Genomic DNA, 144179 nt, shown 5'->3' on the forward strand with positions numbered 1-144179 from the left:
TTAAGAAACCAAATAGACGAGGTAAATCCCCTCAGGGCTCCCATTTCCTTGCCAGTTATTATGGTAATTAGGGTCTCCTGGCCTTTATTTTTTTAGTTAAACACTGCCTCCTAAAATTTCCTCTTCTTCCAACAACCTGGCTTACAGAGGGAATCATAGTGAACCTACTATTGATGTTGGTCTTTCCCTCACTAAAGCATTTATAATGACCTTGGTGAGCGATCTGGGGAAGTCCCTGAGTGGTGCACTTGTTGCCTTGCTGGGGACATAAACCTGAAACATTTTCCAGAACAAGGTAAATGGTAGCTTTTACTCCGGAAAGGTGGACCACTTCTGTCAGGTCAGAGCATCTGAGGGCATCCACTGCGCCGATATCCTCAGAGGAATTCATCCAGACGTCCTCATGCCATGTCTCTGAAGTCCACGTTTTCATAGCCAGGGCCTTGATCCTAACAGAACAGATCTCCCTTGGCTGAGAGCCGAATTTCTCTACAGTGCTACAACCCTATCATGTTTTCAGTTTCTTGATTACCTGCACTACATTTAACCATTTACAACTTGTCAGTGATCCTCCATTTCTCATCTCTCTGCATGTTACCGAACAAGAGGTCCGAGGGAGGGGCAATACAATATTCGGCCCACCTAGGGATGCCCAAAACTGCTATACAACAGGGGCCCCTCCCAAGGACAAAATACTAATATCTACTGGGCTCTTCTGTCCGCCGCCAATTGGAAAGACATCTCTCAATGCCAGAGATTTGTGAAAAGGAAACAAAATATTTATTTAGTGCTATTTAGGCTTAATGCCTCCACTAAAATATCAAAGTCCTTTAGGGTATACATCAGCACTCCCTTCTCCCACTGTCCCAACTCCAGGTACTGTAAATCAGGAAAAGAGCACACGTCTGTTGCAGGCCGCTGGCACCGTCTGCTGTGTCACCGTGCAGGCAGGATCTCTCTCTAGTTAATCCAAAATACTGTGGTACCCTCTCATGGTCCACTGGCAAGAGTTCTTTGTACCCAGTTCCAGTCAAAGTCTCTCTTGCTTTCCAGGCCACTCGGCCAAAGGGGGCACCCCAAAGCCGCACGTGGGCCTCTTCTACCAAAGCTGCAGGGGTTTACACTCCACCAAAAGCATGTGGCTGTCTTCTTCACCTGGCTGCAGGGATCTCCACTCTGGCAAAGCTGCGTGGTTTTTCCCTTTCACCTGGGAAAGAGGGGGTCCGCACCCTGCCAAAACCACGTGGCTCCCTCTTTCACCTCACCAAGAGGGGGGTCCTCACTCTGCTGAAACTGCGTGGCTCTCTCCTCACCTGGGCAGTTATCTCCTCATGTCCCGGAGCCAGTCTTTTCCAAGCTCTCACACACCGGCACTTCACTCAGCGCAGCCCCTAGTTTCCTCCTGAGTCCCAGCTACTCCCTTCTCCCTGGCTCCAAACTTGGCCACTGCTATTTAACATATCTATGAAACCAGTTAAAGGTTATAGATATGCTAAATAATCATTCCAGAGGTTAGCTGCAAAACTGTTGCTATGCAAAACAGCTCTCAAGGGCCTGGCTGTATTCATCCCTTCCCCCTTGGGGGGGGGGGGTGAGGACATCCTATATGTCTCTCCAATATTCCTGTACACCTTGAATTCTGGACACCATTCCAAATCCTTTTTTTGGGCCCCCCCTTTGGCTGCACCCTGTATCATGCAGGCTATCAGTACAAATCAGCAATAACCAGTCAACTCCGCCGTCATCCTACGCGTGGTTTCCCACATATTTTCCTAATGTTTGAATCATTGGACCTACAGCGGCATTCTCTTCCCCCAGGAATTGTTTCCAAGTCACCACCTGTACAAGTTTTAGCTGTCGTCTTGTGCCAGGGACTACCTCTTCTTGATCGATCTTCTTTGCCTACTGTGTGCGGTGAGCCCTCGACTTGAATTCTATTGCGAGTTTTCTCAGCCAACTCTCAGTACCATTAGCGTTAGTTTGGATCCTCTGAGAAGCAGATGTTAAGACAAGATTTTACAACTAGTGATTTATTTGTGTAAAATGCCTACTAAGGAAAATGGGGATGAAGCTGGAGGTGGTGGTGGGTAAAGCCATGAGACCCCTAGGAGGGAGAGAAGAAAAAACTGCATGCAAAAGTCTCAGTCTGCAGTACATTTCTGAGAAAGTTTTGACCAGGTCCACGGGAATGTACTTAAGCCAAAGTCACTTAACAGAGGAGCCCCCCCCCCCCACCATAAATCGACCTGTTTCAGCTTCCCTGCCAGACTCAGTAATTTCCGGGAGCAGCTGTGGGAAGTGCGGCCGCGGAACAATAGCGGTGGTTTCGGGGAGCAGCAGCTGGGGCTGTGCTTCAATGACCTTTCCCACAGCAGGAAATCCCCGTGGCCTTGCTTCAAGACCACCACACGCACTTACAGAAAAAAATACATATCCTGCAAGAAAAAGTCCTTCCCATCTACAGAGATGTTAAATATATAAAACCAAATTTCATGCAATTTCTTTTGAACATTATATGTTTTTGCACATAGATTAGGGATTTGTTATATCAGTGATTCTGGAAGGCCACATTGATTTGCTAAATATGGAAAAAGAGACTTTGGAATGACACTGTGGCCCATTTATCTGACACATTTTGCATTGGTTTTGGAAACTTAAAATGGCATGTAGGTGAGGGGAAGAAATAGGGATTTTATTCGAGTAGGCAAAGGTCAAGCACCATTCAGGGATGAACTTCCTGTGTAAAGAGGTCAGGGTTAGAGGGGACAGAGAAATGGCAAGGCAGGACTTCATTATCTAACTTCCATACAGTCATAAACACACCTCGAAATGTAAAACAAAATCAAGGAGTAAAATCTTAATGATCCCATAAGGGACCATTTCTTTACATAGCCTCTGCTCTCCTGGTATTTCTGGCTCCTGCTCGCCCATCTTCCTGTTTCTCAAAAGCGCGATATTACGTCAGTTTTCTTTTTCTGTTTATCCTCCACTTTTCAGTGTTCCTCCTTTTTCTCCTTGTTTATTTGTTTCTCTCTTTTAAGATGATGATCGTTGAACCATAATGTAACAATGACCTGTAAGTGGGCAAAGAATGGATTGGCCTCGGCGTTCCGGCCTCCAGCTGCGATTCCACCACATGCCACTGGAGGGCCCCAAACACCGTTATGGGTCGCCACAGCTTCCCATCGCCCACAATAGGCAGGTGCCCAGCAAGCCCATTGACCACCACACCACTACCTCCTGGGTATCACCTCAGTTTGATGCAATGGCAGAAAGCTGGTCTCCAGCCAACTCGAAACGGAAACGTCGTCCCCGAGACCAGGAAATATATTCAAGTGGAAAATGTACCTCCTCCAAGTTTCCACATCTAACATTTGAGAATCCAGTTTCTTCTCATCCACACTTGGGAGCCCCTTAATCCAAGGGCGGCCCAATCAATCAGCAAAGGCCAATTCCGGAAGGCCCTTAGTTCCATTGCCCAGTCCCCAAAGCTCAGGGAAACTTTTGCCACATGCACTTGAAAACGTACCTTACGTGTTCATGGCACTTGATACCCAGGTGCGCGTCCCCCCAGATCAGAGGCAAACAGCCTGCCAGGTTGCTGCCTGGGCCTGCTCTGGTGGAAGACACAGCTGAGGCCAACTGGATTTCTCAGACGTCAGTAATCTCAGGCAATTGATTGCTGGTTCCCTGGAGTTTCTAAAGTCATTTTCCTGGCTCACAGAAAAGTACACCGAATAGAGTAAAATGGAAGTAATACTAATAACATCAATAGAAAAAGGATATTTTAACCAGAGCCATGAAGTCATAAGGAAATTTAGTTCCCAGATTTGCTTTATTTTTTCTTTATTTTTAGAGAGGAAAGGAAGGATAAAGAGAGGGAGAGAACATGCATGTGGGAAACACGGATGTGCAACAGAAACGTCGATCAGAGGCCGCTGGCCCACCTGGACCCGGCCTGCAGCCCAGGCGGGAGCTCTGACCCGGAGAGTGGGCGAATCCAAGCGGGACCTCGTGGTTTGCAGGGACGATGCCCCGCCCACTGAGCCACACCAGTCAGAGCGCAGATTTGCTTTTTAAAATATCATAAACAGTTTTTAGTGTGATAAACACTATGTTTTTGTTGTATTAACTGTTTAAAATTTTAAAATACCTCGCAGTGTGTTGCCACCCTTCATGGCCAGGCAGGTTCACGGTATTTGTGCAGATGGAGAAATAGTCACGGAGCAGTTGGCTTGGCAGGCGTGCCTTTATTCACAGGTGGGCGAGCCACACACACTGCAAGCTGTGTGTCTGCATGTCTCATGTCGTGGCTCCTGTCCCTTTACGTGTCTCATCACCATGACCCCCAGCAGGGAGTCCCTACCTGTTTAAGTACTAGAGGGGAACAAAGCTGGAAAACTGCCAGAACATTACATAATATACAGTAACTCTGTGCATGGGAGCCCACTTCGTGTTATGGGAAGCGTTTACTGGACCCAGTCTCAAGGCTATGAGAACACAAGTTATCAGCACCGCCCCAAGGCTGTGGGAACACTGCTTCCCTTAGCCACCCAGACACCTGGGTGCGGAAGCCAGACTGCCTCCACTTATTCTACACAGTGACTGTTCAAAATGTGTGTAAAACATGGCTGCAGAAAGTTTTTAAGGGAAAAAAGAAGGGTTTGGCAAAGCTGACTGAAAATGAGCAATCAGTCAAAAATGTTAGGGAGGGACTCATAATTATGAATGAATTTTAATTCAATAAATTTTATTGTAGAGAAAAATATAAAAAAGAGCACAAGCAAGCCTTAAGGGAGTCTGGATGTGAACATGATTTCAACTACTTTCCCTTCATTTTTGAGGAGATGTTAGTGCTCTTCTGTCAGTAAAGTCTCCCAGAAGAACCTTTCTGTTCAAATGCACTAACAGTGGAGAGCCTCCAGTTAACTGGGGATTTGTATTTTAATTAGGGAGTTGTGCAAGTTGTGTTAACACTAGGTGGAGTAATGCAAAATGTACGCATGCGAGTGAATATTCTCTCATAATCATATTGTGAACCACTGAAAATATACATTGGAAATGAGAAAAAAGACATTTTCAGCAGATTCTGAAGTAATCTGATGATATTTCAGCAGCACACAGTGTGAAGAACTGTGATAGTTTATAGTTTGAACTTTCAAAATTAATTTGTTTTTATAGACTTTATCCATTGGATCATCGAGTTTTATTAAATGCTGAGGCCCATTGGTGATTTTAATAGTTCTTATGAGTTCCTTGCCTCTCCATGCACACCACAATAATTGTCCCAAATCAAATTAGTTTGCACTATTAAATTGATTTCTATTTCGCTTTTTATCCTCTTCAACACTGGCCGCTTTGCCTTGGACTGAACTCACCTCAGGTAAGGCCGTGAAATATGTACCCCCAGACAATTCACTAGCAAAGAAGCATAGAAAACTGAATGTATTTACTGATACCTCATTCAAAGCAGGCAGCTATTTAGCTGACTGAGAGTGGATACAGATATATCTCTCCAATCAACAACTGAGGTCCCCCTCCAACATTTGGCATCTCCAGGGGCAAAGCGAAATGAATAACTGAGATTCTTGTGGGTTTTTCTGAGATGAGTTAAATCTTGAGTATAGCAAAATATGAAGCTAGGACACTCTCGGACTAAGTATTTCTCCTAAGTGAAGGATAGTGTCTGATCTTTGCTCAAGAATAAACTACAGATGCTTATCTCCTCAGTGGGCCAGTGGGAATGTGGTGTTTTCTCTGTCGGTCACTAGTCCTCGTGCTGCTGCTGTTGCTGCTACACATCAGCCCCTTTACCTTCAGAATTCTGCAGTGTCTGCCATGCCATCAGTGTCTGTCCACCCCAAAGGCAAAGTGAATCTTGGGGGTTCTTCTGTTTGAGCTTTTAGTTGTTGCAGATAATATTATAATTTTTAAAAGTCACCCTGTGTTAAATTAAAAATAATCTTAGCACTCGAGTATTTTTCAAAGTGGTACACAGGGGAAATAGGTAACTTGTGAAAGGATCATTTAAGCTCAATTTTGAAAGTACCCTTAGATGTTTAAAAATTATTTAATTCTATTGAAAGTATTTTGGAAACTGTTCAGTTCCTACTAATGTTTTTCACTGATTGACTATTTTGAAATTTAATGTGACATTAATTTCTGCCTAGTTCAAGTTGAATGCTAAAGTTCTTAGTATAATGACTACAAAGATTTATTTTAAGTTAAAAAATGTAATCTGGCAGAGAGAGGTTTTACTGCTTACAGAAAGCTAAACCAAGATGTGAAACATAACAGATAATGTAGTTAGTATCTTTTGTTGGTGAAATAGATAACTAGTTATAATTGTGTGAAGACCAGAATGATAATTATGATAATAATATCTATTGAGGAACTATAAAATATACCTTGCTCAAATGCTGAGAAAAATATAAAATGGTGAACTCTGGACATTTTAGAAGTGTTAGAGTGAGGGGAAAAGAGTGATATTTAGATAACGTCATCCTAAATAACATAGACTAGTAGAATTACTTTTTAAAAAGTGACTTTTATTGAGGTATAATGGACTTATAACATTATATTAGTTTCAGGTACATAACATAATGACTTGATATTAATATATCTTGCTAAAGGTAGGATAAATGGGGATGGAAGGAGACTGACTTGGGGCGGTGAACGCACAATACAATATACAGATGATGTGTTGTAAATTCGTATACCTGAAACCTATATTATTTTATTAACCAATGTCACCCAAATAAATTCAATGAAAAATAAATTTTAAAAAAGAAAATGCATTGCAATATGATCACTACAATAAATCTGGTAACATCTGTCCCCACAATGGTTAAAGTTATTTTCCTCAGGATAACAACTTTTAAGATTCACTCTCTAAACAACTTTCAAATGTGCACCACAGTGTTATTAACCGCAGTCACCACGCTGCACATCATTCCCTGCGACCCTGTATTTTATAGCTGGAACTGTGCACCCTTCGGACTCCTTCACCGGTTTTTTTGCCCCCGCCCCCTTCTTGCCTCTAGCAACTACCAAGTCCAAAAAAGTGACATTTTAATGTTAGACCATCCATTTGGGCTATTTATTTTGGTGTTAAACAGCCCCTTTGTGACTGGTTGTAAAATTCTAAAAGAGGCCCGCAGTACTAACAGGCAAAATAGAGACAGACTAGCAGAGAGCAGGATGACTGCTAAGGGGGAAAGGTCGGGTGGACGGAGGGATTGAGCAACAAGAGAAAAGGACTCGTGGGCATGAACGACAGTGTGGTGATTGGAGGAAGGAGGGGGTGTTAAGGGACTAAATGGTAATAAAAAAACATAATAAAAGAGGTCAGCAGTACCTTAAGCATGTGTAGTGTTACTGACCCAACTATTTCCCATCTGCTCATTGGGCCCCAGAGGCCAGTGCTCTGCCTTTGCTCTTTGCTGCTTCTCGCTCATCTTCTGCCCTTACACTTGCATTTAGCAGGGATTCACCCAGAGTAAGGTTATCTAAGTCCTCATTGTTGAGGTTGTTTTAGGCATTACTTGTTTTAATTACAAAAGTTCAGGGTTATTTTGAAAAGGAAATACGAAAAGATTGTCAGACCTTTTTGGAACTCATACTTTTATAACATTTTTCCTACAGGTTTGATGAGATTTTTAAATAAGATAACTTACATAAAATTATCTGTTTTTGCCCTGGCTGGTGTGGCTCGGTGGATTGAGTGGTGGTCTGTGAACCAAAGGGTCACCAGTTCAATTCCCAGTCAGGGCACATGGCTGGGCTGTGGGCCAGGTCCCCAGCAGGGGGTGGACAGAGGCAGCCCCACACTGATGTCTCTCCCCCTCTCTCCCTCACTTCCCCTCTCTAAACATAAATAAATAAAATCTTTACAAATTTTTAAAAATCATCTTTTTTTTCTCTTGTGGTAATCAATAAATATTACTGTATGCAGTGGTATGCTGTCAAGTGTTTAAAAAAACTAGGTCTCAAAAGAGAAAAATAGACTAATTTGTAGTATTTGCTGATTTACATAGTGTGAAGTCTTCCACTGCAGATGATTCAAACCACCCGTGTGAAGTCAGTGAATGGGAACTTACGGAAAGATGTGCACGGTCAGATCCCAGAGTCAGCGCAAGCTGGCTTCAGCACGCCACGGCCTCTCGGGCACAGGCTCCCTGTGACCTTGCCCATGTTTCTGATAACCATGCCGTTTCATATCACCCTGCCCTAATTTCCAGCTGCTAGTTTCTGTGTATCTCCGACAGTTATCTGTGGACGTGGGACCCCTTTCTGCTTCAACTAGGAGTGCCAAGAGACCATTTCCCCTGGCAGCAGCATTCAACCAGTACCCGACAGGGAGAGGAAGTCGCCATGGCTTCCGAATCCGTGCTGGGGTAGGTCTGTGCTCCAAAAGGGCTCCCGCTGTTCCCCAGCCATGAGGCCGAGGCCATCACAGCCTATTATAGATTGTCCTGTTTGTCACTCTCCTCCTGTTTTACAGGTATTTCCTGAGATAATTTCCTGATAAAACTGGTTGCTTGAATCCTCTCTCAAGATCTATTTCTGTTAGAGCTCAAACTTCTTCAAACTCCTTCTGGTCTCTTCAATTTTCATCCTTTGCACAGGTCTTTGGAATGTGAAAGTCTAGCCAAAACCATATTCGATTTGGTAGTTCCCATAATTACTTTAAACTCAAAATGTTCTTTAATTCTATCAAATACCTTTTTAAAATAATTTCTGTCATAGGTCGGGGGGCTCCAGGTGCTTCTTGCTCTGGCTAAAAATATCAGCATGTCGGTGCATTATGCTGCCAAAAAATGCTTTGTAATGAAGAGAATTTGGCTATTAAATATGACCTACTTGCAGATCTGAACAAAAGGTTTTGATCCTTTTATTGAGATCTTCAGGTTTTATTGGAAGACAAACAGCCAAGTATGAGCCACATATGAAAATTGCACCTGGAAGGAGGGAGGCTGAAGAACAGAACAAACAGATATGGAAAATAGCATACTGATGTCCACTGAAATGACATTTTTTAGGTGTTTTAGACATAATGTATGCTTCTACAATTTATTCCTCTTTTTTCCTCTTCCACACTGGAAATATTTTCTCCACGCTACTTAGAAACATAAATTTGTTTCATTTTGATGCTCAAATTTTTAGGGGGGAGAATGGGCAGAAATCTAGCCACAACATAGCCAAGATCACAAAAGAGTAATCTTGATGTTTGTCTCCAACTTCAAACTGGTGGTAAGTATTTACCATAGAGATTTAGAAAAATCCACCAAACAAAACATCTGAAATGTTTACTTGGTAAAGAAACCCACCTGTCCTTGTCCTCTGAAACACATTCCTAAGGACAAGTTCTTTCTCCCCAGATGATCATGTAAACAACACAGGAGCAGGAGCAAAAATGCAAGGGAATATGTATGAAAAATAGGAAGTTCCCCTTTGTGTCGTGATGTACATTCTGCTTGATTATGATCGAAGAGCTGCCATCTGTGTGATGTCGTTAGACTGTTGGCTCAGAAATGCCTGGATTCCTCTCCTGTGTACAGCAGGAGCCGTAAATTCTGTAGTAATAATGACAAGAAACGACAAGTATAGTCCAGCTTCCCAGGCTGGTTTTCAGTGCTGTTCTTATTATGAAGATAAGTTCTACACTTACCCAGGCACTAGAATGTCACCATATATTTTATGAAAGCAGTTTACTAACACTTGACGTGAGTTCTTTTCTAAGACACAGAAAAATGAGGAAAATGAGTGTTTTGAGGTAGAAATCAAATCTTGAAATTAAGTACTTCTCAATGCATGGTTTGCTCTGGTTGTCATCATGTGTTAGCTGTTGTCACTATAAATAAATTTAGAATACTATTTTTCTTTCAGAGTTTTTGGGTCAGCTTTTACGTGCATTTAGGATGTGTAGACAGAGCACTGGGCCTCTCTGAAAATGTGTGTTTAATTAGTTAACACTGAATTACAGGCGAAATTAGGGAAGAACTTTGAGAAAGAGTCAGGCATATGAATCAATCAAATCGTTTTTGACATTTTGAGTTGCTGAATAAGCAAGTCACTCAATATCGGTATGTTTATTCCTTTGGCAATAATGATCCAAAATGGAATGGCCAGTAGATGATATTGTTGGAACTGGGGCTTTATAATGGAATCTTAGTAACACAAATCAAATAAACTTCTAAGGAAATTTTTATGTCTATTTTTTTCTGCATTGTGAAAGATGCTACATTTTAGGTTTATTTCAGCTGAAATTAAGCATTTTATCATTAATTGTTCACCTCTACGGTTTTTTAGAGTTAGACTTCTGATCTTGATTTATGCTATTCTCTGGTCAGCAGTTCTCATTTATAAATGGTGACTGAAGTGGTGTTTTGTTTTTAAAGAAGTTGTTATTTCCTATAATTGTTTTTGTGGTCAAATGTCAAATTAAAAAGAGCAGCAGAAAGTTTATTAGTGAATAGGATCATGCAAAGTTAAAGATGAGTATAATTTTCTAATTTAGGGTAAATTTTGTTTTGAAAATTATTTTAGTAATCAACTGTATTTTAGAGGATAATTTTTAAATAATGGTGAAATGACAAGTGCTTGTGAAAGGATAAAAATATCTTAAATAAAAACCCCAGTATAATATTCTGTCAAATTTTGGACCTTCCAACTGAATGAAGACTGACACAGAAATTCCAGGGATAGAAGAGCAGAATCATCATTACAAGGTCAGCATATTAGGTCCCAGTATTGGTCTAGGCAGAATTTAAGTGGATATTTTCTTTCCAGTTCCTAGATTTCCAGTTCCTAGTTTCCCTCTCCCTTGTCCCATGCCTAGCTCCTTAGATACTTTTTCTAGATATCTATTAAGCCTTATTTTGAAAATTTACTCAAATCTTCCTAACACAACTTTTATTTTCTTAGAAAAACATTTGTCAGTTGAAATACAGAGGCATGGATAACACATGACCTAAAGCTTTCTGGGCATAAATTCTATCTTTAAGCAAATTACAATGAATTTTTGATTAGTCAAGTTCAGACAGTCGCAGAGAGAGCATTTGAGACTGAGAGCTACATAAGCAATTCCCCAGCCCACTATTTTATTTCTGTCAAACCAACATTTGTGGCTCACTCATCTATGAAGGAAGAACCCCGAGGAGTCATATAAGAAGATTGATGGAACTTAACGGAAATTCTAGTCTTTTACAGAGAAAATGATCAAAAGCTGATTTCTAATGAAAACACCGAAATACATGGGCTTAAAACTGATACCTGATAGTTTTGAGATTTAGATCATACATAGTACATATGCTTGGAAAAGCCACTTACATCAATGTTCCTAAAATATATCCTAAGGAAAACTCATTTCACAAATTCTGCACCTATCCCCTCCTGCTACCCTCTCCACCACCAACTTTATCAAAGCAAAAATAAAACTTCAATGATTTAAGAAACCTATCAAGTTATATCTCTTTTGGAGAATTACAAAGTAAATTAGAAAAAAAGAGTCCTGGAATGCCCTCAGTGGATTGACCTCTTTAATCAACTGTTTAAAGCACATTTTCAAAATCCATTTGACACTTAAATTTATTAAATATATATATATACATATATATATATATATATATATATATTTATCATTCTCAAGTACTCTTTGGAAAACAAAGCAGAACATTAACCCCTTTTGGGTTTCATCTTTGTTACCTATAAAATGAAGGACTTAAGTGAGTGTTCAAATGCACAATTAGTGGTCATCTAACAGAGAAATTTTATGGACACATCGATCCCTGAATGGGAATACACATGACATGACCTCTTTGTGCCTGTAATTTTGCATGATTTTGTAACTAAATGAACTAAGCTTGTTTCCAGAATTTATTAATTCTTAGTAGTTTACATTCATTAAACTTGTTAAGTATTCAAATGGCTCGTGAGAAGAAATTCGAAAGTCCCTGCTTCATTAAATATAACGTAAAACTGCATTGTTTAAAATCCTTTATTGATTCACTCAAAGTAGACAGTTAACAGGAATGTATGCAGGAATGATTATTTTGGGAGCACAGTTGGAAATTATCAGTGTGGTTATTAAAGCTGTACAAATGTATTTTTTGATTGTTAGTGATGTACCTTTAGGCAACAGATGATGATATAGTATTCATATTTCTCCCCAATGCACATTTTCTTTGAAAGTGTATCCAAATTTCTCCATATGTTCCCTGAAACTTATTTTTTCTCTTTCCTTCACTTTTACTTTCTTATTTATTAGTTTTTTTCATCCATTTCTAAGCCTTTTTGCAAGTAATCAAAATTCAGGTAATTGCTAATAAAACTCTTGTTAAATTTTCTTTTTCTTTAAACAGGTTGCATGCCAAACACTTTTCTAAAATTATTTACTTTTCTTTTTTAAGTAAAATTACTGTCTGCTTCACAGCTTCAAAAACAGAAGGGCCACAGTTTACACCCCAATTTCTTCCTCCTATCTCCTTTTTACAAAATTTCATTTATTTAAACACATTCTACAGGACATTTCTCTTGAAAAACGAGACAGACTGTGTTAGGCACTGTTCATTACTACTATATTCTTCTGTTCCCACATTGTAAGATATACTGAGTACCATGTTCAATTGGGATGTGTCAAAACAAAAACAGAGAGCAGTTAAAGGCTTCTGTTCATTTCCTTCCTATTATACTTGGAGTATTTTATAGTTTGAAATAGTTTTAAATTCCTGAAAGAAAATTAAAAATATGTATTCTTTTTTCTTTTTCAGCCAAACAAGACAGTAACTTTTCATTTAACCATCTTTTCCTATAAAAAACTAAAATTAAAAACAAGTTTTTTTGGCTTGTGTGTTAAGAACCAAACATGATACAATGTCTGCCATTATCTTGGGAAATTAGCTGAAAAGCATTCAGAGGCTTTCATTCAAGAGCTCTGAATTCATTTCTTTGATTTCTGAAGAGAAATTTGTCTAGCCAAGCAGGTGTATGAATCAGAGGGTATTTCCATCTCCCCTGGGAAACATCCTCTAACATCCCCAGTCCCACTGTCTATCTCTGTGTGTCTGTTTGTCTGTGTAGCCCAAAGAAACTGTCTCCATGAGACCACGATTTCTGATCACACGGAAGAATGTCTGGTTCTGCTTTTGGAACCCTACCAAGAATCTTTAAAAAACATGTGTTCAGGCAAAATGTAGTACATTTGGGAAGTAGGGAATCTTTGCAGTAAGGAGAGCCTTACCAATTAAATGGCTAGTAGTTTAGACATGATATGGTGACCTACAGTAAATGTAGGGAAATGTCCAAACTTGGACACTGGAAATGTTCTTCAGGGTTATTATGAACAAACTGGGTCAGAGCCACGCTTGTGACTTCTTTCAAAATTACCCTGCCTTTAGACAGAGGCTGATGTAATCAACAAACCCAAAGACTTCTTAGATTTTTAGGATGAGTGACAAGAGTTGATAGAATGAGGAAAGTGAAACTTGAAAAGAATGTCTGGCTCAGCACTGGGAATCCTCTAATGGGATAGAAAAGGGGTGTTGGGAATCCCCTGAAAACATTAGACGGTGCTTGACCATCAGACAGACTAGATTCTGACACTGTCTGGGGTAGAATTTTTGTCCAATTCCTCAACCTTCTTGAGTCTCAGTTTTCTCAACTGTAATATTAACCTGACAGTATTGTTGATAAAATTATCAAAGTAATGTATATAATGTGCTTGACTTGATAGCTGACACTCATGCATTAATATCATGTTGTTATTATGGTTATTAATATCCTTACTGTCATCCCCCTGTTATTTCCTCTGTCTGGGAAGCAGCCTGTATTTCTTGTCCTTGCTGCAGGTGTCAGCATTAATAAGTCAGGGCCGCGAAGAGCAGGTTTGCTGTGGAAATACTGTCCTTATCCGAGATGTGCTGTGAAAGCATTAGGAAGCATATAACCAATTTGTAAAGTCTAAATCTCAGAAAAGTACATTCGTTTTTTTTTAACACTTTTTTTTTGCTTATTTTGTTGAATAAAATAGAGGTAAGCAAAATCTGCAGAGTAGCTTTAGAACTTTACTGAAAATCACAGGGTATGAAGATGCTGTATCCTGGAATTCGTAATACAAATTTAAATCTGTTTCAAGCATGGTCATCTTTTCCTATTTCTGTTCTTAGTCTCCACTTTCCCATCCTTCTTACCTTCACCAGCTCCTTTTTCTGGCCATTTTATTTATTCCCCTTTGTTTTCTTCTCTCCCCCACCCTCAAAATCTCATGACTAGGGTATTCAAATACTAAATAAATTTTCTATTGACGTCATTTTGAATGGTAGGGATGGGCCTAGATATACTCAGCAATACATTAGTTCAAATCAGGTTTTTCAGTTTTTGTGGTATTTGAAATGGTTGTGAGAGACACACCCACATGAGTTTTTGTTTTGGCAACAGATGAGCTATATGAAATTCATTCCTAAAATTAAAAAATATATATTTAAATGTAGAAACTGGTAAAATAGTATGATTTAAAGACTTAAAGAAACTTTGTCTCTGCAAAAAATAGAACCTTGAATTTCGCATTTGGAAAAGGGTTGTCTTTTACAGGGATATGCAGAGAAAAGAGTGTGACAAGGGGCCCTACTTACACTCATAAAGCAAATGGTAACACCCATTATTATTGAAGAAATAATGACATCATAGGAACTTGTGTTTTAGATTGAGAAACTGGTTTTCTCCAATAAGGTAGAATATTATAAATGTCTGAGCCACAGCTCTGTGTCAGATTTCTAATTTTGCACTTAGAGAGCAGAGACAGCTGTGGATCGAGATACACTGCTCTTGTAAACTCTGCTCGCCCTGGTGTGGGTGTGTGTGTGTGTGTGTGTGTGTGTGTGTGTGTATGTGTGTGTGTTTGAGATGAGCCAGTCATCACCTCTAACTGATGCTGTACCTAAAGATAATTTGTTATTCTAGATACAGTGCAACATCAGTATTTATACACTACGTCTGGATAACACAAGTTGTACGGCAGTTGGACTATTCAGTTCTGATGTGATTGTCCTACTTGGATTCACAGGGTGACTACACAACTTGATTTTCAGGGGATTATAGTTTTTCCCAAAGGCAACATGTATTCTCATAGAAAATCAAACTGGGCTGGGGCTTATCCTTGCCCAGGAAGAGATGAACTATTCTTAGCAAACTGAGAGCCCTCCTGATCTCAGGAAGACTAGATCCAGCAGGAAAAGCTGCTCAGGAGATCAGCAGGTTCTGAGAGCTGCAGTGCAGAGTTAATAATCTCCGACATGATATGAAACATAAGCGCTGAGCCTGCTCAATGACAGGAAAGTGTGACAAAAATGAGGGCAGTGATCTTTTACTTTCTTCCAGATAAACCAGCTTAGAGGAGAATCACATTCTTATTGAGGGGAGGCAGAGGTGCCCATGCTGTCAGGTGGTCAGGGGTGGTGGTGAGAGTGGAAGCTGAGGGAGAGTAAACAAGGCTGATGTATTTGAAGCTGATACAACAGTGTCCCCTACTTGACCCCAGATATACCTGGGGCCTTTCTGAAGTGGCTTGATACCCACTATGAAAATGTGACCTCGATAATACATGCTGGTGAAGACTGAATAGCAGCAAAAAGGAGCCCAATTCTGAAGGGGGGACTGGTCTCTGGAAAATAATAAGGACTAGAAGAAAATAGTAATTAAAATTAGCACATTCCCTTTTTATTAAATTTTAATCGAAATACTCTAATGGAATTTTTAGGTATAATTTACATACAATAACATGCAATAATTTTAAGTAGACAACTTGATTTAAAAAATTGTATGCTATGTAACTAAGGCTCACATCAAAATGCAGACGTCTTGTGTCTGGCTTATTTTTTTCCCCTCAAGTAGGTTTGAGGATTTATCTCTGATATTGCTTGTAGCTATACTTCTTTCCTTTTATTTATTTTTATTTTTTCTCTACTTCTTTTTTTTGTCATTGCTGTATTAGAAGTAACTTGAGTCTATCTTCTTTGTGTAGCTGTGAAAGAAAACAAAAAGATTACCCATTTCACTTATTTTGCTGTCGTTAATGAGTTTAAGTAATAAGAAAATTGACATTTTTTTTCTATAAATATGCAGTTACTTGGATTTAAAACATTTTAAATAAAATACATATATTATTAATCAGGCTATGACTTAATGAGAAATATAAGCTTGTAGAAATCAACAATTTTTCCCCAAATTTTATTTGATTAGAACTGTATTAAAATGTGTTTATGAAGTAACTTGAATCATTGAGTTGTTTAATGAGAAATATATAATTGAATATGATTATTTATATTACTCATGGTCTAAATTTGTTTCTTTCACAATGTAGATGTGAATTTCCTTATAGCAATTTAAATACATGAGTTTTATGATATGCTTCCAAGGAGTTTGGAAAATACAAAGGGGCAAAAAAAAAGAGGAAAAAGAAGAAGAAATATATATTCTCTCTGAAAATATGAACTGGACTATGCGAGAATATTTTTCTAAACCTTTGCCTACAATGTGTTTTTGGTCTCTGTTCACTGTTCCTGGATCCTTCCTGTAGAATTAGTCTTACTTTTCTACTATCAGCATTTTCTTCCTTACTGGGTTCTTGTCATCAAGCATTCATGCATGCTCAAACTTTCCTCATCTCAGAACATACACATTCTATAAACCCCCCCCCACAACCTCCTCAATCCCACATTTCTCTTCACCATTCCTCTACTTATTATTTATATTTCATATCTAAATATCTCGTGTTGTCTATAAGTTCTCTCTTCAGTTCTTAAGCACAGAAGTACTATTCAACTCACTCTAATATAGACTTTATATTACTACTTCCCATCATAATTTGTTACAGAGAAAATAAGCAGGTCAATAAAAGGCCTATTCAAGTTTTCTTTCCTTATTTTTTTTGTTAAAAAAGAATGAGGTACTATAGTTTTTAATTTGTGGGTGATATAGACTAGCTATTATTGCTGTGATTTACTATTAAAATGTGGAGGATTTAGATATAGATATTGGGTATGTTTACATGTATAAACAGGATATAGATATTTGGGATGTTTATGTGTATATTTACACATATTCTATGTTGTTTACCAAATGTTCTCTGTTTCTTCTCAATTAATTTTTTTGTTTTCTAGAGTAATGGAATATGGATACTCCAAGACACTGCCAAGACACATAAAACTGAACCCAATGGTAATGAGCTGAGCTTTAGGATTTACTGGTCCTGCCGTGTAGGAAGGGCAGGGCTTGATTGGATCTGGCAGGCCATCTGTTCCGTCTCAGGTGGCCTGAAAGTCTTATTTCCTTTTTAGGTGGGTTAACAGATCCAGCATATACGTTATACTTTTAAGAAACTGCCTTCTTTTTCTAATTGCCTAGAAGAAAATAATTGGTAAATACTATATTGGAGAATAATCATTGGCATTAAAATACAAGGGGGGACCCAAAACACCCCAGAATTTATTTATAAAACATTGTGTATTTATTCTTACATGCTTAAACTTCAGTCACCTTCAAAGTCCTCTCCATCTGATGCACTGCACCTTTTGAGACATTTTTCCACTGCTCAAAAGTGTCTGAAATCATCGATTTTGATGCCTTTTAGTGCTTATGCCATTTTTTGTTTCACCTCTTGCACATCAGCAAAACATTTCCCCTTGAGGACATTTTTTTTTAATCGGGGAAACAAAAGAAGTTGCTAGGTATGTGATCAGGTGGATAGAGGGGTGGGGCATTGGGTCATGCCATTTTTGGTCACAAACTGCTGAACACTCAATGCAGTGTGGGCAGGTGTGCTCATAAATCACCCATCATGAAATGGGTAAACATATTGAAAGAGTGTTAAAAAATCCACTGAAGCCAAATACAGCCTCTTGAAACAATGCCAGTGATACACTGATATAGATGGGTCCCTGGAACATCACTTAGTGGGAGAAGCCTGTGCTACAGGGGGCCCACCCATCAGAAGATGATTCTGGGTTTTTTTTTGGGGGGGTTCCCTCTCATAGTATCTTAATAAAAATTATTATTTTTCCTGCTTCTTCTTTTCTCTCATTGGTTATTTTAGTTTTCCATTTTTGCCTAACAAACCACCCCAACCACATAGGAGCATGAAGCAATAACAACTACTCACAATTCGGAGAGTCAGGAAGTAGGGCAGAGGCCAGGAAAAGTGTCATGTCTCTGATCCATAATGATCCAGGAGTTGAGGGCTTTGTTTTAAACTGCTGGAGATAGATGGGGATCTCTGGAGTCTTGGTTCTGACTGTCAAATGGGTCCCTTGATTCTTCTGAACATCGGAATGCTGGGGTTGGAATGTCTAAAATGGTTTCCTTATTGACAAGCATGGGGCCTGAGGTGGAAAGATTCAGCTGGGGCTGGCCAGGCATCTCTCTCTTCACGCACGCTCTCCATGTGGCTTGACTGGGGCGACATCAGGGAAGTAGGACTATTTATTTATTTACTTATTTATTTATTCATTCATTTATTTTAATTGTTCAAGTACAGTTTTCTGTCTTTTACTCCCATCTCAGGCCAACCACCCATCTCTCCCCACCTCCCTCCCATTTCTACCCCTGCTAGTTTTTGTCCATGTGTCCTTTATACTTGTTCCTGTAAATTCTTCTTCTTTTCCCCTGAAATTCCCTCCCCTCTCCCCTCTGGTCACTGTCGCCTGTTCTCTATTTCAGTGTCTTTGGTTATATTTTGCTTATTTGTTTGTTCTGTTGACTAGGTTCCTGTTAAAGCTGAGATCATAATGGTATTTGTCTTTCACCGCCTGGCTTATTTCACTCAGCATAGTAAATGCCTGGCTTTCCCTTGAGGAATTATTCCAAGAGACCAAAGCAGGCGATTCAAGGTTTCTTATGACTTTGCAAGTCACACCATGTTGTTGTACTTGCACCCTCGTTCTGTGACCATATTCAGTGTGGGAAAGTCTGAACACCAGGAGGTGTGGTTTAAAACCGGGTTGCTTTACAAGTGGAGCTACTACATCAGTGTCCTTGAATCACTAATTCTCTCTCTATGTGCCTTTCTGCAGATATTAATCGTTATCATATTGCTCAAGATACAAAGGAAAAAAACCCACTATCTTGATTTTCATGACTGGAGCCATCAATGAATTTAAGGTATTTGCTTGGGTAAAGTCGCACAAGGATTGCGAAGTACTTGGGAACAAAACCAAGTGCATACAGATTTAGCTGCTCTCCTTACAGCTATATAATTTGTCCCCTTATATTTAAATATTAAATAGTCTGTAAAGTAAAGCATGTATATTTTATATATTACATTGTTATTTTCAAGTTTAGAATTGTTACTAGGCCAAGAAAGCAGCACTAAAAGAATTCTTAAGTGACACTGCACAGTATGTAAGACACTCCATTGCAGAACGCAGCCAGGTGGCATGTATGTCCCCTAATCTGTTTTCTTCTCATGTTCCTAGTAAGCTTTAGAATAAAAATAAACATTTAAAACTAGCTTCTTCTATTTATTATTTATAAGAAATAGTCCTGAGAGAGACCAACAAGGCACCAACAAAAACACATTTATTATAACAAATGCTAAATCTTATTAGTTAGAACATACATAAATACAGATTGTTTTAGAAAAATAGAGGTTTTACCTTCTTTCCCCTGTCAGTTTCCTGTTCATTGTTCTCCTGAAAAATCAAAGCAAATTTATACTCAGGCTATGTTTACACAACATAAAGGCTATGTTCATAATGAGAAAGAAAAATTGCCCTGGTAGTTTCTTTAGTGTAGGAACCAAACCAAAACAGATACATCAGGCCTCGTTGTGTACATCTATTCTTAACACAATTTAACATATCTATTGCCTATTGTGTGTCAAGAAATATATTAAACCCTGGAAATATTAAGATAAATATGACACTTTCTGCCATCAAAAAGCTTGCATTTCACAAAAAGAGACAGACATGTACACAAATACATAGAATGTATTGCATTAGGTTCTTCTCAAATGCTGTAGGTGCTAGATGAAGGGGTCATTTCTTTAGTGACTTGTGGGAAATGAAATGACAGAAAAGAGGTGGCATTGTAGCCTGCATTTTTATGGTCAGGAGGACACACACAAATATATGAGCTAACAGAGAAGTTGTTTCTGATTTAAACAAAGTTAAAGATTTGTTTTTGATATGAAGTTTGAGGTTTCAAAATATTAATAGTAACCTCATTCTAAATAGAAGTTCTTAATATTATCTAAAAGCATAGTACTATCTCAAAAATATAAATGAAACAGGTGAGAAATGTAACAAGAATATGTACATATGACTCATTAAATGTTTTTCTATAGACCAAAAGAAATAAAAATTTAGTAATCAGGTTAAATGTGAGTAAGGTTAAATACATGTGCTCTTTGTAAGCACACGAGTAAATGTTATATAGCCCTGATTTAAGAATGCTCGTCTGGCATTTGATTTAGATTTACTTTATACTTTTATATGGAATTTACTAGATATTTTTAATTACCAAAGAAGTCTTATAGAGTATTGATTTATATAAAGTATAATTACTTTTGTTTTCAAAAATTCAAATTTTTGTTTAACATAGAATCCAGTTTCTTTCTTATTCTTATTCTTTTCTTTTCTTTTTTTTAAATTCCCAATTGCACTGCTTTATACCAAGCAGTGTATAAAGCAGTGTTTAATTCTCTTTCTGGTCTTAAAAGTCTTCCAGAAGCTTTTGACTTGGCTTCTTCTTATTTATTTTTGTGAGTGAAGGGGACTCTTTTTCCAAGTACTCCATGGTAACACCATGAATTGCACTTTGAGTGGCTAGGATCAGGCCTCATGCTGAGCCTTCAGCCAGTCGTGGTGGCCAGAGGAATGGGACACTCGATTGGCCTAGCCTGGGTTGCACATGCCACTGCAGGGTTTAGCATACATTTAACTTCCAAAAGTGAAAATGAAGCTGCTAAAAGGGAAACATGGGTTTGCTGCAAGGAGATAATGAATAATCATCCATAACACAGAAAAAATATCTGGATAAAGAGTAGGTTTACTAATTTAAAAGGCTTACATTTTTTTGGATTCCTGATTCTTATGTAGATAACACAAAGAAAAAAAGAAAGAAATAGCATTCCATTTTATGTGGGATGTTGTCCCAAAGGAACAGTGATGAACCGATGGAAAAAAACAAATATTCACAGCCAACAGATACAAACAATGGAAGAATTAAAAAATACCTCACCAAAGTAGCTGCACAGAACAGAAAACACAATAATGCTTCCTGCAGTTTAGAAATACTGCTTGGCCTTTGTTGGGAATTACTCTGCCTGGTTTCAGGCATTGTAACTACCCCCCATGGCTAAGACTGAGTGAGCAACCTCTGGAATGCAAGCCACAGGAGACAAAGCTCGTCTCTGGTAGCAAACGCTGCCTCTGCTTCTTCCCCTTGCCTTCAAAGCATGGTCGATGTCCATGACGGGTCAGATTCCTCACAGTAGGGGGCAACCTAAGCCAGACACGATCACTTGGGAGGTCATCATGGAAGGACTCGGGGGCCTGCAACAAAGAGGGAGCAATGGACCCTTGCCCCCCCCACCCAGGTATGTGACATAGCCCAAGTCCTCACTCATGTCCTCTGGGAGAAGCGCATCCTGGCTCTAATCCACTTAAGCCTGAAAATCTGTCATGAGGGAGGTGATGCAGCTCCTTGCCTTGCTAGAGTGGTATCCAAGGTAAATCAGGCATAAGAAAGAATTCCTAAAAATCCTGTGAAACCTGCTTTGCTAAGAGTACTTTCATTGATATGTTAAGGGTCTGAGCAGGAAACCCTAAAATTTCTGCAACCCCCTTTCCTGAAGACTCTGACTCAGACTAAGCCCTCAGATTTCTTTGAAATGTTATCTACTGTTTGATCCTTGCCACCCTGTATTCCTGTGTATTACAACCCAGTAAAGGCCCCCAGAGGAAGGGGCTCCTGGCCATTTTCCTCTGAGAAACTGGCCACCTCTCCTGCCCAAGCAGATCATGTCTTGGTAGTGTTTACTTTCATCTGTGGTGGACGGGGGGACTTGAGGGCAAAGTCACCCCCCAGGGCCTTTGGCTTCCAGCAAGGGGCTGCTGCTGCCAATGATACCACCTAACAGGTTTGAAGGCACCATCAGATTGTTCAAAATTTTCCTTTCCCTTTCTCACAGGTGTTTATAGGCTCTGTAGGCCCTTTTAAGTAATCAGAAAATTGGCTCCCTACCTTCCTGCTCACCAGCTACAATACTGTAGAGTGTTTACCGGAAAGGGAAGAATTAAAGGTCAATTTTCACTGAGTTAAAAGTGACTAGCATTCCAGTGGGGATAAAAGACTCATCATTGCCAATGAGAGATGACATGTGGATCATTTTCCCAAGGTACCATTTTTCCAAAAGGCCAGAATTTTAGTCCTCCCTGAAACCTACTCATGCTGCACTGTTATTTAAGGACACACAACATTGTCCATGTTTGGGGAGAGACAGTAAAATAGGAACTATCTAATAATTATTAACTTATTTTTATTCCCTTTTGAGTCTTCATAATAATCATAAGATATGTGAAATGGAAGAATCCTTATGTACATATGCATACATTTCAAATATTGTATTTTAAAAATTAGGGATATTCAACATTTGTAAAAACAATCATTGTAAAAAGTTGAAAGTATAAATACGTACTTAAAAATCCCCTGAAAGCTCTCCACGTCAAGATAATCATTGCTCACGTTTTTAGCATCATAGGATGTATTCAGTGCTGAGTTCTTAGCAAATGCTCAATGGGTTCCACTGCTGAATAAATATAATGGATGTCTACTCATAAAAATATGCTGACATTCATCATTTAACATGGATAGCTTAGTTCTATAAACATTTTCTTTCAAGCTTGGTCAAAATGAAAAACAAAAGAAACAAGATATGGTCTGCAATATTCTGCACGCTGTTATTCTTTGATGGGAACTCTCACCTTCTCCCCCTGTTTGTATGATGCCATTTTAATGACATGTCAGCGCCGGAGCAGCAGGCGAGTGAGGGAGCGTACGCCCGCGGGAAGGCGCAGGTAGGGCGGAGGTAGTTCGCAATGTATTATGACTCGCGCAGGTGCTAAATATGACATTTCTGGGTAAGGATTGTGTTCTTGTCAGCTTGTCATTAATGCTGATCCCTGGTCCATCACAGGAGTTGTCTTGATAAACCATTTAGAAAAATGAAATACTCTTTATTCAGGAAGTCAATGGCTTAATTTAGGGAAAGGTGAAAAATGGAGAGTAGTTCATGCTGCCCACTGAAAAAAGTGACCTGGTTCTTGCAGCTTGTGATGCTCTTTGGGGAATAAAGCTGGGGATACCTAAGAATGATAAGGAGGGAGTAAGAGAAATTCAAGAACATGCTAGATGTAAATGAACACATATCACTAGAGTGTGTCTTAAGGTTACATTCTAGGAGCTGTCAGGGAAAAATTTTTCCTTATGCTATTTGGTAGTTATAATCATTCTGATACATTGAAAAAAGTAAATATGTTTTAACTGGGCAAAATTCATTAATATGATTTTTTTATGTACACAATATTCTTAGGATTAATTTATTTACTCTTCACAGTGAATCCATGGCATTTAAACTACAATGAAGCTAGTAGAGATTAACAAACAACAACTTAGGCTACAAACTACGCCCTTACAGTCATTAGCCTTTTGCAAGTCATGAAGAGGAAGGTCTATACAGGGGCCATTAAGTGCCTGTTAAGACAAATTAAACTATCGTGTTTCTAAAGAAATATGCTTGCAAGTCCCATGAATGGAGAGATAAAAGGGAAAGGAAGGTAAGTGGAGGAAAGTTTTAAAAGGGAAAAGAATAAGTACATGAATTTCAGAGAAAACTATATGAGTCCAAATTGAGCTCCTCTACTTACTAGTTATATGACTAAGGCCACATCTTTGTATTTCATTCCTCTTGTCCATAATATGTGATTAGCAATATTGGCTGACATATAGGGTTATTTGGGAGATATAATGAGTTATTACATTTAAAATACTTAGAACTCTAAAAGAGTAACTAGAACATATCAAAAGAAAATAAATGTTAGCTTTAATCATTGTGTCTTTATTCGAAAGCCAAACAGGATTTGAGAGACAAATAGGTAAGAATAGCATAAGGTGCATGTAATATAAGTAAACTGTCAGTATTCTAGGATGTTCTTGTTAACCTCTTTGTAATAAAGGAAACTTTTTTTTTGCTTTCTGGTAGAAAGAGACACCTGCTAGAGTCAGTGTATACCAATTTTAGATGTCTTCCTCTGATTAATTCAATCAGCAAAGGTTCAATATTTGATTTGGTCCCAGAGAAAAATACATCCTTCCAGATGGTTTAGAATGTTATACTACTGTTTGTTCACTCGAATCTTATGTCTGGCTAGATGTTAGAGGTATAAATCAAATCCACATGCTGTTTGCCCATAGTAAATAAGAAATTTACTGAGGAGTCCTTTGTGATTTCAAGAAATTAATTTTAAAAAATCCTCCTTTTTCTAGTGGCGCTTGGTGAGTATCAAATGCCCAAGTTAAGTGATCAAATACTCCAAGGTATTCGTTTAGGGGAAAATGTCTGTCATGAAGTAATTCTTATTTTATTTACTCAACAGAAAATTTAAGTGTTTCTTTCAGCATGTCAAAATTAAGCGGCACACATGAGACCAGGATTTTATAAATTCTGAAGTACACAGAAATCAGGGCTTAAAACAGGCCCTATATGGGGGATGTAAATTCTTATGCCAAATGGTACAGGGCTTGGAATTAATAATTTGGGACAGAAATTTTTGAAATAATTATGGGGATGGGTAGTTTGGACCATTCCAGGATTGAAAATGTTCATATCTCATGTGAATATTTACCAAAAACAATACATCACCTCTCTAAACAGTTTCAAATCAAGTGAACAGGATGGTTTATTCTACAGAGACCATCCACCTTCTTTCTTCTGTAAACCTGTTTTTGTGCAATAAGTTTAATGAATAATGAAGCTTTGAAGTTACACTTTGTTAAAATAGTGTACATTTCCAGTTTGGCTATCACCATTTCTGAGTGCCAATTTACCAGAAACTGAGAGTCCCAGATATGGCTCATATGGAGTGGAAACTAGTCAGCCTCTTGCTGGTGATTCCATTATGTGGGTGGTGCCCTTTGTCATGAAACAGTCACCATCATGGATTGTTATTCTGGATTAGGACTGGCTTTATCTCCTTCTCACCTTTTTTCTAATTTCAACATCTGTGAATTTGTAAGTTTTCAATTTTAACCACACCTATATGTATACGTTTTAAATTCTTAAATTTATGAACTATATTTTCAACTCAACCAAACATTCTTGGCTGAGGCATTTTTTATACTTATGACTGAATTTATGATTGATAAATAGATAGGTAGATAGAAAACAATATATCAATTTTGCCTGAAGAAGTTTCAAGCCCATTTTGCATATATTTCATTTTGCATGAAAAGGAAGAAATTCAATTAGTAATATATATTTCCATATATCCAGACATTGAGTGTTCTTTCACTAAAAAATTCAAATAATGGAATAATTTGATTTTGATGGTACATTTGTTGTCATACATTCCTAAACTTATATCTCAACACAGCTTGGGTAGTACTTGGTGTACTAATGATAAATTGTACACATTCTAAATAACACTTCGCTGAAGAAATCATTTCTTAAATGCAAGTTTCATAAAGACACCTGCTTACTGGTTCTTTTAACTCTGCAATGGGATTGGAAAATGTAATGTGGTTTGTCATGCTCTGATTTCCCAAACATGTCTGTCCTTGAATGCCCCTTTCTAAGTGATGAAGAAAGAAACAAACACACACTTCTACACTATAAACACACTGAAAAAAGAGTATTTGCCCATGTTATTGCAATGCAAGATTGGCTAGCTGCAGGTCAGTGGATATTACTTAGCAGTGGAGGCACTACTTAACATGATATAGCAAAAACCCATGCAATTCCTCCCAGTCAATGTATGCTCTTCAGTATATAATTCCTTTGGAGTTTATCACTGACATATTGCAGAGGACTTCTGAACTTCAGCCATAGCCTGTCTAGGTGACACAGATTATTTTTAGAAAAAAATAACCCTGTTTGTATAATAACCTCTAGCAATTAAATGTGTGGTGTATACCTTCTAAGGTCACACTGATATGTGAACTTCAGAGTAACTAGCTTATTTTTGATGGTTTTAAATATATAAATGTGTAGAATTAAAAGATCCAAAGAGAACTTATAAATCACAGATTCCTTGTGACCAGGCTGCCACTTGACACTTTTTATCAAGCAATGAGCTGTGCTCTGAATATTCTAGGAAACTCATCTCCTGCCTAGGCAGCCTCTTCCATTTTGGAACCAAGATTTGATTTTTATTTTAACTGCATGGAAATCTGTCTTTCTATAATTTTTATGTATTATTCCCAATTCTTCCCTTAGAAATATCTGATACTATTTCAGATATTTAAAGGTTGTCTCTATGTTCTAATAACTAATCTCTTTCCAAATGTAAGGTCTTGAGGTCTCCAACCCTTATTAATCTTATGTTAAATGAGTGAATATATTATTTTGAGGTATCTTGACATTTTTACTATTCTCTATTGGAAGTTTTCCTGCATTTTGTTTTTGAGACCACAGATAACTCAATTAAAGAAGAATTCATATTACCATGTACAATTTTATATCTAGCTACTTAGGGTTTTGTGGATGAACATTCTATATAGTATACAGGTTTTTTTCACTTTTTGTTATTTTATGAATGTAACATTCTATCATATATTCTTATTATGTGAATACAGCTATTTCCCTCAGTTCTTGTCTCAACATTCTTGCTTCAAGACATGTTCATGGGAGAGGAGGATACTTATTTTTTCTTGTTGAGGAGGCTCCTGAATCTATTCCAAAAGTAAGTTTTAGAAGACTCATATTTTGTAATACAAAATCAATGTGGGAAAAAACCCAAGCCTGCCTCCCTTAGGAAAAACTCATCAATATGTTCCATTTGAAATAAACGGTGAGACCTAAGAGGACTCATCCTGAATGGATGCCTCAAAGAGATTTAGAGCAGAAAGAAGCAGTATTTCTATTGAATGTGGCTACATTTGGATTTTTAAAGAAGTCCCATTTAAAGATAAATGAATTTCATCTTTTTCATCAGTTTAGATTTGTCACTTCTTAACTTGAGGTCCATCACCTTCAAAAATACTTTACTACAAAGAATGACATGGTCTTTTATAATGATTTTACATCCTTCAAAATTTGGATATTAATATTGATGCATTCTTACCATTCAGTCCTCAGGCTTACACAAGTTGCACTAAATAGTCTCCATAAAGTGCTTTACCGCAAATGTCCCAGCTCCAAGTGAAGCAGTACATTCAGTGTTCCTGCCTTCATTTGGAACTATTTCTCTGTCTTTCCCCAACTATCCACAAGGTAGTTCTGAATGTATTGTAGGATATCCCCTAGCTTGGATTTGATGTTTCCTTAGGGCAAACTTCAGGGTATGCCTCTCTGGCTGGAATAACGAGAGAAACGATGCTGCACTCTTCTCATCTGCATCCTTTAACCTGCAGCGCAGTTTTGATTTGTCTCATCATATATGATGTTCAGTTTAATCACTGGATTAGGATGGTGTGTGTCAGACATAGCCAATGTAAATTTACCTTTTTCCACTTTATAATTAATATGTATTTTGGGAATGATTACTTTGACTCTATGTAAAATATTCTATTCATTAAACATTTAATTAATTAATTAGTTAATTAATCAACAAGCTAATTAACATCACTATGGACTTTAAAATTTTCTACTTTATTCAGTGAGATTTGATCTGTTAATATCAGCATTTATTTTGATGTTCAAAACATCCCTTGAAAGGGATCAGTAAGAGCCCTCCCAAGCTGTGATTGGTTTCCTTTCAACACGTCTGCCATTTTATTTTGAGCATTTTTCTGCTTTTTGACAAAGCAGATATTCCTGGCTCACCTTGTATTTTCTGTGCCTCATCCCTAGAATCAATCAGGCATTTATCTGAGGAGCCCTTATTCCTCTGCAGAGAACTGTGTTTAGAAGCCAACACTCAGCACCAGATGTGCTCTTTTTTAGGTTTCCCTTCTCCTCCATCCTCTCAGTGGACAGAGTTGGGGAATAAATGCATGCATATACATAATCATATTCATACATGTGTGAACATGTGCTATATGCATGTTATAGTGAACATAACGTGTACATTTATATTAATTTTTCTATCTCTCTATCCATCAAAAACATTGACTTCACATTGGTAGTTCCAATTTGAATCCAATTATTCAGGGTTTATTTTAGTATTTTTTCTTTTCTTACTTCTAACCTCCAACCCTAATAGGGACAAACCTGGTTTCCACTATACTTAATATATTAATAATTTAATTATTACAGCTGCATGAAACTAATCTCTCTTTTCTACTAACACACTCTCCTCCAAGTTGGTGTCCCTCCCACTCATTAGGGCTCTGGCCCTCCATTCTGTGCCTCCCCCATGAGGGTGGTCTCCTTACCCCACTTGGTCTCCACAGCTCCATGCTGGGCTGTGCTTCTCAGGGGGTCCAGGCCGCGGCCTGTGGGCTGCATGCAGCCCAGATGGCTGTGACTGTGGCCCAACACAAAATCATAAATTTACTTAAACATTACAAGATATTTTTGTGATTACATGTCGCAATGTACTTAATGTGCGGCCCAAGACAACTCTTCTTCCAGTGTGGCCCACAGATGCTGAAAGGTTGGACAACCCTACATGGAAGGTGTTCTCCCCCTGCTCAACACTGATGCTCTCCTGGGCTGTAAATACATCCTCCTCAGAATATGCAGGCTCTGAAAATCTGTATTGTGTCTCCTGTCATGGGGCTGTCCTCTTCCCTCATCTCACTTAGGCTTTGACCCCTCTCTAACCTCTGGGCTAGACACTGTCTAACCTCTGCCACGTGGATGTTCTCCTGCTCAGGCACTGGCACCCATGCCAGGTGGAGTCCCTGTGTGGGCATCCTCTTTGTCCTGCTTGGGCTATGACTCCTGAGGCCAGGTTGCCCCCCATCTCCCACATGGATGCATCCCATACCCTGCTCAGGTGTTAATATTCTATAGCACACTGTTGTATATAGGCATGGCCATCTCTTTCCACCTGCATTACAGTATTTTATGCCAGGGTACCACAAATGCCTTTCTAACCTGTCTCAGGCTCTGATGCTGCATGAATTACACTCTCCCATTCATGACTTCCCAAACTCACACCCTGTGCTGAGCTAACCCTTGTGTCGATGTCCTCTCCTCTCTGCTCAGGCTCTGACATCCTGAGCCCGGCAGCCTGGCTACACCACTCAGGCTGCACGTAGCACACAACTCCAGGTCTCCGTGGCTGCTCCTCCCCATTCCCACCTGCTCTGCCCACCTAATGTCTTTAGAACGAAGTAGAGTAGGAAGGAAAGAAAAGTGATAGAGGAACAGAATAGGCTAAAAAAGATTTTTTATTTAAAAGGATTTAATTAGTTAGCTATACATAAAACTGACTGAATTCCTTGTATACAGAATTTACTTATCACTCGAGTCTGTTCAGTTTTCTTTCATTCCCAATGGACCTGAAAAACATATCAATTTAGGAACTCTGGTAAATTCAATGTGAATATGATCTTGGTAGCAAGAGTTGAAGACTTTCTGAAATTCTATACTTTCTGTCTTTTAATATCAGGACACACATGGGAGATATTTTCTTTTGTATCTGAGAAAGTGTTAAATTAAACATATGCATACTTCTGAGTAAACTGATTCTGAAATTCCACAGAAAGTCCCTGTACTATCAACAGTTCAACTGCTGGTGCCAAATTCATAGCTAAACTAAGATATGTTTTGCCCTTATGCATTTTATGCCAAAAGCAATTAGCGTTGAAAGAGTCTTGGGCTCAGACATTAAGAATCTGTTCATGTTGACATACATTTACGATGCTGATGTTTCTAGTACAGCGTGGACTTTCTGTTTAAGCCCGCTATGTAATCCTTTCTTCCTGATGTGAGAAAAATTAAACATCTAAAGGTAGCCTTAAAAATCGACCGCGATGTATAAAAGCAATCATTAAGCTAGCCAATAAAAATATGCACAACATTCTGATTTAATAGTTAAGATGGTTGTTCAAGATAATTAACTGCCAGGGCCTTACATTTTTTTTCTTTCTCTATTCCTTCTTCTCTTCCCTTTCACACTTCTTTTCTCCCCTCCCTTCTTTTTTTTCTGCCCTCTCTTTTCTTCCTCCCTGCCACACACCCACCCCATCTCTGTTTCTTTCTCTTTTTTTATATTCTGATGCTGTTCTATATTTTATGTCTTGATGTTACTTTCCATCCACCATTAGATCTCTAGGGTGAAATAGGCATTTATAGAGATTTCACAGTACCCCTCACAGGATAAGCATATCTGGGCCAATTTTCTTGCCGTTGTAGAAATGTGAGAGAGAGGGAAGCAATTAATAATGTAGAAATATATCAGCCTATGGTGTATTTTAAAAACACATCTGGCCAGTTCAGTGAATTTATTCAAATTGGTTTTAGTTACCCAGGTGTTTAGTTCATATAATGAGAAATACCCAGGAAAACTCAAACTAACTTGTTCAAGTATTTTGATGCTACATGTAGAGATAATCATTGGAAGATATTCCACTGAATTACCTGATTTGGCCAGAGATTTTGATGATGGGCAAATAATGTTTTTCCTATGTATGATTTTTCATATATTTTATGAAGATGTCTTATGTATGTCTTGACATGTAAATGAGTATCTGACACATTATTTATTGTCAAGTCAAGAGTCAGTCTTCCAAATTTATTGTAGTCACACCTGTCAGTCCATTTAAATTTTATAAGGCTGGATTTTTTCCCTAAAACCAAACAAAAATATAACTGTTGTCACACAATGTCATGAAGTTTAGATTTAAGCCCCAAAGAGTTTACCCACCCCTAAGTAACAGCTGAAGAATGGCTATTTATATTTATATATATTCAAATAAAATAATAAGTATTTGGTCAAACTATGAAAGTAACAATAGGTTAAATGCATTATCCAAGGACATACACCAGGTAAATGGTAGAGATAAAAATCTTACCCAGTTTTATTCAGCTTAAATTGTGGCATCTTTACAACTAAAGTATATGAGTTTTGACTAAATATTTTCATTCTTCCATTTAGCTACAGATTTGAGGGGGTGTTTGTATAAGTGAATATAAGCATGTGAATGGTTTCAAAATTAAAACAGATTTTTTCATGGCTATAAATATTATGTACAGTTTTTGTGTAAAGTTCAAACAATGTACAAAGATGTTTAAAAAAGGTAAAATTTACTACCCAGACAAAAATACTACTGACATTTTGATGAACAACTCTATAGATCTTTAAATGCATTTCGCACATATAAACATTGATGTACCGTCTTATGCATGCAGGTTTTTACTATACATTCTTTTCTTTAACTACAGAAAATATATTATGACTATCTTTCTAAATATGTAGAGTTTGCACACATTTTTTTATAATGGTTGCACAAAGTTACATTTTATGAATATGTATAATTTTTAAAATTAATTACTGATATTATCTAAGTTTTTATTTTATTTTAAAAATTCTATTTAAAGATTTTTTTATATATCTTTAGAGAGGAAGGAAAGGAGAGAAGGAGATAAATATCAATGTATGGTTGCCTCTCCTGTGTCCCCTCCTGGGAACTGGCCTGCAACCCAGGCATGTGCCCTGACTGGGAATTGAACCATGATTTTTTGGTTTGTAGGCCTGTGCTCAATCCACTGAGTTACACCAGCCAGGGCTTATGTAAGTTTATTAAATGTCATAATTATTTTTATTTATAATTGGCATTCTTATTAAATATTTACTTATGTATACAATTATGTATTATGTAAATAAAGTCAAAATATAATGAATTAAACATCTATAGAACCAACTCTCAGAAGAGACTCTAGCCAATAAATTGAATTATTTTTTTATCCTCACCTGAGGACATGCTTCTTGATTTTAGAGAGAGGAGAAGGGAGGGAGAAAGAAAGGGAGAGAAACAACAGTGTGAAAGAGAAACATCAATCATCCCCACCAGGGACCAAACCTGCAACCTAGCTATGTGCCCTGACTGGGAATCAAACCTGTGACCTCTCAGTTCATAGGATGACACTCTAACCAACTGAGCCACACTGGCCAGGGCAATAAATTGAATTGTTGCATGTCTCTTTGTAAAGGCATATTTCTTTCTTGTGTACTGGAGAGTTTTTGTTTATGTTTTTCATTATGATTTTATTGTACATGTGTTTATTCTTCAAAAGATAATTTGTCAGCCAGAATAAAAAAGTGGAGTGATAGACTCTATCTCTTGATGAATAAAAATGGAAAGAATCTGTGGATGTTTTTAATTCTCTACAGAACATTTCTATTTATTGTAATTATTGGTGTACTTTCACTGTCATATTTTGAGATTTATTCTTTCATTTTTTAAAAATTTACTCATTTGTTTTTAGAGAGAGGGTAAGGGAGAGAGAAAGAGAAACATCAATGTGTGCCTTTCGCATGACCCCCGCCAGGGACCTGGCCAGCAACCCAGGCATGTACCATGGTTGGGAATTGAACCAGTGACCCTTTGATTCACAGGCCTGTGCTCAATCCACTGAACTACACCAACCAGGGCTTGTTTCTTACATTATTTGTGTTAATTCAATATTTCTAATTTTATTTTTCTGTATGGCCATTCAAGTTAAATGTTCTTTTGATTTTTACCAAGATTATTTAACTTTATGAAGTAAAAAAAAATCAATATCATACATCTGAATCAACAAAAGATCCTTGTAAAGTTTTAATTCAGATCATAATCTCTCTCTTCTCTCATTCAGATGACAAGCTATCACTCTCCAGCATTTTAGTTTGAGAAAGGAGAAAAAATTTGATTTTTGTAGAGCAGTTTTAGACTGACAGGAAACTTGAAGGAAGTTACAGAAATTTCCTATAATGCCTTGCCCACAATCATACATAACTTCCCTCTGTATTAACATCCCCTACCAGAGTGGTACATTTGTTACAATTGATTAATGTATAGTTCCATTTTTAAACACTATCAAATCAGATGTTTATTTTTATTATTAATATGCATATAAAATGTTTAAATGTACCACCATATTTTTGATTCTTAAAAAAAACCTATTTCTACTAGATTCATGTTCAAATTATAATAAACCTTTTCCTTTTCCTTTCTTACCTGTTGACAATAAAATTTCTCCAGGTTCTTTGGTTATCATAAAAAAAATTATTTGCCTTTTTTCTGAAAACACAACTTAGCGAGTTACCTAAAATGGGGTGGCAGTTACTTTCTCTCAGATGTCATCTGGATTGACATAAGAGAGAGATCACAGTGGTTAAGAGCTTAGGTATCAAGTGCAGACTTTATTGATTCAAACCTGGATTTCCTTTCGTAGTACTACCTGAGGAACTTTGCATGAATTAGGTAAACTTTTCATCATTCAATTTCTTTATTTGTAAAATGAACGTTATATTGATAATACGTATCTCATAGGAGTAACTGAATTTAACTTATCGTTTGTAAAATATCTTGCCTATTTTAAACACTCAATAAATTTTAGCATTTATTATTCTCTAGTTGCTCTTAGGAAGCATGATTTGTGGATTGTCTTATAAGTTAGAAAGCTTCATCTTTGTTTTTAAATGCTACATTATAAGGGGTCTCAATGCATTTATTTTTCTTTATATTTCTTAGAATATACTATGAGTCTTAAATATCATAGTCCTTATATAAATGTAGGATTCTCAACTAGTATTATTTCACATTTCTTTCTCATTTTTTCCTCTGTTCTTTAATTTAGCTTATGTTGGCATTCTTATTTTGAGCTTCAGGTCTCTTAGAATCATATGTGTTTTCCCTATTACCTTCCTGTCTTTCTGTGCTGCATTCTTCATTATTTAAAAATATTTTTCCAAATCACTATGCCTTTCTTCAGAAATATATATCTAATATGATGTTTATCTACTAAGTATTTAATTTCAATAATCATATTTATTTTGACATTATTTTTAGTTATTTTATAATTTTTCTAACCAGTTTATATATATATATATATACTTCCTTCAAGGGTGCTTCTATATTTTTAAGGCTTTATTTTTTTGTATTTTTATTTTATTTATTTAAAAAAATATATTCTATTGATTATGCTATTACAGTTGTCCTATTTCTCCCCCTTCATTCCCCTCCATTCTGCACACCCCCTCTCCCCTGGCCCCCCCTTTAGTTCATGTCCATGTATCACAAGTTCTTTAGCTTTTACATTTCCCATACTATTCTTGCCCTCCCCCCTGTCTATTTTCTACCTACCATCTATGCTACTTATTCTCTGTACCTTCTCCCCCCTTCTCCTCCTCCCACTCCCCTGTTGCTAACCCTTCAAGTGATCTCCATTTCTATAGTTCTGCTTCTGATCTAGCTGTTTGCTTAGTTTGCTTTTGTTTTAGGTGTGGTTCTTAATAACTGTGAGTTTGCTGTCCTTTCGCTGTTCATCTTTTTTATCTTCTTTTTCTTAGATAAGTCCCTTTAACATTTCATATAACAATGGTTTGGTGATGATGAACTCCTTGAACTTGACTTTATCTGAGAAGCACTTTATCTGCCCTTCCATTCTAAATGAAAGCTTTGCTGGATAGAGCAATCTTGGATGTAGGTCTTTGGATTTCATGAGTTGGAATATTTCTTTCCAGCACCTTCTTGCCTATAAGGTCTCTTTTGAGAAATCAGCTGATAGGCTGATGGGAACTTCTTTGGAGGTGACTATCCCCTTATCTCTTGCTGCTTCTAAAATTCTCTCCTTCATTTTAATTTTGAGTAATGTAATTATTATGTGCCTTGGTGTGTTCTTCCTTGGGTACAACTTCTTTGGGACTCTCTGAGCTTCCTGGACTTCCTGGAAGTCTATTGCCTTTGTCAGAATGGGAAAGTTCTCTTTTATTATTTGTTCAAGTAAGTGTTCCACTCGTGGCTGTTCCTCTTCCCCTTCTGATACCCCTATAATTAGGATGTTGGAATGTTTAAAGATGTCCTGAAGGTTCTGAAGCCTCTCCTCTCATTTTTTTGATTTCTTGTTTCTTCATTCCTTTCTGTTTGGTTGTTTCTTTGTTCCTTCTGGTCCACTCCATTGATTTGAGTACCAGTTTTCTTCCCATCACTATTGGTTTCCTGTTCATTTTCCTTCATTTCACTAAGTGTAGCCTTCATTTTTTCATCTAATTTGACACCAAAATCAACCAGTTCTGTGAGCATTCTGATCACCAGTGTTTTGAACTGTGCATCTGATAAGTTGGCTATCTCTTGGTCACTTAGAAGTATTGGCTCTGGGGTTTTGAGCTGTTCTTCTGCATGAGCCATAATGTTTTGGTCTGTTTGCACCTGTTATGTATGAGGAGAGGGTCAACCCAGATGCTGGGTTGTGACTGGGGGCAGGTTCAGAGAGGGAGCTATAGCCTTTGCTCCACTCTCTATCGAATTTTTGTTTCCTCTGCCACTTCCCACAAGCAAATTGGGCCCCTCTGTTGCTGGTTCCTGGCTGAGTGGGCTTATGTATGTTCTAGGACCCTGTGGGTCTTTTCAATGAACTCTCCTGTGAGGCTGGGAGCCTTTTCCAGCACCTCAACCCCGCAATAGTTTTTCCAATGATTGCTTTTAGGCTTTATTTCCCATCGCTGGGGCCCTGGGTTGCGTGGTCTGTCTCATTGCCCATTTTTTTTGCCAGGTTTATCTGCGCACAAATGTGTGTCCACGGTCAGCCAGCCACCTTGCCAGCCTTACTGGCTTTGCATATTTTGTCCCCGCACCTGGTTCACTAACCACTGCCTTTCCCTGCTGTGACCCCTCTCCACCAGCCATCCACTCCGCCCCTTCTACCAGTCTGGATGAATGGTTCATTTTTGGTGGACTTCGGTTTCAGTACAGTTTAATTTTCTGTCTATTTTGGTTGTGTTTTTGTTTCTAAATCTTTATTTTTAAATTTGGTAGTGTGAGGAGGTACAATATTTCCACCTATGCCTCCATCTTGGCCGAAAGTCTGTATTTTTCTATATTTTAAAGGTTTTATACACTGATGTTTTATATTCTACAAGTGACACACCTAATAATTGAAGTTCTTGAAAGTTCTAACTTTTAAATTTTTCTGCTGACTTCCATTTATGTTCAGCTCTTTTCTTTTAGTTTTGAGTAGCTCTTGCTAATTAACTTACATTTGGTTGCACTTGACCTGTAGGACTCCAGAGGTAGGGATTAAATTAAGATACTTTTTTCCCAGGGAAATTTGCATGCTTCTTCTAGGCTCTGAGTTTTGTTAAAAGTTGAAACAAGCTTACTTTAATTTAATATATACAAATTTTATAAATATAACTTTTAACCTCAAGACAAGTGAAGGTAATTTCATAGCTAAAAATCCTCATGTGTAAATATATTTTCTCTTTTACATTATTATTATTATCTAATTGAAATCATGCTGACCTGCATTGTCTGTACAAAGGTAGATAAATTGTGAATATTAAGAGAAATGTATAAGAAAATGTTTTATAGTGTCAGTAACATGAAATTTAATGATTACTTAAACACACCTCATGAAATTCTTCAAAATTTCTTTTATTATTATGGGCTGTCAAGACAATGTGCACAAAAGAAAAAGAAACAAAATAATTTGAAATAATTCATAATAATTCAAAAAAATAAAAGATGGCCATCACTGGGAAAAAGAGTAACTTTCAAAAGTTAAAAATTGCCCAAAAGAGTGATGTCCAAAAGGAAACCCAATAATGCATTAACTTATGCAAAATCAGTGATTAAGTTCATAATAAAGAAGAAAACAGTCAGATATCATGCAAATAATTTTGAAGTTTTAATTATGGGTAATTCTTTAAGTGTATCAATATAGATATTAAACTACTAAGCACAATTTCTAGAAAGAGAACAGAAAATACAACACATGAAAACAGTTCACTTTGTCAATCTGTAGATGATCAATATTTCCAATTTTCTTTGGAAAATAAAACAATTCAGAATATATATATTTTCTAATTTTCCTTCTGTAACATTGCATTTTCATTGTTTTATCAAACTGCCTCATATTCCTTAGAGTCTCTCTGCTGTAATTCATTTTCCATATTCCTGTCAGATTCACATTTCTAAAATACAAAACTAAATGTTTCCCACATATTGCCTATATGACAAAAACTTATTGCTTAGCATGACATTCACCGTTGGGCAAAGCCTCATTTCACTTCCTTATACCTTTCATTTCTATGATACATGTAACCCTGAAGGCAACCTGCATTTCACTCAGCTCCCCAAGCACACATATACCGCTCTGTTCCGTGAGTTCATTCACCCTCACAATCACCTTGCATTTCCCCCATTTCCTCGGTGAAGTTCTACTTGTCATTCTTTCAGTACACAGATTAATTATGTTCCTCTCCATGAATTCCCTTATGACTTTCCAAGCATAGTTAATTGTTTCTTCTCAATTCTTTCATAGCTCTTTATATACACTAACCGTGTTATATTATGTTATATCTTATTAATTTATTTCTTCATAGTTGTCACTCTCTCATGTTAGAACTTAAGATTTTTAGTGAACAAGAATAAAACTTATTCATCTTCATATCCTCAGAATCCATTCCAAAGCTTGGATTCAATGAAGGTTGAATGAAACAGTGAATGGTCCAGAGAATCAGTAAGTCCCAGAAGTTGGAGACAATAAATACAATCGTCTATGAAGATAAATATTAAGTATATAATTATTAAAGAGGAATACATTTTAATTGTGACCTGAGGAATAAGGGGAGTTAATCACATTGCAAGAGGTGCCCTGATGTCTATATTTTTATTTAGTTGGTTATCTATTTTCAGATAAAACACCTTCAAACGTAGTTTATTCTTTTCAGTGGAGTTCAGTACAATCCTTGTATAGCAACAGAGGATAGAATACCGTGACAAAGAAACAGAATACAGCTGAAAGCAGAACATTTAGATTAAAGAGAGAGCTGCAGTACCATTCCGCCAGTTTTTGTTAAAAGCACAGGAAGGCTGCTTGTGTTTTTATAGTTTATAGGAGAAAATGAATAGTTTTAACAATAGAATGATAAAATTGTGTTAAAATAAAATTATTTTCAAGTGTGTAGATAAGACTAAAGATTTTCTACAATGTTCCTGGAAAGCTGTAATTCAAAAGTAGACTAACTGTTAAGCATTATAACTTTACAGGGTAGAATATTAAAGAATAGAATAGAAGCTTAAAAAACCACGAAGAGATCAGGTTATAGAACTCCTTTAAGAATATTAATGACTATTTACTACCACTACCTTTATTGGGAGGTTCCTGAATTTGCTAATAAAATAATCTAGATCTGGCCAGTTTGCTCTGTTGGTTAAAGCATTGTCCTGTTCACCAAGGGGCTACAATTTCCATCCCCCCAACCCCAGTCAAAGCACACACCTAGGCTGCAGATTCGGTCTCCAGTTGGGCCCGTGGGGCGCATGTGGGAGGCAACTGATCCATGTTTCTCTCGCCCCTCCCTCTCCCCTAATTTCTCTCTCTCTAAAATCAGTAACTGTATCCTTGGGTGATGATTCATAAGATGGAGTATATATTGGTGAAATCACAAGTCGCTACAAAGGTGCTGTTATTTTTGTGAAGAGGTCTGACATTCTTGTTTATCCACCTTGGCAAGTCAGCAGGCACGAATCCAGGCAATTCCAATTAAACCAATCACACCTGATCACAGGTGAGAAAGAACTTAATTTCTTTCCTCTCATAAATTAAAAATTCAGTCTCTGCCCATTACAGTCAGACTCAGAAAGTTCTCTTGAACTTAAACACAAGCTCTGTTGATTCCAAGGTTAGGATAACATGGTTTGGGGCCTACAGGCTGGCTGCCTTTTTGAGAACCCTTGTAATTAAGTATTGCAGGTGGAGTGGAAAATTTTGCAAAGGGGCCCTAGCACCTTCTGGAACACATAGGACTAATATCATGATGCCAGATTAGAGGAATCTGTTTAGGCAAACTTAGTGGTCCAGATTTCACTGATGAGAAAGGACTGAAAAGCCTAGTGTTTGCATTGATGTGACCAAAGTCCTATCATAAGTGGTTAAAATAGCTGTGCCAGTTACAACAGAATACCAATTTATTTATTTATAATAAAAAAGATAACTTCTTGATAAAATTCTCTGTTGAATCATATAGTACTTCTTGGAGACAGTGAGGAAAGTCATCAGAAGAAATTTGCTTGCTGAATATGGAAACAGACATAAGGTACGTATAACTCAAATCTTTAACGGCATTGGATTCTGGGAACTGCACCATATACCACTTGTTCCCACTGTTCTGAGAGTGATATTGGACCATTTCTCCTCTGGGAACCTAGCCCTGCGCCAGCATGATTCAGGACCTTCTGAGTGTCAGGAAACCTTCAGGTTATGATGTGTGCAGGAAAAATTTTGAGACACAAGTCCAGGTGAAAGTGAGACTAAATTTATGAAAGTTAGGACAGTAGGCAAAAGAAGGCTCCCTGGAAATAGGATCGGGAGTAGTGCTTGGACAAGCTGCTGCTGCCCATTGCTCCCCTGGGTGTAAGTTTTCTTGGGACCCTTAGAGCTTATGAAAGAAGAAGTGAAGTACACACTTGAGGAAAGGGGATGTGAGTGTACTCAAAGAAGAGCACTTGCTGGGGGTTTTTTTGTGTGTGTATATTTGCTATTGTCATTTTTTGTTATTTTGTTTTCAAGTATACTTTATTTATTATGCTGTTACAGCTGTCTCAGTTTTCCCCCTTTGCTCCTCCCCAACACAGTACCCCCCTCTCAGGCCATCTCCACACCATAGTTCATGTCCAGGAGTCATGCTTATAAGTTCTTTGGTTACTCCATTTCCTATACTGCACTTTAAAGCCCCATGGCCATTCTGTAACTACCTATTTGTACATCTTAACCCCCTCATTTTTCCCTCCATTCCCCCAAACCCTTTCCCACATGGCAATCATCAAAATGCTCTCTGTATCTATGATTCTGTTCTTCTTGTTTGCTTAGTGTGTTTTCTTATTCAATTTTTGATAGGTTTGTGTTCATTGCCTTTTTATTGTTCATAATTTTGGTCTTCTATGAATGCAGCCCAAAACAAAATTGCAAATTTACTTAAAACATTATGAGATACATTTTTGTGATTATGTGTGTCACAATGTGTTTAATGTGTGGCCCAAGATGACTCTCCCTCTTCCAGTGTGGCCCAGGGATGCCAAAAGGTTGGACACCTCTGCAAGTTAAACATATAATAATGGTTTGATGATGAGAAGCTCTTTTAGTTTTTTCTTGTCTAGGAAGCTCTTTATCTGCCCTTTAAGGAAGTTCTTTACTATCCTGCCTCAAGAGGACCATCCCCACTCTGGGCCAGTCTTAGAGGAGCACAGGCAGGCAATATTTGCATCCTTTTTTATTGCCATTGTTGATTACACTGTGCTAATGAGTGTGTATCAGTGTAGTCATTTTCAAACTTTTTGGTTTCTGGACCCCACTGTACTTATTTTACACTCCAGAGAGGTCTCTTTTATATACATTATATCTATAAATATTTACTGTATTAGAGATTAAAAAGGAAAGTTTCACATATTTATTAATTTTCAATAAGAAAAATAAGGCATTAAATATGAATACAAATAATATTTTTGTGAGAAATAGCTGTTTTATAAAAGGTACAACTTTATATTGTTGCAACTCTCTTTTCTATTTGGCTGAATAGAAGATAGAGATTCTATGTACAATTTTCATTCAGTCTGTTGTAATATATTGTTCTGGTTGAAGTATATGAATAAAACATGGCCTCACACAGGTATGTAGTTGTAAAAAGAAGGAGTTTAAACATTTTTTATATAGTTGTGCATATATGATCCTACACAAAATTTGGAAAGTAGTAATTTCTTCAAGGTATTCATAGCCTAAAAATAAAAGGTGAAAGTGAGAGACAACAGAGTTTATTTAATATCTGAAATGACAGCTATTTGTGAAGCACTGATTCAGGCAGAAAACCAAAGAATGTTTCTATTAGAAAGTAAAGGCAAGAAATATTTATAAGAAAGGAAAAGGGAATAATTACTTGTACAAAAGAAAAGAATTCCTTGTGGTTGTTAATAAGTAAAGAAATAAATTTTCATAGGTGCAAATAATCTAACATAATGATACTAATTCTAGAGAATGTCTTCAATTTTCAGTCTGTGGTCATCATGTTTACTTTTCTGTTAACTTTGCAGCCATTCATTTGAATACAGTATTGCTCTAAGCCCAGTCCAAAGGTTATTTTTCCCAGTTTGACATTTCAAAGGTTTGAGGAATAGGATTTACAAGGCAATTCCTCTGAGATAGCAGTTCCAGTCCCATTTTGAAGTGCCTTTGTTTATGTTATTTTCACAGTATGTTGCACAGTGTCATATGAAACTATATCAATGAACTAACTCTCAGTTACATTGAAATCCAGTGGTCTTGCATGCACTATGGATAGCGTTTTACCCTTTCAAGGTTTTTTATTCTCATAGATTGGTGATCTGGAAAAAATCGGTTTGCTAAATTTTGGTTTTCTTCCTAATGTCAATTTAGGAGTCTATTAACCATACATAGAATTACTATAGAAACACATCTTCTATACACGTATTAATATTTAAATCAGCCTATATGAAAATACTCAATTTAATAACTAAAATGTAATCAATAAAGAATAGTTTTAATACTTACAATAAAGAATTAAGTCTAAAACATAAGAATTATGCCATAAAAACTCTGAAGCATGAGAAAAATATTTCAACCTGTCGATAGTAGTGTCTTTCTAGAAACATGAAAAACTAATTTAATTTAGAATAATTAAAAGCACTAGTTTTTTTTAAGAGAGATTATGTTTTATTTATCATTAAATGCCTACTAGAATTTAGAAGTGTGGTATGTCATGAATGCTAAATAAATATTTGATGAATGTTTAAATAAATAAATGGATGGCTAAGTTATGAGTTGAATATAAAGATACTTAGAACTGTTTTGAGGTTTATGTAATGGATGACAGATGACTGGGCCTTTCTTGTGAACTGTTCTTAGCAGAGACAAAAAACTGTGTTGGATCATAATCTTACTTTAAGCCATTCTTACCATATCAGGGATAGATACGTTCTAATTTTGTTGTTTATCAGTTGGTTTGTTCTTGGCAGAGAAGTGATAAGGAACTTTGCTGTCAATAACTTTATAAAGGTAATGCTAATTTCACTGCTATTTGATTTCTGCTTTGTGTACTGCCTGTGACACGAAAAATTTGATTCAGTTGGTATTGACTGCTATGCTGTTGTGGGCTAAGCTGCACACTGCACCACACATTCAGGTATTATCTGCAGTGTACTAGGCACACAGCAGTGGCTTTTGGTCAGTTCTAATGGGAACAAGGGAGGCAACCTATGGTACAGAGTTCTTAAAAGGAATTTTGCCGTTTTCAAGTACCTGATAGCATACCCACAAAATAAAATTTGGGGAGTGAAGAATTATGGCTCCATACTGTTATTTTTCTTAAGTTGTGTTTTGCAAGCCCATTTTGCTATATGAGAGTTTCAACTTGCACAATAAAATTTTACTTCTGTATCTCAGACATTGTGCCAAATAAATGATGCCAGGAGGTATCTATATACACAAGTCAACACCAAAGTGAGTGTTATGGGTCGAATGGTGATTCTTCCAATTCTTATGTTGACATGCTAACCCCCCAAAATCTTAGAATATGACCTTATTTGGAAATGTGATCTTTATAGAGATAATCAAATCAAAATGAGGTCCTTAAGATGGGTTCTAATCCAATGTAACCAGTGTCCAAGGTAACCCACATAATTGGTTCCAATATAACCAATATAAAAAGGGGAAAATCTGGAGATGAGCATGCATAGAGTGAGACTGTCATGGAAAGATGAAGATAGAGATTGGGGTGATACTTCTACACCAAAGACCGACAGCAAGACTACCAGAAGTTCAGTGAGTCATGGAGCAGATTCTTTCTCACAGCTTTCAGAGGGAATCAACCCTGCTGACACCTTGATCTTGGACTTTGAGGCTCTAAAACTGTGAGATAGTAAATTTCTGTTGTTCTAAGCCACCAATTTGTGTATTTTGTCACAGCAGCTCTAGGAAAGTAATACACTAAGAAACTTAAACTTAATACTTCTTATTTAATTACTTTTCAGCTTCTAAGGATATATTCCTATTTGCAGATGGGAAGCTCATGTAGAGCTAAAACTACGTCTTTCTTGTTGAAAATTTGGCAGTGTTCAATATTTTTTGATGTGAACATTGACATGATTAAGTTAGTATTTTGTAAGTTATGGGTAATGAGATTTTGCTAGTATTTGCAAAGTTTATTGAAGTTTATGGATAAATGCACCAGATAAAGTACTCATTATAGTTATTGTAATAAGAATGAAATACATTGAGAGTTTGCTAGTTTTATTCCCAGTGGGAAGCTGGCTAATTGCTGTGCCTTTCTGATTAAGCCATATTAAAGATACTTAAAATAACTGACTCCCTACTGACCAATTCATTATGTTTCACCATCTCTTTTCCTAAAATAAGTGAATTACATGTGATACAGTCAATATACAGAATGGTGGCTTATAACTCTCATGCAATGTTTTGGGATATTCATGAAAATAAAACATAGAATTAAAAATTAACTCAGCATTATATCTTTAATATCAATGTGCTAGGCAGAATAATGGCCTCTCAAATATATGCAGCCCTAATTCTCAGAATCTGTGACTGTTACCTTAATTGGCAAAATGGACTTTGTAGATGTGATGAAGCACAGGCCTTGAGATGTAATGATTACTCTGGACTATGCAAATGAATCCAATCTAGTCACATGGGTCCTAACAGTGATGGAACTTTCTCAGCTGGGTTCAGAAGCAGAGGGAGAAGTGACTAAGGAGGAAAAATTGGAGGATGCAGCATTGCTGGTTGTTTATTTTAAAGAAGGGAGAAAGAGCCATGAACCAAGAAATGTGAATAGCCTCTAGTAGCTGGAAGAGGCAAGAATACTGACTCACCTCTGGAGACTCCATAAAGGAGTACAGCCTTGCCAACAACATGATTTTAGCCCAGTGAAATCTGGGTTGGACTTTTAATCTACAGAACTGTAAAATGGTAAGTTTGTGTTGGTTTAAGCTTTTAAATATGTTACAGCAGCAATAGAAAATCAATACAATCAATAAATTGCCGACAAGTATTTGTGGATCATATAATGGTGCAAGATACTTCAATATTATATGCAACAGATTACAAATAATAATTATAACAATTCACTTGAATCTGAATGAAATGTGTGACTCATTACTTTTATTTATAAACTTCCTTTTTACTCATGGCAGTTTTGCAAACAGAAAGATTTAAACAATTTACCCAAGAACCACAAATTAGTGTTAGTCTAGTCTTCATTAAATTCACACCTGGGTTCTTCTAACTCCTCTCTTCCAGCTCTCAGAACTGCTGTCAGTGAAGGGCTGACATCTTCTTTAAATCACTGACTTGTGTCACATGTTTATTTTTTAGTAAAAGTAGTATTTTAAAGAAAACTTTGAAATCTCAAGAGTGAATAAATAATATTAATGCATTATTTTTATTACATGTAAATATAACTACGTTTGTGATTATTATTTTAAGTAAAATAAAAATAATTGTTAAAAGTAGCAAGAGAAAAGAAGACAGTTACCTACAGAGGAGTTTCCATAAGGCTATCAGCTGATTTCTCAAAAGAAACCTTAGAGGCAAGAAGGGACTGGAAAGAAGTGTTCAAAGTTGTGAAAGGCAAGGACCTACATCCAAGATGGCTCTATCCAGCAAAGCTATCATTTAGAATGGAAGGGCAGATAAAGTGCTTCCTAGATAAAGTCAAGTCAAAGGACTTCATCATCACTAGCCCTTATTATATAAAATGTTAAAAGGACTTATCTAAGAAAAAGAAGATAATTAAAAATACAAACAGTAAAATGACAACATACAACTGTCAAAAACCAAACCTAAAAAAAGAGCCAAAAACAAACTAAGCAAACCCCTAGAGCAAGAACAGATTCACAGAAAAGGAGATCACGTGGAAGGTTATCAACAGGGAGGGTGTGGGGGGAGAATGGAGAAAAAGGTACAGGCAATAAGAAGCATAAATGGTAGATACAAAGTAGACAGGGGGAGGTTAAGAATAGTATGGGAAATAAAGAAGCCAAGGAACTTATATGTATGACACATGGACATGAACTAAGTTGGGAGAATGTTAGTGGGAGGGGAGGGCAAGGCAGAGGGGAATAAAGGGGAGAAAAAATGGGACAACTTTGGTAGCATAATCAATACAATATATTAAAAATAGAATTAAAAAGTAAAAAAAACAGACTGTTATAAATGCTTATAGATTCTAAGATATAGTTAATAAGCAAAATTCCTTAAATACTAAAAAAATACAGAGTCTGCGTAAGCTTCACAAATATTTAAGGGGAAACCCACAACCATAAGGGATTATGATGCTGAATATATAACTACTTTGGATGATTTTGTATTTTTCTGTGGTTCTTTTCTGAAATATTCATTAATTTGTTAATCAATTGATATATTCTTATTTTTCACAATAATTAACTTCTAATCATTTGGATCTTACAATCTATAATTCTAAAAATAGTTTAATCTTCTTTAAATATCAAACATTTGCTAATTATTTTTCAATAAGTTTCAAGTTCTTATAATAAGACTGATAGGATATAATATTTACTTTTCAAGCAAACTAATATGACAGCTAATCATTCAGGCTACTTGCCAACTGGTATAAATATTGAAGAATAGCTTCTGCTTGTCTCAAGGGTGATTCAGCAATAAAGAAATATCATCTACTTTCTAAAAGGTCAAGTGGACTACTAATTAAAAACTAATTACACCACTTACAAATTCTGTGCAGTTAATTTGCACTCAATAATTCTTAATGTTAGGTTTACTAGGCATTGCTTTTCTCATCTATTGTTAACTTTAGAGATGTTTATCATTTTTATAGAAAATGAAATGTTCCTTAAAATAAAAATACCCACTAGTTTTTTCAGGTTTATTAGCTAGGTAAATAAATGCTCTTTAACTTGTTAATGAATTAGTCACATTTACAATTAACTAAGTTTCAATTTTTGAAGGAATGCATTTTTTAACATGACTTACCCATTTTGTATTGCTCTAGATGAGGATGTCCAAATTTAAAAAAAAGATTTTATTTATCTATTTTTAGAAAATGTAAGGGACAGAGAAGTAGAGGGAGAGAAACATCAGTGTTTGGTTGCATTTCACATTCTGGCAGCTTGGGACCTGGCCTGCAACCCAGGCATGTGCCCTGACTGGGAATTGAACTGGTAACCCTTTGATTCTCAGGCCAGTGCTCAATTCACTGAGTCACAACCAGTGAGGGTGGATGTCTAAACTTTTGGCATGTCTGGGCCACACTGGAAGAAGAATAGTTGTCTTAGGCCACACATTAAATACATGGTGACATGCGATCACCAAAAATTGTCATAATGTTTTAAGTAAATTTACAATTTTGTGTTGGGCTGCATTCATAGACATCTGGAGCCACATGCGGCCTGTGGGCTGCGGGTTGGACACCCCCTGTCTAGAGTTGAGTGTCAATGTTTCCTACGGTATCATTTTAATTGATCTTTCAAATAATCTTCCGAATTAGGAGAGACTTTGAGGAACTCCATGTTTTGACATCACAAATCGTGGTAAACACCTGGACTGCATATTCTGTTGGAATATGATGGGAGCTTGGACTTGAAAATATAAACTTCCTCATGGGAATTCATAACAGCTTAGATTAATTTACCTCATGCAGTTCACAAAGCATTTTATAAATATTAATTCATTTAATCCTCACAATAATACTGTGAAATAAACATTATTAATTTTGACCCATGTTATTCATATAGAATAAGTTAATGGAAGCAGCATAAATTTTTAAAAAAATATTTAGACTAGGGCCCAGGTTTGGATTTTACTTCCCAGTGTTTCAAAGTTGCTTGGAATTTTATTGTTTCAGTTTCTTTATATTGAAAGTGCAAATAAATACCACCCAATGACAAGATTATCAACCAAATTTTACTAGAAAATATAAGTAACTTTTGTCATGAACTCATTCAGTGTCAGGTGTTGTGTTAAGACATGTTTTTTCTCTATCTCATTTGATTGTTGGTACCAGCATGAGAGGTTAATTATAAAACAGCTCATAATTTCATTCTGCTTACCATGTTCTAGGTACAGTTCTAAGTGCTTCCATGTATTAACTCACTTGATAATCACCTTGGCGGGTGTAGCTCACTGGATTGAGCACAGGCCTGCAAACAAAAGGGTTGCATTTTCGACTCCCAGTCTGGGACATGCACATGCCGGGTTGCGGGCCAGGTCCCCAGGAGGGTGTGCGCCAGAGGCAACAACATGTTGATGTTTCTCTCCTGCTCTTTCTCCTTTGCCTCTCTCTAAAAATGAATAAATAAAATCTATAAAAAGTAATCAAAGGTACTGTAAATGAGTTATATACCTTTGTTGTCTTTGACATTTTACATGAGTCACCATTGGCATAAAGAATTTATGAAACTGTCCCAGGTCACATGACTATTCAGAGGTGAAGCCAAATTTCAATCTGAGGAAGGCTGGCTCCAGACTCAATTCTCCACCACCATGTTTACTGCTCTCTAGTAAGTAAATGTCCCAGCAGAGCACACAGAGTTAGTGGTCAGTAAAAGCTTCCCTTCTCTCTCCCTTTCCTCCCCAGCTTACAAGAAAAGAAACTGAAAGAAAAAAAATTAAACAAGCTACCAGAGCTCACACTAGAAAAAGTGAATCTGGACCCAAAACAGCCTTCTATTCAAGTTCAGTGTTTTGTTTTGTCCTCTTCCCTTCATCAGACCTGCCTCTGCTCATCCACGTGCTAACTGAAGTGAACGCTCGAGCTTCAGCAGACAAATGCCTTGATTGCATACGCTGTGATTCTTCTGAAGGTACCCTTGATTCAGAACATTTTCAAAATCAAATTTCTTCTCATATCTTATACGCCCTGGACAGAAACCCCACAAAAATTTGAAAAGCTCCAATCTCAGGAGTTCTTAAATCTAAATGCACATGCTGTTTATGAGTAACAGGCTGTTTCTTAAGTATTCATGCAGCATATTAAGGTCAGGATACTGAAGAAGCCTTAAAAGACGAACACAAAGTTACAAAACAATGATTAAAAAATCTTACATATTAAACTATCTTTATAGAGAGGCTGCATTAGAAACTTGCTCTCTGTTTTTTTTGTTTGTTTGTTTCTTTTTATTTCCTACAGAAAAATAAATGAGCCCTCTGAGGTTGGAGAAGAGCCATTTCACAGGACAGGAATTGGATTTTCACATTTTATTCTAGAACTACTATTGTTGTTAGCTTGATGAAGTTTGTCCTCTGCAATCCTCAGGATGATTCCCTTGAAAGCAAGGATCATAATTGTTTGTCTTTGCATTCCTAGGGCTTTGCTCATGTGAACTTCTCCTTACATGTCTTGTTCTAATTTCAGTCATAAACTGCCCTGCCCACCTTTGTTCAGAAATCCATCCCTCCCACCACTTCAAGCACAGCACTCCATCAAATTCTCTCTCTCATGCACCTTCACCTGGTTCTGCCCTAAAGCTTGAAACATGTTATGCTCTGTTCATATTAAAAAGCAGTAACAGCCAAGTCACAGACCCCCCTCAGTGCTAACTGCTCCTTAGTAAGCACACTACTTCTTTTCTTTCAAAGCCAACACTCTGTGGCTGATAGCCTTTGCTATTTGTCCCTGTTCCTGGGAGCCAGATGTGGCGGACCCTGTCCAGCAGAGTCTGCCTATTGTGGCTGACAACGAAAAAGAATGCGCAGGTGACAACAACCCTGAAGAGAATAAAGGAACAGGCATGACTACTCTCTCAAGGGGAGAGTGCCTATGGTGCCTCGGCCACTCCCTCAAGAGGGGAGCACCGACCCTTGCCTAGACAGGCTTTTATTGTTTTCCTGGCATCTTACATCAGAGAAAGATCTATTATCTATTACATAGAATATTATTATCGACATTTTAGGTACAATCAAGAAAATGAAAATAACATGCAGAGGGGAATGGTGATGAGCCAATTAGCTCTGTTTTGGGGAGAACTCACACAGGCTTTGGAAATTACCTTGAAGATAGACAATACACATTTGTTGCTTTAGACCAGGGTGAGGGAGTTTTAGCAAGAGCAAGCCATAACAGTGTGTAAGTATTTTCTAGGCCTGATTCCCACAGGAAAACTCGGTTTGAAGGTCTGGCTCCTGCCCACCACTTCGCATCTGTAGGTTTTCCATACTGAGCTGAGTCACATTTGCCAGGCCAAGACAAACCGGTCCCCTACAACACTCTAGCAAAAATAATCCATTCTTCTGATCACCACTTCTAATATATTCATTGTCCAACACTACAGTTTCACTTCATCCACAACCAGTCCAAAAAACTGCTTTACTTATGATTGCATGGTTATTTGTAACCACATTCTGCCTACATTAGATGAACACTATTCAATCCTTATTACTGAAGTTTGAACCAGTCAGCATGTAACAGCATTCTTTTTCATGCCTGAGTACCAAAACGATGAGAAATAAAACATGGGTCAGTGAAGATGGAGATTAAAATGTCAGCATTATCACTTTTCATACCTGAGCTGAAGGACTCGGATTCTGTGTGCAGTCAAATAGGCTTTCTAGTACTTTATAAATCAAAGGTACCCCAAGCTGTAAGCCTCCCTCAGAGAGGCAAGTCCTTTGCCGTGGTGGAGAACAAGAAGGGAACGCACGAGATCTGCAGGCTATTCTTCTAACTCGCCACTCTGATGGTCCACTTTCCCCCGGGAAACCAACACTCAGGCAAGTTACCCGAATAACAATTCCTCTACAATCATGTAACCAGGGGTAAAGGGGGTTCCTCTGTAATACTTTCCTACTTAAGCTCTTTGTATTGTATCTATGACGGAATTATCATTGCTCGCTTTTAAACTTCTCCTGTGGCCTCTGTGCTGGTCATTTTATTCTAATTACTAGCATATTGTCTATTGCTGTTTCTTGTCCGTCTTTTTCATGAATCTTTATATTTCCTCTTTAAATGTGTTGTTCTTTAAGATTTCACCTTTCATTTTCTCTTTACATATAATATCCTGCCTTTGGGTTATTTTTACCTATTTGTTAGTTATCTTCCAGTTTTATGCTCTTGATTCTAGAATAAATATCTTTACCTCAGATCTCTTTTCAGGGTAGAACAGTCATAAATTAAATCATCTATCAAAGTGCTCTTGGGGATGTCTGATAAAGAATTCAAAAACAGCATCTATACTTGAACTCAACATCTTTCTCCTGGAATTACAACAGCATCCAAATTTGTATTCCAGACTGAGTTATTTCACTTCCCCCTAATTATTTTCCAATGATCAACAGTGTAAACCACTCAAAAGTGAATCAGGTTTACTGATCCATTCTCACTGCACTGAGCCTTAAGTAATTTGACCTCCCAAACACCATCAATCACCTGATAAAAACAAGTTTGGTTGATCACATAATGTCATTTAAACTAAACTTTGATTAAGTGTTGTAAGTATTACACTTAATATTGTATTATGGGGCTGTTTTTAAATTATTTATATGATTTGAACATTTTTGTTTTTCTCAAAGTTTTCTCCAAATCAGTTGTTTTTGTTTGACACCATGTAACTACAAAATTCAAAAGCAATATAAATATCCTAAAATAGTAAAAATTATAGAAACCTTATGTGCTTATAAAACAATGTGCATTTGAAATAAATTTACATCAGAGATATATAGTAAGTTGTAAATCAAAATGAAATAAAGTAATTAGAGAAAAATTGTTGTCTTGTGGTTAATAAGTGACATTGCTGTCTTAGTTGTTTTTATTGTCTATCATGAATTTAATTTAAATGAATTTAGTAATATACATTACTAAAAATAATTTGAAGTAAAGAAAAGAATATGAAATTTTAGAGAGTTTTAACCCATCTAAACTATCTTTTAAAAAAAATTGGTTTAATTATTGTTCAAGTACAGTTTTCTGTTTTTTACTCCCATCCTAGCCCACCCCCCCAGAGCTCCCCACCTCCCTCCCATTTCCACCCCCCCTTAGTTGTTGTCCATGTGTCCTTTATACTTGTTCCTGTAAATCCTTCCCCCTTTCCCCTTGAAATTCCCTCCCCTCTCCCCTCTGGTCCCTGTCCCCCTGTTCTCTATTTCAGTGTCTTTGTTTTTATTCTGCTTGCTTATTTGTTTTGTTGTTTAGCTTTCTGTTAAAGGTGAGATCATATGGTATTTGTCTTTTACTGCCTGGCTTATTTCACTCAGCATAATGCTTTCCAGTTCCATCCATGCTGTTGAAAAGGGTAGGAGCTCCATATAAACTATCTTTAGCCCCTTGTTCTGACCCACCTGTCAATATTTTAATTATTTCAAAGATATTCAAAATGGCAATTTTCAATTACTAGTTTATTTTTAAAACTTTGTTCATTTTACGGCAAGTATTTTGTAACCTGGTACAGTTTATAGCCAGCTTTTTACTGTCAATAATTAATTGTTTCTCACATTTCTCTATAAAATGAGTGCCGAGCAGAAACATAGTTGGAGAGCAAATTGAAAATATGAAAGAATTCCCAGTAAGGTTAGGAACAAGGTGGGAATGCCCAGTCTTACCACTCCTTCGAAACTTGTACTCAAAGTCCTAGATAATGTAATAAGACAAGAAAGGAAATAAAAGGTATTCAGATTGGAAAGGAAGAAATACAACTGTCCTGGCTTGCTGATGATGGGATTGTTTATATAGAAACTATGAACAAGACTTGGATGAATTTTTGAAGCAGTGAACAAATAAGTAAATGACATCAGTTGAATCACTGAGTAACCAAGATTAATTTTGCATGAATGTAGAAGCACAGCTGTGGTGATTAAGCTTTGCTTCAAACCACTCTTCCAGTTATTATTGCTTTTAGTTTTATTCATTTTTCTCCATAGAAGTGAGTCCTTTCTCTGTATTTTTTTTCTTGGAGAAAATGTGCTCTCTGTTGAAAAGCTGATAAATGGTTACTTCTTAAAAGACATTTCAAAAAGCAGGGGCTGACACTGGAGAGCTGTCCATAGAAGTAGATGGAAGAAGAGTTTAAATTTGTCAGTGATTTATGGCACTAAATTTTCACAATTAAAATACCTCCATGTGCCCTGACTGGTGGAGCTCAGTGGATTGAGCGTGGGCATGTGAAACAAACAACTACGTTCGATTCCCAGTCAGGGCACATGCCTGGGTTGCAGGCCAGTTCCCAGCAGGGAACACATGAAAGGCAACCACACACTGATATTTCTCTCCCTCTCTCCTTCCCTTCCCCTCTAAAGATAAATAAATACAATCTTAAAAAATAAATGAAATAAAATACCTCCATATGCTGCTATTATTATTTCTTATAAAACATTTGAGTGAAGTAATTATTAAATGAATTATAAATAAATATGAAGCAAAAAGTATTTAATGCTGCAAAAAGTACACACACACAATATTTACTGATATAATTAACAACTAAAAAGTTGATTCCTTAGGTTCTAATATGTGGTAGGGCTCAGCCTTGAAATACTTAATGAATTCCATCGACTTTCTTGCTTTTCAAATATATTGACTTCCCTGGTTTTTATTCTCTTCTCAGCAAGCATATTGGAGGCAGAACAAATACTAGCAGCTTGTGATCTCTTATCTCCAAATTAAGCTACAATGGTCAAAACACATCTGCAGTGGCACAGAAAGAACTTAGAATGCCCCAAATGCTCACCACTGTTTAGGCATGATTCCTTCGAGAAGGCAAAGAAGTTTTATTTCTATGTATTTTTTTCCAGTGCTGTTCAGCAGTGTTGCCAAAAACTTACCTTCTTTTGGGTCAATCACAACTAACAAAGATTAAAACCTTCATCTGGAAAGCTAGGCTGTTGCTCTCATGTTATTGTTGTAATGACTGATACATGAGGTGGCAGCTGTCACCGACAAATCTATCTAATGCTTTAGTGTACTGTCTATTCAGCAGCTGAAAGCAAGACACAGCTTGAAGCTCGTAAGGGCTGCCAAAAGTTTCATTGCTTCGCTAATGCCTTTGCCTTTGAAAGACAGAGTTTTCCCCAGGCTTGGTCAGTAAGAGAAACACAGTTTTGTCTTTTTCTACTAGGCAGTCAAAGCTGCTTCCTCTGAAGTGGACATATTACCCTTCTCAGAGTGGGGGACAGCTCAGAAAGATATTCTCATCAAAGGGGAATTATGTTTTTTGATCAAGTGTATCTTCAAGGTCAAACATGTTACAGTTAAAGAGAGAGAGAAAAAATGACACATATAGTGGACGCTAAAATTCCTTGGCAAAGTTACTTTGTTTCTGAGTATTTGAAAATTTGTGGTTTTGTTGTTGAAATCAAACTGAGCATTTTGTACATGTCGACAGATCAGTGTATTTTTTCTTTTAGACAAGAATGTACAGTTTTCTTTTATCTTTTCTAAATCTTTCTTTAAATCTTTTTAAAAAGATTTTAAAGATTTTAGAGAGAGGGGAAGGGAAGGAGAAAGAGAGGGAGAGAAGCATCAATGTGTGGTAGCCTCTCACATACCCCAACTGGGGACCTGGCCTGAAACCCAGGCAGGTGCCTCAACTGGAAATAGAACTGGCTACCCTTTGATTTTTCAGGCCCATGCTCAAATGAACTGAGCCACATCAGCAAGGAGTTTTTTTTTAATAGAAGGGAATTGGGTTGCCCATGTATACTTAGTATGAGCTTATACTCTATCTTCTGAAATATAATCACCATGACAACATTTTTACCTTTTTCTTGAGAAATTTTGGTGCTGGTGTGGGAGAAAGTGCAGTGTATCAAACCTGCTACATATTTTGTAGAGGCAGCTCTTTGTTTTGTATCAAATACTTTGACTTTCGAATTAAACACTCGGAAGTTTTCTTCAATGGCACTTTGACTTCTACTTTCCTAGAATCTTATACTTAGAAGAAACAAGAGTCCCTGGAAGGAAGAGTTGAAGGATAGGATGTTAAGTGATTGGAGTACAGTCTCATCCTAGAAAGTAAGCATGGGGAGGCCATGGCTCGACAGAGAACCAGGTGGATGAGGTTCCAATGTCCACTTTAAAACCAAAAAGGAGTTCCCATCAGACTGTCAGCTGATTTCTCAAAAGAGACTTTACAGGCAAGAAGGGGCTGCAAAGAAGTATTCCAAGTCATGAAAGGCAAGGACCTACATCCAAGATTGCTCTATCCAGCAAAGCTTTCACTTAGAATGGAAGGGCAGATAAAGTGCTTCTCAGGTAAGGTCAAGTTGAAGGATTTCATCATCACCAAGCTCTTATTATATGAAATGTTAAAGGGACTTACCTAAGAAAAAGAAGATAAAAAACATGTATACTAAAATGATAGCAAACTCAGTTATTAACAACCACATCTAAAAAAAAAGCAAACTAAGAGGACAGCTAGATCAGGAGTGGAACCATAGAAATGGAGATCACATGGAGGGTTAGCAACAGGGGAGTGGGAGGAGGAGAAGGGGGAGAAGGTACAGAAAATAAGCATAGATGGAAGGTAGAAAATAGATGGGGGGAAGGCAAGAAAAGTATGGGAAATATAGAATCTAAAGAACTTGTGACATAAACTAAAGGGGGGAATGATGGGGAAGGGGGTATGCAGAGTGGAGGGGAATGAAGGGGGGAAATGGGACAACTGTAATGGCATAATCAATAAAATATATTAAAAAGAAAAAAATCTTTGGGTTTGTGTTGGGTCAGGTTATTTGGTGAGACATTTCCCTGTTAAAATTTGTTTTCTTTATTTATCTGTGAAAATTATTCAATAGATTTTAATAACTCACAGTTCTACTCCAGTTAAATGAAAGGTCTCTATGTAATATTTCATCATTTGAGGTTCTCATAAATGTCTGCAAGGAGTAGCAATTTGTTCAGAAGACATGAGCTACAGGATCTACTTTAATGTTTTCTTCTACCACAAATAAAAAGATATAGTGCAAAACTAAAGTTAAATTTCTTTTATTTAAAAAAAAAAACCTCTTTCTGTAAGCTATGTGTCTTTTATCTCTTCTTTTGGTCACTAAATATTATTTATTTATTTAGCTGTAGCCATTTATATCACAGTATATTTTCTTTATTGTAAGCTATTTAGAGGGATATATATGTGTAATATATATGTGTGTATGTTGTGTGTGTGTATATATATATATATATATATATATATATATATATATATATAATGTGTGTAATTTACCTGGAATAAAGCCAGCAGGTTCTTTCTAAGGGATTTAACATACCCATTAATTCCCCTGATGAATTTACTAAACTAAGAGTTCAATCTTCATCTTAAGACACTTCACTATGTCAATATAACAAAAGTCAACATATTATTCAGATACTAGAGATATATCCATATTTGCCAAGTTTATAAGATGACTCTATAAAACCAGGATGAGCCATTAAAAATAAGATATATTACTATCCACAAATGGAAGTGTGCCAGTTAGTATATGTCCTTTACATTTAGTTGATAAAATAAAATCCTATTGCTTATAGTCTCTAAACATAACATCTCTCCATATTGCTATAATCTTCAAACTTGTGTCCCTAAGTCTTTCTCTGAACAGAATATTTTTAGAGAAGATATATAAATTAAACTTTGATCATATAAATCTCCTACTTAAAAACCTTTAATATGTTCACATTATAGCCAGGCTAACATCTACGTTCCTTACCTTAGTTTTTCATAAACCAGAATGATTTATTTGGCTTCTCCCAGCCTCCCTGCTCTTATCTTTCACAAATCCTTACTACCTAGGAACTCTTTTAGTTTTTGAAAATGTTCTGCTCTTTCCCAATTCAGGGTTTTTGGTCCTTTATTCTGTGTTTCTAGATAAGTCCCTCCCCATGTTTCTCCCCCTTCACCTGGCAATCTATTTTTTCAGCTCAGGTTAATGGTTCCAAGAAGTATTTGCTGGTCCTATTTTTAACTATATAAATACATTGCATGTTCTTGATATTCATTTACCATTGGATCCTGAACTCTCTTGTCAGAGCAGCCATTGTGCTGTTTGGCAAGTGCTCGCTGGTCTATGTTCCTCACTAGAATGGAAGCCCAGTGAGGGTGGGAATAATAGCTGTGTTGCTTTTTTCCCCTAAATCAACTATCATAATTTCCAAGAAGGCTCTTAAAATATTGCTGAGTGAAAAAAGAAATACTCTCAATGTTAGTTTCAGACTTCACAATCATAATTTTAATACACCATGAAAGGGGATCTGAAGTTTAGCATGAGAAGCACATATTTTCTCAATAATAATTGGACTTCCATGGTCATTCAAATCAGAGTCAGAATCTAGAGGACAGTAAGTGTATCAAGGAAATGAAGGTATCTTTGAAGACATCCAGGTAAGCTAACATGATGCATCCATCTGAATAGGGCTCACCACCATAATAGGTACCGAACATGTCAGACCAGTGGTTGAAGTGTTCCCTGTCTTCAGCTGTATGCAGAAGGCCATCATCCTTTCTTTGACTATATATGGTTCTCATCTCAGAGACAGGCTGCTTTATACACCTAGAGAGCTAGAAAGGATGATGTTTTCTGTACTTGAATTGTCTGATACATATACAAAACAAGTAATCATGGAATAAATTAATTAAAAGAGACAGCCATTGTTTATGTAATGGATAGGTTACTGTAGACCAGAAGATGTCAAATGACCTGTGATTCAAGATCACATGGGGAATTTTGTAAAAACAGACTTGCTTAGTCTCCATTCTTGGAGACCTTTATTCAGTAAATAATTAAGCGATGAAGGAATTTATAAAATCCTACACACTTTAAAAAAAAGTGTTTTTTTAAAAAGTGGTTCTTTGATTCCTTCCTTTTATCCTTTTATTTAATGAATGTAATATCAAGATAGTAGACATTGAGCATTTTCACTTTTATAATATGACTCTTGATTAGATATGTTAGGAAACAGTTATTTTCTTAGATGAAGTATATTATATTTCAATGTTTTCAGTACAATGCTTATGTGCATGTTTATAAAAATGCATGTAAATAGATATGATTATTCCCTGGGTGTAGAAAAAGCAAAGTTTGTTGTGTCCCTGAAGGCATCTCTCTAAGCTTCTCTTTATTAGCAACACATTTCAAAGGGTACTATATTTAATTTAAAATTCTGTAATGTACATCAACACATTGCATTGATTCAAAGACTCTAAAAACTAGATTGTGCAAAATTTTCAACTCGACTGAAGATAGTTTTAAACTTTATAGCTTTAAGCCACAATTTCCATAACTCATATTTCCTTTATGTTGAGTACATAGATATTTATACAAATATTAAGCTAGTAAAGTTATGACAAAATGAAGTGTAACATAGTAAAAAGACAAATGACTTGACTTTGTGACTGAAGAGTTTTCTACAAGGTACAAGTTGTGTATATCAATGTTCAGATTTTTTAAAGAAACATAGTTTACTCAATGTATACTCTTTAGGTTTTCTTTATATATTAGGTACTGTGTAAGGAGTTAGAGATTATAGAGTTAATAAGGCAGCCATGTTACCCAGCCTCATAGAACTTAAATTCTGGTATATAAAAATTTGTTAAACAAATATTTATTTTTAATTACTATACATGCTATGCAGGCAAAGATCAGAGTAACCCATTCTGGAAATATCCTAGAAGTGAATCATACTGTGTGTGTGTGTGTGTGTGTGTGTGTGTGTGTGTTTTATGATGGCTTCCTTTACTTAACATGTTTTCAAGGTTAATGTATATTTTAAAATGTATTGGTACTTCTCATTTTATTTCCAAATAATATTTTGTATAGATATATCATATTTTGTTAATAGAATTCTTCCTATGTCCTTTGGTAGACCCATTTCCGATATGTAATCTAAGGCATCCAGACCCACAGTGCTTAGAGTTCCCAGAAAAACAAGTGCAGATCTTCTAGGTGGGTTCACTGGGCATAATGGGTCACTTCTATTTCCACCCTGTCAGTCATCAATTCATTTATTCTACTGTTAGAGATACAATACCACATGGCTGTCATTGACTTCGGGTGTACAATGTCTCTAGGGTAACGGTTTCCCACCCTCTCAGATTCTTCTCTCCAAGGTTGCAGCTCAAAAGACTATTTATCATTTGTCAGCTGGCAGATTCTGAGCAAAGTGGTATGTGAGAGGACTAATGGAGCCCATGGTTGTGTACCCACTGTAGAGCAGCTTACTCTCCAATATAACAGGACACAGGATTCTGTGTTGGTGAATGAAATGCTGAGTAAGCTTTTTGAAAGTAATGCTAGCCAGGGGAAAAATAAACAAATTTATACTCAGAATATTGGTTGATTTCTATGAAGATGGTTTCCTGTCCCTTGCAGACTAGGTGGGTTTTATATAATCTATCTGTCACTAAATGACTAGTTGTCTTTCTTAGGGATGCTACCATTGTTAGTCTACATTGTTGAGAATTTTAGGCATTTGGTAGCAGTAGTAACTAAATTGGCCTTGGTGAGTGAGAGCTTGTGCTGTGAACCTAGTCATAGGCCCTGTTTCTGCCACCATGGACAATTGTATTAGTATTAAGGAGAATCATAACAGTGTTTGGCTGGTATCAACTGCCCATTATTGTGTTTAATCGGCTCTTCCCTAAATCTTCTATAATGGATGCTTTCTAGAGGCTGTTACCATATGACACAAAGATCTTCACACTATGTTCTCAGAATAATGTATCTATTTATATGCCTCTTCCCCCGAATTTCTTCTTCAAAAATTTCCAATTATTATTTTCTTGTTCCAGATTCCTGACCAAACAAGCTATTTGCCCCTGCCCATCAATCACTGTATATTCCTGCCTCATGCCATTTTTCATTCTACATGAAATAGATGACCAGGTAGAGCTCCCAAAAGCCCCAGGGAAGTTTTGGGTAGCTTTTTACTCACTGCTGCTTTTCAGGTGCTATAGTGTTGAAGAAATATTCTGTTGCATCCACCTCTGAACTGAAAAGTCAGCCTGTTTTTCTCCTTTATCAGTTAGTCATTAGCAATAACTGCCTTCTTGACATGTATGCATAGCATGAGTGGAGGATAAATGTGGGAGAGATGATGCTATAGCCTCTGGACCATCTGCTCATATGTCCTACTTGTGCCTTCTGACTTTACTCTTGTCTGATCCCAAATGTACCATCTTATCATATGGTAAATTTCTGTTGGGCTGGCACATTTCATCACTCTGAGTATCTAACAGATTGTAAAAAATAATAATTCTAGCTGCATGGTCCATATATATTCCATAATCAGGAATATAGGCTCACTAGAAATTTAAGGTTAACTATTTGAATGGTATATTCTCTGGAAAAGTAATGGTCATGCAGGTAACTTAATGAGAACTACTCTCTGGAATAATACCTGTAAAAGAATGCACAAAGCAAGACTGGGCAGAGATAGAAGTTAAATTGTGATGAAGTTCAAGACTGATATCAGTTAACTTCCCATGGAACTCTGAGGCTGAGATGGTCTTTCAGTGATATTCCAAATTAAGAAAGGGCTTTGGTCTTCAAACCCACACAGTGACCCACCGTCAGATGCTGACTTCTCCTGAAGAAGGGCTTCACTCAGACAAATGAGTCCTGAGGAGTGACTCAGCTACCCAAGCTGCCAGAATGAGTTCTTGGATCCTCAGAGGGAGATCCGGGTGGTGCACCAAAATCTTGCCATATGCTATTCCTAAATCATCACTCTTTGGATCACCAATGACCTCAAAATGAATACATTTCAGTCTATGTTTCATATTTTTCTTTTCTTTCTATTTCCTTTAGAAAGTTCTATGCATGCTCTAAACCTGTGTTAAGGTTTCAGTAATCCCATCTTTTAAATATTCAAACTTCTGAATATACTTATTAAGAAACTCCATAAGGAATCAGTGAGGGAATCGAGGAAGCAAGATGAGGAAGGGAAAGAATCCCAGGAAGACGATTAGTTCAGGCAAAGTTCCACAGAGGGTAGTTTCCACTCATCCTGGAAGATGACTGTGGTGTAAACTACACATCAGGTTATGGAATTGCACCTTCGAAGTTCCATACCATTCAGTTCCAGTCTTCCAGCTCTTTGGCATGGCAGCAAGTAGGTCCAGCAAACTTTGTACAGTACACTAATGAGATTCAAAGATGTGGGCCAGAAGTAACAGTGGAGCACCAAAACAAGGAGAGGGTCCATTGAAAGAGTCAGGGGACAAAAGGAGATCTGGACTGAACACCAACAATGTCAGCTGCAGGAGTGGTATGGGACTGTCCACCTAAATATAATAATCAGCAGCCCCAACTACCTCTTTTTATTTTCTATTTTTGTTTGTTTACTCTGTAGCATTTGGAAGCATTAGAATGTTCAGTTATCCCCAGATTTTTCTATAGAAGAGGGCGATGCCTTCTCTTGCTTAGAATGGTTTACTTTTTACTTTTATTCTAAGCTCATGCAGAAAATTAATGTGATTTTATATTAGTTTTACCTATTAATTTTGGAATTTGGAACACACCCATGAAATATTTTAGGTGTCAAAACATCAAGTAAAGGCCTGAACTATTTGGAAACATTTTAGTTTTTATGTGAAATAAATAAGATGACAAGAACTTACAAAAGATGACTTTTTTGAGAATAATCACTTCTAATTAAGGGAGAATTTTGCATTCACAGGCTGATTTCTTCCATATCTCTTGCTAATACCTCTTCTGTTTGACTTAGGATATCTTTTGTTAGAAGACATGGAGTGGAATAGAATTTAACATAAGGCAGTGAAATGCCTAAATGAGAAAAAGAATTGTGTGTGTGTTCATGCATGTGATTTACATACATTTTAGCCAAAAGGAAGTTCTTTGAACCAGGTGAGAGATTTCATAGCCTTCTTCCTCTTAAGTAGAAAATATCAGGACATAAAAAGATAGTTTATTAATTTGCAAGATGATTTAGATCTATCTTCTCTTTCTTACCTAATTCCAAAGGACCATTGAACCTCAAAGGTATGGTAGGATTCTGATACTTTTATCAGGACAGTGAAAACATGGCTTCCTTGTAAAGCTTTTTGGGACAACTGAAACTATATTCCTGGTCATTTCACAGAATCATTGATCACTTGTTGCCTATATGATGGAAATATCATTTAAAATTTATTAATAATCCACATCTTTTAAACAAGACATTCATACATTAAATACATATATATTCATTTAGTTCATGAGTATGTAGTATTCCTTTTTGACAATTTTCTGCAAGAACCATTTAACATGCAGCTTTTCTAATTAAAGTCTTCAATAGTTTTTCATTGCTTTTAGGAAAAATGATGACCTTCCTCTCTGACATGAATAGGTTTTTTTGCCATCAATGTTTTGCCTGTTTCTTCCCCTCCTTTTTGCACTTTTTCCTGTGTGGTCCAAACTTCAGCCACACCAAGCAAACTTTCTGAATTTTCTAGGTGGGTCACACTTTTTCCTATACACAAACACACACACACACACAGACACACACACACACACACACATATAATGCAAATATATACATATACAATAATATATTATATATGATATATTTATTATATAATATAATATGATTTATTATGCAATAGACATAAATAATATAGTTACATACAATATATTTTCAAATTTTATTCTTTTCACAGTTATTACTGTACTGCCTTTTTTATATGTTTCAGAACTTATCTCATGCTAAACATTTTTAAAGCTTTCTCTAACTGGTTTCGTTTCCAGGATGAGTTAGGACTTCTTTCGTGTGTAATGTCAGAATTTCCCCTGTCCTCTGCACTGCAAGTGCTGCTTTACCCATCTCTCTCCTGTAATAACTCATCAAGTGCATTTTACTGAGCATTTACAATATCCCAGTCCAAGTGCTTGAAGCACAAAAATGAATGAAGTAGTACCTATTCTCTAATAATTCCAAAAAATACTATTATAACAAATATTATAGGAAACATATGAAAAAGAACCATAAGATCATATATAACTAGTTATTTTGGAGGAAGAGATGGTTTGGGATGGTCAAGGGGAAAATTATATTCAATGTGGGCGTTAAATAATGAATGAGTAGTATATGTTTAGACAGAGTTCAGAGTTCAGGTGAAGAGAGTATTTCACACAAGAAAAACAGAATAATCAAAGGAAAGTAAGTATAAAATTTCATACTCTTTGTAGAAAAAGTAATTTGAGCATATAATTAAGCTAAAACTGTGTGCAATGAAAGAGGTTACTTTTTGTTTAAATTTTTCCTTATTTAATTGTAATAAATTTATTGTTTTTAAAATTTTTTTATTGTCGTTCAAGTACATTGTCTCCATTTTCACCCCCCCAAGCCCCCTGACCTATCCCTGCCTCCCACCCTACTATATTTTTATATAAAATTATCAGGTAATTGGGAAAGTACACAAAAAGTGAAATGTGTTAAAGCAGCCACTGTGCCACAGTTCAAAAACAGCATTGATTACACTTGGTAAACATCATTTCAGTCTTCTAAACCCATATATGTGTTCGTGTGGTGTATGGGGAAGTAGAAAGGGAGGGAGAAGGAGAGAAGGGGAAGAGAAAGAGGAAAATGAGAGACTTTTTATAAATATCGGATCATAATACTTAAGATATTTTTAATAGAAAAGCATTTACTTTATTAAAAAGAAATTTGAAGTAGACCCGCTTAAATGCTTTTTTACTTTAATATGCATTCGTTTCTACGATGTCTCTGTGAGATTAAGTAAAATGTAATCAACCTTGTGAAAGGGACAAAGATTTATTAATGACAGAATAGATCAGCTTCTCACTACAAACTATTAGGCTGTTAGCAATTTTACATATTTTACCTCTTTCACACCACTCACCTGTCATTTTTTGCTTCTATTATGTATATGTTGTCAGAGTTATTTTGCTAACATTCTATCCTATGTAATTTTTCTCATGAAAGTGATTATTTTTACATAATTTTGTAATCACTGTTTCATTATATTTGGGCATTTTGGCCTCTATTGCTGCAGAGAAATCTGCTCCCAGCCTGATGCACGCCCCTCCCCATAGGTAGCTTCTGTTTAGACCTGAACAATTAAAGACTTTCTTATTTTATAATTATATAACAAATATAATTTTGATTTTGATCATTTTGTATCACTGCTTGGATCTGAGGTGAGGAGGGATCAGAAATATATCATGCTGTCAACAAGAAACACTCTTTTCCTGGCTGTACATTTCAGATTTTATTATACAAAGTAGCAGATGCTTCCTTATTTGGAGCTGCTGGTGACTTTTTTGGTAAAGAACTTTATGTTTTTCTGTTGGGAACCTTACACCTGGCTTCTAGCTAAAAACATTGCATTGATTACAGGAACCTGTGCGCTCCCCAAGCCAATCGGCTACAGGCACATGAGGTGTCCACGAGTACCAGTTGCACCCAAGTAATCAATAAGCGGGCCCTTCTTTGTCTCAAGCTAGCCAATAGCAAGCAACCTAATCTCCTTCCTCTCCCTCCCCCCTATATATATACCCAGTTCGGAAAAATAAAGTTTGCAGCTTGATCAGAATCTTTTGTCTTGCTGCCATTCTTCGCGCCTCTTGTCCCCCCAACTCATTTGTTCTAGGTAGGTGGTCGAGCCCCAGTTGATTGCTCTGCGGGCCGGAGCATTTTTCAACTTAGTGGGTGTTAGATAAGAGTTTGTGGGCTTAGTTCACATTGCCATCAATAACCAAAAGACCATGAGTTTGGAAAACAAATAACTGTTTTATTTTTTCCCTGACATGTTTCTAGCATCCCAAACAGTGGCTGGTACACAACAATAGTTTAATAATATTTGTTGAATAAATAAAAAAATAACAGACAAGTGGAATTTAGTTACTTTTTCTGCCTATGTGGACTGTATGATTATATTACTTTCCTATGGCTGCTTAAACAAAGTACCACAAATTGCTGGGTGGCTTAAAGTGCAAGAAATATATTTACGGTCTCACAATTTGGGAAGACAGACTTCCAAAAAGTAGGTCTAGCCTCCCTCTGAAACCTGTAAGGAGAGTCTTCCCTTGCTTCTCCCAACGTACTCAAGAGGGTTGTCCATCTCCGGCAACTCTGGCTATGCAGCTGAATTGCTCCTGTCTCTGCCTCTGTCATTACGTGGTCCTCTCTCTCTCTCTGTTTCTTTCTTCTTATAAAGATATCAGCTATATTTCATTAAGGGCCCACCCTACACCAGTATGAGCTCATCTTACTTCAACTAATTGTATCTGCAATTTCTAAAACAATGTCATATTCTGAGACACTGGGGTTAGGATTCAGCATATCTTTTCAGGAGACACAATTTAACTTAAAACAACAATACAACACAACATAGGTTAAATATACACAGAAACTCAAGAACAAAATTAGTCTAAAATGAATTTTAAGTTCATTCAACTGATTGATGAGAGAGACGGTAATGGCAATAACTTTACAGTCCAGTAAACAATTAAGAAGCCTGGAAAAAATGACGGGATTATTTCTAGGTAAGTAAACATCATAATCACACTTTTTCCCAGGAAGCAGTTATATATTAAGTTCTCATTTTAACTTACAATAAATATTGGGACACTAGTTGGTCGTATGTTTTTCAGCACAAGGCATATGGCCTATTGATGTAGTTCTCTGTAACTTAGTAGAATGGACCGCACCTGTGACATTTAGACAATAAGAGCCCGGGCCTGATAGGACATGCTGTTCGCTGTTGACAGCAGCCCAGTTGATGACCATGTAAATGATTCACTGGCATCCTATTAGTAATTTCTGACCAACATGTGGTCTCTGACTACTTTAACACATAGCACCAGAATGCATTAACCTCCAAAACAATTTCTTTCTTTATTACCTCTCAGACAGGAACCACTTAATTTACACAGCTAAAATCAAGTATTGGAAGTCTTTAATAATTATGCTTTTTAATCACTGTTGTAGCCTTATCATCCTTTCAGCATTGAATTTCCTGGGGAGGAGGGAGAATTTTATTTTAAAATAACAAATTTTTTGAAAATTTTAATGTGTTTTATATTATTCAAGATATTTTTTAATCTCTTTCTTTTATAAGTTGAATTATCTATTTAGATAAAACTTCTCAATAAGCAGCATTTGTGAAGATATTTTTGATTATTTTTACTTTGGTAAAAATTTCATAACAATATTTATCATCTTAATCATGTCTGAAGGTATTGTCTACTTGAATATGTTATTGGATATATTGCTAGAATTTTGAAAATTGAATATAATATTTTTATGAAGTCTATATTTTCTGATACTGATATATTTTGTGGGTGTATAAATTACTATTTGATAATTTCTTCAGAAACTTTACCAGATGATAATGTGTGAATTAAGTTTTTAAATTGTGATCCATAAGACCATCCCCTTAAATAAACAATCTGTATGAAATACTTCAACTTTTTAATGGTAAATGAGATCACAGGATCTAATTGTTAGAAAAAAACCCTATAGAACTCCCCCAGTCCTAGTCTTACCTGGTAAATAAATTGTGCCACCAGGACTTGTCTGAACAAAGCATTTCCTTAGTGACTGGAACAGCAGAGACCCTCAACAGTGTGAGCTTAAGTCTACAGGGATGGGCAACAGTAAATTTATAGTTGTGAGTAAGCAAAAGAGTTTACTCTTGTATTATTATTTATTAACTATTGTATTATTTATCATACAAATAACCGTATACCTACTTTTGCCAACCCCTGTATTGGTTGAATCTGAAGGCAAATTTATGCTCCTCTTGAGTGTCCTTTGTGCCAGGGACTTTAATAAAAAGCAACTCATTCTTATATTAGGCTGAGATCTTCCTCCTTTCCTTATGCTCCAGAGTTTCACTTTAAACGTTAATCCAATGTGACAGTCCCTACGGAATATGAAGACTCATGTCGTGGGTTCTCTTCAGGTATCCAGGTGAAATTCCCCCTTGTTCCCTTCGCTGTCTTTCCAGAAGCAAACATACCATCTTGTTCTCCTGTGGACACAACTAAAGTTGCCATTTTTCCATTTAAAGTGTGTGGCAAAAATGAAAATGTTGTTTCTACAAAGGAGTAGGATTGCCATCTTCATTTTCCAGGACATTTTATGTATATTTTTTCCAATTAAATTTATATCATCCCATTGAGACCAAATAAATATCATCTTCTCTAAGTGACAAGATAAGGCTTTATAAGAGGAAGGAAGTTAAGGAAGGTATGATAATCTGTATCATCTTGGTCTAAATTATAAGTAGAAATTACTTTAAAAATTTGCTTCTGTTCAACATGTCTTGAATTTAATTTAAAATCCTGCCTACTAATGTAAAATTATTCTTAATTTTGCATTTAGAATAATTAATAAGCATTTGGTTCAATAATATATCTTGTTTATATTTTGTAAATATAGGAAATTAGATGACTTTCCATTTATAGTTTCTTTTTTTCCATTTGTAGTTTGTGAAGTGTGAACACAAAATTGTATCTGGAAATTGTAGCTTAATAAAAATCTCTCTAAGGAACTAAATAGTAATGGAAAAATATAATAAAGATTCAATTTAAAAAATGAGAAAAGAAAAAATTATTATAAAATATATACTGTACTGACCGTATATTTCCTAGTATTATACTTTAGTATGTTGATATAGTCAATATGTATTATTTTGCACCTTGACTGCTTGACTTTACAAAAGTTTAAAGTTGTAGTCAGGAAAGTATATATATACACATATTTCTGTGCACATGTAGTCTGTGCAATGCTGGCCATTTTCCTAACACAGCACCCTGACGATACAGCATCTTTGTCTATTGATTTAACTCAGCAAGTAGCTATATTAAGACAAATGTGTGAGCCTCTCACACTATTACCTCAGAAGTAAGTATGAATGTTATTTAAGATAGCTCTTATATCACAGCCCTATTTAGTCTGAACTATTTGTCAAATAATAATAAAAAAATGAAACCAGAACACAATTATCCACAGGCTGAATTCTGTCCACAAATGCTTTCTTTTGCCTTCACAGTTTATCTAGGAAGTGATTAAAAAAAATATTTCCTAGCCAAAGGTTAACCATTAGTCATCAGCATCATGAAGGCAGCGTTTTTTGCTTCTGTTGTTCCTACATGCAAAAAATTGGCTACAACTGATAGCAGTTGTTTCCCTGGCAAAGACATGCTTTCTAGACCACTCTACCCAGTCTGATTTATCCAGTTTATTACTTGCTAGTCCATGGACCTGTCTCAGTCTTGAACCCCATGGAGAGCAGTTTATTCTGCCTCTACTACTCTCCGAGTACTGCGTATCAATGTCATGTTCACTTTGTACGATTGGGAAATCACCAGGGTCAGAGCTTTCCTTGTCACAGCTTTTTCTTTCTCATTTTAGATTAGATTCTTTCTCCCTCTCACTTCCTTGAGCTGGTTCCCGAGATGAAGTCATGTCTAAATTGTACTAAACTATTTTTATATAGCTCTTAACTTTGAGAATGGAGACAGGAAGAAACATACCCCATCATCACAGGGATATAGTGTGGAGGGGAAATAATGGAGGTGGAGGAAAAGAACTGCAAAGAATAAAACAAGGCAAATGGAAACCCTAGACTTCTTGCCCCACCAGCCTATAAAGAGCACTCTTCACATCCCTAGTAGGGAACAACGGTAACATTTGGAACCAGAAAGAAGGCCCAGTTTCTTACCACAAGTTAAATGTGGTGAGAAATGCATCACAAAATCTGTATCTCTACAACTCTGAGAGGTCTGCAAAGAAAATAAAACAAAAATATAGCTCAATTTAATCAACTTTTACCTACTTCATTTGAATGATGCAGAAATCCACTATTATCTGAATCCACGAGTGACTTTCTTTCAATGTTTAGAGACAGCTTGACATCAGATTAATTCAGCAGATAATACATTCATTTACATTTTGCCTATGTGATCACATTATGAATAGGACAATGTTGAAATCAGTTCCTTTCTGTATAAGATTTGGTTATGAAGAAAATGCTGACTTCCGAGTGCTTGTGTTTAAACATGTACATCATTTAAAAGAAGTGAAAACATGGTTTCTAGCTACAAGGTGTTTCACTTGAAGGTAAGACGGGTGCGTTAAACAGAGATATTAACACTAACTTCAGGCTTACTTATTTGCCATTATTAAAATAATAAATCCTTTTATTCTGGAAGAGCTAGTTTTTTTTTCATAAGGCCTACATGACAATTCTACACAAACTGAAATCTGAGATTTGTTGTCCAGTGTCTATGGAAGCATTGTCATAAACACATTCTCTGTCAGGACTTAGGGGGACAGGTATAGTAATTATATTTGAATCCATTTTATAACTGAACAAAATGATTATCGCAAACTAAAAAAATTATATCAATTTCAGCTTTCTTATGTACCAAACTTGAGTCACTTGTTTTAAGAATAGCTATTTAACCAACATCAATTTCATTATCCTGAATAAACTTTCAATAAAGACATGCTAAAAAAAGCAGTTCTTCGTTGTTCAGAATGGGCATATTTAACAGGTTCTAATTTTTAAGCAATAGATAACATACTTTTAACTCTGACAACAGTAAAATCAGGATATATACAGGCTTAAATTAGCTGTAAAAAGGTTACTCTGTAACCAGCTTGCATATGTATATATTGTATATATTTCCATTTGGCCTCATTGTGTCATGTAGATGTGTCCTCACTCTACAAGGAAGAAGCTTCCTCTCCTCCAGTTACAGGAATCACAAGGGAGGCCAAGAGCCCCAGCATATTTTAAGAAAGACTACAATTCCTCTCTAACCCAAATCTTGCAGTATCATTACCATGATCTGACTTCAGGTCATGGGAACTAATCACACTGTGTCTTGTAACAACTCTGTCGATGTCAATCACTGCACAAAGTCCCAGATTTCCAGGTCACTATTACTCTAACTCTAATGTAGTGTTTTTCAATTTGACTATGCATAAAACTCAACTATAGCCTTGTTAATACACATCTTCCTGAGCTCCAACCCCAGAAATTCTCCCTTTTCTCTTGATTTCATAAAGTGTTTAGAAATACAGAAGTTTGGTCTCTGAGATTTCTGCTCTATTCCCATTCTTCATCTTTCTCTGATCATTCTCTTCCCTTCATATATTGTTCCCTTTTTGATCAACTTGATTCCATGCCCAGTCATTTCCTCTTGGTTTGGGACTCTGCATGGAAAGGATTCCTAGGAGGGTTAGTTTCAAAAGTTTAAAGGGGCTGTTGTATGTCACCAGATCCTTTGGACCTAATCATGGGCCTTTTGTACTCAATAGTTACAAGGTGTTAGTTGGGCAAATGCTGCTGTTTATTTATCTATCTATCTATCTATCTATCTATCTATCTATCTATCTATGTATTTATTTATTTAGCTGCTGTTCTTGATTTGGTGTGAGGTGATTTCCAGTGAACACCTGTGGTTATTGGGGAGTTCAGTTTTAGATTCTGCTAGATGCTCCTTTGCTTTCCTCTGATTCCTCCTAGACAGATAATGAATGCGTATATAATTTTGGTGGTGTTTACACCTACCTATTTATATTTTGGTATTAGTGGCTATAATTTATGGTCGACTTTTTTTTGCAAATATTGCCCACGGGTTTTGATGTACTATCTAGTTTCTGTTTTTTGTTTGTTTGTCTGTTTTGATACTGTTTGTTTGGTGTGGATTCTGAGACATTAAAAAACTGCATTGTAGCCCTGGCTGGTATAGCTCAGTGGATTGAGCATGGGCCTGCAAACCACACGATCGTGGTTTGATTCCCAGTCAGGGCACATGCCTAGGTTGCAGGCCAGTTCCCAACGGAGGATGCATGAGAGGCAACCATACATTGATATTTCTCTCCTTCTCTCCTTCCTTTCCTCTCTAAAGATAAATAAATAAAATATTTTTTAAAAACTGCATTGTCATTGCCATTTTTCCATAAACCAGTTGTTATTTTTTCATGAGGAGTAAAAAATGCACTTAGAGTAAAAGAGCTGAATGAGTTATATATATATCATTGCAGGTAGTTGTAGCCAGAAAATTCATAATTTCTCAATATATAAAAATATACAATAAAATTTTTTTTAATTATTTAATTTTGGGCTTTGTAATGCTTTTGTTTTTTCTACTTATAATTAAATTAATAACTTATTAGGTTCTGTCATATTACTAATTTGTTTACTGTTCTTTATGGCTAATCTTCACATAGAAATTAAATCAACTCTGTAGCTAATCTTTTATTTTTTAAATTTTTTAAATTGTTGTTCAAGTACAATTATCTGTATTTCACTCCCATCCCAACCCACCCACCAAGCCCTCCCCATCTCCCATTTTCACCCCCCTAGTTTTTGTCCATGTGTCTTTTATACTTGTTCCTGTAAACCCTTTCCTTTTTCCCCTGAAATTCTCTTCCCTCTCCCCTCTGGACACTGTCAGGCTGTTCTCTATTTCAGTTTCTTGGTTATATTTTGCTTGTTTGATTATTTTGTTGTTTAGGTTCCTGTTAAAGGTGCAATCATGTGGTATTTGTCTTTCACTGCCTAGCTTATTTCACTCAGCATAATGCTTTCCAGTTCCACCCATGCTGTTGCAAAGGGTAGTAGCTCCTTCTTTCTTTCTGCTGTATAGAATTCCATTGTGTAAATGCACCATAGTTTTCTGATCCATTCATTTACTGATGGGCACATAGGTTGCTTCCAGCACTTGGCTATTGTAAATTGTGCTGCTATGAACGCTGGGGTGCATAGGTTCTTTTGGATTGAAGTTTCAGTGTTAGGATATAATTCTAGCAGTGGAATTGCTGGTCAAAAGGCAAATCTATTTTGTTTTCTGAGAAAATTCTGTACTGTTTTCCATAGTGGTTGTACAAGTCTGCAATCCCACCAACAGTGAACTAGGATACCCTTTCTCCACAACCTCATCAACACTTGTTTGTTGTTTTGTTTATGATGACCATTCTGACCAGTGTAAAGTGGTATTTCATTGTGGTTTTAATTTGCATCTTACTGATAGCTAGCGATGTTCATCATCTTTTCATGTGTCTCTGGATCCTCTGTATGTCCTCCTTGGAGAAATGTCTGTTCAAGTCCTTTATCCAGTTTTTAATTGGGTTGCTTGTCTTAGAGTGCAGTCACGTAAGTTATTTATATATTTTGGAGATTAAACCCTTGTCTGAGGTATCATTGGCAAGTATGTTTACCCATACATTTGGTTGTCTTTTTATTTTAATGATGTTTTCTTTAGCTGCACAGAAGTTTTTTGTTTTGATGAAATCCCATTTCTCTATTCTTTCCTTTATGTCCCTTGCTCTAGGGGACATATCAGTAAAAATGTTGCTGCATGAAATATCTGAGATTTTCTTGCCAATATTCTCCTCTAGGACTTTAATGGTGTCACAGATTACATTTAACTCTTTTCTCCACCTTGAATTTATTTTCGTGTATGGTGTAAGTTGATGCTGGAGTTTCATTTTTTTGCATGTAGCTGTCCAGTTCTCCCAACACCATTTGTCGAAGAAGCTATCTTTACTCCATTTTAATGTTGCTGCCCCCTTTGTCAAATATTAATTGACTGTAGAGACTTGGATTTATTTCTGGGCTCTCTGTTCTGTTCCATTGGTCCATGTGTCTGTTTTTATGCCAGTACCAGGCTGTTTTGATTACAGTGGCCTTGTAATACAGTTTGGTATCAGGTATTGTGATCCCTCCTACTTTGTTTTTCTTTCTCAAAATTGCAGCAGCTATTCAGGGTCATTCGTAGTTCCATATAAATTTTTGAAGTGTTTGTTCTATGTCTGTGAAATATGCCATTGGTACTTCAATAGGTATTGCATTGAATCTGTAAATTGCTTTGGGTAGTATTGACATTTTGATGATATTAATTCTTCTGATCCATGAACATGGTATATGTTTCCATTTGTTTGTGTCTTCCCTGATTTCTTTCCTCAGCGTTGTGTAGTTTTCTGCATGCAGGTCTTTTACCTCTTTGGTTAGGTTTATTCCTAAGTATTTTATTTTTCTTTTTGCTATATCGAATGCAATTTTTTTCTTGATTTCTGCTTTTGCAGTTTCATTGTTGGCATTTCACAAAAATGCCTCTGATTTCTGGGTATTGACTTTGTATCCTGCTGTTTTGCTAAATTCATTTATTAAGTTGAGCAGTTTTTGGGTGGAGCCTGCAGGATTTTCTATGTACATTATCATGTCATCTGCAAACAGTGACAGTTTTGTTTTCTCCTTTCTGGTCTCCTTTCTGATTTGGATGCCTATTATTCCCTTTTCTTGTCTGATTGTTGTGGCTAAGACTTCCAATACTATACTGAATAGAAGTGATGAAAGTAGACAACCTTCTCTTGTTCCTGATCTTAGTAGAAAAGCTTTTAGTTTTTTCCCATTGAGTATAATGTTGGCTTTAGGCCTTTATTATGTTGAGAAATGCTCCTTCTATTTCTTTTGTCTTTTATTTCTCTTAATCCTTCTTCATTCTTTCTGAGCCCCTTTCCCTTTCCTTGCTCTTTCTGGGTGTTTTTTCTACTTTGTCTTCCAGCTCTCTGATGTGATTGTCTGCTTCATCTATCATGCTTTTGATTTCTTCTACTGTATTCTTTAGTTCAGAAATTGTATTCTTCATTTCCTCTTGGCCCTCGTTGATAGCTTCTATTTCCTTTTTCATGTTGATATAGTTTGCAGCAAGTTCATTATAGTTTTCCTGTAGTTTTTGGTAATTTGTTGTGAGCTCCTGGAGGTTCCTGATAATTGTTGCTTTCAGCTAAGTATCTGATATTTGAGTTGCCTCTATTTTATTTAGCATTCTTTTTGAGGCTTCCTTCTTTCCTCTCATTTGGGAATTTTTTCTTTGTCTCCCATTGTTTGTGAGACTCTTCTTTTTAGCCTCAACTTCTTAAATTGATCTGTTCTGACTCCCTGGGGTGAGCTTCTGTGGTACAATACCTGTGAGATTTAGTGGTGCAGTCTCTTTCGGGTATCCTGGTGTCACCGCTTCCACCTACTCTTTTTTTGTGATCAGTTGGAGGGGTAAGGCCAAATGGTTTAAGACAGCAAGAGAGTATTCTAGCTACTTACAGTAGTAGCTTGTAAGGAGGAGATAGGAGATCCTTTGGCTATTTATAGTGTCAACCTTGATATTCCACCCAACTAGGTACTTTTTAGGAAAGATGGAAAGAAGATAAGACTCTTGTTGGGGAGGGAAGGATTGTGACTTGGATCTAGAAGGCAATGAGGTTGTGGGAGGTCAGATTGTGAGGTAAGGTGAGAGTAAAGGATAGTAAATAGGTGTAGTGTGTGAGAGAATAGAGTTAACCACTATAGTAGTAGAGTTCAGGAAACTGTAAAGTGGGCTAAGATCTGGGAGGGGTGTTGTGTTGTATTTACAATTGTATGGAACAGCTATTTTTACAATAATATTAGAGCAACAATCATATGACAGAATCTATGAGATGTGGATACCAAGAATAAGGAGTGTCAGACCTTCAGTAGTGTACTAATGGAACACAGGTAAAGTGAAGGACAGTAAATTAGCAATACACTATGAATGAGAGAATAGGGGAAGCCTGTCAAATAATACAATATAACCAGCCAAGCAAAGAAAACTAAATAGAAATAAGAGGAATACAAAAATATTATTCAAATAAAAGATGTAAGAATAATGAAAAAATAATAATACAAATATGCAACATCTTGCAGGTTCTCTGTAACAGCAAAGTGAAATTTGTCTCTCCATCTCAGTTTTTGGGATGCCCCCTCTTTGGGTCCAACTCTGTTTTTTTCAGAGTTCTGGGTTTTTTGTCTCATTTGTGGGTATTTTAAAAAAAGCAGACTAAGGAAGGAAGAAGGATAAAATTGGAAAGAAAGGAAGAAGAAATAAAACAAGAAAGAAGAAACGAGAAGCAAAAGGAATTGAGAAGTAGAAAATAATAAAAAGCAAAAAATAAAAAGTTACTTTAAAAAATCAAATAAACAAATGAAAAACACACACACACACACACACACACACACACACACACACAAAACCTCTTACTGGTTTCATACTGGCTAAACTGGTTTTTCTGTTCTTGCTGGCTGCAGCAGGCTGAGGGGCAGCTTTACCAGTGCAGGCTCCGGGTGTCCAGAGGGACACACACCCTCTCTCAGGGTCCACGGTGTGGTCCCTGGGTGTGGTCCTGGGGTGTTTCACAGAGCTGTCTCTTCCAGTGTTGCAGTCAAGTACACCCAACCAGGCCACCTCTGGTCACACGGGCTCAAATGTACACCCTTCCTAGGGTTATGCGTGGGTGTTCACAGCTCCTGTGTGTTTTCCACTTAGTCCTTATTCCCCTCTCTTTGACTTCAAGCAACCAGACTCTCCCGGTGCTGCTCAAACCCTGCCTGGCTGGGGAAGGAGCAATGACACAGGGCTCTCTCCAAAGAGACCTGTGGCCAGCCCAGTGGGCACCAGGCCTGGGGCTGCAGCCTCTCTGGTTCCTATGCTGGGGACCTTATTGTCCTATAGCACTCTCCTTACCATCTGGTTTTTCAATGTCCACTACAATTTTTTATTTTCTATTTTCATATATGCTGTGGTACTGTTGGCTGTCTGCTCTGTTCCTCCACAGACTGTCCAGGTTTTTCTCCCATGTGTAGGGGGAAGTGGAATCTGCTCCCTCTTACCTATTCGCCATATTCTCCAAGTTGTAACTAAACTTTTTACACACTTTTTGTTTCATTTTGGGTTTTTTTTGCTTTCAATTTGGAGTTTAGGATAAATCACTTTAGGCTATTTTCTCTTCTTTTCATATGTGAAACAACAGTTTTATACCTTATCAACATTTATTTTTAATATACCTAAAAAGGAAAACATTTAAACTAGATTATTTACTCCTTCGACATCCTTTATCTATTGAACAATGCTAAAATTCTATAGTTCTCAACATTGCTTTCTGATGCCATAAATGAAGGATAAAGTACTCATAACATACATAGCTCATCTCTAGTGATGTCTGAGATGTAAGTGAGAGTGATGTTATTTACAGAGATAACCTTGACCAGACTGTAATTCATAAAATGCAAATTATTCCCAAACTGTGGTACCAGAAATACTGTTTGTAACAAATTACCTGTAACGCATCTCTGTGACTGATTATAACATACCAACTTGTCATTGCACTGTAGTTGGAAACCAATGGATTGCAGCAAGTTGACCTTTCCAATGGCTTTTCTAAAAGGTTTGTGCAAATCTTATATTTTAAAGGAAGCTCCTTCTCCGTGTTACAAAATGTCATCATAATTTGTCTTCACTGCTGTAGGTATTTCTATTTACTCAGGAAGAAAATTTTTATTCCCAGCATCCTTTAACTTCACCATAGAATGGTTTGTACAGAATGCCCTTCTAGGAACCATTCTAAACTTCATAAAAATAAACTTATTAACACACAGTTCTGCTCTGGTTCTAGCACAGTCATGTAACTGATGGGGTTTTGCTGCCCTTTTGTGAGAAGTAATGATATTGTAAATACATAGTCTTTTCTGATAATGGTATTTTCTGACCTCTACTGAACTTCAGGTGTCTTCTAAAACAAAAATTATTTTGACCTTAGACTATATTTTTAATTAATACAGAATGGATAAAGTCCTGAGCATATTTCAATGCATTCTCTGACCTCTATGGAACTTTTAAAAAATGCATTGAGATATGCTCAGAACTTAATCTATTCTGTATTAACTAAAAAATATAGTCTAAGGTCAAAATAATTTTTGTTTTAGAAGATATTTGAGATAGACAAAGCCAATTTCTTGGTTGGCACAAAGTTTAGTCAGCCAGGGAGCTGGAAGGGGAGAATATAGTGACTGTGTTTCTCTAAACTATTAGATGGTTTTATTTGCCAAAATATCATTTTGTTTTGTGGTGAAATACTTTCTTCCATGTGGATGAATATCTATTTATTCTTCTTTTAAAAGCTTTTAAAAATGTGACTGTTTCATAATTAAATTTCTTTGTAAACAATGTATCTACACACATTATTTGTAAATGCATACAACATGGCTACATAGAAATGGAAAATGCCTATTATGTTATTTAACAGAATCATTGTTATTATAATTGTTTGCATTTCATATTAGAAATGTCCACCTGTTTCTGTTCTAGTTAATGAAGAAAATGAGGACATAAAAGATCAAATCCCCAGGTGGTAACAAAACTTCATTTTATTTAAAGCAGTGACTTCTTTTATTACCAAGGCTTTTAATAGACTTCCAAGGAATAGTCATATTCCATATGCCATAACTTTTTATTGATTGTCACATGGAAGAATGGAGCAAGTAAAAATAATATGTTATGCTCTTAAGCAAAAGAAATTTATTTTGAATTATTAAATTAAATTTTTCTCAAATAATTTATACTTTTTAAAAGAAAATAATCATTATTTGACTGTGATTACCTTCAGCTTTTGACCATGGTTGCAGGTGGAAAGCCACAAGAAAGACTTGGATATAATGTAAAAAAAATATTTATGAAAATGATATTAGGCAGCTCAAAGAATTGCTAAGATTCTTTTGAAATGGTGTTTCAGGGTTCTTTGGGTATAATCTTATGCACCCAAATGTTCATAGCACCACAATTTACAATAGCCAAGTGTTGGAAGCAACCTAAATGTCCATCTGTAAATGAGCGGATCAACCACCCCCGCCCCCCAAAAAAAAACTGTCGTGCATTTACGGAATGGAATACTACACAGCAGAAGGAAATAAGGAACTCCTACCCTTTGTGACAGCATGGATGGAACTGGAGAGCATTACGCTAAGTGAAGTAAGCCTGGCAATGAAAGAGAAATACCATTTGATCTCATCTATATGCAGAACCTGTCAACAAAATGAACAAACAAATAAAATATAAACAGACACTGGAATAAAGAACAGACTGATGGTAATCAGAGGGGAGGGAGAAGGGGGATAATGGGTGAAAAAAAGGAGGGGTTGCCAAGGAACTTGTATAAAGAACCCATGGACAAAGCCAAAGGTGGGTAGGACTGAGGGTGGGAGGTGGGAATGGGTTAGTGGGGGTAGGAGATGAGGGAAAATAGAGACAACTGTGCTTAAAAAACAATAAAAAAAGAATTGCTAATAATTCTAAGAGACTAAGCAGTCTGAATATACCAAAAATCAAAATGAAGATTGAGTTCAATGAGGGCACCATTCTCTACCAGCAACATCCACCCTAACTTGAAATACTTCCACTGTCCACACTAAACTCTGGATGCTGCAGCAGCAAAATAACCAGTGCTTTTTTTGGTAACTGCTCTTTTCACCACCTGACATCTAGGAAGCATTACTCATTATTCTGAATTTACAGTATGAAGCAGGCTTTGGGATCTTATTAGAAGATCTAGATCATAAGTGGCAAAGGACACAAAGAAAATGAATATTTAGAATTTTCAGTTTTTATCATTGCTTTAAGCTTTGCCTCTCATGTAGACTTAGGCAGTCCTGCAAACCTAGAGAGGAGTTTTAGACACTAAAAAAACTAAAATGAAAAATCATTCTGATATCTGGCCAAGATGGAGGAATAGGTAGAAATGCTTCACTTACACGCACAATTAAAAGAAGGATAACAACCAATTTAAAAACAAAAAGCAGGCAGAAGTACCAGAAAAATCAAACTGCATGGAAGTCCAACAACCAAAGTATTAAAGAAACATTTATCCAGACCAGTTGCAGGGTCAGAGATGGGCAGCCGCAATCATGCAGGGTGGTCCTACAATCATGTGCAGATAAACTGGGAGGAAGAGCTGGGAAGTGAGACAAACCATGAAACCCAGGGATCCAGAGCAGGAAATTGAAGACTCAAAACCTCTGGCCATAAAAATCTGCGGGCATTGTGGTGGTGGGAGAAACTCTCAGCCTCACTGGAGAGTCAGAGAGACACATGGGATCCTATAACTACACAAACCCACCCCTCTGGGAATCAGCACTTGAAAGGGCACTTTCCGCTGACTGGGGAAGAAAGGGAAGTGACTGAAAGAAAGTGGGGCTAGAGCAGAGCTGGTAGCATTGCTCCCTCTCAGACCCCTCCACCAAATACAATGCCACAAAGCACCAAAGAGGGTTTCTCCGGCCTGGCAAATACCTAAGGCTCCAACCTTATAATGTAATAGATGCATCGAGACAACGAAATATGGCCCAAATGAAAGAACAGATCAAAACTCCAAAAAAAGAACTAAGCGATGAGGAGATAGACAACCTACCAGATGCAGAGTTCAAAACAATGTTAGGCAGGATGCTTACAGAACTGACTGAGCTTGGTCACAAAATGAAGGAAGAGATGAAGGCTATGCAAAGTGAAATAAAGCAAAATATACAGGTAACCAATGGTGAAGAGAAAGAAACCAGGACTCAAAGCAATGATTTGGGAAAAAAAAGAAGAAATAAATATCCATCTGGAATAGAATGAAGAAACAAGAATTAAAAAAAAATAAGGGGAGAGGCTGAGGAACTTCTGAGACAACTTTAAATATGCCAACATTTGAATCATAGGGATGCCAGAATGAGAATAGGAAGAACAAGAAATTGAAAACTTATTCAAACAAACAATGAAGAAAAACTTCCTCAACCTGATGAAGAAAATAGACTTCTAGGAAGTTCAAGAAGCTCAGAGAGTTGCAAAAAAATTGGACCCAAGGAGTAACATGCCAAGACACATTATTTAACATTACCCAAGATTAGATAAGGAGTCTTAAAACCAGTAAGAGAAAAGGATACAGATACCTACAAAGGAGTTCCCATAAGACTGTCAGCTGATTTCTCAACAGAAACCTTACAGTCAAGAAGGGGCTGGAAAGAAGTATTCAAAGTCACGAAAGATAAGGACCTACATTCAAGGTTGCCCTATCCAGTAAAGCTATCATTTAGAATGGAAGGGGAGATAAAGTGCTTCCCAGATAAGGTCAAGTTAAAGGAGTTCATCATTACCAAGCTCTTATTATATGAAGTGTTAAAGGGACTTAAGTAGAAAAAGAAGATAAAAAACTATGAACATATTTAAAAAAAACTATGAACAGTAAAATGACAACAAACTCACAACTATCAACAACTGAACCTAAATAAAATCCAAAAGCAAACTAAACAAGCAAATAGAACAGGGACAGAATCACAGAAATGGAGAGTTGTTAGTGGGGAGAGAGAGGAGAGAGTGTGGAGAAAAGGTACAGGGAATAAGAAGCATAATAGGTAGGCACAAAATAGACAGGGGGAGGTTAAGAGTAGTACGGGAAATGGAGAAGCCAAAGAACTTATATGTACAACCCATGGGCATGAACTAAGGGGTGACAGGGAATGCTGGAGGGGTGGTGTAGGGTGAAGGGGGATGAAGGGGAGAAAAGAAACAAGACAACTGTAATAGCATAATCAATAAAATATACTTGAAAAATAAGGTTGCTTGGTCTATGCCTATAAAAAATAAAGAAAAAAGAAAAAAAATCCCAAATAAAATTGTTTATTTTTCTGCCTGATAATTTTTCAGATTGCCAGTTTATTTTTAATCTTTTGTGTTTTACTTTTTTGGATTCTACAGAAACTGATAAAACTGAACAAAAACTACTAGTCCCTGCTTACCATTTAAAACCTAAAGATGTATTATTATTCAAAATTTTTCTTCAGTATTTCAAAGTATTTCCACGTGTATATGTGTGTACAATCAAATGAAGTTACTATAATCACTTTCAGAACCTGCATTTCTTTGTATCTTTTATCATCCTTTTAGGAGATATAGAAAGCTCTTACCCAATGACAGTTGCCTACTCATGAAGTAATTACTTTGAGAGTAAAAGAATAATCATCAATCAATGTGCCTTTAATGACTGTGGAGAAAATGCACTAACCTTTTCAAGTTTCTATCCTGAGCTTGGCCTAAAGGCTCAAGTGATTTAGCAACTTATTTGATTTTCTTTTCCTAAAGTTGAAGAACTCAAAATGTCTTTGATTTTGCCTTTTATATTCTCTATGTGGCTTCCTGAACTTCAATTTCTGACAAAATGTCAAGTAACTTAAGGAGAAGGGTTATTAATACTGCCTTTGTGCCCTGCCACCTGGAAGTGATTCTGTTTCAGGTTCAAATCCAGATTCCTGCCAGGATTTGGAAAAGCTCCTACTTGGCCTTGGGTTATGTTCAAGCTGTGTATGCTCAAAAGCCTCAGAAAGTTTTGAAAATGGAATAGAGGATTCAGTCAGAGATAAGGTCCTCAGTGTGGTTCACTGTTGCTTGAGAGAACTCACTGTCACTATCATAATCTCTAGGCAAAATTTTCTCCCTTAAGGTTACATGCCGAACAAAATATTTGTACTTATTCACAAAAATGCACGTATTAAAATGTTCATTAAAATACTTCTTAAAATAACCAGAACTGGAAAGTCCCTGGATGTTCACCAGCACTACAGTGAATAAATAAGTTATGTTATAGTGAGTAAAATGAACTCTAAATGAGAATGAATGAACTATTACTAGAACTACAAAAGAGATGAAAAACACAAAAATGTTTTGAGTCAGAGAATCAAGACACAAAGAGTATAAGCTGAAGGATTTCACTTTTAAGCATTAAAATAGGCAAAAACTGATCTATGCTAATAGAAGTAGTAATACTGGTTACCCTTAGGTAAAGGGTAACAATGGGAAAGTGATACAAGAGGGTTTCAGTTGTCCATGACGCCAGAGTTCTTGATGTGAGTGTTCCTTTCATGAAGGTGTCCACTTTGTGTGACAATCTTGAGCACAGAACTTTGTTCTGTATCTGGATGTTTGTTATACTTCAGTAAAAGATATATAATTTATTGGGCAGTCAATAATTCACATGGATTAATTTGACTACTGTTACCATGAGCATCATTACCATGCTTTACTTATGGGCAATCCACTCAGCTCCTTTACTGGGTAGATATCTAGTAATAAACTATAAGTGAATAATCTGTTAATGGCATCATTTTGAAGTAAAATAATGAAACACGAACAATAAATTTTATTTGGTTCTCATGGAAAAGTGAAAGTGACATGTTGAGAAATGCAGGAGACCATTCTGCATGGTGTGGGCTCAGCTCCCACTTGGAGATGCACAGGACCCACACCCACAGATAGGTTCTCCCATGGGGAATCAGGCCTGCAATGTGCCTGGGCCTCTTTGAGTCTTGTTTTTTGCTAAAAACTCCCTCCCCTGGGTTTGTGGCAAACATTTACTGCAAAATAACTTTCTAAAATCCATGGTAAACCTCCCTAGGACCAGTGTAACTGGTCCAACCACTTTTCCCTTTTCATTTGCAAATATTCTTCTATGATGTGATTAGCGGCACTGGCACCTTTGTTTTCTGTAAAAGGTAACCACCTAAAGCAACCTGTGCATAGTAAATGAGGACCATCATGTAATGTGCAGAGAAACCCAATAAAGGCCAGTCACAGCAAGGGCTGTGGCTTTTGCTCTCCTTGAGAGAAAAGCCATGCTGCCCTTTTCCTCCACAGGATGTGGTGGTCCGTGTGAATGTCTCGTTTCATTCATAATGGCGAAGACACTGCGGGCCAGTGTCCGCATCAGAGAAATATTTACTAGAAAATATCCCTCCACTGCATTTGCTGTTAGTTTTAATTTTCCATACTTAACCATATAAATGCCTAATATTATCATTAGCCTATGTAAATACTAATTGTTTATATTTTATTTTAATATAAAAAGATACCAAGCTCCTAGTATGTGTTCTTGCAATATTCAGAACCTCCCCAGCCGTATTCCTGTCATACTTCATTGTACTTTGTTGGTTAACTGCTAGTCTTTTCAGCTGGAATGTCAGCTCCCTCAGGGACTGCATGTCTTGTTCACTGTTTCATCTCTGACACCTTCTACATTAAATGACTCATATTACATATTTGGATAGTATTTATCAATGCCTGGATGTAGGAATCTAACAAGAGCGTTCATGCAGGAACATTTTCCCAGAAAAGTTATATGTTCTTCAAAAGCTCAAATCCTGACAACAAGCAGTCGACAAACTGAGAAAGTTAAAAAAATTATAATTCTCCTTTGATAAATAATGCATAACTATAAATGTAAAGAATACTAATTTGAAGGAATATGTTAATAGCAGTTAACAGTAAGAGCAGGAAACACTGATACACATTGAAAGTTAAGATCAACATTTTAAAGAACTGGAACAGGAACGTGTAGGAAAGAATTGTTCACCATATAATCAGGCAGGCAGTCTTGTTTCTAGCTGCTAATATGTTAAAGTGTGTGTTTGTGACCTTATTTGTTGCTAATAGTGAGTCATTCTTGCAAATAGATAGATGATAGATAGATAGATAGATAGATAGATAGATAGATAGATAGATAGATAGACAGATAGATAGATAGATAGATAGATAGACATATAGATGGATTTGTACAAATCTTAGAAATGGTGTTCAAAGAAATAACACATAACAAGTTTAGGATGCTAAATAACTAAATGTATAAATTCACAGTTTTGACACATGATTCTCTATCTTGCTGTTACTTTGATATGTGATCAGAATGTTGAGTTATTTAAAACCTCCCCAGTAATATACACTTGTGTTTTTCAGTATTTGAATTTTTGCTTAAGTTATGATTCTTAGTAAATATAACTAAAATACTATTAAAGGGATTGAGCAAAAAGGAAAAAGGACTCATGGACATGGACAACAGTGTGTGGATTGCTAGGGGAGAGGATATAAGGGGACTAAATGGTAATGAAAAACATTACAATAAAGATTAAATAAAAATAAAATACTATTAAAGTAGTAAAATCAATATTACTACAAATAATACTAAAATAATAAGCATTAGTGCTCCCCTCATAAGTACTACAAAATACAGAAAAATTGAAAATTTCGGGAATTCTAAGAATTCCTGAGAATTCTAATCTTTGTTCTCAAATTTTGAAAATTATGTATCAGACATTAGAAAACAGTAAATTTGAACGTGGGAAAGAGGGGGGCAATTGTAATTAAACAACAATAAAAAAATTAAAGAAAAAAGAAACAGTAAATTTGAATAGGTACTTGATCTTAAGGTGTTTTATCTATTTAGGAAAAACAATTATAAAATATAAATTGTCTATATAGCAAAATATATACCTCTGACAGTAGGACTTTGACTACAAAATATTAGAGGTAAATTTCAGAAAAGTGTAGGAAGAGGTATTTGGAATTTCAAGTCTGGGTTGCATTAAAATAAGTGAGCAAGGGTGGAAAAGAGGAGGTAATTTTAGGCAAAGAGAATGAAATACTCAAAGTACAGGGTCCAGCACAAATAACTCCCCTTTTTTATTACAAAATATTTTATTACAAATTTATAAGCATGTAATTCTATAATGTAACAGTATCATACTCAAGTACACCGTATGACATTTTAGGTGAAATGCTCGAATTAAAACTATAAATTATTACATCCATATTACTACCTCACCAATCACACTCAAGCAGGCCCCACTTCTGCCAAACCCTGTATATAGGAAAACAATTTTCATGGCTAAATCAGAGAACAGATTTTCTTTTTTGAAGTTATGAGAGTTCATATTATATGAGAATAAACTTAGAAACTCTTGTATTCAAAAATTACTTATATTCATATTTAAACAATTTTTTGAACAATAATACTTGAAAGATAACAAAGCTGGTTGGTGTTTACCTGAAAGGCTACTAAAGTTTTGATCAGGTGCAAGGATATTCTGTTTGTAAGGCACTGATGAAAACTGTATATGTATGAATCCAGTATCTGATTTAATTAAAAATAATTTCCATCACCATTCTATGTTTTTTGAAATGCCATCAATGCCATTATTGGTAATTAACATCTCAAACAAAGAAAAAATGCCTATCTTTTGCTACAACATGGAGAGAACTGGAGAATATTATGCCAAGTGAAATAAAAGAGTCAGTGAAAGACAAATACCATATGATCTCACTGATAAGGGGAATCTAATGAACAATGTAAACTAATGAACAAGATAGAACCACAGACATGGAAACATAGAACAGATTGAATGTGACCAGAGGGGTGGGGGGAAAGGGAATAATTGTGGAAAGAAGGGGAAGGGATTAGACAAAGAGTATGCATGAATGAGTCATGGACATGGACAACTATGTAAGAATTGACTGTGGGGGTTGGGGGTGAGATGGGTGGAGGAGGGCAAAGGGGGAAAATTGGAACAACTGTAACAAAATAACAATAAAAATAATTTAATAAAAAGTAAAATAAATAAAATAAAAACTAGGGAAAATAAACATTTCAATTAGAATCTTCCAACATAGACAAAATCTATCATATAGCTTATAACATTAATTAAAATGTAAAGATACTCAAATGGACTATTTCAAAAACAGTGTAAAATACATAGGACATCAAATGTATTCACATATTTATTCATTCACATATCCATCACATATTTAATAGTTTCCTACTATTTCCCAAATAGTAGACACGGTTGAATCACTTTTGAATTATTTAGAGTCCATAAAGACAATTGCTAAAGTGGGACAATGTCTAGCAATTTTGGGGGGTATATTTAGGTCAGCATGGCTGGTGCAGAATGATTGTGACTGGGGATGAAAACAAGAGAGATGTAAAAGATAAGGGGCGGCTCTGGTGGGCAGTTTGCAGGTGTGATAGTGCCTTGTGGGTCTTTGGGAGGACGGTGATTTTTACTGTAAGTGAGATGGGATACCACTGGATAGATTTAAAGAAAACACAAACCATCTAGTTTATAATTTTTTTAAAGAGCACTATATCAAAAATAGGTTATAGGAAGAGAGAAGTGAAAACAAAGAGCATTTAAAGACTTTTGCAATACCATATGTGATCTTACTTACACGACTTACATGTAAAATCTAAAAAAAAAATCTCAACCTGTAAGTCCTAAAGTCATAGATACAGAGAGTGGATTGGCAGTTGCTAGAGGCAGAGGAGTTAAGGGGAGGAAAATGGGTGAAAAGAATCAAAAAGTACAGACCTCTAGCTATAAAATAAATAAGTCAGGGGAATGTAATGTAGAATGTGACTAGACTTAGTAATACTGTATTGAATATTTGAAAGTTGCTAAGAGAGTAGATCTCAAAGTTTTCATCACCACAAAAAAACATTTTATAACTCTGTATAGTGACAGATGTTAACTAGACTTATTTTGGTGATCATTTTGCAAAATATGCAAATATCAAATCATTATATTGTATACCTGACACTAAATATGTTGTTACCTATGAATTATACCTCAATAAAATAAATTAAACAACCAAAAAAAAAAGCTTTTGCAGTAATCCAGGAAAAAATAATGATGGTTTATGATAGTTTTGGGAACTGGCAACAAACAGTCTGAATCTGGGTACATCGTTAAAGTAAAGCTAAACAGATTTCCTGACATGTTGAATACGGGTTGTGAGAAAAGGGAACATTCAAAAATGTTTCCAATTTTTTTGGACGATGAAGTTGCCATCAATTGTGATTTGGGTGGGATATTCCAAGTAAAGCCAGAATTTCGGGAGGAGATCCACAGTTTTATTTAGAAATATAAGTTTGAGATATCTTTTAAACAAAGGTATATTTTTTGGCTAGAAAGTCATGATTTCGAATCTCTGATTTCCTTAAAAAATTACACATATTCTAACATCTATCTTTGTTTTGTTGAAAAAACAGGTAATGAAAATGATTTTCAGTTACATTTGGTGTTTTCAAAAATCCCTTAGTACAAAGTTGCACTTGGAAAGCTTATAAAGTCACTATTGAATTGCTTTTAAAAAAGTTTCTTCTTTTGACAAATTCAGCATCTATAAAATATTACAGTACTGCACAATTTTATTTTTTTAAAGATTTTATTTATTTATTTTTAGAGAGAGGGTCAGGGAAGGGAAAAGAGAGGGAGAGGAACATCAGTGTGTGGTTGCCTCTTGTGTACACCCTGCTGGTGACCTGGCCTGCAACCCAAGCATTTGTCCTGAAGGAAAATCGAACCACCTACCCTTTGGTTCACTGGCCCATGCTCAATCCACTGAGCTATATCAGCCAGGGCACAAATTCCTTTTTTAAAAACTAGATCCAGATGTTTACGATAACATTATATTTGTAGAGCTCAGAATGACCAATAATATAGCAAAAATGAAGTAAATAATAATAAAAAATATATTTTCTGTTTTTAGAAGCTTTTCTTTATTTTCTTCATCTCTTAAATTCTTTTCACATTCTCTTTCATTTTTCCTTTTCTTACTTTCATTTATAATTTATTTAATTGAACATTTACTGTATTTAAGGCATTAAAATTAAAATTTAAAAATATATAAAAATAGCCCTGACTCCTGTGGTTCAGTGGATTGACTGCTGGCCTTTGACTCAAAGGGTTGCTGGTTTGATACCCAGTCAAGTCACATGGCTGGGTTTCAGGCCAGATCCCCAACAGGAGGTGCATGAGAGGCAATCACTGAAGTTTCTCTCCTTCTCTCTTTTCCTCCCTTCCCTTCTCTCTAAGAATAAATAAATAAATCCTTAAAAAAATAAAAGATACAAACATAAATCAGTTACGGGAATATCTAAATAACTGAAAGCTTATTAGAGTATATTAAACATTACCCTTGTCTTATATAACACAATGTTGAAAATGTTAAGTGGAGTGAGAAACATACAAATAGATTTTCTAAAATTTATTGTTTCATGTTGTCCTCATATTTTATATTATATAAATAAACTCTGTGTGCAGAGATGTTTGTCAGTAACATGATTTAGTGTGCCATGTTTCCTAATTGTAAACCAGAATTTATCAGCAAATAAATTCACATTTATTAAGAGTAAAATCTGAAATTTAAACTTAAAAAATTTCTGTAACCATAAACATTCAAGAATAGGGAAGAAATAAATTACAAAGGCAGTTTAAATCTTTTACTTTTATAAGCATATATCATGCTTACATGAATCTTAGCAAAGTTCTGTAGAGAGATTCTTCAATCTTATTTGCACAAACAATCATTGAAAGTATCGTTCCATAAGATTCTTAAATTTCCTACTAATAATATTGCCTTAATGTCACATGAAAGTGCTGTGCTTCACTCTGTTTTATTTGCCAGCTACTTACTGTTGCTAGATTCAAAAATCCGAATTTAGTTGCCTGGCCCTGAGAAGACAGGGTAAACACACTGCAGAGATGTGCCCTTACTTTGAATAAAACCTATTTGCCCTGAGAAGGCCCATTCATCTCCACGAAGCACAAAAACCTCCTGGGCTAAAGGAAGAAATTCAAACTCACAGATATGGGTGTTGTTTCACAAAGTAGCTGAGGAGTTGCACCAAAATTTTGTAGAGAAGAAATTAAAGAATTTATGTAATTCACTGACAATTATTTGAAGAGGTTAGTATGGCTTCTTATTATGGCAAAAGTATGATATTACAAGGTTATACTGATATTTGGAAATTTAGAAGTAACAATTTTAGCATTAAATCACTATTACCGGTCACACTGGTAACTCTAGCTATTTGAGAGTATGGTGCTGCCCTGACTAACTCCAGGAACAGACGAAATTCTGAATCACCAATTGGAGAAAATGAGTTCCAGAGACTTTAATCAACACACAGCTGTACTCTTCTACCCTAAAAGAGATAATACGGCTGTGAAGCACAAATAAGATGCCTGTGGTATATGAATATGCATCTGCTGATAAGTATGAGATTTACTAAAGAAACAGTATGTAAATTAAAAGAAAAATGTGAACCCTACCAGATGTCAGACCAACTATGATCTGTTGTAACTTGAATGCAGTTTGTGACTAGCCCACTGAGACTTGAGTTCACTTCCATTTTATTGGGGTCTCAAGGACTTCGTGCTTAGGTCACAAACAAGAATTTAGCCTGGACCAAATCCAGGATCCTGCTGCTTCGTCACCCATGTCCATTCTTGTTTAGGCTTTGGACAAGATTGTCACAACATATCACAAGCTCCGCTTTAAGTAACTGGGTTTTACTCTAACAAACTGTTGGGGTTCAGTGTATTTCTGATATAGCTACCTTTCTTCCTGGGACAGCTCACACAACTCCTTCAGGAAAGAAACCCATTAAACCTTTTAGCCTGACTTTTTCCGCTCCGAATATTTTTCAGTGTTCCTTTTCTTTAAACTATCTAACACAATAAAAAATAGACTACTTTTTTGTGATAAAAGCACTCTGATAATAATTAATACCCTCAGTATTTTTATGCTGCTTTCTTCTTTTTAAAAATATTTAAAAATTTATTTTTAGAGAAAGAGGAAGGGAGGGAAAAAGAGAAGGAGAGAAACATCGATGTGTGGTTGCCTCTTGTGCTCCCCCTACTAGGGACCAGGCCTGCAACCCAGGCGTGTTCCCTGACTGGGAATCAAACCAGCGACCCTTTGCTTCATGGTCAATGTTCAATCCACTGAGCCACACCAGTCAAGGCTATGCTGCTTTCATTATAAAACTAATCAAGGTTAAAAAAAATTAGAGATACAATGTTCCTGAAGCAGCTCTGATAGACTCACTCCTTAATTTGATTCTAATTGTTCTCCCAATGACTGAGCCACACAGCACCTTCAATTACTAAGCCTTCACCTGGATGCAAAGAGGAAGTGAAACTGGGCTTATCTCCTTCTGAGAGAGTGTTCTACATATGGAAAGAAAGGAGCAAAAAATAAAAAAAAGATCTAGTCATTAAGTAAAGCATCAATGAATTAGGTAACTGAAATTTTGTTGTTGCTTACTATAAAAGCATATAAACTATTAAAATTAGAAGCTTGAAGTGGGGTGCTACTGTAAAGAATCCTCTAAGTATGTGATACTGGCATAATTGTGTAAAAGTGAGCCATAAGCAGATATTGCAGAGTAGAAATTGGGTGGTGTATGTTAACAGAATACCAGAATACTTGGTAAAAAAAAAGTGTTGTCTCTGTTAACTTTGAAGATGGTCTCTACATCCATTGAGCCAGGTTCTCCACAGGAATTGTCTGGGGAGAAAGTGTTAGTGAGTATTGATATTTGCTGTATTTAAATCATTATTTCAACAAGTGGTACGCCTAGAAGAAAGTTAGAAATCGAGCGGTTTAAAAGCAAAAATGAAATAGTTTACAAATACAGGGCCTCAATAAATTGAAAAGCCCACTGCTTCTCAATATTATACAGTGAGAAATAGGAGGGAGAGTTATTTTCAAAATTAAGACCCAGCCTTGGGTTAAAAATCAAATAAAAGGTGGCTTTCTCTTGTTCACACCTGACAATCTCTATGTTGCCTGTGGTGATATGAGAGAACACAGAGGCAAGGAAGCAAATAATCAAGAAAATGTGAGACTTATGTATAACATGAACTTCTTAGTGTGTTTCTGGTATATGTGATATCTAAAGCCAAATAGCTTAGAATTCTATGAAGATCTTAATGAAACTATACTGATAAAGTTGTTCTGATCTCAGATTTTAAAAGTGTTTGAATTTTCTAATTATAAAAGACCTTTCAGCCCCACAGACTCGCTACTGTAGGAAGTTAGTTACAAAAGTATGTACGGTGCGTAAACAAGCTTTGCTCCTCGATTGGCTTTTCAGATATGTTCAAGGGAATCTTATTTCTGACTCATTACTGAATTTTTAAAGTAGGTTTTTTGAGTAAGTGGATACTAACTTTAAAACTGAACCAAGAGGAGCCACATCTGATCCCAAAAGAGATGAGTGAGCAATATGACATCTAAAATTTCTGCTCTTTTGGCTGGATGCAGAGACTATTAGATGGAGTTCGGGATTGCCTCCTTTGGGGAAGGGAAAAAGGGTCTTCCATGTGTGAAACAGGAGCAAAAGCATACATGATGATACACTGTGGAAGAGAAAGCTAGTGCTTACTAATGGCTTTTCTCCTTTTAGGGTACAGAAAGGGATTTCCTTTCAGTTAGGATGGAATCTAGTTTAGGTCAATGGAATATGAATAGAAGTGAAGTACACTGCTTCCAGGCCTAACACATAAAATCTGTCTGATATCACTCTCTATCTTTTCATTATGCAGCAAAACTGGAGGTCCAGTGTGAGAGTTGAAGATGGTGGTATGACAAGATGGAATGAATAGGAACTCTGAGTACCTGCTTGAGGTGAGCCTCTTCTTTCTGCTTGCTCTGCACCATGCAACCCAGCCTGGAATGGTGGAGAGGCTGGGTTGCAATATATATACACACACACACACATATAAAGAGATTGATTATATTCCAATGAATGAATTAGAAAGCCCAGATTATCTTTGTCAGCTGCAGAAGAGATCAAGCCTATAGGTGAGGCATTCACTTGGAATGGATGATACATAATTATTTAGGAGTAAACTTAAAATATTCCCAGTCCTCCTATTTGAAAACTTTATATAATCATGAACAAAATATGCAGGAAAGGTCTAGATTGAGCTCTTGAAATTCATAGAATAACCTACTATATTCAATAATAAATTAGAACCTAGTTAGAGTGCTCTATACAAATAAATTATTTCTGAATTAAAAAAATCATGATGTTTCTAAAATGTTAGTGCCTAAGAGTTCTAGGTATCCCAGAGACATGGCAGAACCAGCCGGGAAGTAGTATGAGTCCTAGAGGAATGTGAGAGGCTACCTCTCAATGAGGTTGTGGCAATGCCCGGATCCTGGGAAATAACCTATATATAACTATTTTCAACCATGATAGTTCATATGATAAACCATAGGATGGGAGTGTAGGGGATATAGGAGCCTGAAGACATGCCATTGCTCTTTGGGAACTTCTGGAGTAGAGTCCAGTCAAGAACAACATGTTTACATGTTTACATAGCTTTTTTGATTAGTCACTGCTTTTCTTTCACTGTTGCTTCTCCTATGAAAATAAATCTGAGCCCTGGTTGGTATAGCTCAGTGGATTGAGTGCAGGCCTGTGCATCAAAGGGTTGCTGGTTCGATTTTGAGTCAGAGCACATGCCTGGGTTGTGGGCCAGGTCCCTGGTAGGGGGCAAGTGAGAGGCAACTACACATTGATATTTCTCTCCTTCTCTCTCTTTCTCTTCCTCTCTAAAAATAACTAAATAAAATCTTCAAAAAAGAAAATAAATTTGATAGAGATCATATCTCTGTCACTTAGAATAATGGTTGGCACAGAGAATAAGTACCAATAAGTATTTATTGAACATAATAATAAATATGTTCTGTTTATGTGCCGTAGCCCCTTCAGGCTGTATTTTAATATGTATAGGGGCTTTGTTTCATTTGTTTATTCTTGGGGTGGTGTGGAGAGGCATTTTAATGTTAAGAAAACAACATAAATAAAGTTATTTTTTCAATATCAGAATCTGATATAATCTATACAAAACTATGATTATATTATTAGAATTATTTTTAAAAACTACTCTAATTTTATCTTTGCTTTTTTTAGCAAGGTATTTAGGTGAGAAAGGAAATTGTCTTATAAATCTTTAAATAATTTATATCCTTATTTTAGCTTGACTTTTGAAATAATAATTTATTGAAGACTTTTCTAGTGTTTGGTCTTTACTAATTTTTTTTGAAAAATTTTATCTTAATTGTTGTTCAAGTACAGTTTTCTGTCTTTTACTCCCATCCCAGCCCACCCACCCAGTGCTCCCCACCTCCCTTCCATTTCCACCCCCTTAGTTTTTGTCCATGTGTCCTTTATACTTGTTCCTGTGAATCCTTCCCCTTTTCCCCTGAAATTCCTTCCCTTTTCCCCTCTGGTCGCTGTCTGCCTGTTCTCTATTTCAGTGTCTTTGGTTATATTTTGCTTGCTTGTTTGTTTTGTTGTTTAGCTTCCTGTTAAAGGTGAGATCATATGGTATTTGTCTTTCACTGCCCGGCTTATTTCACTCAGCATAAAGCTTTCTAGTTCCATCTATGCTGTTGCAAAGGATAGGAGTTCCTTCTTTCTTTCTGCTGCATAAAATTCCATTGTGTATATGCACCATAGTTTTTTTGATCCATTTATTTACTGCTGGGCACCTAGGTTGCTTCCAATACTTGGATATTGTAAATTGTGCTGCTATGAACATTGGGGTGCATAGGTTCTTTTGGATTGGTGTTTCAGGGTTCTTAGGATATAATCTTGGCAGTGGAATTGCTGGGTCAAAAGGCAAATTCATTTTTAGTTTTCTGAGAAAATTCCATACTGTTTTCCATAATGATTGTACCAGTATGCAATCCCAGATCTTTACTCATTTTTTTAAGTCTTCACTACCAGCCTACTCTAGAGTGTCTTGTCCCTTACCACTAACCCCCCAAAACTCACCAATTTCTCCTCCCACCCTCATAACAAGGTATCTGTTATTTCTTAAAAAAATATATATATATATCCCTCAAAAAGCAAGTACATTGGTAACTGCTTAAATGTCAAAGCATTTGATCAGTCATGGTGTTGTGGATGTGGTGATACATATATCTTTGCCTTACTTGCTATTCATGGGATTCTAATTAGAACAATCAGTTCTAATTAGTATGCTGTCATGTAGCAGTCTAATAAAATAGTGTCTAGAAGAATTGATCTGGCCTTGATGCTAATTACTCTCTTAGACCTTAAGCTTTATAAAAATAAGAATTGATTGCTTCCAGGTTCCATCTTTTCTCCCTTCGTCTTTCTCTTGCTTTCTCCCTTGCTTCTCTTGCTCTTAAATCATATTGTGTTCTCATTCTCAATTTATTTTAGCCACACTTTAGTCTTCAGTGTAACCTAAAAAGAGAAGGGCTTTATTGCTTGTCAAGGACAACATTTCTCCGTTAAAGTTTTCTTTTAAGGAATGTACCCGGTCATATTCCTATAATTCTACATGCTGGCTCAGTGTGAAGGGCTGACTCGAGACCCAGGTCAGCCTCTGCTTAAATCCATGTCAGAAAGCACAGGTGCTGTGGCTGGAATCAGATTTATGAAGCTGATAGCATTAACATTACAAAAGAAATATCTTAACAGTTTTTACATGAGATTTGTTTACCTGTTTTCTCAAAGCAGCATAGTGTTTTTTTAGGTTAAATAAATAAATATTTCTAATCATCAGGTGATTCATTGATGTTTTCCTCCCTATTTAAATTTCTTTAAACTCAAAATAATTTGAGATAACAAGTATTTTCTTTTAGTCATAAGGTATTTTGAATACAAATTTTGAAGACTGATATTTTTTCATTCATTTTTAGTTCTGTATCTAAGCTTTTAAATAAAATTGTTATTGGAAATAAAATTGAAACATATCTTCTTGCTTAAAGATAAATCGAAACATAACTTACCCTCCTTTTTAAACAAAATTTATTTTTATTATGTTTTATTTTTTAAAACGTTTTAAAATATTTTATTTATTTATTTTAGAGAGGGAAAGGAGGAGAGAAATAGAGGGAGAAAAACATCAGTGTGTGGTTACCTCTCATGTGACCCCTGCTGGGAACCTGGCCCACAACCCAGGCACGTGCCCTCACTGGGAATTGAACAGGTGACCTTTTGGTTCACAGACCAGTGCTCAATCCACTGAGCTACACCAGCCAGGGCAATTTTTATGTTTTAAATCCTAAAGCAAATAGGAATTAATTCAAAGCAAGAGATGTCTTGATCGTCATAAAAGTTCCTCTCTATTATTTTAGCATGATCATTTCTTTGGACACAGATGATCTTTATTAATGATTGAAAAATTGTTTTGTGGTTGTTCCCTAGGAAGTGAGTGGCTCTAAACATTTCTGAAATTCCTAAAAAGTATTCTATCAGGTAGTGGGAATATGTTAATGGTTTTATGCATGTTTGTCTCTAGGTATCCATTATTTTACCTTGTGGATGAAGTTAAAGGAAGATTAAATAAAAGTTGTATTGAATCCTAACATACTCCCTTAACCAGTGTTTCTCATGGTGTGATTTAGCCAAATAATCTACGAACTATTTGTTATCTGTGCACAGTGAGGTAGGAGCTTATGCCAGAATGAAAATCACCTAAGTAATAGAGCATAGTATTCAGACATTTGCTTTCTGTGACTTTATCAATGAAGGAAGCAGCAAATTGAATTACATTCTGGCAGAAGCTCTTTATTATGTATTGTTACCTTGAGTAACCCTTGTATAGACAATCTGGTCATATTTAATGTATAAAAGATATTTTCCTCAATAAATATTTACATAGATAAAGTAATGATGGAGGAGATAAGTTCCAAATTCCCTGTCTTCACTTAGAAGTTTCACTATATTTAAAACATATCATTTCTTGTTTACTCATTAGAATGGATTAAACAATATTATTTTCTGACATTGCTTCATCCACATTCCAACAGGTTAAAATGAATACAAGAACTTGACTGATAACTTGCAACTGATGAAGAGTTTCAAAAACTATAACTTTTTTCTTACAAAAGTCTGTAAGAAGTTATCAAGAATATAAATAAAATTTGAAAGTGACTTTATTTTTTAAAAAGCAGAGAAAAAATTTGTGGAATCTAACAGAGGATTTACAGGGGACTATATATAAGAGAGATTCAAGGCATTCAAACATGAGATGTCTACTCCAAACTCTTTTCCTCACCTATATAAGGTAGTAGGAGCTTATAAGCAAACTTCTGGTAAGCTTTTTCTATAGTTCTTGGAGTCTTTGTCAGTTAAATACTAGTGTGAGACCTACATATTGGTGACAAATGATAGCTAACTACTTGCTCTATCTCTGGATTAGGGAAAGGGATGCTGCTTTCCCAGAATTAGTCAAGGAAGTGTTTCTCCACACTCATACAGTCCGGGTATGAGTCATTTGGAAAAACGGATTTGAGTTGCATTAAAGTAGCTTTGACCAAGAGGTACAAGTAGAAGAGCAGTGAAACCCCAACAGATAGGGCCTTATTGAACAAATAATGAAGGAGAAGTTCCCCAATTTGGCAAAGGAAAAAGACTTCCAGGAAGTCCAGGAAGTTCAGACAATTCCAAAGAAGTTGGACCCAAGGAAGCACACACTAAGGCACATCATAATTACATTACCCAAGATTAAAGATAAGGAGAGAATCTTAAAAGCAGCAAAAGAAAAGGAGACCCTTACCTAAAAAGGAGTTCCCATAAGACTATCAGCTGATTTCTGAAAAGAAACTTTGCAGGCAAGAAGGGACTGGAAGGAAGTATTTGAAGTCATGAAAGGCAAGGGCCTACATCCAAGATTACTCTATCCAGCAAAGCTATTATTTAGAATGGAAGGGCAGACAAAGTGCTTCCAAGACAAGGTCAAGTTAAAGGAGTTCATCACCACCATGCCATTATTATATGAAATGTTAAAAGAACTTATTTAAGAAAAAGAAGAAGATCGAAACTATGAACAGTAAAATGACAACAAACTCACAACTATCAACAACTGAACCTAAAAAACAAAAACTACGCAAACAACTGGAACAGGGACAGAAATACAGAAATAGAAATCACAGGGAGGGTCATCAGTGGGGAGGGGGAGGGAGGAGAATGGGGAAAAAGGTGCAAGAAATAAGAAGCATGAATGGTAGGTACAAACTAGACAGGGGGAGGTTAAGCATAGTATAAGAAACGGAGAAACCAAAGAACTTATAATACAACCCATGAACACGAACAAAAGGGGTAGGGGAATGCAGGAAGGTCAGAGGAGGTGCTGGGCCAAGGGGGATAAAGGGAATAAAAAAATGACACAACTGTAATAGCACAATCAATAAAATATACTTTAAAAACAAAAACAAAACAAAACAAAAAACTAGGGTTGTGGAGGGTATTGCTCATTGTCAGAGTAAATGTCCAAATTTGAGGACTAAAGGGAAGAGACTACTACTAAGGGAAGAAGGAATTCTCTGCAGACCCTTGAAAGGAGACATCTTAGGATGTTCAGAAAGCCCAGGAGGAATTAAATGTAAACAGTTTGGGTGGAGAAAGTTTGGTGTCTGACAAATATGACTTCTCCATGTTGCCAGCAGAAGCAGGTCTCTTTCAGGGGATGGAGAGAAAAGTATCTCACTGACCTATGCATGGCAGATGGTGGTATGTCTAATCATAGACTTGTAGTAACCAAAGGGCAGTTACAGAGAGAGCGGGAGTAGCTTTTCTACTCCTATGGCACTATTGTGTTAATCACCAGTGCTGCACACCAATGTTTCAAGCCTTCTTTTTTCAAACATCTTTCTCAACCTCTTGAAGTAGGTGGGGACTGTCTTTGACCAAAACAATGTGAATAAAGGAGTATGTATCAATTTTAGATAGAAGCCTATAGAGCTGGCATATAATTCTTTATCTTTTCTCTTCTCTTGGCTAGAGCAAAGGCAAAGTATGTCTTAAAAAGGAGTTATGGTGCTGAGATATTATGATGACAGTTGGTCGGAGAGTCTTCCCAACATGCTGTAGATCTTGACTGAGCAAGAAATATACCATCATTTCGGTGGGGTGGTTGTTTGTTTTGTTTTCTCTTTTTAGACAATTTTTATTTTTTGATTACAGTTGACATACAATATTATATTAGTTTCATATTTTCCCATCATTGTTTTAAATCATCATGATTTGAAAATTATTTGTTACCATAAAATAACCTAGGCTAATCTCAATACTACAGGCATTGATTCTAGGTTTGGAATGCTGTGGTACCAAAGCAGTCTTGCAAGAAGTGAGAAACTATCATTTGAATCTGAAAACTTATAGTCCCTGTTATTCATGGGAAGATAACTTATAATATGGACCTCTGAGGGAACATGGAAGGATGACCAAGTACTTAATGACCTGGTATGTCTAGAGGAAGAAGATAGCAAAGCGAACATGAGTAGTAGCAACTGTGGTTGAAAGGCATTGCATGAGATAGTGAGTTCAGAAAACAATCAGACCATTTAACAAACAAGAATAGAAAAAGAAGAGAAATAAACCAGAAACCTGGGGATTTCTGAGACTGAAAGAGCCAGCTGTTTCTCAGCCGCTCACTGTACATGTAAACATTAAAAAAGGTTATGAAGGACAAGAATTAAATTAAGGGTCTGAATATCATACTTGTTACTATACTCTCTGAATGAATTAAAAGTACCCCAGATTAAAGATCCAATTAAGAGAGTGGCTGAGTAAGTCTTTTAGTTAGTTAAAATGTTTTGTGGAAAAAAGATTAAGGTACATATCAATCAGAAAGCTACCATAATCAGGTGCACAGAATCACAACTAGGTCAAAAAAGAGAGATGGTGGGAAGAAAGGAACTAAATAAATACGGCAAATTTAAAAACAATGTCTGGAGGGAAACTGTGCTTTGGGCTATTAGCATGCGTTATTGATTGGAATCAAACAAAGAGTCTACAAATTTTTCAGAAGGTTTTCTACCAAAGGAAGCAAAAAAAGTGATCTTTGACTGAAGACTTAGAGTTAACCCTTGGTGTGCAAACTTGTATAAGCAGGAATTGGTCTGAAAAAATTGCTCAGCCACAAAGAAAAGTAGAGTTCCCCGATTCCCAGTTCTCATGTAACTAAGAAGAGAAATGACAAAGAAAGATTTTTTTCTCAGGGACCCAGTCAATCAGAGGAGATACACTTTCCAAATGGTAAAAGGGTATAATGAGTATATATATCCTTTTATATATTTTCTATATATAAGGAATATACCTCGCTTCCAGACTAGAAAGCCCATTAAGAATTCTAAATTGCTATAGACCAGTGTCTTCTATGTGTCTCCCATTCATCTCTCAAAATGAACATGTTCACTGCAATAGTCCTGTACACTCCTAAAAATTGGATGTTGGTATATACCATCTGTCTGTTTAGTTTATAGATATCTGGATCAAGAGCAACTATATCTGGACATGATGTAGAGACTATCGTAAAAAACAAGAAGTCTTTGACTTTTGAGAAAATTGCCACAGTTAGATGGGACTTAGGGACATTGAAAGGACGATGGTAGTTATGAATACTGCTGACCAATATTGCTGATTATTCTCCTTCCAGACCTGAGGTATGGATAAACTTCCCTGCTGCCTAGAGATTGAGGGGAGCTGTGTGACTTGCTTTGGCTGGTGAAAATGAAGCAAAAGTGGCATATGTAACTTTGAGGAGAAAGTATTTAAGAACCATTGAACATTTTTCTATCTGTTTTTCCCCTTCCATGGTGCTAACATAAGCCTATATTTTAGAGCTGCAACTATGAGACAGCTCACAGAAGACTGCCACCAGGAGAGTCTCCATAGCCTACAGTGAACATTTTATGAGCAAGAAGTAAGGCTTTATTGTTTTAACCCTATAAGATTTTGAGGGTTTTTTTAAAATTGCAACATGACCTAGCCAAACTGAATAATACCACAAACACATACAGAGTTTTAGTCCTGAAGCCAAATTCTAGCATGATTACTTGATTTTCCAGCTCCCTGATAATGACAGAAATTGTAGCTGGAAAGCTAGGGCTCGTCTAAAATTCTGTGCTCGAGCTCCTCTAGTAATTTTGTGAGCACCCTATTGGGTACTTACGTTAAATCCCTTAAATTAAAGTAATCCCTTACATTAGATCCTTTGGGTACTCCATTAAATTCCTTTCTTTTAAACATACCCAGACTGTGTTCTGTTTCCTAAAATTGAATCTTGACTATAGATTGCTGTAGATCAAAGACTAAGAGAGTCTATACTTGGTAGATCATTGACATAAATTAGCAGTGGGAGTAAAAAATTTAAAAAAATTGAAATCCAATTATGAAGACTACAGAAATGGAGAGGTGTCCTCAATTTTGGAATGGAAATCTGAGGATGATTTAACTAATTTTCAAGATAATTTTCGAACAAGGGGATAGTGACCAGAGGGGAGAAGGAAGGGAAGTTAAGGGGGAAACGGGGGAGGGATTTGGAGGAACAAATAGGAAGGGCACAGGGACGAGAACTAAGGGGGGGTGGAAATGGGAGGGAGGTGGGGAGCAAGGGGCTGGGGAGGCTGGGATGGGAAAAATAGACAAAAAACTGTACTTGAAAAAGAACTAAATAAAATTTTAAAAAAAGATAATTTTCTAAGGGATTAAAAATGATTACAATATAAACTTATGTGGTGTGGTGAATTAATTCAAGAAAACTGCAGGGGTGGTAGATGTAATTTTGGATAGCCCAATAGGGAGCAGATGCCATTAAACTGCTCATTCTAGTATATGAAACAACTTTCTAAAACTCTAAAAACTGTTCAACATTCCTAACTTTACAGTGAGGAAACAAATTTGTTATTAAAAATGGCAAAAATAAAAAAATGATTAACAGTTACTTTTAATGTTAAATCTGCAATAAGTTAGCAAACTTAGTAAGTATAAGTTTATAATGCATACATACCCACACACATACATGCCATCTCATAACCTAGAAATTTATAGGGTTATTAGGTTTATGGTATAAAACTGTATCTGGTTTGGGAAACTGCTGCTCTCAGATGATTCTAAAATGACATGAGTGGTCAGAGTCTTGTATGATTTTATTAGCAGAGGGTGGGAATTTAGAGAATGAGCTGGATAATGCTAAGAGGCACTTTGATTCTAAAATATTGTGAATAAAGGAAATAGACTGAAAAGTAAAAATTATTTCAGCAATAAAACTAACAGCTCTTAGCTCTAATGAGGCTACAGAAAATTGTATACTACAGGGAGAGACAAGTCTTCAAAAGAAGTGGACAAAGAAAACAAAAAAAATGCTATGACCCACTGATTAGATCTAATGTGTATGACTTCCTTTTGTAGGTAAAACTAACCTGATGCTCTTATTAAAATATAAAGACATTCTTATTCTGTGATAAGAACGTATACCTGAAAATACTGGGTCTGAGAAACATCTCATTTTAGATCCTGGGTTAGAAAAACTAAGTGCTTAGAAACTAGTTTCTACTAAAATAGTTACTAGAAAAATAAAGAACACTGAAACCTAAGAGATTTGTAACATGTTAGGAAGAAGGTGCTGAATGTGGAAGATATTAACAAGAGAATGCCAGCTAGCCTGTTTGAGAATACAGCCTACAAAATGTGTAATTCTTCTTTAGGTATTGTAAATTGACCACATAACAGCGTCAAAGATTTCACGTGTGAGGAAAATCAGATAACACATGCAGGTCAATTTCTGAGAAGAGAAACTGTGAGACAAGGTAAAATGTGTTATTTTGATACTTGACAGTTTTTTTTATTTTGAAGTTCGACATTTACATTTGCTTTTATAAGCCTTATATTGAAAACCAGGCTTGTGCATGACCAGCTTTAGTAGTAAATACTTTAAAAATATATTTTGTGTATCCAGTAACCTACTTCTACCCCTCTTTTTAAAAATTATGACCTGCAGAGAAACAGAACAATCAGATATGTGTGTGAAGAAAGAGAGAGAGGTATTTTAAAGGAATTAGACATGCAATTGCGGAAACTGGCAAGTCAAAATCTATAGGGTTGGTTGGTCCCAAGGAAGATTTGTTGTCAAAGCTTCAACATGAGGTCTGTCTGGAGGCAGAACTCTTGTTTCCTCAGAGGATCTCAGCTTTTTTTCTGTTTAGATCCACAACTGATTGGATGAGGCCTATTCACTTTATGGAGTGTACTCTGCTTTATTCAAAGTCCACTGTTTTAAATTTTAATCTTATCTAAAAAATACCTTACAGAAACATTGAGAATGGTTTTTGACCATATGATACTGTGGCCCAGCCAAGCTGGCACATAAAAGTAACATCACAACTTTTAAAGGAGCCTAGGACTTTCCCAATCTCTCTCTCTCTTTTTTTTAACCTTTGGTCATGATCTGCTCCCAGTTCTTTGGCTGACTCTCCAGACTAAGTTCCTAATAAGAGCTTAATATTTCACTCCACTCTTAGAGGGATTTGTATTTAAGTAGTAAAAGGTTTATAACCCCAAATGATTAAGCTCTCAACTTATATTTTCAATTTTACCTATCAGTAGAGAATGATTATTTCGAGTAATAACCTTTCTCTTGGTCCATACATCTAACACATGATCAGTTTTCTGTTCTACATGGACACAAAGTTTGTCCTGTATATACGCATTCAGACATTACTGATCTTTCATGCCATGTAATTCAATTAAATAGCATTAATTAAGTGCCTACTTTGTGCTGGAATTATGCTAAAAATCTTGAGAAAAAAACATAATCTCATAAAGGACCTCACAGTCTGGCTGGAGAGAAATTTATCCAAATAAATAAAACACAATTTATCTTGTGTTGCACTAATTGTATAAAGAAATTGTTACAGGCACGAAAAGGAGGTAGTAATGTTTTAAAACTTGGGTCTTAAAGAAGTTTTCAAAACTATGATAATTAGCTGTGCTTTTAAAGCTAATGGATTAGATGGGTTATAGACAGGGGAGTAGGGAGTGAAATTTAGCACTCAGAGAAAGTAGAGGGGTGTTTTCGGGAAGAACTGGAACTGCTCAGAGCTTAGCCTGTATAAGGAGTTCATAGGAACCAATGAGGAGATGGGTTGGGTCACATAATAAATGGGGTAATAAAAATATTGGAGTTGACTCTGTAGAGAAAGCATAGCAGTTGAAGGTATTTAAGGTGAGATGCATCAGGATCAGATCTTTCCTTTAATAATTTAATTCTGATAGCTAAGTGGTAGAGGTGTTAGAGTCTGAGAAAGATTTGAGTCAGAGAAACCAATTAGGAAACAGTTATAACTGTTCCAACAAAAGAGAATATAGAAAATGGAGAGGAAATGATAGATTTGAAAATATATATTTGGAAGGATATTTGACTAAATGAATGTAGAGAAACAAGGATTCAAATATTATCCCTGAGTTCACTATGACTTTAAATGTACCAATTCTAAGTATTTTGACAGAAGTCTTTCTAAAGACATTGGACACTTTTCTATCTTTTCAAAGAAAGTATTGAACATAATTTTGCTTTACAATAGAGTTACCAATATGAACATTCACTATTTTACTTTACTGTAACTTATAGTCTAGTTTTATTTACACTTGTGAGAATCTTTTGTTTTCTTTTTTTAAATCTCCTCTTATTTGGCCATTGTAAGAAGACTTATTTATTAGAGATATTCTATAATTTCTAGTTTATTGCTTCTACTGAACGGTGTATTGGGAAATCAGAACAAAATCACAAAGGAGGAATCCTAGTGAGTGGAAAATTTATGAGCAAGAGACATGGAGTGTTTCCTATGAGGTACAGAAAATACTTTTGTCCTGAGGTTTTGGGTGTTGTAGCAGGTTCTTTTTGTTTGTTTGTTTGCTTGCTTTTGTTATGTGTGTGTGTGTGTGTGTGTGCACTCCGAAACTTTTATTTACTGACTTTTTATCTCAAGAGAGTACATTGGAGAAGTCAGATTGACTAGCCAAATTCCAGGCAGAGAGGATTTTATTATTACTGTATAGGTATCACATGTTATATATGAGAGAAAAAAGCATTATTAGTTGAATTTTTAAATATTTTCTAAAAGATTTAAAAATAAATATTTGAATATAAAAACAAATCATATAGAGCACACAAATCCTAAAATATTTAATACCTGAAAGTTTACAGAAAAAAATTTACAGACCCTAGCTATGAATAAAAGCTTATTTATTATATGGTCCTTTGTTGTCACTTTTATTTTTGTTCATATGTACGGTCTCACTGAATAAATGATGAACTCACATAAGGCAGGAACCATACCATGAATCTATGTCTTCTTCTGAGCATTTGGCACAGTATATCATAACTCATATCTGCAATTCTGTGATCATAAAGTATATACAGATTGCCAAGCTTCCTAACATTTGTAAGATCCAGAAAAGGAGAGAGGAAGAATGGCAAGTTGTGTGGAAAAAGAAAGGAACGATCTTGTAAGAATCACACAGTTGGAGATGCCTAAGACCCTTCAAGGCTCATTTCTCATTAAATTTTTTATCCTTTAACAAATATAAATTATTAAATATATTTTTACAAATCATTGCCTTGGAGATAAGCAGTTAACAAAATGTACAACCACCTAAGTTTTAAACATCACACAACTATGAATTTACGATGAGCAAAATGGGAGCTTTACTGATCTTCCAAGGAAGAGGTCCTGTAAAAATGTGTGGTGTGCCCAGTAAGACCTGCATTCTAAAAGGATATATTAATCCTTTGTTATCAACTTACCTCTTCTGCTTTGAAACTGAATAACTTCTGTAACACTCTTTCGAAAGATTCAAATTTGTTTAAGATACATTTTTATTTAATATATTTATCTGCTTAATGACTAAAATAAGTCAATAAAATAGCCGATAGGCAATGTTATAGAGCTTAAGTGTGTGGCCTCTGGCCTGATGCTTAGTCTGAATACTGCTTCTATCTCAGGATGTCTCCACAAAAGGCAACCTGCTGTTTGTCGGTTTCTTTTGATATAAAATGGGTATAACACTAGGTCCTTCTTTATAGAGATTATGTGAAGATTATTATTTATGTTAACACTTATAACAGTCTTGAAAATGTAACTAGCAACTGTAGAAATTGACTAGGTTTTATTCTACATATTATAAATTACTGGCTAGCCCTTATTCTTCTATGTATGAAGCACGAATCAATCTTCCTATCACAGCCATAAAGATTATCTGTCTTCTAGAGTGCCCTCAGCTGTCCTGAGATCTCTCTCTCTGGCTTCAACAGGGTTTGGATGAAACAGATGGAGAGATGCCCCTTCTTTTCAAGTACCCTCCAACCTCTTTTCTAGTCACCACCTTTGCAACCACCTCAGCCATCCTCAGTCTCCAAGACCAGCCAACACCATTTTTGACATTAACTGTTCATTGCTGAGCAACCACGAGCTCCCAAATTCATCAGAATTATTCCACAGATGGATAGGTTGCTATCAGCCACCTGGCCAACCCGCATCTGAAGGCCTCCTACAACCACCTTTTTCTAGGCTTCTATTTCGACCAAGACAATGAGTCTCTGGAGAGCATGGGACAATTCTGAGAGTTGGTGGAGAAGCACGAGGGTGCTGTCTCTGAAAGCTGCCAAACCAGCGCAGTGGCTGAGTTCTATTCCAGGACATGGTGAAGCCTTCCCAAGATGAGTGGGGTAAAACTCAGCACACCATGCAAGCCGCCTTGGCCTTGGAGAAGTACCTGAACCAGGCCCTTTAGGATCTGCACTCCCCCGGCTCTGCCTGCACAGACCCTCATGTCTGTGACTTCCAGGAGAACCATTTCCTGGACGAGGAGGTGAAACTCATCAAGAAACTGGGCAACCACCTGACTAACATCTGTAGGGCTGGCCCACCCCCAGGCTAGGATGGACGAGTATCTCTTCGAAAACCTCACTCTCAGGCACAACTAGGAGCCTTTGGAGTCCAGAGGCCTTTGATGGACCCTCCGCATTTCCCTGGTGTCTGGCTTTTGACTAAGCCCCTTACTGAAATCACTAGTCACCCTTTTAACCAGCCCGAAATCCTCTCCCATGCACTGGACCAAATGGAAACAATAAAGCTTTTTACAGCAAAAAAAAAGAAAAAGATAATCTGTCTTCTAGTTCTATCAGAAGATGGGAGAAGAAACCGAACCATATGTGTGGTATGTTTTATTCAAAAGAACTTTCATTTTTTTGCATTAAATCTCCATAATTTCTTGGAAACTCTCTTACGAATGAACTTGAGGGAAAAAATAGTGTTCTATTCCACTTAACCAGCAGGAATGTAAATCAGCACTCATAATTCTTGTATGTCTTGTAGACTTGTATTTTTGTCTACACCCTCTTGTATGCCCCCAACCAGGGACCTGGCCTGCAACCATGTACCCTCACTGGGAATCAAACCAGCAACCTTTAGGTTTGTAGGCCAGCATTCAATCCAAAGAGCTATGCCACCAGGGCATGCATTTTGATTTTATTTTTATTTTATTTTTTTACCTTAGGAACAGAGAAAATTTATTTCTCAAAGTTCTTTTTTTAGAATATATTTTGTTAATTATGCCATTACAGTTTTTCTATTCCCCCCTTATTCCCCTCCACCCTGCACACCCCCTCCTCCCCCTTTAGTTTATGACCACATGTCTCAAGTTCTTTAGATTCTATATTTCCCATACTATTCTTGCCCTCCCCCTATCTATTTTCTACCTACCATCTATGCTACTTATTTTATGTTCTTTCTCCCCCCTTCTCCTTCTCCCACTCCCCTGTTGCTAACCCTCCATGTGATCTCCATTTCTATGGTTCTGCTCCTGATCTAGCTGTCCTCTTAGTTTGCTTTTGTTTTAGGTGTGGTTGTTAATAACTGTGAGTTTGCTGTCCTTTCACTGTTCATCTTTTTTATCTTCTTTTTCTTAGCTAAGTCCCTTTAACATTTCATATAATAAGGGCTTGGTGATGATGAACTCCTTGAATTTGATCTTATCTGAGAAGCACTTTATCTGTCCTTCCATCCTAAATGAAAGCCTTGCTGGATAGAGCAATCTTGGATGTAGGTCTTTGGATTTCATGACTTGGAATACTTCTTTCCAGCCCCTTCTTGCCTGTAAGGTCTCTTTTGAGAAATCCACTGACAGTCTGGTGGGCACTCCTTTGTAGGTGACTGTCCCCTTATCTCTTGCTGCTTCTAGGATTCTCTCCTTCATTTTAATCTTGGCTAATATAATTATGATGTGCCTTGGTCTGTTGCTTCTTGGATCCACCTTCTTTGGGACTCTCTGAGCTTCCTGGATTTCCTGGAAGTCTATTTCCGTTGCCAGATTGGGGAAGTTCTCCTTAATTATTTGTTCAAATAAATTTTCTACTCGTGGCTGTTCCTCTTCCCCTTCTGGTACCCCTCTAATTCAGATGTTGGAACATTTAAAGATGTCCTGAAGGTTCCTAAGCCTCTCCTCATTTTTTTTTTTAATTCTTGTTTCTTCATCTTTTCTATTTGGTCATTTTTTTTCTGTCCACTCCTTTGATTTGAGTCCCAGCTTCCTTTCCATTACTATTGGTTTCCTGTGTATTTCCATTCATTTAAATTATTTTAGCCTTCATATGTTCCTCTAATTTGTGACTAAAATCAACCAGTTCTGTGAGCATCCTGATCACCAGTGTTTTGAACTGTGCATCTGAAAGTTTGGCTATTTCTTGGTCACTTAGATTTATTGGCTCTGGGACTCTGAGTTGTTCTTGAGCCATGTTTTGATCTGTTTGTGCCTGTTATGTATGAGGAGCAGAGCCTTAGGTATTCACTAGGGCAGGGCCACCCAGGTTGCTGGTTTGTGATACTGTATGTGGGGGCAGGTCAGAGAGGGACAATGGCAGTTCCCTCCGCTGCATCCTGCCACTGGGGCCTGCACGGTCTGTCTCACTGCTCGGTCCTTGACCAGTTTATCTACGCCTGAATATGTGACCACGATCAGCACTCAGTGGGTCTGCCTGCTTCTCCACACCTGGGATCCATTTGCCCATGGCTGCTGGCACACCTGGGTCACACACCCGGGTCGGTCGGGTGGATCTTTCCGGCCCGACCCCACTCTGCTGCTGGCTCTGCCCCTCTACCGGTTTGGCTGAAGGGTTCGTTGTTGTCAGACTTCCGCATAGTTCAATTTTCTGTGGTTTGGCTGCATTTTTGTTGCTAAAACTTTGGCGCAATGCTTCCACCTACACCTCCATCTTGGTGAAAGTGGACCTGCATTTTTAAAATATTAAATAAAAATATCATAACTCTCATGGTTCTACATTTACTAGAATAAAGCAGATAATTTAAATATGTTCTGGTCTTATGAACAGAGAACAATATACAATTAATGATTTATTTATGTAGTCATTATAGTAGTGGTCTCACATACCCATCATATTCAAAAACTGAGAAGCAAAGGAGTATTTTAAACAACTGCAAAAAGAGACAAATATTTTTATTTTTTAAAGATTTTATTTATTTATTTTTAGAGAGAAGAGAAGGGAGAGAGAAAGAGAGGAAGAGAAACATCAACGTGTGATTGCCTCTTTTTTGCCCACTACTGGCAACCTGACCCACAACCAGGCACATACCCTGACTGGGAATTGAACCAGCAATGCTTTTGGTTCACAAGCTGGCACCTAATCCATGGAGCCACACCAGCCAGGGCTTGATAAATATATTTAAAAAAAACAGCAATCTTGACAATAATTAGATGATGTATTCCATTACAGGCAGCAAAATTGAGAAAGAAGATCATGAACAATGTAATCAACATATTAGTAATATTTGTTTCAGGTTGTATATAAATTGCATAGAAAATATACTTTCCCACAAATGTTAAGTACAAAAAAAAGTTAAAAGCGGTACGTAGCTTAAATATACCAAGTAAAAATGTATACTAGTATATAAAAAGCATATCTTGATGTAGGTTGTAATATAAAATAAACTCATATTTGGTCATATAGAGAGAATCTCATGTTATTTATTACCAGTATCCTTAAACATTTCGACGGGTTCTTAAATATAAGTATCACATGCAATAAAGTAATGCTCTTTAAGGTCTTGACTTTGTATTTTGAGAAACACACTGATGCATAAAGCAGGGATGAAAAATCCAGAACTAAAAAGAAAGCACCAGTCTGAAAATGTGAGTATGGTATGACTCCAACTATATGACACTCTAGAAGAAGAAAATCTATAGAGGCAGTAAAATGATCAGTGGTTGCCAGGGAGGGATGCATAGGTGGAGCACAGGTTTTTTAGGTTAGTGAAACTATTGCCTGTATGGTGGATATATGACTTTATGCATTGTTCTATGCCCATAGAACTGAACCATAATGTAAATTAAAAAGTTCAATTAATAATAATGTATCAAGCAATAAATGCACCACACTAACGCAAGATGTTAATAATAGAAAAAATGTGTGTGGCAGGGGGGAGAGGGATATATAGAACTCTGTACTATCTGCTCAATTTTTCTGTTAACCTAAAATTGCTCTGAAAAATAGTGTGTATTAATTAATTTTCAAAGGTAGCATACCATACATGAGGCATTTTTGTTAAATGCAGTAGATGGAAACTGCTAAAATGATATTCAAGAAATAAATACTTCAGGCATTTCAATTGAAGGTGTGTAAAGCTAAAAGGTACCCAAAGAAAAGCATGTACTCTAGCCTTAAAGACTTCTAAGAAGAGAAATTGTACCACTCCCCTTTTCTATTCTAGATTTTCAGTAATTTCTGAGTCCACCAAACTACTGTGTATTAATACATTTGTGTTCTCTGAAGAGTGATTTGATCAATAGCATCCCTAAATAATGTTTCTCTACTTTATTTATTAAGTAAATTATTGCTTTACTTCATTTTTTCCAACCTGATGAAAGCACCCCAACACCTTTCATTCTTTTTCACAAATGCAAGCTACAGTGAACCAATAGGTGGCTGATAGACAAAATAGTTCATTCACAGAAACTCTAGCTTTTGAAATTTACATTTCTACTGTAGAAATTGTCAAGTTCTAGAAAGTTAAAACAATTTTTATAGAAAACACTTTAGTACAGCAAAGTAACTTTTTGTATTGACCTCTACAACTGTCTCACACTGTATTATGTTATTTTTTTAATGTAATAAGGGACAAAACTTTTGACCATTCTAGAAATAATTTGCCTAAACTTTTGTTCCAAACCTGTTTTAATTCACTCCTTTGATAACGTCATTATACACTACTATAATTTCTTAATTAAAATAGTTTTGGGGAATAATCTTATGTTAAATACCCATTCTCAAGAAGAGGTGAAGCCATAAGGTATAGTTACATGTGAAAACTGTTAGTTGCTCAGTGGAAAATGTCATTGAGATGACACATTGTGTATAGCCTATTTCTGGAGTAAGTCTGCAGATGATTTAAAATGTTAGTGTTTGAGCCTTCATAATGGTCATTGTCCATGAAACAATACATACCACTGAACGCATGGTAAATAAAATGCCTGAAAAATTATAAAGGGCATAATTTCTGTGAACATGCACTCTTTCTAAGTATAATAAATTATAATCTCATCATAACTATGAAAGGGTAAAATACATTATGTTTTTATATGAAGAATCATCACTTTGTCTGAGCATATTTTACAACAATATTTATTGTCTTATAATCAACATTAACGGCACTTTTATTATCTTAGACAATTTTTGTAATAACATGTATTTTAATTATTTGGCAATTATAAATTTTTATTTTAAATGATTCATGAGATTGAGCTAATGATCTAAATATATTTCTTCTGTCTTTGTTGTGCTTTAAATGTATACATATCTCAATTTATAGGTGTTAATCATGAATATTATTTTCTCTCTCCTACACTAGAAGGTAGCTGTTAATAAAATGTTATGAAATTATGGTTCTTTTATCCAGCAAGCAGAAAACTAATAGCATGATTATTCTGTCATAAGTCTTCCCTTTGATATTTTTTATCCTCTTTTGACAATATGGCACTACATTATGAGAGTAAAATATTTTACATTACCATCTCCTTCACTAATGTGTATGTATATAATGTCACATATATATGACCATTTCCATACTAAAATCTTAGCTTGTCCCTGTAGCTAGGTAAATGCATATTAAAATTGTCATTCCCATATCATAGCTTTCTATTAATGTTGCACATCTAATATAATATATTAGACATTTCCTTAATTACTACAGAGAATGTATGGATATTAGCTAGTTGAGACAGGTCGGGTTCCCTGGGAAGCAGTTGTAAGGTGAAGTTCAGTGTGTGAAAGACTCATTAGCAAAAAAAAAAAAAAACCTCTGCAAGGAAAGGGGAGGAAGAAGCAGGATTGAATAGGGGGAGTTTCCCTATTCAATTGCTTATTACTGACCCCACAAAGTTTTTGCTCGTTCAACATGGAGCAAAAGAACAAAGACTGTCCATTAGAGGAGTCCTGGGGAGACAATGGCCACGCTATTTCCCACACCTTCCACAGTTATTGGTTGAAGGCCATTCTGACACAGCTAGAACTTTGTCTTGAAATCTGAGGCGAACCTCTAATGAGTTAACAGGGAGATATGTCAGGTAACCAGTCACAAGTGGGCAGCAAGTTCTCTCCTGAAGGGGCATCTAAATAGTTCATATCCATGTCTGAACAGTTCACCCTTTGGACCGTGTAGCTTAATTTAATCAAACAGATTGAAGGTATGGCCTTTCAAGCATCGCGGGGCCTCCTCATGAGGAGAAACTTAAAATATCAAGGTCTCCCTGCAGTTTGTCTCAGGTTGCAACTCGTGCATTATCACTATCCAGTGTAAATTTCCCTTGCCCTAAGATTTCACCTCTGCTGGTCTTGGTGGGATACCTCAGAGTAAGACCCAAACTTTCATTCCTTAAAATTCTGTGCTCTTGGTAACCACAGCTCTCTCAGGCCAGAGTTGCTGTATTTGTTCATTCATAGTTATAACTGTTTACTCAGTTCATTCTGGTATTGAATCTGAGAGGTACCTTCAGTGACACACACACCAAATGGCTGACATCTTGTTGATGGTGAATGATAACCTGTGGGTTCCATATTCATTGGACTACTTCTACATTTCCCTCCCAGTAAAATAGGTCCTTTGGTTATTTATGGTCAAACGTTTCAACTCGATTAGGGCCAAGCAGCATGCCAGCAGCTGTTCTTTGAAACATATGTAATTTTCTCGTAGAAATAACGTGGCCTTAGTCTAGAAACCTAAGGGCCTATGCTTTTTCCACTGCTACTTGCCATAATATCCACAATCGATCTTTTCCACCACTGAAATCTCCAACACAATACGCTGTGCTGGAACATCTGAGTGACAGAAATACTTGCACTGTAGCCTTTCTTGTTCCAGCTCTTATTCAAACTGGCAGCATCCCTTGTCACCCTGTGCCTGGGCCAGAATAGCATTTCTAGGTATGGAATATGTTATCTGTAGAATTTAAGAGGCTTTCCTAGCATTGAGCTTTCTCTCTGGTAGGAAGGGGTAGAAGACACAGTAGTTTTTCTTTTGCTTTGAAGGTGAAGTATTGGCATGCTCCTGGCCAGTGGACCTCTAAATTTTGTTGCTGAAGTATCAGATTCCCAATTTTCACGGGGCTTATTTCTCACTCTTTGGAGCACATACAGCTTAACAAGATAACAGGGCCTTTTGCTCATCCTGCCTAATCAGCATGATCCATCATTATCATAAATCAACTAGATTCTCTGTGAAATGTTCATACAGCCTATATCTTTTGGGGCTTATTAAAGTAAAGGATAGAACGGCTAGCCATTGGTAAAAGTAAATACACATTATGGTGTATTTCATGTGGATGTGAACTGTTTCTGATTTTCTTTCCTAATTAGCATAGACCAGAAAGTCCTAAATTATTGGCTGCATATGATCATGTGCCTGTGTATTAGTCTGCCTAGGAACAATAGTTTGTCAGATATGGCAGTTGTGATTAGGTCTAGTATTTAATTGATCTTGTGGTAGTCTAAAGTGATTATCCAAGGTCTATTCAATTTTGGCAGGGGCTAGACTGATGAATTAAATGCAAATGTAATAAAAATCACTTATTTTGCATTCCTGAGATCTTAAGGAGTGGCATTCATCTCAACTTTTTCTCTCACTCTGAAATGGCAATATTATTTTGTTCTGGTTGAAAGGGCATGCAGTTTCAAGGCTTCCATTTGGCCTTCACCACTATTAGCTCTTAGCTCATTGACCAACAATCCAATGTGGGCATTACTAAAACTGCAAACTGTGCCAATCTCAAAAATGCATCAAGGACCATATACATAAGCAATGATTGGGTTTTCACATGGATATGACCTACTGCAGCTAGAACTGGGCCGGCATTTTATTTATGATTTGAGGCAACTGTGATAATGCCTGAGGTCTGCAGCATCAATATTAACTGCACCCTGGGTCCAATGATCCTTGAAATGTCTGTGTATTCTTCTCAACCCAGTGTACAATCATTCAGGTAAGTAGGCATAGGTCCCTTTGAAGAAAGGCTGGGGAGATTATTGCAGAATATAGAAGCCATGGTATTTCAGGGTCTTTTCTCTGGGGATAAGGTAATCTGTTCAGGTAGCACTTTCTGGATCAGGTCAAAAAATCTGCTCAGATCTGGAAACTGAGCATAGTACGATAATTTTTATTGGGGCAACTGCTTTCAGCTCTGCTTTTCCTCTATACACATTCTCTGCATGCACATACAATTTAATGGCACATTTGTTAACTGTCTTACATTTAACCCTTAGGGATGCCCTGCTCTTTGAAACATCTTTATGATTCTCTATGTGTCAGGGGCCCTTGACCAAAAGGGTCACTCTGAAAGTGTCTGTCATTATGATAACTACAACCCCATGGCTTCTGATGGCTCAACACTGCCACCTACCTGCTTTCTACTACTTTGGGGCCATATCACCATTCCTGTTGCTTTCAGCAAGCCGTCAAGTTCTATAATAGCCATTCTGCAATCAGCCCCAACTGTCAGAGAGCCACAGCTGAAGCTCTTAATGATGACTGCCACTCAGTATTTTTCTCACTTGTGTATTTCTGACAGCCATGGATGAATGGTAGGGCTTCAAGGTCCTGGAACATAATTCTCTGGATGTTCTCATGATTCTCTGCATGACATCACATAATCTTTAGGCCTCACTTACTATATTCAATCCAATATGCCTGCTTTCCTTGGCCTTTAATCCCTTTATTATCTGCTCTGACAGTTCAGGCATTTTAATAGCACTCAGTGTGGCCATTATGTTTTCTCAGCTTTGAGATCCAGTCCTAACAGCAAGTTTGCATGATACACTGAGGGTCTTGCCAGAATGTGAAATCCTGTATAAATACTGAACTAGTGGCTCCAAATTAATAAACTGCCCTTTTCCAGGCTATGTTCCAGCTCCTTTGATCGAACACCCTCAGATTCCTATCTCACTGTTCCTAGGAATAAATGCTTTCTCATTCCAGCTGTTACTGGTGGGTATAATCTCTTTGCCCTCCTATTATTGCCAGCATGGTATAGATGGGCTTTGTAACCATTTAGATCTAATTATAGGCCTACAGCAGTGCAAGTGGGGGGCATCTCTGGAAGGGAGCAAAGAAAATTTTTGCATTTTCCTCCAGAAGCGAGTGCTAACTTCTAACAGGGATGGAAGAAGATGGGCCACTTTCTCAGTCAGGCTCAAGTGGTTCATATCAATTTAAAGAGTCAAGAATCTTCAGAGACATACCTAGAGATGTCCCAAAATTATACGTCAACACCCCAGATTTTGCCAAATGGGTTCTGCTTCTGGCGTCACAGGCCTACCCCAGTTCAACATTAAACCTTCTTAAGTGTTCACCGGTTTTGACTACTGAGCCTGATGCTGACTCACCTTCTTTTGTTTGCCAGCTTCATGAGATTCAGGGTTTCTGGAGACTCTGGTTCTCCACTAAAAGTTTCCAGTTCTTAGTTACTTACCTTCAAATTTGTATTATCTATTCGAGAAATCAAAGCAATTTAGTAACAAGATCCAGTTCCTCAGTCTTTATATCTATTATTTAACATGTATTGTTTAAATGTCCGAATCACGGCACGGGCCAGGATCGCTGTCCCTCCATCAGGCAGGCCCGGCACACTGCCAGTGAATATTCGAACGAGCGAGCTGCTGCTTCTGTCAGGACTTATTGACAGTCCTCTCTTCAATAGGGCCTGCATGGCCCATGTTTTTTTTTATCTGCCGCAATGTAGTTTTGAGATCGAAATATCTGGATTTCTTGCTTCTTTCCCATGTCTCTTTCCACAGAACACGGAAGATAAGATGAACACTGGAGACAGAATTAAAAAACATTTTTTAGAGCCCAGCTGCCATAATATGACCGTGGCCCAGTATAGGGGCTTAGAAGCAAACATGCTTTACTAGTTTCCTACGACTGCTGCAACAACTTGCCACAAATGTTGCATTTTTAAACAATACAGATTTATTATCTTAGAGTTCTCAAGGTCAGAAGTCCTACAATCTATGTATCAGCAGAGCTGTCTATAATTTTGGAAACTCTTAGGGGAAAATCTATATTCTTGCCTTGTCAGCTTCTAGACACCACTTTCGTTCCTTGGCTCATGGCTCCACTGTGCATTTTCCTGGCTAGCAGTAGAGCATCCTCCAGTCTCTCACTCACTGCTTCGATCGTAAAGCCTTTTATAGCACCGGCCCTCTTGCCTCCCTTCTATAAAGATTCGTCATTAAATTGGGTCCACGCAGATAAACCAGGTCAATCTCCCCACCTCAATGTCCTGTCCGTATATAACAGAAACATTTTGAGATATTAATTGAGATGCATGCCCATCTTTTTATGACCACCCCCTTACAGATGCCATTAAAGAGCACCTATAACCCCTAATGGAGAGGACAATAAAGAAAAATTGTATTAAAACTTTGGATTTGAGTTCCAATACATGTTCTTAAAAATCACAGCAGAAAATGCTAGGACTAAAGCGTTTCAGAAAGAAAGGTTTTGTTTCATTTCTTTCATATTGTTGTTTTAACTCTAAAATTGCAGAACTCAATTTCAAATATCAGAGAGACAAAACAGTGTCTCATCACAGATCAATGCACAGTAGGTTTTCATATCCAAAGAACAAGTGGGGATTCATAAGTTAGGTAAAACCACAGTGGATGAGATCTGGAAACTCTCAGCCACATATATTGTTCTGACGCCAGAGATACACACCTGGTCCCAGAGTCCTGGGACATGTTTGGTTTCAAGGACTGGAAGAAAAGAGACAGAGAGGAATCTTTCTGAACTGATGGAGTTTTTATGCCATAGGAAACTAACAGTTTATCTTTGATAATAAGTATAAATTAACCAATATAAATAAATAATTGATAATAAATTACTACAGTTAAGCAAAATTGGAAGACTGAGAGCTGAGCCCTCTGTAGAATTTCACTAACATTATTTATTTATTTATTCATTTGGCTGAGCTGAGTTTTACCTCCTGGTGCTGGAACACTTATTTTTTAAGTCACTGAAGAATTCTATGAAGCAGATGTGATTTTCTAGTTTTTAAAATTTTTTATTGTATTTTTTCCATTACCATTTAGTCCCCTTATCCCCCCTCCTCCACACCCTTCAATCACCACACTGGTGTACATGTCCATGAATCCTTTTTCCTTTTTTCCACTGCAATTATTATTTCAATGAAAACTTAGAGAGGTAATGCAGCTAGTAAGTTATGTTGGGAAATAATGCTCCATGGATGCTGATTTTCTGCACTTTTTGTGGAGAGGCACCGATAACTTCTGTCCCAGATCATTTATTTAAGGGTGTTGGTAGAGCAAACAGACTTGGAAGATAGAAATAGTGTCTTCTTCCAAGACCAGAGGCAGATTTGTTTCAGACCATGAATATAAGGATAATGTTTCCCTACAGGGCAAAAAATGGGCAGATTTGACAATAACCACTTATAAGATAGGGGCTTCCTAAGCTCTTCATTTCTCACAGTGACACAAACCTGTTGTGCATGTAGCATCCACCTGTGCCTGTCTGCATGGCACCTATTGGACTTGGGGTTGAGAAGAACTGATGGACTCATTAAGTTCGTTATGCTTGCTGTGCCTTGCATAATAAATCATCTCCCTTCAGTCCTAGCTGGTGTAGCTCAGTGAATTGAGTTCTGGCCTATAAACCAAATGGTTGTGGGTTCAATTCCAAGTCAGGGCACATGCCTGGGTTGTGGGTCAGGTCTCCAGATGGGGGTGTGTGAGAGGCAACCACACACTGATGTTTCTTTTCCACCCTTTTCCCGCCCTTCTCCTCTCTCTAAAAATAAATAAAGTAAATCTTAAAAAAAGTCATCTGTCTCTGAATCAAGAGTTTTATATCTTTTTCCAGTGTCTCTGACACTGTGCCATGTTAACTTGTCAGCTTAAAAGAAGGGTAAAATTTTGAATTCTTCCCAGTTCTTGAAGATGTTCTTGCAGTTCTTGAATATTAGAACTTGGGCACTCTGACTCTAGAGCCCTGATTTGAAACCAAGAATCTGAATATCACACAATATCTACTGAGGGAGCCAGCTAAATGGAAACTAGCATAAGTACAATGTATAAACTTGCCAGTTTCCTTAGTAAGATAAAATTGAGTTCCCACATGTCAATAGAATTTTTGTTTTACTCCATAAGTCACCCTATTAATATCTTTGTTTTCCAAAGTATAGTGGGCAAAGCACTACTCCAGAAGGATGACCCTCAATTAACCTGCACAAATAAATTGTAGGGGACAAGCAACCTTGGTACAATTATTCTTCTTAAAATTCCCAATACATTAGCATTTAAAATTCCTTAAAATCCTATGACAAAAAAATTATTCTATTTCTTTCACTTCAAATTCCCCAGACTAATTGATAATAAAACTTCTACTAGCATCCTATGAATGTAGTATCCCACTGAACACATTCTGAGAATCGCTGATTGGGATGGATGTATCCTGTGGGCCTATTCTCATTGTTATTGCAAAGCTTTGAATAACTTCTGGTTTAAATGATTGCACCTGTACTACCAGAGATGAGAAAAGTTACATGAGTTCACACTTGGGCTGCATCAGTTACTCCAAACCTTGGATTTGCAATAAAATCATCAAAGTGATGCTAAGAAGTTCATGTTTTTAAAACTCCCTTGGCTAGTCTAATGTTCAGTCAGAATTAAGTACAACTTTGATGGCACAGCAAAGCTGGAGCTCACTTCTGGAGAAATCATAAAGAATGGAAGTCTGGAACCCATCTTATTCCGTCAATATGGTAGCTACTCACTACATGTCACTGTATAAATTTTAGCTTAAATGAAGGTAATTAAACAAAATAAAAAATTCTGTCTTTTAGTCATTCTGGCTATATTTCACATACTCGATAGCACAAGGAACTCGTGACTACATTCTTGACCAACACACATATAAAATGTTTCCATCATCACAAGAAATCCTATTGCTCAGTGCTGTCATGGAAGGTCCACAGTTCTCTCCCTGCATGGCTATAGCCAACCTTAGGGGCTCTAGGTTTGATTGTACTAAGGCAGCCAGTGTTCTTCACTAAGGGGAAACAAGGGAGATGTGGGTAGAAAGTTGTATGATATGTGTGTGGTATATATTTATGTGGGTGTATATGGTTGTACACATGTGAGCATATATATGTTGTGGGAATAATAGTGCTAGTTTCACTTGTTCGGCCCTATGAAATAAAACTGTAGAATATTATAGAGATGATGTAAGAAAATATAATGAAGGTCATCCTTAAAAGTTAAGCTATAAAAATTTTTCCAATTAATGAGTGCTTATTGTCTTAATATTACTTCCCAAAAGTATTTTCTGTAATGTCATTATTATTAATTTTTCCCCTTAACTTTCCTAGTTTCTCTGGTTCTTGTCCTGGGATGGACAAGAACCAGAGAAACTTTCTTCCCCATAACTAGGGAAGAAATTATGACTAACAGTTTTATCAACTATCTTCTAAGATAGGGCTACTAACTACAAGATCTGAAACCTAGATTTTTCTTCAATATCCTTTTTACAAAGGCTGGAAAAATATCTTAGGAAACAAATAAAAATAGGCAAAAGAAAATGACTTAAGCTATTCAGTGAAAACTGTGCAGATAAAAGAGTGTCTCTCTAAAATTTTATGATTATCAAGCGTGTGTCATTTAATGAATGACAAAGTGTGTGAAAAAAAAACATGCCATTTAGAAAGTGTCACTTAACTATAGAGAAGGGAAGTTCACAGTTTTCTTTCTCTGGGGAACTATTGGAGTAGTAAAACTACTCTGTATGATACTATAAGGTGTTTGCATGTTGGTATATATTTGCCTCAAACCATAGAACGTACAAAATCAAGAGTGGTTCCCAATGTAACTGTGGACTTTGGGTGATACTAATGTGTCATTGTAGGTTCATCATTTGTAATACAAATATCACTCTAGCATGAGATTTTGATGATAAAGGACATTACATATGTGGAGCAGGGAGTATATGGAACCTTTTATTTAATTTTGCTGTGAACCCAAATCTGTGGTAAAAACAATGCCTATTAAAATATGCTTTCACAAAACTTTTTGTTATTATTCTCATTAGAACCACACAAATTCAGTGAGATAGTTGATCGCCATATATACATATGCATATATATTAAAATTTCCATGTATAAAATTTAATATGTATTCATTTACTTATACTTTATATATTTTGATGCTTGTGTATATAATTTTAATTTATATATAAATTAATATAATATATTTTATAAACATTTAAAAGATAAAACACTATGAATTTGGGGAGTAGTGAATGAAAAACTTTTGTTTGGAATATATAGAGAATTATATGTTTAATAGTGTTTAGAAATAAAATAAAAATAATAGACTGGCATGAGTTCAGACCAGAGAGATGGCAAGAAAAATTGACATTATATTTTACTTTAAGTATATTACATTGCTATTAAAATATAGTAAACATTACCTGTCAGGGGAGATTCTATGACCATGAAGGTGGTTTTCCCAGGGTGAGGCTCACCCATTGCCCTCCAGTTGTGCTGACCCCTGTGATTTCCCCAAATGTGGGAAATTCAACTGCATGATTTGCGGTAGTGGGGGACTGCATTTGTACTCTTCCCTGGAAAAAAATATATAGTAAACAATATCACAAACTTACCCATTTTTAGGAGTTTCCAGATAAAGGAACTACAGACTGAAACAGATGTGGTTGAATTAACCATGTCTCTCCAAAGTGAACTTGTAGATAAAATTTCCCAAACGTCATTGAGAAGAAACCATGTAGTGAAGAGAATAATTTTATTACATATTAAATGATGACACACTCCGAAGTTCAGTGCATAGTAACAGTAACAGGTAAAGGGTATATTTGAAAATAGATGGAAACTTACTGTAATATAAAACAATCTGTCTCTTCCAAGTTCTGAGTTTTTCTGGAAAGTAACTAAGTGTTGTTAGTCTACGCACATGAAAACATACATCTCAAATCTCTACTAGCTCAAGTTACTGATATTACTTATTGTGAATATTTCTGCTCTGTGTAATATATTGACATTACCTTGAAAGATTTTCTGTTTGTGTTCTATTTTTTTTTTAGCCCAGGCAATGTAGTTTCAAGGGTTACATTTGCTCTCTACCTGGTGTGCAACTGCAGGCTTCTGTAGGTAAGTTTACCCTTTCTCTTGTCCTCTGCAGCCATAAAAACCAAACCCCCCTCACTCAGCTCATAATCCAGCTGACCAGGTCCCCCACCCTCCACCTACTTTACCACCCTCACTAAACCACAGTCTTCCTTTTTCATAAACATAAAATTCAAGACAGGGAACCTGTCAGTGATTTTGCTCCTGCATCAACATGAAGCCTACACATTAAGTATGATATAAAGAACTCTAAGTGAATTTATTTACTCTATTTTTTTGGAAAAGATCTGCTGCTAAAGGTCTCTGCCTACGCATACAAAATTCCCACAACTGTAAACGGGAAGAAACAAATGTCAGGCACATCACGCCCAGCTGAGAAACCAAATGTTAAGCAGGGACAATGGAGGAGTTGAGCTTGGCAGTTAGCACTGAGGCCAAGTAATGACTGCTATTTGGAATAGTAAACATTCTAATGAGCCTGGGAAGTTAGAGGATTCCAAATGACAAAGAAGATTGGCATCAGTGCCCACACTGTAGTCACATGATAGCCCACAGTTTAAAGACAAAAGAGGAAAAAATGCATTTTGTAGTCTTCATCAAAGGAAGGAATAGAAAGATAACATTTTAATTTTCCTTATCCAAGGCTAATAAATTAATAGTACAATTAATAATAATTTGTGCAAAATGCAGTAAATGCACATGCTGGTCAAGAGTAAAAAGTGCCCATGTAAACCGCTGAGTCTAAGGGGTGTTTGGAGGTTTACAAAGCCACTGGCTGCGTGGACAGTGTGCCTGTAGCTTGGAAACTGGAGGTCTGGTCTTGGGAAAAACTACACTCTGCGTCAGCTGTGGTGCACCCTGTGACATCAGGGATGACAGATTATGTGCTGACTCCCTCTTCTCTTTCACCAGTTTGAAGTTCATGGGGAAAAAGTGAGGAGAAGGGGGAGGATCGGAATTCCTGGCTATTCTATGTTCCATGAGCAGACAACACAGTTGCTCTCTGTAGTCCAGGAAAAAGGGTTTGGAAATGAACTCCCCATTTTTTTTACCTGACATCTATTCCTTGTTCACAGTGTGGGCTCTCAACCCCATCTCTGTATCTCCAAATATTGTATAAGAATTGTAAGCATTTTGGCATTTTTATATCAGTATTCTTAAATTAAGTTTCCAGCATCTGTATATGTCTCCCAGCAATTTTATTTGTAGACAAGGAGAAATCATTTTATTAAAATGTTAATAGATATTTAATGACTTAAAATAATGGCCCAGGCACATAACATATCTTTATGAACTAATCTCTTTAAAACAGGTCTATTTTCATAAATGATTGAATTCTTTAATTAATTCTTACCTTCTCTACATTCAGTATAACCCTAAATATAAGGATTTTGAAAAACAAAGGGTAATAAATATTTTTATTGGCTAATCCTGTGGTAGCTGACAATTAAGAAACATTTCAAATCAATTTACCCTAATATTTGATGCCATTATAGTAAAACATTTGAAACTTAGCTAAATGAATTTTCTTAAAATACATCTGTTTAATAGCAGCTAAGCCTCTGTAGCTTTCCAAGGTGAAATGGTTTAAAAGTCATTTGACAAACATTTGCAGAGGACACATTAAGCATCATAAGATTCTAAATGAGAAAGAAAGTTTATTGATCCTGCTTTCCAATACAATAAAATTCAATAGTCAATTTGGCATAGTATAGAATGAGATAGGCAGCATAGCAAAAACATAAGCAAAGATTTCAGGAAAACTAGAAGAGGAGAAAATCAATGAGAAGGGGAAGGGCAATTAAATAAATGCTAGTTGATCTGGACTTTAAAAAATAAATTAATCTTTGGCAAGCAAAGGAAAGAAGAATTTACTATAGACACACACTTCTATGGAGATAAGGAAGTAGTCCCTTATGCACAAAAACAAGATCAAAACTAGCAATATGGTAAACAGCATTCAGCTCCAAGTGTAGAGTCTGTCACAGATTACACATTTCCTGTTTCTTGTCTCAGCTTTGTTTTTCTCCATAGCACATTTTCTACTCAAATATGTTTGATAACTTACATATTCATATTATTGTCTGACTCTCAGTGTGACAGGATGGCTAACAGTGTGTGGGTATATTCACACTCGCACAAATGCTTTCTATTCTTGCTTGAATTATAGTTTGACTGCATTTTCCATTGTTCTTTATAATTAGGTGTTCCCATGTGAATAAGCTCTAGTTATGGTCAACCTTAGGGTGTGCCGAGACCCAGAAAAATATTTTTGGGGGCCCTCATTTATTTAAATGATTTGTTAAATATGTATTACAGAATTCATGGGCCCATGTGAGTTGTAGTGACTTATCAATGAAAATTTAGAATAATGGATGAGAAGAGTTACTTCTGTATTGATTTACTGTCCAATAAATGCCAGATAGCTCAGCTGCACAGAGCATTGTTCTGATATGCAAAGATTGTGGGTTCAATTCTTGGTCAGGACACCTACAATAATCAACCAATGACTGCATAAATCAAAGTGACGAAGAAATAGCAAATCTCTCAGAGGCACAGTTTAAAACACTGGTCATCAGCTTCCTCACAGATCTGGTGGACTATAGCCACAAATTAAAGAAACATATGAAGGCTAAATTAAGGGAAATGAATGGAATTCCACAGGAAACCCATAGAGATGAAAAAAAAAACTGGGACTCAAATCAATGGAGTGAACCAGAAGGAAGAAAAAAATGATCAATCAGAAAGGAATGAAGATATAAGAATTCAGAAAAATGAGGAGAAGCTTAGGAACCTCCAGGACATCTATAAATGCTCCAATATCCGAATTATAGGGGTACCAGAAGGGGGGAAAGACACAACCACCAGTGGAAAAACTATTTGAACAAATAATAAAAGAAAATTTCCTCAATCTGGCAAAGGAAACAGACTTCCAAGAAATCCAAGAAGCCCAGAGAGTACCAAAAAAGTTGGACTCAAGAAGAAACACACCAAGGCATATCATAATTACATTAGCCAAAATTAAAACGAAGGAGAGAATCCTGGAAGCAGCAAGAGCTAAGGGGACAATCACCTACAAAGGAGTCCCCATCAGGCTGTCAGCAGATTTCTCAAAAGAGACCTTACAGGCAAGAAGGGGCTGGAAAGAAATATTCCAAGTCATGAAATCTAAAGACCTACAACCAAGATTGCTCTACCCAGCAAAACTTTCATTTAGAACGGAAGGACAGATAAGGTGCTTCTCAGATAAGACCAAATTCAAGGAGTTCATCATCACCAAGCCCTTATTATATGAAATGTTAAAGGGACTTATCTAAGAAAAAAGAAGTTAAAGAAACATGAACAGTGAAAGGACAACAAACTCACAGTTATTAACAACCACACCTAAAACGAAAGCAAACTAAAAGGACAGCTAGATCAGGAGTGGAAACATAGAAATGAAGATCTCAAGGAGTGTTAGCAACAGGGGAGTGGGAGGAGGAGACGGGGGGAGAAGGTACAGAAAACAAGTAGCATAGACAGTAGATAGAAAATAGATGGGGGGGCAAGGATAGTATGGGAAATATAGAACCTAAAGGACTTGAGACACATGGACATAAGCTAAAGGGGGGTAATGGTGGGGTTGGGGGGGCAGGGTGGAGGGGAATGAAGGGGGGAATAGAACAACTGTAACAGCATAAACAATTCAAAAAAAATAAATAAATTTATTAAAAAAAAATTCTACACCTAAAAAAAAAAAGTGGAACAATAGATTTATGTTTCTCTCTCTCCAAACTCAGTCAATAAATTAAAAAATTAAATTAAATAAAATAAATGCACACAAATGTTCTCCACAGTGTGCAGACACCCTTTCTTCCTGCTAAGATTAAGAAACCTTTCTGGATTCTTCATTGTGAAATACGATGCTCCAGGCTAATTTCTTTATTTTCTATATGAAATAAGTAGTCACGCTATTATTACTAATAATGCATGGGTGTTTGGAATCTGTTTCTATTCAAACTCTATATATCCTCTTGCCTCTGCAGGTCCTAATACCATTTATATAACGCTGATTGCATCATTATCCGACACTGCATTATTCATCATGCTGCCTGAGATTACCAGCTTTCAGTGAATTTCAGAGAGATTCTTATTGTGCTTCATTGGTGATGACCCCAAATGCAACCATTATCCAGAGAATGCAGACAAGTGTGAAAGATCATTCATCTTCTGTTCACCTTAAAGTTACCATTTAGAGAGTATAATAGTACATCTTCCAAACACATATTCTCTTTAATTCTCTAAGCCACAGCATTATATTCTTGAAATGTGATCTCTTTCAATGGCAGTTACATCACTGCTCTCCACATACCACCCCCAGTGGAGAGGAAAGATGAGAACAGAGGAGGGGCATAGAGGTGGACCAAGAAGAGCAGCTACCTCTATATAAGAAGTGCCCATCTGTCCTCTGGTACGGCTGAAGACTAACTTGGATGAGCACAGTGCCACTGCTTCTATTGGAGGCAAGAAGACAGCAATCAGAGGACACTTAGTCATTGTGGAAAATACCCTAAAATATTTTGAAATGCATAGTTGTAGCCACTTTTGGAAGATGGTCTGACACATGGAACTAGGTACCAGAAGGCAGGGGATCACAGGAAAAGAAACATTTTTTTCTACCAGTACTTACACTTGTGGATGATGCAGAGACAGTACTATAGTCAGAATGCGGACCAGTAAGAGATGATGGATGAGAAACAGCTGATACACAGGCCCATCCTGTGGCTCAAGCCCAAGTGGTAGTGTTAGTTGCAAGTAGTCTAAATCTCTAAACTCAGCATGTATCCAACCTGAGAGAGCGATACTCCACAGCAGCATACCAACCAATACAGGCACCCTAAACTCAGAAACCCTTAAAAATACCAGCCAGTTAGAGTAATTTGCTCATTGAGCCACTCTCCTGAAACCAAATCCTGGGCACAGGACCTCAGGATGACCTCATGGACTTAAATTCTAGAGCTCCTTGCAGTTTCTAGTCCACCGCACCATGAGGTGGAAGGTCACAGTGTAACATAAAGTGAGAAACAGGAATAGGATCTAGTCTTGGATGCAGCCATCCTTCATTGAAAGTCCTCCTTACCAGTCCCAAGCATTTGGAGGCCTAAAAACTTCAAATATGGCACCTAAAGCACAGGCCCCCTGTGGTGCAGGGCCTGAGACAGAGTCCCTACATGTCCATGTCTAAGGGGAAGACTTGTTCTAGCAAATGGAATATAAGCAGAAGTGAAGAGCAATACTACCAGGTGGAGGACTGGGTAAAAAGGAGGGAGTGATTGAGAGGTACAGATTGGTAGTCACAGAGTAGTCATGGGGATGTAACGTACAGCATGGGAAATATAGTCAATAACAATACTGCAATAACCACACATGGTGCCAGGTCCTAGAAATATACTTTGTAAAGTTTGTGATCGCCTAACCACCATACTGCACACCTGAAATACCAAATGAATACCAAATAATATTGCAAGTAAGCTGTAATTGAAAATATAAATTAAAATTAAAAGAAAAAGACATACAAATATCCCACATGCTCTCCTTTGTTTTTTTCTTCTGTTTACTGGATATTTTATTCCATTACAGCCTTAAAGCCACACATGTGGAGTAGATGCATGTGGCAAAGCAGCCTCCCTTCCTTTGCGGCCCAAAGGAACAGTTCTGACTATGAGCTGCATGAAAAATAACTTTCTATTTGATTTGAGTCAATATATATTTGGCGGTTTATTTATCTCAGTGGTTGCCTACTCAAGCAAACATAATTTCTCAATAAACTGTAGACTCAAGGGTTTAGAGTTTTGTTTACTTTGTACCCTGTTTTATTTCTAGTGTATAGAAAAATGTCTGCCATGATAGCGGTCTATTGTAATCTCCAGTGATTGCTGTTAAGCATAATCTTCAATACCAAGATTCACCTGAGAAAATGAATATTTAGTGGAATCCAGTTTTAGGAGCTTTGTGGTAGCAATGGGGCCACAAAAGCAGAACAGAAGGAAGATACAACTTATTGTATAGAAGCAAACCTCATTTTATTGCACTTTGCTTTATTGCACTTTACAGATGTGTGTGTGCATGCATGTGTGTTTTAACAGACTGAAGCCAAGGCACTCCAACGGAAAAAGATTATGACTTGCTTTATTGTAATTCCCCTTTATTGCGGTGGCCTGGAACCAAATCCACAATATCTCTGAGGTATGCCTGTACTTCAATGCTTTGTGCTTATGCCAAAGACATTGATTCAGAAGATTTTGGCCACAAATGACTTTCAGAACCCAGAACAAAGCTGAGGATTCTATTTAGATGAGCCATTCATGGTCATAGGAACTGTGATGAACTGTACTTGCAGGTGGAAGACCTCAACAGTTAAACTGGGGAAATGCAGTCAAGAGCTGGTACAGGCAGCTTGCAGATGTTGTGTCATAACCCGAAGGACCTTAGTTCTCCCTATGAAATGCATGTATTTCCAGAATGCGTGGATCATACCGGAGGAATCTAAAATTAAATTTAAGGGGTGGTATAATGGATCCCTGTTGTGTACAGGCTGTATAGATCATAATGCTAGTGAATATGTGATGTTAATGAAGATGAGTGTTGGCACAGGCAGGGCAGAGCCAGTAGAATGGGTCTATAGAAACAGCAGCTGAAACAGTCGCACTGACTCATTACTCAAGCCTAAATTTTATTTTCTAATTCTAATCGATAGATATTATTGATAACTACAGGAACACTAGAAAGTGCAGAATAATCATCTAATTGTGGTAGGCCAAGGCAGACTAACTGTATTAAAACCTTAAATTAAAAGAAAAACAATAAAAAAATAAAAAGTAGAAGTACGTAGGTAATCCAGATTTTTGTTCCAGATTTTTGTTCTCATGTGGGTTTTGGTTGTTCTCATGTGGGTTTCGGTCAAGGTTTTTCAGACTCTGTTATTTCCTCGGCATGACCTATCCCTATTAATCACCCCTCTGGGTTGAATGGCCAGTATGAACAATAACAGAACCAAGAGTGGGCTACTGTATCTCACTCCTAATCCAGCAACTCCAAATTGGGTTAAGGTATAGAACATCAATAATGAGCAGGACATGGGTATAATTAAATATTAAGGAAAACCAAATTTGAATAGGTTGGTGATAAGGAAGATTCCAGTGTTTCTCCTAATACAATAATTCCACATGTATAATGTGAACATTAATTTAAATCTCACCCTGGGTGGTGTAGCTCAGTGGGTTGAGCTCAGGCCTGTGAACAAAAGGGGCTTTGGTTCAATTCCCAGTCAGAGCACATGCCTGGGTTGCAGGCCAGGTCCCCATTAGGGGGCACATGAGAGGCAACAACACATTGATGTTTCTCTCCATCTCTTTCTCTTTCCCTCTCCACCTCTCTAAAAAAATAAATAAATAAAATCTTTTAAAAAATTGTGAAGTCTAGAAGAATAGAGTTACCTCTTAGGTGTAACACACTCAGCATGGGAGCTTAAACTCTGAAGCCAGGTGCATGGTTTAAATTTCAACTTTACTCTCTTATAGATGGGCATCTTTAAGCAAATTACTTAATCTGTTTGTATCTCAGTTTCCTAGTATTTAAAATTGAGGTAGAGATACTACCTCCTTTATAGAGACTAAATAAATTAATATTTAGAAGTCTCCTGGCCCAAAGCATGTAGCATATAAGTGTTCTATAAAATGAAATAATTGTTTAAAGATTATTTTTAAGTCCATTAAGTGATTCACTTAATTTGTGCATATGTACGTTTATTACTTTTATTTATTACTTTGTGGTTTTCTTGAGAACTAAAAAAGCTCTCTTGACAGCTAGGACCTGACCTGGCACTTAAAGCTGCTAGGTCATGGCATTGTCCAGTTCTTCTGGACACAAAAGACCTCATAGAACACCATCAGACAAGGCCAATGTGTGACCTTGATAAAATGAGACAAAAAAGAAGACAACTTTGTCCCAGCGGCATCCCCCAACACATACCCTCCACCCCCGTGTGTAGGGGACCAGTTTGTTTTGGTCTGGCAAATGTGACTCAGCTCTGTATGGAAAACCTACAGAAGTGAAGTGGTGGGCAGGAGCCAGACCTTTAAACTGAGTTTTCCTGTGGGAATCAGGCCTAGAAAATACTTACAGACTGTTATGGCTTGCTCTTGCTAAAACTCCCTCACCCTGGTCTAAAACAACAAATGTGTATTGTCCATCTCCAAGGTAATTTTCAAAGCCTGTGTGAGTTCTCCCAAGGACAGAGCTAATCGGCTCATCACCATTCCCCCCTGCATGTTATTTTCATTTTCTTGATTGTACCTAAAGTGTAGATAATAATATTCGATGTAATAGATAATAAATCTTTCTCTGATGTAAGACCCCAAGAAAATAATAAAAGCCTGTCTAGGCAAGGGTCAGGGTGCTCCCCTCTTGAGGGAGTGGCCGAGGCATCCATAGGCACTCTCCCCTTGAGAGAGTAGTCCTGCTGTTCCCTTTTTCTCCACAGGATTGTTGTCGCCTGCGCATCCATTCTCACTGTCAGCTGCAACAGGCAGACTCTGCTGGACAGGGTCCGCCACACCCCATGTAACATGAGCCTATAATGTTTCTTTGCACATTATAATTTTAGCCTTACTTTTATCTTCCCTACTTCTAGTTAAGATTAATAAGGTATACCATCATGGAGTTATCTCTACTTCCTGATATCACCTACTTCAGAGTGAACTTCTGCTTCCTTCATCCTTTCCTCAAATCATCTAACCAAAGCAAAAATACTGTAATAAGCCCTTCTAAAATCTTCTTATCGAAACCTCCTAGTTCCTTATTAAACTACAGTTAGATTCTTCATGGTCTTTGACTGGAGGTCATTGATACATTTCCTATTATGTAGAGAATTTTATTTATATAGAATATCCATGCTTTTAATAGTGACATAATTCAGTCTTGACTATTTGGAGGCTTTGAAAAGTATTAAGTCTAGGATCAAATTTTTACAACTGTCTCAAATATAGTAAAATATATAGACAAAAAAGCTCTGTGGTTGAATCCAATTCTCTAAGCTAGCACAGGTTTTCATGTATTTTTTGCATGCAATATTATTGTTATTCACATTATGTTTATGTTTCAACTAAGAGAGAAATTATTCATTGTTTTATTTGGTGGGAACTAGTTTTTCTAAGGTGCTTTTTACCCTTTTGTTTCCTCAGATTTATGAGCCTGGAGAAAAGCAAGCCTTTCTGTCTGTTGCTGAAAAGACTATTGTGCACATGTAAACACAGTCTAAGCAAATAATTTTTCTAGACTTCCAAGAACATTATTTTTTTCACCCTCAGAACAGGTTTTTTTGTTCTTTGTCCCAATCTTAGTGGTGTTCTATATTGTCAGTGTTCATTTTCAATAAAAACAAGAAAAAAGTTATAGTTGAGGGAACTTTGACAGAGATGAATGGAATAGTCATGAATATGTTTTTGGAATTTATGTTACCATTACAAAAATTTGGGTCAGGCATAAACTCTTAATTTTTAAATACTTCCTTTTATCCCATTGTTTTGTGTTTCTCTCACCCTTCAAATGTTATGAAAAATATATTAGAGTTTTAGCAACAGCCCATTGAAATGGGAGGTAATGATTCTATTAAATCAAAGAGCAATAGATTTGATTTTAATTAAAAATAATAATTCTGAATTTCAAGATGATGACAGAGTAGATGGAAACTACACTATACTCACCTTTTCCCAGGACCAACAGGAGCAACAACTAAATTATAGAACACACATAAAGCATAAACAACTAAACACTAGCTGAGGAGAAGTGTTATAACCAAGAAATCACAGAAGAAGCCATTTCAAGACTGGTAGGAAGGGCAGAGACATGAAAATGGCTGGGACTGCTCTCACAAGTGGCAGCTGAAGGTCTAGTGGGATATTTCAGGTGGAGGGTTTCTCCCTGAGAAGCATGGTGCCTCAACCCCAAGCTGAGCTCCCTAGCGCAGAACACCAGAGCCAGAAAAAAGTGCCCACATAAGATCTGATTGTGAAAAGCAGCAGAGATCTGTGTATCAGGGAGAGACAGGAGTTCATTAAAGATAGAGTTGGCCCTTAAAGGGCCAACACAAAATATTTGTTCACAGCCTCTCACCTTGGGCTCGAATGAAGGGAAAGTGGAGCAGACTAAAGCAGTGTATGGAGAGTCTGTGGTTTGCAGCTCTGGGGAGCAGGCTGAAGGCACAGCTACCAAGATCCCTGTGCTGAATTATTCTCCCATACCACAGTCATGCCATTTTCTTGAGTGGAGCACTCCCTTTCATATGAGTGAATATAATAACCTCACCCTCTGGACTCCTTCTTGCCTCATCAAGTGGAACTCATGCCCTGGTGAGGAGTTAGCTGCCTTGACCAGGGTGTAGAGGTCTAAGAAGACTCATGGGATGTCAGTTGACTGAGTTGTGTGGTTTTAGACCAGGGGCCATTCTCTCCACTGTCCCATGAACCTGCCTGGTGCTTCTCCCTTACATGAGATCCACTAGAACCATCCTCCAAACTTTGACACATCCTTCAGACTCTGCAGGCCCCACCCACCCAACTCTTAGTGGCTCTGCCCAGCCAAGATCAAGACAAAATCCTGAAAAGACAGAGTTTGTGGCCTGGGATCAGGAGCCACATGCACCCCTTTCCCTGAAGCCTGACGGGTGCCACTCAAATAAACTAGACCCACTATCCCAACTCCCATTAGCCCCACCCTGCTGAGCTTTAATTCATCCTGGCAGAATCTGGGACAGATTGACTTCTGTATCTCTAGGACAAGAGACATTTTCCCTTGTACACCCAATGGGAGCTGAGCCCTTATTTAATATGGCCAAATATTGGTCTGTTTGAGCCTGATAAACTCTGCAGGCCTCAGCCTGACACCTCTCTGAGACCTTTCCCCAGCATAAAGGTATATGAGTACCCATTAGGTAGGAGCTAGACTCGGTATACATGGGGACTTTTGATAAGTTGCTTCAGATCCAACCTTTGCACCTGTATCATATGGTGAACACCACTCACCCCTACCTGGTGACTCACTGAGACTCTACCTCATGCAACTCAACTACTGTCAGAGACTCTTTCAGTGAATCATCATAACAAGCAGTTGATAGGCAGAGGTAGGCAAAGGTGAATCTTGGGGTGACTTGGGACTTTTGTTGACTTATCCCTGGGCTTGGTGCTGGTTGAATCTCTTGGTGTGCAGTTTGGTCCTTTCTACATGCACCCAGTCCCAAACAGAGAATGCCATAAACTGTGGATGCTTGTAGCTCCAAACAGTTTGCCCAGGGCCAGTTACAGGTACATCTAATGTTGTTCTGCACAAGAGTCTTCCCAAGAGGCCAGAACCAAAACATTAAGTGGCCAGCTTCTGGCAACATCAAAGGAAGATCTAATAAGATTGACAAGGAGCATATTCAAATGGGAGATTGTGGAAAGTACTAAATCTACTGAATTAGTGTGGTTAACACCTGTGCAGCAGCTCCTATGTAATGGTCAGGGTTGAACCTCAGAGTCAGCCAGCCTGAGAGATAATTGCACATGAATGGACCAATAAGAGTCAAGACTCAGTTAAAACAGAAGGGCCAATATAATCCATACCAGGGAAATTCCTGAGCACTCAGCTCAGGTGACCTAGGATATTGCAATACTGGAAAACACAGGAAACCTATTACGTAAGGCCAAACCATGAAGACTTGGAGTCATAGCAAATCTCTAATATGTACAAACAAATACAAAAAGACAGTCAAATGGGGAGACAAAGAAATAGGCCCCAGATATAAGGCAGGAGAAATCCCAATAAAAACAGCTAAATAAAATGAGGGCAAGCAATTTATCAGATATAAAGTTCAAAGCAATGGCTTTAAGCATATGCAACACCATGAAAAAATACATAGAAACCATAAAGAAGGATCATAATTGAAAACTATAATATCTGAAATGAAGAAAACACTGAAAAGAATAAGAGTAGGTTGGGTACCACAGAGGATTGAATCAGTGATTTGAAATAAAAGGTAGGAAAAATACATAGTCAGGACAGGGAAAAGAAAAAAGGATTAAAAATAGTTTGAGGGACCTTAGGAATAACAGGAAGCACAACAGCATCCTCAACATAAAAGTACCAGAAGGAGAAGAGTGAGCAATGTATCAAAAATCTATGTGAATGAATAAAAACTGACAACGTCCCTAAGCAGGTGAAGAAAAAAACACATGAGTCCAGTAAGTGCTGAGAATCCCAAACAAGAAAAACCCAAAGAGGCCCATACCAAGACATAGCATAATTCAAATAGCAAAATTTAAAGATGAAGAGAGAATCTTAAAAGCAGCAAGAGAAAGGCAGTTAGTTTCTATGAAACACACTAATGTTTCTCTCTCTTAAAAAAAAAGAAAATTAAAAGAGAAATAAAGAGTTTCATAGACAGAAAAAAGCTAAAGATGTTACCATGAAACCAGTATTACAAAAAAAATGCTAAAGGGCCTACTTAAGGAAGAAGAAAAAAATAAACACTTAAAAAATTAAATGGCAATAAATATTAATCTATTAATAATTACTTTAATTTTTTAGTTTGGAAATTGTTTTTTACATGAAAATCTTGGGGGAACAAAAATTTCTCTGGGTTCTGACCCATGACTCATATTTCTGGGTCATGGGATTATATTGATTTTTATTTTCTATTTTGGACATTCGATTTTTAATGTACTTTTCTAGTATGCAGATATTAACTTTTATGATCTAAAAATGTCATAAGTAAGAAGAAACTGAGTTTTCTTGGCCAAAATTTTTTCTGAATTCTGTCTTTGTAATGTAGGCAAGGACAGCAATATCTACTTTTTCTTTTCTTTTTACCTCACATTTTTTCTTCTTTTTTAATATATTTTATTGATTATGCTATTACAGTTTTCCCATTTCCCCCCTCATTCTCCTCCACCCTGCATACCCTCTCCCACCCACATTCCCCTCCTTTAGTTCATGTTCATGTGTTGTAAGTTCTTTAGCTTCTACATTTCCCACACTACTCTTGTCCTCCCCCTGTGTATTTTCTACCTACCATCTATGCTACTTATTCTCTGTACCTTTTCCCCCCTCTCTTCTCCTCCCACTCCCCTGTTGCTAACCCTCCATGTGATCTCCTTTTCTGTGGTTCTGTTTTTGTTCTAGTTGTTTACTTTGTTTTTCTTTTTGTTTTAGGTGTGGCTGTTAATAATTGTGAGTTTGCTGTCATTTTACTATACGTGTTTTTTATCTTCTTTTTCTTAGATAAGTCCCTTTAACATTTCATAAAATGAGGGCTTGGTGATGATGAACTCCTTTAACTTGACCTTATCTGAGAAGCACTTGATCTGCCCTTCCATTCTAAAGGAAAGCTTTTTCTCACATTTAAAAAAATTGTTGTTCAAGTACAGCTGTCTCCAAAGTAAATGGCTTAAATGCTCCACATAAAAGACATAGGGTAGCTGAATAGATAAGACAATAAGGCCCACATATACGCTGTCTGCAGGAGGCCCACCTCAGAGCAAAAGATACACACAGACTAAAAGTAAAGGGATAGAAAAAGTTATTTCATGTAAATAGAAAGGAAAAACTCTGAGGTAGCAACACTTACATATGATAAAATAAACTTTAAAACAAAGCTATTGTAATAGACAAAGAAGTATAATAATACTATATAATAATAATGGGAACAATCCAACAAAAACATATAACTCTTCTGTGATTGTTTCACAGGTGAATTTTACCAAAAGTTGAAGGAACTAACATCTATCCTTAAATTAATTTAAAAAAATCAAAAAGAGAGGACTCCCAAGTTTATTTTATAAGGCCAGAATTATTGTATTTTTAAAACCAAATAAATACTCTACAAAGAAAAAAATATATAAGCCAATATCCCTGATGAATATAGATGCTAATGTCTTCAACAAAGTAATAGCAAACTGGATCCAGCAATACAGCATGATCAAGTGGGCTTCATATTGGGAATGCAAAGTTGGTACAATATCCACAAATCAATAAATGTGATATAACACATAAAATAAAGAATAAAACTATAAGATCAGATTATTAGATGCAGAAGAAATATTTGATAAACTCCAGCACCCATTTATGATAAAAACTCTCAGTGTTTTTACCATAAAAACACTGCAAAGTGGGAACAGAAAGAATATACCTTACTGTTGTAAAGACCATATATGACAAACCCATAGGCAACATCATAATTAATGGGCAAAAACTACGAGTATTTTCCTTAAGATTGGGACTAAGATATGGATGTCCACTTTCATAACTTTTAGTCAATAAATAAGTTCTAGCCTCCATAATCAAAAAAGAAGAAGAAATAAAAGGCATCCAAACTGGAAAAAAAAGAAGTAAATCTGACCTTAATAGCAAATGACATGATACTGTATATAGAGAACCTTAAAAATTCCATTACAAAGTACTAGAACTGATTAATGAATTCAGTAAATAGCAAGATACAAAATAAATATCCAGAAATCATTTGTATTTTATACACTAATTACAAACTATCAGAAAGGAATACTAGGAAAACAATCCTATTCACAAAAATTGCTTCAAAAAAGTAAATACCTAGGGGTAAATGTAACCAAAGATGTAAAAGACCTACATGCAGGAAATTATAAAACACTGAGGATAGAAAATGAAAAAGATACAAATAGTAAAGCCATATAGCATGTTCCTGGATAGAAAGAATTTACATCATTAAAATGTCCATATTATACAAAGCAATCAATACATTCCATTCAATTCCTATAAAAATACCATTGGTACACTTCACAGAACTATAACAAATGTTCTAAATATTTATATGGAATCACAAAAGGCCCTTAATAACCATGGAAATCTTGAGAAAAAAAGAACAAAGTTGGAATAATGCTGCCCAATATCAGAGTATACTACAAAACCATAGTATCCAAACAGCATGACAGTGTCATAAAAGTAGAGCTATAGATCAATGGAACAGAGCAGAGAGAAAAGAAATGATTCAACAATTAATATTTGACAAAGGAGGGAAGAACATTTAATGGGGTAAAGATAGTGTACTTAATGAATGGTGTTGGGAAAATTAGACAGATACATGCAAAATAGTGAAACTGTACCATCTTCTAACACCATACATAAGAGTAAACTGAAGGTAGATTAAAGACTTAAATGTTAGGCCTGAAACCATGAAAGTTCTAGAAGAAAACCTAAGCAGCAAAATTTTGGACATTTCTTATAACAATATTACCTTGGGTGAGGGAAACAAACAAACAAAATAAACGAATGGCACTACGCCAAACTAAGAAGTTTTTGCATAGCAAAGGAAACCACCAACAAAATAAAAAGGCAACTCACTGAATAGGAGAACATATTTGTCAATGATATATCTGACAAGGAGTTGGTATTTAAAATGCATAAAGAGATTTCGGGCCAAGATGGAGGCATATGTAGACACACTGTGCCTCCTTGCACAACCAAAATAAGGACAATAACAATTTGGAAACAAAATAACAATATAACTGACAGAAAATTGAACTGTATGGAAGTCTGACACCCAAGGACTTAAAATAGACACATTCATCTAGACCAGTAGGAGGGGTGGAGGGGCAGCAGGGAGGAGAGAGGTCTGACAAAAAAAGCAGTGACACCAGTGTGCAAGGCAGCAGCTGAAAAATCCCCAGTGCACAAGATGACAGCAGGCGGACCCTGGGTGCCCAGGTGGCGGCTGGCAAACCCTTAGCACTGGGTGGCAATAAGCAGACCCAACACGGCTGCGGATTGTGAGGTGGGGCACAATATACAAGGTGGCTGGCTGACCTGGTCGTCCCCCATTCATGGGCATATAAACCAGGTGAAAAGGGGGAGTCAGACAGACCACGCAATCCAGGGTCCCAGTGCCTGGAAATAAAGCCTCGAAACACTGATTGAAAACACCTGTCGGGGTTGAGGCACCAGGAGAGACTTCCAGCCTCATAGAAGAGTTCACTGGAGAGACCTACAGGGTCCTAGAATGTGCACAAGCTTACCCACAAGGGAATCAGCACCAGAAAGGCTCAGTTTACTTGGGGGAAGAAGAGGAAGTGACTAAAATCTGACAGAGAGCGGAGCAAGCTCCATTGTTCCCCCTCTGACCCCACCCCCACATACAGCCTCACAACCCAGCAACTGCTTTGCCCTGCCCTGGTGAACACCTAAGTCTCCACCCCTCATTTGTAACAGGCACCAGAAGACCAAAAACAAAAACAAAAACAAAATCAAAAAAGCCCAAAACAGAAGAACAGATCAAAGCCCCAGAGCAAATACAACTAATCTACGAAGAGGTAGCCAACCTATCAGATGCACAGTTTAAAACACTGGTGATGAGGATACTCACAAAGTTGGTTGAATTGGGTCACAAATTAGATTTAAAAATGAAGGCTACACTAAGAGAAATGAAAGAAAATACATAGGAAACCAATAGTGATGGGAAGGAAACTGGGACTCAGATCAATAGAGTGGACCAGAAGGAAGAAAGAAACAGCCAAACATAAAAGAATGAAGAAATAAGAACTCAAAAAAAAAAAAAAAAAAAGAGGAGAGGCTTAGGAACCTCCAGGACATTTTCAAATGTTCCAGTATCTGATTTATAGGGGTACCAGAAGGGAAAAAAGAACAACAAGTAGAAAACTTATTTGAATAAATAATAAAAGAGAACTTTCCCAATCTGGCAAAAGATAGAGACTTCCAGGAAATCTAGGAAACTCAGAGAGTCCCAAAGAAGTTGGACCCAAGGAGGAACACACCAAGGCACATCATCATTACATTAGCCAAGATTCAAATGAAGGAGAGAATCCTAGAAGCAGCAAAAGATAAGAAGACAGTTTCCATCAGACCATCAGCTGATTTCTCAAAAGAGAACTTGCAGGCCAGAAAGGGCTGGAGAGAAATATTTAAGTCATGAAAGGCAAGGACCTACGTCCAAGATTGCTCTGTCTAGCAAAGCTTTCATTTAGAATGGAAGGGCAGATAAAGTGCTTCTCAGATAAGATCAAATTCAAGGAGTTTATCATCACCAAGCCCTATTATATGAAATGTTAAAGAGACTTATCTGAGAAAAAGAAGACAAAAAATAGATACAGTAAAATGACAACAAACTCACAATTATTAACAGCCACAACTAAAACAAAAAGAAAAACAAACTAAGCAAACAACTAGATCAGGAACAGAACCACAGAAAAGAAAATCACATGGAGGGCTAGCAACAGGGGAGTGGGAGGGGAAGAGAGGGGAAAAGGTACAGAGAATAAGTAGCATAGATGGCAGGCAGAAAATAGGGGGGAGGGTGAGAGTATTATGGGAAATGTGGAAGCTAAAGAACTTACAACACATGGAGATGAACTAAAGGGGGAAATGTGGGTAGGAGGGGGGAATGTGGGTGGGAGAGGGTGTGCAGGGTGGAGGGGAATGAATGGGGGAAATGGGAGAACTGTAGTAGCATAATTAATAAAATATATTAAAAATTAATAAAATGCATAAAGAACACATACAACTCAATGCCATAGGAGAAAAAGAAGCAATCCAATTGAAAAATGGGCTAAAGACCTGAATAGGCACTTCTCCAAAGAGGACATAAAGATGACTAATAGATATTTGAAAAGATGCTCAGCATCACTACTTATCAGAGAAATGCAAATTCAAACCACAAGATGTCACTTTACACCTGTTGGAATGGTTACTACCAATAATCAACAAACAACAAGTATTGGTGAAGATGTGGACAAAAGAGAACCCTCAGGTAGTATTGGTGGGAATGCAGATTGGTGCAGCCACCCTGAAAAGTAGTATGTAGTTGCCTCAAAAAATTAAAAATGGGACTGCCTTATGATCCAGTGATTCCACTTCTGGGACTGCATTAAAAGAAACTTTAAACACTGATTTGAAAGAACATACACATTCCTATGTTCTTTGCAACATTTTTATAATACCCAGGATTTGAACGCAGCCCTAATGTGCATCAGTAGATGAGTGCATTAAAAACTTGTGGTATATTTACACAATGGAATATTACTTGGCTGTAAAAAAAGGGAAATGCTACCTTTTGCAACAGATTGGATGAACCTGGAGAATATTATGCTAAGCAAAATAAGCCAGTCAGAGAAAGATAAACACCATATGTTTTCACTCATATGTGGAATCTAATGAACAAAATAAACAGAACTGACTGACAGCTATTGGAGGACAGCTATGTGGAGCTGAGTGTACAAGGTGAAGGGATTAAGCAAAACAAAAACAAAAACAAAAACCCCCTCATAGACCAGACACAATATGGTGATTACCTGAGAAGAAGTAAGGTAGCGGTAGGAAGAAGAGTGTATGGGGGCATAAGTGGTGATGGAAAAGCCTTGACTTGGTGTGGTGGACACACGATAAAATATATGAGTGATGTGTTGTACAATTGTACACCCGAAACCTGTATGATTTTATTAACCAATGTTGCCCCAATAAATTCAACAAAAAATAAATAGCTATAACAATCCCGTGCTTTGTCTTATGTGATGTTATCTGTGTTCATTTGTCTAGAGGTGAATCTTTATTGACAGTATTATATTATTATTTTTCTACTTTTATTACTTGCATAATTGTGCCTTAGAATTTAGAAGATTCTATTGCTTAATAATCTATGTCTTTTATCGATTGTGAAATTTTCTGATCATATATATATACATACACACCCACATACAAGAACCCTGTATATTGTTATATGACCATGTGAGACTCTGGAAATTTCTTGTTTATAGTATATACTTAGCTGCAATCATCCTTTAAAATAGTCTTTTCATAAAATTCCCCAAAGAAAATAATTCTTCAACACTCATTCTATAAAGAAACCTGACTTTTAAAGAAATGACCAGGGAGATCTTGACCATAACCTACAACAAGTTGACAAAGGTACACATTTATCATCTGCTTCTGAAGCTCTCACACTAAGTAAATCTTGTGATACTGACATTTCCCAGAGTTAGTGGGTAGCGTCTGTTTTGTTCCCTGTCCTGATCATCCCTTTGTCTACTTTAACAACTACTATACTGGGATTAAATGCCAGGATTGTTCAACAGGAAAAGATGAGTTTTATTTTAGCTCAAGTGTTGGCAGCATAACTATTCCCAAACCACTCCTTTTGCAACCTTTATGAAAACGAGCTGGAGGTCTCACATGAGGAAAAAAAAACATTTGGAAGGACTCATTCACATTTTTACTAATTAAGAAACAAGAGTTTTGACTAGATTATGTCAAATATGATTATGAAATTCATTTAGGAGCAGTTTTACCAATATATATAAAATGATAAAATATTACTCATCAAGGACTCCTTATTAGTGACCATGAGAAAATTACTAGTGTCCTGCTTGATTTTTTTCTATTTTAAAATTTACTATATTTACTTCTGTTGAGCTCACATAAAACATACACTAACATGGGGGTAAACACTCCCACTCTATGACCTTTCAGGAAATAATTCAGCATTTTTAAAAAAATACTACCAGCATGTGGAATCTGGGGGATATCTTATCATGTAAAATTTTTAAAATGCCAAAATGGTACTTTTCACAAACATTACAGAGTAAAATACAAAACTGCATCAGTGGCTTTGATAAATCAAAACAAATTTTCATAGTCATTTATTAGTAGGAAGTCATGTTTGCTTTTGGCATTTAACACACACCTTTTCCTGATTCTTTGTTTCTTTATATTTTATACATTTCATTTTATTTCAGTTTTAGACAATAGCACGACTTCTCACATATCTTTAGCTAAAGACAAGTGTTTTTTTGTCTGAGAGACTTGTTCTCTTGGGAAGTGGTTTCTTGGTAAACATGTTTCTACTCATTGTGATCAAAGTTTATAGTTAAGGCTCAGCTTTGTGGTCTGAATTTTAAAAGTAAGGTTGTTCCTGAAAAATCCCAGGTTAACAGCTATTTTAAATGAAAAAAAGTAAAGATCATCCAGATAAACTAAGTCATGCAGTTATATGGATCCATGCTATAAGTTCAATTCTCATTATCGTCACATTAAGATTAGTAAGTAATTGACCTCTAATCTTTTCCTCAGTTATCTATGGATTTGCAGAATTGAAAGGAATTTTAACACTTACTGGTTGATCCTTTTATTTCACAAAGGAGAAAGCTACAACTCAGCAAGGTAAGAAAGGACTAGAACCTGCATTTTCTATAGATTTCACCCTTGTTCTTTCCAGCAACGAGACTCTTTTCTTTATTCCCTCTCAAGTTTTACAGCGTCGCTACTTCCCTTATTTGGAGTAGATGATTCATCATACACTGTGTGACCCTGTTTTGCTTTCACAACGGCAGCTGCTTTCAGAAACTGGAAAATCTAAGGGAGGATGACACAGAATTGCTTCATCAGCAGCGTTTCCACTCCCTCTCCCCAGGGCCATCACCATTTTCAAAGTGCAGATGAAGAAATACAAGTGTTTCTCATTGTAACACATGATACTGAGACTCAGCCTTTCAATAACCCCAAGTCAGCCATTTGCAAATATATCCTGCAGAGAACTACATAGTGGATTCTCGAAACGTATCTCCACGCAGGAATAGTCCCAGCAAGAAGTCTGGCTTTAACTACAAAATGGTTATAATAAAATGTGTGTTAAATTGCTTTCCTTCCATACATCGAGGAATACCTTAATGGTACTCATAATGTTAAAACTTATGTTTTCTTTTACTCTATATTTTGTATATGAGAATGGTAAACATGTTTTTCGATCTAAACATTCTGGTACCTAGTATTTGATCTCTATACATTCACTTAAAATTAGGTGCTAGACCTCAAGCTCAATCTACAGAAGCCAGCATTATCCTCATTATCTGTTAATGAAGTAATCACTAAATTGATTTTGGAAATCTCAATTGATTAGCAAGTAATCCCGATATGCCAAGGTTGAGGGTTCAATCCCCATTCCAGGCACATACAAAAGTCAACCAATGAATGCATAAATAAGTGGAACAGCAAACTGATGTTTCTTTCTTCCTCTTTCTATTTCTCTCCCTTTCTCACTCTCTAAAAATCAATCAATAAAAAAAATTAAATACAATGGTTTTGAGAATTCTGGGTTTGGGCTTCTTTTTGAGAAGTTTTGCAGCTTCTACCCAGATCCCCTGGAGGAACTCTTGCCTGCAGGCAAAGTCAACTACCATGCAAGAGGTCTGTGGGATTATGCTGAAACACCTAGTGACAGAGAAATAATAGCTTCTCACTCTACTTACTCTATTTTTGGACAACAATGACTATTAAATTTTCTTTTTAAATTACGATTTTTCTGTCTTCTCTTCCCACCACGAACACAATTTTAATTATGTTAAAATTAGCACAATTATGTTTAAGCCTTCACAGAACAGCTCTTAAATTATTTCAGGACAACTATTCTGGATCCCAAAATATTTCATAGAGCAGGGAATTCTAATTTTATTAAGTCTATAAAAATATATTGAGTACCTACTGTGTGCCAGGTATCGGGCCAGGCACTGTAGATGCAATCCTTAACTGGAAAGATCTAGGCCTGGGTTTGTGAAGTTAGCATTTAGTACAGGAGGCAGAGTCTAATAAACAAGTAAATGAACCTTGTTTTAAAGTTTGAATACCCTGATCTCACTCCTCTGTGTACAACTTCCACTAGATTTCCTTCCAATTGTTATTCCCAAACTGACACAATATTCTTACCAAACTCAAGGGTTTGCCCTTGGGATGTTCTATTCAAGAAAGAGATGTGGCTGTTTTTAGGTAGTATTATTTACTTGCAACAAATAAAGGAGTCAGGAGATTCACATCTAAGCTCTGCCTCCCTAAAGGGAGGCTTAGCCTTGGTTTATATACATTATTTGGTTAATTACATGTTGATTTCTTCTTTACACTTGACTAAATTTATCAGGTTGCAGTTCCAGCTCATCTAGTTGCAGCAGCATCAGCAAAATACTGTTCTATGGTTTAGCACTGAGGACTGACACCATTTAGTACCAACAGCCCAGACCTTGAAACCCTCTAACAACCTGACAAATATGATCTGATTATTAATTTTTGACTTTTCATTGCCTCCATTTACATAATGATAGATAGAAATAATTAGAGTATCTACATCCTTAATTGTGAGTTTAAATAAAATAGTGCTTAGTATAATGCTTGTCACTTATAAAGTCCTCCATATATGTTAACAATTATTACTGCACACAGGGAAACCATAACAATCATTCTTCTTCCTAAGTGACACTGGCTTTTGTGGTGAACATGTTTTGCTACTACTGGAAGTTTCTATTTGTCCTGCTTCTTCATTATGACTGTATCTTCATGTCAGATTTGAATATTTTATTTTTCAGATAAAAATTTCATTTATTTTAAACTTTATCCCCATTATTTCAGATGCTGTCTATAACTCTAGATTCTAATTGTGTTGCTAAATATGTTTCTTACTTACTCATTTTCTACATCCTGCATTTAATTAACGGGTCTACTATTTTGAGCATTGGATGGTGCAAGTCACTGACCCAGCTGGAAAGCAAATACTGTGGAGGGAATTGCCTTTTTAATGTTTAACATACGAGATTTTATATATAATAGTAAGAGGCTAAAACTCCAAGTTTTCTTTGCAAGCACAAAGATATTTCAGGTTATTCTTAAGTCTTGTCATAATTAATTAGAAATGCTGCTTGGATTACACTGAACCTTTTTGGCTCTGTGAGTAATGGCTAAAATGAGCTTTACTATACAAGTACAATTTCAAATCACAAAATCACCAGTTTACAGGCCAGAGGGATAACTTTTAAATAATCATTATTATACTTGTGCTCATTATAATAATAATACTTATGATTGGTTAATCAAGACTGACCATGGTGATTACAAAAAAAAAGTAGAAAAGAAAAGGCAGAATTAAACAAAGCAGCAGATGCCTTTATTACAGCGGCCAAGAGAAACAGTCCTTTTCACTCAGACCATCTGAAATTTACTGTAAAACTTTTCAGGCTGAAAGCTCTCCGCACTTAACCAGACGTGCTGTCACAGAAGAAGTGCCATCTCTTTTACATAAATGATACAATGCCCAGAACAAGTCATCTGTTGGGTAATGACATCACTTTTTATATCCCTGAAAATGGTATCAAATAGGTGGTAAACAGATTTATTTTACTTGTAAATGTGTGCTTGTCTGGCAGCCGCTCCTACACTGATGTTTGTTTAAAGCATTGTTATATCTTATTATGCTCTCCTGAAGCACTCCCTAGGCATTTAGTACCTTCTGCAGAGGGCAGACAAGACTAGAATCACCACTATTTCACAAATGTTTGAATAGCTGTCCATTTAGAGCCTTGGGACAGTGCTCCTTTGTGCTATATTATAAGCACTTGGTTATTATGCAAGTCGGTTATAATTACATCTGCTAATTCAAAATCCACCCCAGGTCCCTTATTTTCCTGAATTTATTATTCTTTAAAAAAAATTTCTTGGCAGGTTTTCCGAGTGGCTCATGAATTCTGACAGGAGAAAAAGAGGATGTTATCTTGGGGTTTTCAGTTATTCTTAAATGGCTTATTCAGTTGTTTTTAATGCAAGACCCTTCTTTAAAACTTTTATTGTCATTACAAGCAACTAGAAATTACTGACTCCTAAGGATACCAGTATCCCGGCCAAAACATGGGCCAGCAAACTGATGGCATGTTCTTTTGATTCCTGGCCTCTGTAGCCTCTCAGCTGAGGTGTTTTAACCCCCGAAAGACTCAGCAGCGCTGTGAGTGTGTGAGTGAATTGGAGGGGGATGTCCATGGATTATAGCTTATGCATACTTTATGGTTATAGCTGACAGCATTTGACACTCCTCTCTGCCCCCAGCACTGACTCAATTCCACTCTCCATCACTGCTTATTGCAACCAACTTCCAGCTGGTCTCCTGGCCTTCAATATGGTCTAATAAGCACTAAGAAAATCAAGGAGAGCCTGACAGGAATACCACCATTCAGTAGGAAAACTGGAGTCTGATCAAGGCGCTTGGAGGCAGAGGGTAAAATGCACCTAAAGAAGAGGGTCAACAGCAACAGCACCGGAGGGACAAACTTTGTTGTCAGATTTAAACAGAAATGTGGAGCAGTTTATGAGTGTCTTACATAAATATGTACAAAGTCAAGGTGCACAGGTTTTCACTATCTTAATTCATTCTTACTCAGAAGCTGATCCTGAGAGCCTCCTTGCAAAAGGATATCAATTATATTTGGGCATGAGAGGGATATATATATATTTAATTTTGAATGCCAGAGCAATGCCCCGCATTGTCTTAGTTCAGGCAAAAAAAGCACAATACCACAGAAATCTATTTCTCACAGCTAAGAAGACTGGAAGTCCAAAGGTGGCAGTGCATTTGGGTGAGGGCCCTCTTCTAGGTTGCAGACTTCTCCTTGTATGCTCACAGGATATAAAGGCTAGGAAGCCCAGGGTATCTTTTACAAGAGCACTAATTCTATTCATGAGAGCAAAGCCCTCATGACTTAATCACCTCTGAAAGGCCCCAAGTACTATTACCACAGTGTTGAGCAGTAGGATTTCAACATGTGAATTATGAGGGGACACGAATATTTGGACATACAGCATGCATTTAATAAATAATTTTCCAATCATGGCTATTAGGAAATAATAAATAAATAGATAAATAATAAATAACTTCCTTTCCTTCTTCATTTGCAAAAATAGAAAGGTCAAAGTAGAACATTTTAGAAAGCCTTAAGTTTTAATAATTTATAATTTTATTATCCACAGGAAGAATAGCAATTAGTTCTTGAATAAATTTTGAAACAAAATTATTCACTCTTTCTCTAGATAGTTCTATTTTCTATTTTAGTTAATATTATTTTTTCTACATTCTAG

At 36.7% G+C, this 144179-nt stretch overlaps 1 non-coding gene and 1 pseudogene across 1 annotated transcript; both read left to right on the forward strand.

The window, feature by feature from the left end:
• Positions 1-3908: 3908 nt before the first annotated feature.
• On the forward strand, positions 3909-104505 carry LOC119039951 (ferritin light chain-like; annotated as a pseudogene).
• A 14057-nt stretch (positions 104506-118562) lies between these two features.
• LOC119039957 (U1 spliceosomal RNA) lies at positions 118563-118726 on the forward strand. The gene has a single exon (XR_005080756.2). It is a non-coding gene; the product is annotated as a U1 spliceosomal RNA (small nuclear RNA).
• The last annotated feature ends 25453 nt before the right edge of the window (positions 118727-144179 follow it).

The sequence above is a fragment of the Artibeus jamaicensis genome, unplaced genomic scaffold, assembly GCF_021234435.1.
Source record: "Artibeus jamaicensis isolate MK-2021 breed Jamaican fruit bat unplaced genomic scaffold, CSHL_Jam_final contig_3206, whole genome shotgun sequence".
NCBI classification, from domain to species: Eukaryota; Metazoa; Chordata; class Mammalia; order Chiroptera; family Phyllostomidae; genus Artibeus; species Artibeus jamaicensis.